The 136,649-nt window shown below is 37.7% G+C and overlaps 21 protein-coding genes and 1 long non-coding RNA gene across 24 annotated transcripts; 11 read left to right on the top strand and 11 right to left on the bottom strand.

The window, feature by feature from the left end:
* Positions 1 to 703: 703 nt before the first annotated feature.
* On the bottom strand, positions 704 to 11,412 carry LOC137946486 (uncharacterized). The gene is made up of 9 exons (XM_068792799.1): positions 11,193 to 11,412; positions 8,663 to 8,757; positions 8,362 to 8,429; positions 8,084 to 8,127; positions 6,991 to 7,068; positions 5,149 to 5,302; positions 4,623 to 4,790; positions 1,113 to 1,175; positions 704 to 1,018 (listed from the first exon to the last, which is right to left on the bottom strand). Exons 1-9 carry the CDS (start codon positions 11,315 to 11,317, stop codon positions 908 to 910), a joined length of 906 nt encoding a protein of 301 aa, XP_068648900.1. The 5' UTR covers positions 11,318 to 11,412; the 3' UTR covers positions 704 to 907.
* Positions 11,413 to 12,872: 1,460 nt separating this feature from the next.
* Positions 12,873 to 19,224, top strand: LOC137945227 (zeta-carotene desaturase, chloroplastic/chromoplastic). Its single transcript, XM_068791004.1, has 14 exons — positions 12,873 to 13,373; positions 14,328 to 14,452; positions 14,793 to 14,927; positions 15,065 to 15,137; positions 15,245 to 15,318; positions 15,536 to 15,640; positions 15,759 to 16,003; positions 16,084 to 16,171; positions 16,379 to 16,421; positions 16,518 to 16,674; positions 17,499 to 17,627; positions 18,199 to 18,271; positions 18,622 to 18,786; positions 18,908 to 19,224. Exons 1-14 carry the CDS (start codon positions 13,190 to 13,192, stop codon positions 19,073 to 19,075), a joined length of 1,764 nt encoding a protein of 587 aa, XP_068647105.1. The 5' UTR covers positions 12,873 to 13,189; the 3' UTR covers positions 19,076 to 19,224.
* Positions 19,225 to 19,321: 97 nt separating this feature from the next.
* LOC137945230 (DNA damage-repair/toleration protein DRT102) lies at positions 19,322 to 20,713 on the bottom strand. The gene has a single exon (XM_068791006.1). The coding sequence runs from the start codon at positions 20,448 to 20,450 to the stop codon at positions 19,548 to 19,550; it is 903 nt and encodes a 300-aa protein (XP_068647107.1). The 5' UTR covers positions 20,451 to 20,713; the 3' UTR covers positions 19,322 to 19,547.
* An 874-nt stretch (positions 20,714 to 21,587) lies between these two features.
* Positions 21,588 to 26,245, top strand: LOC137945231 (uncharacterized). Its single transcript, XR_011110971.1, has 3 exons — positions 21,588 to 21,871; positions 25,662 to 25,688; positions 26,010 to 26,245. It is a non-coding gene; the product is annotated as an uncharacterized lncRNA (long non-coding RNA).
* A 347-nt stretch (positions 26,246 to 26,592) lies between these two features.
* On the bottom strand, positions 26,593 to 28,665 carry LOC137945229 (AAA-ATPase At3g28580-like). Its single transcript, XM_068791005.1, has one exon. It carries the CDS (start codon positions 28,383 to 28,385, stop codon positions 26,856 to 26,858), a length of 1,530 nt encoding a protein of 509 aa, XP_068647106.1. The 5' UTR covers positions 28,386 to 28,665; the 3' UTR covers positions 26,593 to 26,855.
* A 5,946-nt stretch (positions 28,666 to 34,611) lies between these two features.
* On the bottom strand, positions 34,612 to 36,043 carry LOC137946484 (uncharacterized). Its single transcript, XM_068792797.1, has one exon. It carries the CDS (start codon positions 35,874 to 35,876, stop codon positions 34,863 to 34,865), a length of 1,014 nt encoding a protein of 337 aa, XP_068648898.1. The 5' UTR covers positions 35,877 to 36,043; the 3' UTR covers positions 34,612 to 34,862.
* A 6,418-nt stretch (positions 36,044 to 42,461) lies between these two features.
* LOC137945348 (probable serine/threonine-protein kinase WNK9) lies at positions 42,462 to 45,921 on the top strand. Its single transcript, XM_068791209.1, has 7 exons — positions 42,462 to 42,747; positions 42,851 to 42,888; positions 43,022 to 43,249; positions 43,351 to 43,571; positions 43,778 to 43,935; positions 44,008 to 44,440; positions 44,562 to 45,921. The coding sequence occupies exons 1-7, from the start codon at positions 42,673 to 42,675 to the stop codon at positions 45,692 to 45,694; spliced, it is 2,286 nt and encodes a 761-aa protein (XP_068647310.1). The 5' UTR covers positions 42,462 to 42,672; the 3' UTR covers positions 45,695 to 45,921.
* Positions 45,922 to 46,472: 551 nt separating this feature from the next.
* LOC137946095 (FLUCTUATING-LIGHT-ACCLIMATION protein 1, chloroplastic-like) lies at positions 46,473 to 55,168 on the bottom strand. Its single transcript, XM_068792277.1, has 6 exons — positions 54,266 to 55,168; positions 54,036 to 54,138; positions 48,263 to 48,318; positions 47,160 to 47,324; positions 46,941 to 47,054; positions 46,473 to 46,852 (listed from the first exon to the last, which is right to left on the bottom strand). Exons 1-6 carry the CDS (start codon positions 54,950 to 54,952, stop codon positions 46,760 to 46,762), a joined length of 1,218 nt encoding a protein of 405 aa, XP_068648378.1. The 5' UTR covers positions 54,953 to 55,168; the 3' UTR covers positions 46,473 to 46,759.
* A 408-nt stretch (positions 55,169 to 55,576) lies between these two features.
* LOC137947033 (uncharacterized) lies at positions 55,577 to 56,219 on the top strand. The gene is made up of 2 exons (XM_068793325.1): positions 55,577 to 55,856; positions 55,994 to 56,219. The coding sequence occupies exons 1-2, from the start codon at positions 55,695 to 55,697 to the stop codon at positions 56,096 to 56,098; spliced, it is 267 nt and encodes an 88-aa protein (XP_068649426.1). The 5' UTR covers positions 55,577 to 55,694; the 3' UTR covers positions 56,099 to 56,219.
* Positions 56,220 to 57,129: 910 nt separating this feature from the next.
* Positions 57,130 to 62,225, bottom strand: LOC137946446 (uncharacterized). 2 transcript variants are annotated; one of them, XM_068792738.1, is made up of 4 exons: positions 61,907 to 62,225; positions 58,073 to 58,141; positions 57,653 to 57,927; positions 57,485 to 57,578 (listed from the first exon to the last, which is right to left on the bottom strand). In XM_068792738.1, the coding sequence occupies exons 1-4, from the start codon at positions 62,141 to 62,143 to the stop codon at positions 57,566 to 57,568; spliced, it is 594 nt and encodes a 197-aa protein (XP_068648839.1). In that variant the 5' UTR covers positions 62,144 to 62,225; the 3' UTR covers positions 57,485 to 57,565. The 2 variants fall into 2 exon arrangements, with proteins under 2 accessions (XP_068648838.1, XP_068648839.1); XM_068792737.1 differs by having other exon boundaries at positions 57,130 to 57,927.
* An 8,089-nt stretch (positions 62,226 to 70,314) lies between these two features.
* On the top strand, positions 70,315 to 76,511 carry LOC137945738 (adenylyl-sulfate kinase 3-like). The gene is made up of 7 exons (XM_068791735.1): positions 70,315 to 70,631; positions 71,189 to 71,321; positions 72,155 to 72,304; positions 72,450 to 72,568; positions 72,644 to 72,728; positions 72,836 to 72,882; positions 76,107 to 76,511. Exons 2-7 carry the CDS (start codon positions 71,198 to 71,200, stop codon positions 76,203 to 76,205), a joined length of 624 nt encoding a protein of 207 aa, XP_068647836.1. The 5' UTR covers positions 70,315 to 70,631; positions 71,189 to 71,197; the 3' UTR covers positions 76,206 to 76,511.
* A 1,201-nt stretch (positions 76,512 to 77,712) lies between these two features.
* On the top strand, positions 77,713 to 82,816 carry LOC137945695 (cytochrome b-c1 complex subunit 7-2, mitochondrial-like). The gene is made up of 4 exons (XM_068791676.1): positions 77,713 to 77,868; positions 77,946 to 78,103; positions 81,728 to 81,775; positions 82,252 to 82,816. The coding sequence occupies exons 1-4, from the start codon at positions 77,772 to 77,774 to the stop codon at positions 82,318 to 82,320; spliced, it is 372 nt and encodes a 123-aa protein (XP_068647777.1). The 5' UTR covers positions 77,713 to 77,771; the 3' UTR covers positions 82,321 to 82,816.
* A 1,728-nt stretch (positions 82,817 to 84,544) lies between these two features.
* Positions 84,545 to 88,131, top strand: LOC137946313 (uncharacterized). Its single transcript, XM_068792554.1, has 4 exons — positions 84,545 to 84,572; positions 85,964 to 86,143; positions 86,891 to 87,262; positions 87,349 to 88,131. The coding sequence occupies exons 2-4, from the start codon at positions 85,966 to 85,968 to the stop codon at positions 88,062 to 88,064; spliced, it is 1,266 nt and encodes a 421-aa protein (XP_068648655.1). The 5' UTR covers positions 84,545 to 84,572; positions 85,964 to 85,965; the 3' UTR covers positions 88,065 to 88,131.
* A 4,839-nt stretch (positions 88,132 to 92,970) lies between these two features.
* On the bottom strand, positions 92,971 to 95,227 carry LOC137945854 (uncharacterized). Its single transcript, XM_068791916.1, has 3 exons — positions 94,860 to 95,227; positions 94,344 to 94,661; positions 92,971 to 93,714 (listed from the first exon to the last, which is right to left on the bottom strand). The coding sequence occupies exons 1-3, from the start codon at positions 95,067 to 95,069 to the stop codon at positions 93,190 to 93,192; spliced, it is 1,053 nt and encodes a 350-aa protein (XP_068648017.1). The 5' UTR covers positions 95,070 to 95,227; the 3' UTR covers positions 92,971 to 93,189.
* Positions 95,228 to 98,446: 3,219 nt separating this feature from the next.
* On the bottom strand, positions 98,447 to 99,173 carry LOC137946831 (VQ motif-containing protein 8, chloroplastic-like). The gene has a single exon (XM_068793125.1). The coding sequence runs from the start codon at positions 99,161 to 99,163 to the stop codon at positions 98,447 to 98,449; it is 717 nt and encodes a 238-aa protein (XP_068649226.1). The 5' UTR covers positions 99,164 to 99,173.
* An 8,657-nt stretch (positions 99,174 to 107,830) lies between these two features.
* On the bottom strand, positions 107,831 to 112,418 carry LOC137945416 (probable CoA ligase CCL12). The gene is made up of 14 exons (XM_068791300.1): positions 112,041 to 112,418; positions 111,682 to 111,811; positions 111,326 to 111,585; positions 111,045 to 111,246; positions 110,872 to 110,912; positions 110,629 to 110,757; positions 109,725 to 109,798; positions 109,422 to 109,642; positions 109,230 to 109,324; positions 108,937 to 109,153; positions 108,723 to 108,848; positions 108,501 to 108,599; positions 108,205 to 108,417; positions 107,831 to 108,101 (listed from the first exon to the last, which is right to left on the bottom strand). The coding sequence occupies exons 1-14, from the start codon at positions 112,319 to 112,321 to the stop codon at positions 107,988 to 107,990; spliced, it is 2,202 nt and encodes a 733-aa protein (XP_068647401.1). The 5' UTR covers positions 112,322 to 112,418; the 3' UTR covers positions 107,831 to 107,987.
* A 676-nt stretch (positions 112,419 to 113,094) lies between these two features.
* LOC137946963 (uncharacterized) lies at positions 113,095 to 114,158 on the bottom strand. The gene has a single exon (XM_068793251.1). The coding sequence runs from the start codon at positions 113,797 to 113,799 to the stop codon at positions 113,341 to 113,343; it is 459 nt and encodes a 152-aa protein (XP_068649352.1). The 5' UTR covers positions 113,800 to 114,158; the 3' UTR covers positions 113,095 to 113,340.
* A 955-nt stretch (positions 114,159 to 115,113) lies between these two features.
* LOC137945265 (constitutive photomorphogenesis protein 10-like) lies at positions 115,114 to 117,296 on the bottom strand. 2 transcript variants are annotated; one of them, XM_068791066.1, is made up of 5 exons: positions 117,029 to 117,296; positions 116,813 to 116,886; positions 115,515 to 115,659; positions 115,338 to 115,431; positions 115,114 to 115,237 (listed from the first exon to the last, which is right to left on the bottom strand). In XM_068791066.1, the coding sequence occupies exons 1-5, from the start codon at positions 117,219 to 117,221 to the stop codon at positions 115,189 to 115,191; spliced, it is 555 nt and encodes a 184-aa protein (XP_068647167.1). In that variant the 5' UTR covers positions 117,222 to 117,296; the 3' UTR covers positions 115,114 to 115,188. The 2 variants fall into 2 exon arrangements, with proteins under 2 accessions (XP_068647167.1, XP_068647168.1); XM_068791067.1 differs by having other exon boundaries at positions 115,114 to 115,431.
* A 1,092-nt stretch (positions 117,297 to 118,388) lies between these two features.
* LOC137946830 (putative invertase inhibitor) lies at positions 118,389 to 118,961 on the top strand. The gene has a single exon (XM_068793124.1). It carries the CDS (start codon positions 118,389 to 118,391, stop codon positions 118,959 to 118,961), a length of 573 nt encoding a protein of 190 aa, XP_068649225.1.
* Positions 118,962 to 122,319: 3,358 nt separating this feature from the next.
* On the top strand, positions 122,320 to 122,892 carry LOC137946829 (putative invertase inhibitor). Its single transcript, XM_068793123.1, has one exon. It carries the CDS (start codon positions 122,320 to 122,322, stop codon positions 122,890 to 122,892), a length of 573 nt encoding a protein of 190 aa, XP_068649224.1.
* Positions 122,893 to 130,045: 7,153 nt separating this feature from the next.
* LOC137946828 (putative invertase inhibitor) lies at positions 130,046 to 130,618 on the top strand. Its single transcript, XM_068793122.1, has one exon. It carries the CDS (start codon positions 130,046 to 130,048, stop codon positions 130,616 to 130,618), a length of 573 nt encoding a protein of 190 aa, XP_068649223.1.
* A 3,263-nt stretch (positions 130,619 to 133,881) lies between these two features.
* Positions 133,882 to 134,454, top strand: LOC137946827 (putative invertase inhibitor). The gene has a single exon (XM_068793121.1). It carries the CDS (start codon positions 133,882 to 133,884, stop codon positions 134,452 to 134,454), a length of 573 nt encoding a protein of 190 aa, XP_068649222.1.
* The last annotated feature ends 2,195 nt before the right edge of the window (positions 134,455 to 136,649 follow it).

The following is a 136,649-nucleotide window of genomic DNA, read 5'->3' as shown; positions in this document are numbered from 1 at the left end:
AAGATATAAAAGTGAGTAAGCAGGCACTAGTTCTCATTTCATGCCATACAAAAATAGCCAAAGATGTTTATTCGGTTTCTTTGACTGGGAGATGTTTACCCTTGGAGACCCAAAGACCTTATCAAAGGACTCACAAGCCTGCATGCTTAAATTAATCTATGAGAAGATGAAAAGATAATGACGGATGATTTTTGTCACAGTAGTTTTTGTTTAAAAAAAAAAAAAAAGATATCACGAAATCTCTCGATTACTTCTCAGGCAAAGCTTGATCGGCGGGGAGTTCGATTCCGACAGGTTGAAAAACTTGGGACTTCGTCGCAACAATGAGGCCCTCTGCACATTGCCCGTACAATAATGGTGGAAGTGTATGTTTCCCGTTCTACTTTTCCTCTCCGAACTAGAATTCAGTAATAAACAGCCAAAATAATCCTTTAAAAACTCTTTCAAAATCAAGGATACGGTCGTAGATATGCTTAAAACATCCCTCAAGTAACAGACGAAGACTTACCCAAACCTGAGGGCGGCTTTTGTCCTAAGATCATGAATGCAGCAGAAAGGACAAGTCTATTACCGCAGCCGATGACAACACGGTAAAGAATCTAAGATTGTCACTGACCATTATTGGCTCATCTTACATCAATTGCCAGACGAGAAAGGCTTTTTTGAGACACACTTTGAACTTTGAGTCGGACAACAACGACCATTTCAGAGAAAGTGACCTGGGATTGAAAATTTTTAAGCAACACGATTCCAGTTGTATGACGTCCCAACCTTGGTTTCCTTGATTTCTTACGAGTATTTAGGTTCATGCACTCAGCGGCAACTCCTGAACTCTTGAGTAATACAAATAAAAGAAACAAGATACGTTAAATGAAAAATCTCAATTTTGTTATTGCTAAGGACTTCTTCACAGGGCAGATGATGCTAGGTGTTCAGTCACCCGTTGGATCCAGTCTTTAAAATAATCTTGGTCATTCACACCTCCAGGAGAAAGAGCGGCAAGAGGAGTTACTGCAATCTGAAATCAGATGACAAATTTTCATATTCAGAGATGGTACTCCTAACAAGGTAACAAGGTAAAACTTAATTGGTCAGAAAGAAAAAAAACTAACATAGCCTCGCTGTAGTGCTCCATAGTCTGTATCCACTTCTTCTGGTTCCGCAGGTCCTTTTATCTAGTTGAAACATGACATGGAATTTTCATCATTTATTTCAGAAAAAATAAAATTTCAATATTTTATAAAAAAATGTAGTGCGGCAATATGTAAAAAATGAAGAACACTTCTTCAGAAAAATCTAAGATCAAGGGTTGTGTTTATGGTTTCCAATTCACCTGTTAGAGCAACTACTCGTGAAAACCTCACCTTTGAGCATCACCGAAGGGTGAAAAATTATACCCCGTGTTTAAAAAGTCACCTCATTAGGTTATTATTTCTGTTTACCTCTCTGGACCACCTAATCCAAAATTGGGTAGGTCTAACAAGAATCAGTTAAAACTCAATAGTTAAACTGGGAAGGGGGTTCCGGTAATGAAAACCATTCACCAGGTCCATGTTTGTCACTTGCTTCTGCTCACCTTTTCGGTATGAAAAGGAGATTTTTTTTCTTTTTCTGAACAGTTGACTTGCATTACACAACAAACAATGAATATACAACCAACGCATATCCCAGAGAACGAGAAGGAGACTTTCTCCTACAACAAGTGATTGATGGGAAAGACCATCCTAATGCTATTTTCAGATCTAGGGACGTGTTGGCAAGTGAAGATAATATGATCACAAAGATCTGATATGTTATCCAAGGGTGTTTTTTGAACCTTCAAAGAGGAGGAGATTTCTGCTGCTTCCAACCAATGATATTGGCTCACCCCAATTATTAGTAGGGCAGTGAAAGTTGGGCTAAATAACTAGTCCCTTGAAAAAGGCATAATTTTTTCCTTCTACAAGCCAATATGACCCACAAAAGCTAGTAGAACTTGGCTTCAATGGTTGGAGAAAGAGATGATAACATAAAGTATGTTACCACAAGCCCATCATAACAAAGTCCTGCTGAACTCTATTAAATATTTGAGGGGGTTGAAACTTCGGTTATATAACAAAACTAATAACATATATTCTAAATAGGTATGTAGGAAATATAGAAGTTCTCCATCGCATAAATTATTCAGTAATCCATGCATTTAGGTCTTGTATATTACTTGTTTTGGTCAAATTTTGAAAAAAAATAATATAACATCTAAGGCTTGAAAATACACATTCTGAAGAGGGATACAGCTCAAAGTTTAGGCACAACAATGAAACAGGATAAATATAGACAGACTCACTGACAGGGACATAACTGCTACGTTTATGCCGAGTTCAAGATATAAACTTCTCATGTGCACTTGTGCCAATCAATGTTAACATTTATTCTGATATCATTATGGGAAACTTGAGTTCAGCAATATCTCTTGACTCTTTAGCCTATTCTTTAGCTAAAGCAGGAGCTCACATCAACACGTTGATGTATTGAGTCCCCGTCCTTAATTTTCTTTATGTTTCTTTTTTTCCTTGTTTTCCCTCTCTTAATAAAATTTCTTGTCATTCAAAAAAAAAAAAAAAAAAAAACTCTAGACTAACAAAGGACTCAGATATTATTAGTCTCCAAACATGAGAGAGCTACGGTTCTACTACACAGTGAGATTCTTCACTAGTTTCTAAATTTAGAATAGAGAATTGTTGTACGGACAATCACTCAGAACACAGACAAGAGGGCTTAAAAAATCAAGAATCTACATGAATATTAGATTTCCCTTGTTTGGTTGTTTTCAATAGAGTTCATCTTGAGCATATGCAAGACAAGAGTTAAAAGTGATGGATGGATTATTCTGCGCCATGTGAAACTGATCTACTATAACTTTTTGCTAGAATAAATTATTGTGGTTAGTTTTTAAGATCCAACTCTGCACTTCCAGTTGGGCCACTTAAGCTTATGATATTTTCCCGCCTCCAAAACTGTTTCAATGACAACTTTAAATGATGACCATCTACACATTTTTTTTATAACTCACACAAAATCTTACACAGAAGGAGAGCTACTCAAGTGGAGAGGTTTTGCAGTTCTCTTTTGAGTCAAATAACTGAGGTGCAGATCACTGCAGCTGTTTACCATGGGCACACCAGCCCAGTTTTTTCACAGTAAGAGTGCTCTTTTAATACCAAAAATTTATTCCTTGTTAGTTGCTAAAGGAACGTTTCTGGCTGTTTACTGTTTATGGTTAATTGTTTGCCTAATGGACAGTCTGTCCTCTTCCAAAAACAGGAAACAGATGACTCAGCTTGAGTACATACATGACTTCGGCCAATCTAAAGGTGGCCAAATCATTGAACTTTGAATAGAAACTGTTGCATAAAATGAAACTAAAATGATGTTTAATCAGCAATTCCTGGGCACGTGCATGCTAAATTCTGGGGTTTTGATTGAGCTTTGTTCAGTAAGGCCTCTGTTCAATGAGGTCCAACTATACTCACCAGCCATCAGGTTGGTCTGAACGTCTCTCCCCTTTGCATTTTCATATCATTCTCATAATTGCTCCAGAGTTTCGTCTTTTTTTTTTTTTTTTTTGAGAGAGAGAGAGAGTGTGTGTGTGTTGGCAGTTGGGGGAAGGGAAGAGTTGTAGATGGTGAATATTTGGTGAGGTGAAGACTCAGAAGATTGAAAAGGTATCAACTCTTGGAGGTAAAAAGTCCTACAGTTCCATGCTTATAGTCCACATCTTAGGCTAGTACTTTAAGAGAGAAAATGAGACAGTTGCTGTAGTAAAAGTTTCGGCTTGAAAAGATCCTGTACATATTAGTTAAAAAGAAGTCTCCTACCTATGGCTAGTCACTCTAGGATAGAACCAGACCCAGACCCATCTTCAACATGGTATCAGAGCAAATCTAAGACCCTCTATTCCTGTTCAAGGCCCAAGTGTGTGTTATATGTAACCTGTATTCCATGCAACTTGTTCATGTATGTTCTCTATGCTTGGGGCTGTCTGTTTAAGTGTTGGATGGTAAAACTTTGCACGATTCCATGGTTGTACCTTTGCTCCATATTTCAGGCTGGTTCTGAATGTAAAGAGTTCTTAAGGTAGAAAAGTTCACCCCTGATTTGGGTTCAGAAAGATCTTATGCATTTTAGTAATAGAGGACTCCTAAATTTGGCTAGTCATTGTGGAAGGACCTTGCCCAACTTCAACAAGATGAAAGAATCAATTAACATAGAACCATTTTCACTATACAATGCTTCCATATTGTTAGCACTCATCTATTTGTAAACCTTTGTACTGGAACTTCATTTTAGGGTAGGTCCAAACTGGAGGTTCTTGACCAGTTTCTAGCAAGCATATTTGAAATACTGCTGATTAATGTAACTATTATCAGTATGCCAGTAGCTACAGGTCTTAAGATCTGCAAACTCAAATGCAGATGATTTCCAAATAAAAGCATGAGCATGCTGACACCAGATCTTCCTGCATGTTCCTGCTTCTGGTTCCTCAGACTTGAAACAGATGAACAGAACCAATTACCACTTCAGTGAAGACAAAGCAAGGCAGTATTTATAGAAAAATTGAGGTCAAAGGAACAGGAAATCTAGACCTCTCGTTTGAAGGTAAGTGGTACTTGTGATGGAGTAGAAGATGAAAGCAATTCTTCGCCTGCCACAGAGGTTATCTCCATAGCATTCTTTCCATCTTCTATGCTAGAGGTGATTTGTTTCCACCCAATATTGATAAGACATTTCCCTTGCTTAGTCAGTTTATAACCCTATTGAGCAAAAGAATACAATCATATAAGAACAAACATTTGATGAAAATTGCTGCAAAACAGATAAATTTTGATAATGAATTCGATTTAATTCTGCAGGTACTCTTAACCACTCTAGCTGTCGTTGAAGCGTACAGCAGCATTGTTGGGACAAAGCTTTGATAGAGAACTTTGGAAAGAAAAGTTTTAAGGGCTGCAAAATGTAGATATCACCAAGGAAAGAGATAAAATACTAGTGTTATTGTAACTGTGTAGTTGTCACCATCATCAAAGCTTTGTCCTAAATACAATGGTTTCAGCTATTTGATATATCTACACGATAAAATTAGATATGCAATAAATAAGTCTACGAAATCACCTTATTATGATTAATATCAGTTGGCAAATTTATGTTCAGAAATGATGCTTTCGGATATTTTTTATTCCTGCTCTCAGCCAATACTGAATCTATGAGGGGTAAGCAAGCCTCTGCTCCTTTTTTGAAGTCTTGAACATCACTCTTACCTGCAACCCTAGAAATTCAAATACCAATTCAGTGAATGAGAGAGCGAGTGAGTGAGAGACAGAGAGAGAGTGACTTAATTTTCAAAAGACAATTTAGCAGTTTCTTAATAATTCTAACTTTAGCTACAATGTGATTGAGGGATTATTGACTATATAACACATTTTGTATCCCATGGAATGTTTTTTGAACAATATCTGCATTCCAATTTTCCAACCATCCTATAGCTTGTTTCTATTACTTGGTGCCATTTTCTTAAGTTTATTGGGTATTTTTAGACATCCTTCTCCCTGCCAATAATCCGCTGTATTATATAATGATAGTGGAGAAATAACTTTATAATCCATGGTTCATAGCCAACTAGATCAATCCCCCACTGTGTTAAGGTGCCAGTGCCTCCAAATCCAGGTCCTGTCCTTGCAGATCTAAACCTTGTACAATAGAGCAAGACCCACCACAGACTCTCTACTCTATGGAGTACGGACTGCATTCAAGGTTGAGTCAGGTTGAACTCATATGCATGCATAAAGGTATATTTATATAATAACAATAGTAATTTTAAGGGAACTTTGACTTTTAAAAGAAACTCTAATAAAAAGGTAAGAAAATCTAGGAAGCTTTTTGTCTTAAATATTAAGGATAAAAAATACATAAATAACTTCCCTACCATATTAACTAAAGGAAATGGTAGTGCCACCACATAGTTATATTCCGATATGGTTAACTAAGTTTTCTTGGCATAACAATTTTTTTTTGTTGCTTAAACAAATTACTTAAATGTATGTCATTTATAACCTTTTGGACAGAACAAATTTGAAACTGTTACAAGGTAAAAAAAGTCCATTAGTATAGTTGTACAGGTGCTTCCTCAGGTTAGTTGTTTAAAAGTGAGAGCAGGGAGAATAGGCCCATGCTGATTTGGGCTTGAAATATCCTATGATTATTGGTTGAGAAGGAGAAGAAACCTCCTAACTTTGGCAAATCATTACAGAATGGACTTGAACAACTTCAGCTCTGTGTTAGAGGCAACCTAAGCGAGGATGTGCTCTTTGTGGTATGTGTTTGATCCCAGTAGCCCATGTGTATGTTCTCCATGTCATTAGTTAGGTTAGCAAGATAGGCACAGACACAAGGGGGAGTGTTGGTAGATAAAAAAGTCCACCAATCCAATTGCACATGTGCTCCACATCCCAGGTAAATAAACCTGGAAGTGATAGTTGTAGTGTGTAAAAGAATAGTCCCATGTTAGTCTGGGCATGAAAATATCCTATGTTATTAGTTGGGAAGAAACTTCTTAACTTTGGTTAGTCATTTTAGAGGGACCTAGACTCAAATTTAATAGAAACCTTGAGTTTATATAATCAGGTATTTGTTGCCTGTTAAAAAAAAACATGGCACAAATATCATTTCACCAAGTGTTTTTAAAGTCTTAGATAACATATAGAAATAACCCTAACATTGACTTCCTTTTTTATCTTGTTTTTCTTTGGTTTAGGATGACCCAGTTTATTCCAGAAATAACTCATTTTCCTTTAGCTTTTTGAGAGCAATAGAATTTGTATCTTTAAAAACTCTTTTACCAGCCTTCTTCTACAAAATCCTTCGTTTGCATAGAGGATTGAGAAGGTAGCATGATTGCACACTAGTAATTTTATATTAGTATCCAAAATGAATTGCAAAGACCATGTATTCACTTACCAATCATAAGAGATAGCCAAAGAAGGTAAACCATGTAAGAACGCCTCTCGAGCACCAGCTACTGTCCCAGAGTACACTCTACAAATTCGAGTAAAACAATCTATCACTATGGAAAATGAACATCATAAACTATTTATCAGTATGATAAAAATATGATATATATAATTGTGTGTGTGGCTGTATATATAGGTATACACATTTATCTGTAGAATGCAAAGCACACCAAAAAATAAATAAAATAACACTCCAGCCTTTTGGGATACTGTAGAAGATTTATAATACATTTTATTACACTTTAGCATTCATTCATTTATTAGGTATGTATTTTTGTTAGTTGTACATGATTGTTTCATAAGAGGTTTGATTCTTTGCTTTAATTATGTAATTGGAGACTTATGTATAGGCAGGGGCAAAATTGTAATTTGACTAGGAATTAAGGAATTCCAAACAGGAGTCCAGTGTGAGAAAAGCACACTACCTATTCCCCAAAAACAATTGTTCTGCTCACAGAACTAAGGATACCCAACGCTTTCTCGAAATAGCCGAGTTATCCCTCGTTATTTTGCATTCTACCAAATTCTTTCATTCGCAATTCACCAATTCCAGCATTAATCATTCTTAAAATGATAACTGTTTCAATTTATCACTATTTAACATTATTACCATATCAGTTCGTTTCTTCTGAAAATGTGTTTAAAGATGATATTGTAGATTTAAATAGGCCATAAACGTCAAAAAGAGAAACCATGGCATGGAAGACTTGAAAGAAAAGCGATGCTATTGTCTTTGCTACACACTTCCACATCCTTAAAGTTAGTAAAAAAAAAAAAAAAACCAACTTTAAGGATAGTTATTGGCAAGAAAAAGCACACGATAACTTCTTTTTAATGGATTATGTTCAAGAACTACTTAAAGTTGTGCTGTTTTGCAAGCAGGACAACTGAGACACTGATCTTTGAGAGGAACATTCTGATTAGAAAATCTGAAATTAATGTTTTTGCACCCAAATAAATAAATAAATAAATAAAAGGTGCTGCAGCCAAGATTAAGATACTAGCCAATAAAAATTATAACCACGTGTTACTATACTAACATGTGATATCCGCAGTTTGCACCAATATTAATACCACTGATTACCTGAGATCACAACATCATAAAATCTGAATTAGAAATAGATACAGAAAACCAAAAACTCAAATTCACAGGAATTTTAAAGACTTGTCTTATGTATGCAAAAGAACAACAGGAACCCGTTCAAGGTAAACTTGAAGGATACTGCAGAGCAGAGTTACTAAAAAAAATGTTCTTAAGTTACTATGGAATTCATAGTTACTAGAAGATCACAATATTTAAAGGAGTCTGAAGAGCTACCAAATCAGGAACTAAACCAGGAAATAGTATTTCAGAAACTCCTAGAGAAGCACAATCTGCCGGTGTACCTGAAACAAGTAAAACTCAAGTGTGTTAAAAATTTCTGATTTGGGAAGACTGATGCTAGCATTCAAGCATTAAGATGCATGCTAGAGTCATTCATAAAAACTAATCCTACTAATCGTTTGAAATCCAAATTTTCAGGGGGAGAGAGGGGGAGGAGGAGAGAGAGAGAACAAAGAATACCATGACCACCATTTCAGCATTGACAGTAATGCCATTAAGTGAGAAAATAGCAAACCTTGAATAGCATAGGCTATTGCTCCTTCAATTTCAACACAAGTAGCTCGGTGAGATGCATGCCAAAGAATACCATGACCAACAGCAGATCTCTCTCTGTGGATTTTGTAGGAAATGAACATTACCATAAGCACATCACAGGAAAAAAAGTGCACAAAAATAGCAACAGCTTTTTCAATCATAGGGTAATTGTTTTTTTTAACTAATGTAGATATGTATTGATGAAAATTTTATAATTTATTGATGAATTTATGCATAAATTACAATTCTTCGATTTACTTTTCTAGAATAGTGATTCTAAAAATGCCCCTGCAATTCACTACATAAAGCAATTGATTGCTTCATCACAGAGACCATATAAGAAGCAGTCGACTGCTTCTTATGTGTTGAAGTAGTTGACTGCTTCTTATGTGTCAAAGTATTGCTTTATGAAATCGACTGCAAGAGCATTTTCAACCAAAGATCAAAGAATTGTCATTTCAGAAAAGAAAATGGAAGAATTGTAGTTTATGCATAACTTCATCAATAAATTGCAAATTTTTCCTTATTGATTAATGTGCATCCTAAGTACAATTAATCATGCCAGTAATTGTAAAATGCAGTAGGAAGTAAATGTGCACTATATAGAACATCTGCTAAACAATGAGGATGCATAGCACAAGTTAACATTATTGCAGATGCATTCAGATTAATCTACAGGTTTCAAGCAAATCACTGTTATACCACCATCCAAGCTACAACATTCAACTCATAGCATGATTATCTCAAAGTTACTTCCTCCAGAAAATTGATATATAAAAAAGAATGCAAGATGTCAATTGAATAAAAAGTTGAGACGCCATCATAGAAAAGACACTTAACATGTCCAAGTTATGGAAAGACTAAAATAATGTGTTTTAAGTACCAAAACTGTGTATGATGTATATCTAAATATAGTGGCTGATACAAGCTAAATAAATCAGAAGAGATGGAACAACGCTAAAAGATTTTCATTTTTTTGAATGTTGATTACACATCACACCTCGATGTAACCTCAGTGAGACTAGAACCGTAGACCTCAAAGTAGAAACTCTCCCATGAGGACATTGAGCCTAAGGCCTGGTCACAGCACTAACAGACTGTTATGCAATGCTTAAGGGATTTGATAGACCTGCTCACAAAATTTCCTGAAGGACTTGAATCAACCAACAGATGTGGATGGCTTCTATCTTTTTCTATTTTTTATTTTTTCTCATTTTTCTATTTTGATAGGCGAACTGGTTTTTGGAAATGCCACACTACGTATGCTCAAGGTTCCTTACTGTTGTGCCACAGGCTTATGGTTGCAGTACTTTTTATCATTTCCTTTTGTTCTTACACACCTAATTATCACAAAAGACACTAAATAACATACAAACTATTCTTTGCATTTTTTCTCAGATTTTCACAATTCATGGACAACAAGTAGTTTATAAAAAATAAATATCAGCAGAAGAAGACATAACATTGATTGTACTTCTACATATAATTCGGTGGCCCATTCAGTTGTCTGTATCTTATATTTAGAACCAAAATTACCCACCCAACAGAAAAGAAAAGACCAACACATAAGTCCTCTTTTTATAGCACCGCATTGATATTGTAGTTTGACATGAGTAAGTGTTAGAATAATCTGTAGTAAACGATGTTAAAAGATTGCAGAGATTCGAGCCAGGCAGCTGGTAACAGTTTACCACAAGAAATTTTCTTGAATATTGTTTTCTGCACGAGAAATTCATAATTTTGACTATATAATTTAATCATGGTCAGCAGTTTTTCCTCTGCTTTATGATAAACGTTTGTAAATATTTCTTGCATAAAATTCATAATTTCAACTGTGTAAGTTAATCATGATCTGCTCTTTTCCTGTGTTTTTCTGAGCCATGGCAATTAATAATCATGCAGGGCCCAGATGTCTATTAATATAGAAAAAAGTGACTTCCAGCATGAACTTCATCATGATCTGGACTTTCGATAAATTTAGAGGTCGCTTCTCCCAAAGTCCAACCCTGAAAACTGAAGAATCAACGACCCCAAATGATCATCCGGTAAAAGATCAAGAGATAGCCCAATTACTCCTGCCACAAGAAAACTGTTCACAAGAAGATCTATTGTATTCATCCAAAGCATATTGTCACTTTTCCCGATCAACCATGCATTAGTTAAAGGAAATTGCCAGAACCATAATCGAGTAACTTTTTTTCGTTTTTGAAAAGTATATAATCTAGTCCTAACGTTATACAACAGTGCATTTGGGTTGTCGGACTAACGCTAGCATATGAAATAAGATGCTTTTTCAATAAAAAGTTTCTCATTTAAAACCATCTTAGTGCTCAAGTTCAGAGAAAATCCTGGGAGCACGATCGTAGTAGAAGACTAATGAAATTAAACTCTGAATTGCATCAGAATAGAAGAAATTTAGAGTAGTAGCAGAAAAGCAAATGAACTAATGAGAACGAGAGTATATAGAAATAAATATTTTGAAAGAAAACAGAAGATTGCATTTTACTCACGAGTCAGGCGCCGACACAAAGACCTCGTAGTGATGGGTAGAGACGAGGACCTGAACCAAGGCTCGCAAGCCGGCAGCGTGTATTCCGTCGTCATTGGTGATCAAAATCTTCGGCTTCGCTTCCATCGCTAGAGGATAATTGGACTAGCAGGCGGGACTTTTCACGTTGGGTACGTGAGCGACTGCAGGAAGACAGGCTACTTGTTTCGTCGGATAGTAGTAACTCGTGAGTTAAGTGGCGACTAAAAATAAAAGTAAAAAAAAAAAACAAAGAGAAGATATTGGTCGCTGTCGCTCAGGCCATTCATGCCCAACGTTTCTTTCTGAAACCAGAAAAGCGTCGTGGTTACGCGATTCTGATTGCTAAGTGGGGTGAGGGTCGATGCGGTCGGACCAGATGCCGGTCAAGGACTCGCAACGAGTAGAGAGGGCATCCGGTCGGATTTTACTGGAATCCGAATCGACCCAAAAAGTATGGGTTCGGATTTGTAATTTTAACCCGCGGGGTTCCGGATTGTGAACGGCTTTTCCTAAACCTGAACCCCCAACGTTTCGTTTTCTGAAAACAGAAAAAAGCGCCGTGGTTACGCGGACTTCAGGGTCTGATTGCCAAGTGGGGTGGGGATTGATGCGGTCGGACCGGATGCCGGTCTAGGACTCCCAATGAGTAGAGTGGGCATCCGGTCTGTCGACTTTCTATATCTTGCGCACACTAATGCTTTTGGAGCCACTTTCTCCGATAAAATTGAAATCACTTTCTATTAAATTGGGTTGAAGAATTTATTCCAAAATTATTAGCCACTTAGAAAACCTCTTATACCAATTAATAAACTAAAAAAAAATTATTTCACTAATCCATGTGAAACTATTCTTTAATACTCCTTTTCACATATAGGCACATAGATAATTTAGGTAGAATGTTCACATACTTAGTAGTTTATATGATATTATATTAAATTGGGTTAAGGTCTATCCCAAAATGACTAGTGAAACCTTTTATACCAAGTAATAAATTCAAGATCTTTATATTTACTAATATATGTGAGACTATCCTTTAACACTTTCACTTATACAGTGCACTAACAGGTCCTAAATCATATTCACACACTTAGGATGTATAATCCAAAATGGGAAAAATGTATCATACATGGGTAAGCAAGCTACCTGAAGTATTAAAGTTAGTTTTTTGCCCTCCACTCTGACTAACCTAAAATGCCACGTTATTTCCTAAACGGTGCACGATAACTCTTTATGAAGTGCCCATTTATTTTGTTTCAACACGTCAGCACAAGAAAAAGGAGTCCAATTGTAATACGGCACTACAGTTGCGCATCATTTTCAGTACCTCTCTATGGCCAACTTAATGGTCGGGCATACCCAACCTATAATCAATGCAGTGAATTCAAGATCCTTCTTACCAAAAGACTCCCCGCTTTTTTCGTTGCTAACATGGCACGAGCTGGGGTCCTGGGCATTCCTCCCCTCTGCCTTTAGCGGTGCGGTGCAGCCTTCCTTAAATCCTAAAGCGGTCGGCAAACCATTTTTCAGGAAGCGCATTGCGCACCCTTGGCAATCTAGCTGGCACAGGCTACGCTGCTTTGCCTTGGGCGGTCGTGGTGCTTCCACTGCCGAGCAAACTCCGCGATAAGGTGCAAACATCCAAAGAGGCAAAGGCCATCATCCCCTTGCGGGGAAAGCTGTCTGTTTCTTCTTCAGAAGAAACTTAAAAAATACAAATAAACTGGATAAAGTTGTTAAATCCTTTCTTCACCGTTGATGGTAGTGGGCATTGCTGTACTCTTCAACAGAGAACACTCGTTGAATTTTATAACACTCTAGTGGAATCTCAGGTGGAGGACCCTGACAAAATTCACCGTGGCAGCATCTTTCAACTGAAGATGCGATTTTTTCCTCCGCACTCCTCTAATTCCTCTTTTTGGTTTGGCCATTGTTAAAGGAGAACCTCCACATTCAGCTGCGGTGGTGTTGAGGACTATTATGGCTTCTTCCACTTGCCTTCCTGCTACTTCGCTAACAGTGCGTAGCGGCTTCTGCAGTGAGGTTTTCGGATGTTCTATCCGCCGCACGGTCGTTTTCCAGGACGTCAAGGTTCATCTGAAGCCACACAGATTCGATGCTCGATCCTCGCTCGATGAGAAAGTCTCGAACATGAGGATAAATGGTAAGTGATGAGTTCTAGATATGTTGTTAGCGTTTGTAAGTGGGGTTTACAGGTTGTGGCGAGAATTTTTGGTTGTCATATAAATAGGGAATTTGGGAGATTTGCATGACTATGTGACTCGCCGTGAACAGTTTTTTGTTTCTAACTCTAGAACTACTGTAATGAGGTTATACGTGATTAGAATTTAAAATATCATAATTTGTAACAAAATTGAAAATCGGAACTCGAAATGGAGCCTTCCTGCATTTAAGTTTTTTTTTTGGGGGGGTCGGATCTCGGATCTAACAAGGTTTTTCTTTCCGGGAGAATTAGAGGAAGAGGAAGAAGATAACAGGCGGTTAGATCAGTATTTACTCTTCGAATGGTACCGGATTGCTCAAAAACTTTTTGCTATAAATTAAGGTCCTCTTGGTGCATAGGCAAGTGCCCAATGTGGTTGCTTTAATCTAGAGAATCTGCTAAAACCCTGTCAGTTCACTTCGAAAGCTGGAGCAAAACTACTACACGAATGGAATTCAGGTCACCTGGTGACTGAGAAATTGAATTACCACATGGTTGGGTAGGGATTTTGCTTTCTCTAGAGAAAGTTTAACTGGCATGATGTTGTAATTGACAACCTTCAGTCTTTCTAAAAGTCTGAGCGACCTCACTTTTTTCACTTTACTATTAACATCACCAAGGAATACAGATATTGTCGAAATTCCTGTTTTCTTTCTCTTGTTCATCCACTTTCTTTATGCATGAGCCCTACCTAGAGTTGTTAGTTATCAGTTGATTTCTGACATTGACACTTCTATTGTCAAAAAATAAAAGAAAAAAGCCCAGTGCTCCTCTCATGGATTTTATCAAATATTGCCATCCTTACAGCTGGTAGTTATTGGCCTGATTCATTTTCCATGACATTCTCTTATAGTATGATGTCATACTGATGCTATCAAATACTTTATTTGGCAGCTCCAAAAGGACTGTTTCCGCCAGAACCTGAGGTTTATAAAGGACCTAAGCTCAAAGTAGCTATAATTGGAGCTGGGCTTGCTGGAATGTCAACAGCAGTGGAGCTTCTTGATCAAGGACATGAGGTCCAATTCATTTGCAATCATTTTCTGTGCCTTTTTTTTTTTTTGTTGTATTGTAATGATAGTCTTGGTCATTAATCTTTGTATCCATTGATTAGAGATATATATTCTATCATAAAAAATTATATATATGTATATATTAAATATGTAGGCTTTTCTAGACCTTTCCGCATTTGTCAAAATTCATTTCTCTGCTTTCTACTTTCATTGTTCATGCTCATATAATTTATATGATTAACGCATGAAATAATCAGGCGAATTTGAGAAGGCATAAAGAAGGCATAAAGAAGGCTTTAGGGAATGGTAGCAAATGTCATTATAATCTGCTTTTAATACTCTTCAGGTTGATATCTATGAGTCAAGGTCTTTCATAGGTGGTAAAGTGGGCTCTTTTGTGGACAAGCGTGGGAACCACATTGAAATGGGATTGCATGTTTTCTTTGGTTGCTACTGCAATCTTTTCCGCCTGATGAAGAAGGTGACATCCTTGTACCCGTGAAAAAGTAAATGGTGTGGTCTTTATCATGTGGACTGAATTTCATACCCAATGTGCATGGAGTCTTGTCATAGTTTATGCTTTCTGATTTTTGTTTTTTTTACTGGATCCTGATTCAGGTTGGTGCTGATGAAAATTTACTTGTGAAGGATCACACTCACACTTTTGTAAACAAAGATGGCCAAATTGGGGGTATGTGTGGTGTTGATTTTTGATGTTGTGGATAAGTGCTTTAATGTTTTTTTTGCTTTTTTTTTCTTATCAATTTCCTACTCAAGTAACTTTCTCTTTGTTTCCAGAGCTTGACTTTCGGTTTCCCATTGGGGCACCCTTGCATGGGATAAATGCTTTTCTTTCCACCAATCAGCTCAAGGTTAGTTTTGCTTATTGTAAGGTTTCTATGTAGCGCGTGTTTAGGTTGTGGTGTTCCCTTGGCTTCTTAGTGAGAGATGTCATTCTACCATTAGAAGTTTCCCTGTTTTGACCAACCTCCCTCTGTTTTATTTGATATTCAGATGAATACTGACATTTTTATTTTTATTTTGAAAAGGAATACTGACATTGTTTTGGTGCATGGTTTTTTTCTACAGACCTATGATAAGATACGAAATGCAATGGCTCTTGCACTGAGCCCAGTTGTTAAAGCACTTATTGATCCAGATGGTGCTTTGAGGGACATTCGGGACTTGGATGGTGTATGTTTAGTTTACAAACGAAAATTTATTATATCTCACTCTCTCTTTCTCTCTCTCCTGAGAAACTTATTCAGCATAGTTGGACATCCCTAAAACTTTTCCTCTATTCCCCTTCCAGGTTAGCTTCTCTGAGTGGTTCATGTCCTTGGGAGGTACACGTGCTAGTATCGAGAGAATGTGGGATCCTGTTGCTTATGCCCTTGGATTCATCGACTGTGATAACATAAGTGCTCGTTGCATGCTCACTATATTTGCTTTATTTGCTACCAAGACCGAGGCTTCCCTCTTGCGCATGCTTAAGGGTTCTCCTGATGTCTATTTGAGTGGCCCAATCCAAAAGTATATCACAGACAGAGGTGGCAGGTATTGGAACGGATATGGATTACTAATCGGGAATACTTCTTTTTCTTTCATGTCATTGTTAAATTTGGTAAAACTTTCAGGTTTCACCTAAGATGGGGCTGCAGAGAAATTCTCTATGACAAATCTGCCACTGGAGAGACATATGTTACTGGCATTGCCATGTCCAAGGTTAAAAATCAGTCCTTTATCTCAGAATTTCCTTTTAGAATCTCCATAACGGTTCGATATGTCTTCCTTGTTTATCAAGGAATTGTGACTATGGATATTTTTAGTACTCAATAATTAATTATTTATTTATTTAATCGCTTTCACTATTATTTCATTCATAAAGAGTTTCTTTTACTGAACCAAAGAATGTTCATAAACATGATTCAGGCCACAAACAAGAAGATTGTCCAAGCTGATGTCTATGTTGCAGGTTTCTGGATGAGATTTTCTCTTTCTCTGGTGCAGTTGTGCTTTATTCATTGGTGACCTTAATATTTGACCATAAATTGGAATTTTCTTGTGGCAGCCTGTGATGTGCCTGGAATAAAAAGATTGCTTCCGCAGGAATGGAGGACAAGGGATTTTTTTGACAATATTTATAAATTGGTCGGTGTGCCTGTTGTTACTGTCCAACTTAGATACGATGGTTGGGTGACAGAACTGCAGGATCTGGAAAAATCAAGGTAACTCACATAAGATTAAAGTGCTTTATTTCTAAATGATATTCACTGATGAATAAAGAAAACCCAATTTGTTTTGACAATATTTATAAATTGGTTGGAGAACCCGTTTTTACCATCCAACTTGGGCGCATCATTTGGGTGAGAAAATTGCAGGATATGGAAAAATCAAGGTGATTCACTTAGGTTAAAGTGTTGTATTTCTAAATTATTTTTGGTGATGAATCATAAGTCCCAAAGGTGATTCACTTAGGCGCATCATTTGGGTGAGAAAATTGCAAGATATGGAAAAATCAAGGTGATTCACTTAGGTTAAAGTGTTGTATTTCTAAATTATTTTTGGTGATGAATCATAAGTCCCAAAGGGGAGCTCAGATCAGCTACGGACAGGGCCCTGTTTTCCCAGCTATGCGAACATCTGTAGGGGGCCAACACATCAACAGCCCATGTGGGGTGCATATCACCGCCCCCTTTTTTCGCTTCCTTCATGGATTTAAATGGCGAGTTTCAAGCAGTGATTAGCTCAAGTGTTGCTCGAGTCTCAAGCTTTGCTTTGAAGCAACACTAATTGCTGCTTCACTGTTAAATCTGGAGCAGTAAGAAAAAGGGGTTGTTACCTCCACATGAGATGTCAACATGTCAGCGCCCTATTGGATGTTTGGGCAGTAACAAACAGATCCTGTTCATAATAATCCAGTCTCTTCGATGCTGTCTTGAACCATTGCATCCTATAATTGTGTAATATGTTTTTAGTGACTAGATAAAGGCTGTAAGGTTCTTGATTGTGATATCCTTTTCTTATATGCTTTCTGTTTTGTGTTTCCTAGACAACTGAGGCATGCCATTGGTTTGGACAATCTTCTTTACACTCCAGATGCAGATTTTTCCTGCTTTGCTGACCTAGCACTGGCTTCTCCAGAAGATTATTACATTGAAGGGCAAGGGTCTCTTATCCAGTAAGTACTTTTATTTCAACACGTAACTTTAAGACTACATAAATTTGTAGATGCTGTTTCATTGCTTAAATGTCACAGGATGAAGGTTCAATATGTTGAATTATCCTTACGGCTTTGTACTTGAGATTGCAACTAAAGCTTTTATAGTTTACTGCCGCAAAAATTAGCATACTTTGTGGACCCATGTAAATTTACCTATTTCTGGCCCAAGCACTGAGCATGGATGTCTTTTTTTTTTTTAACCTCTGCACTTTTATGTATCTATTATTTTTGACATTTAATATTCACCATAGTGATATTGGTATGGCCAGAAGTATAAGTGCATGTAGCCACAAGACGGCTACTTGGGTTCTTATGGGTTTTTTGAATTTGATCTTCTTATTCATATACTCCAGAAGATTCTTACTTGCCAAGCCTCAGGTTGGGTGGAGAACTGTCATTTTTTTTTTAGCTTTGACAGACTTTGGGCAACACCCCACTAGACAGATTATTTTGATTATATACCACAAGACAGATTATTTTGATGCTACCCCACCTTTTATGTATCTAAACCACTTTATGCATGTTACAGGGCTGTGCTTACCCCTGGAGATCCTTACATGCCTCTGCCAAATGATGAAATCATAAACAGAGTTCAGAAGCAGGTTGATATCAGCCAAGTTTACTATCATCTCCAGTTTGGTTTTCCTTTAGTGCATATGAGCATCTTTAGGCATATACAGAAAGCATATAAGCGGAGGCATAACCTGCTACCCATAGAGGAATTGGTGCAAGAATGACCAGATTTACCTCATGGACGAATTGGTGCTACTTATCCTATCTATACTATAACTAATTCTTTGAAGTGCTTTCTTTCTGAGAGGCTGAAACTCTTTATGTAACCCTGAGAAGAGGCATCTCGTTGACTTAACACAGCCAATTTATTATTCCCAAAATCGGAGAATCGTTTCTCTAAATGCTACTTACATTGTTGCCTATGGTTGTCTTTTATCAGGTTGTGGATTTGTTCCCGTCTGCTCAAGGTCTTGAAGTGCTCTGGTCTTCTGTAGTCAAAATTGGACAATCGCTATACCGGGAGGGACCTGGGAAAGACCCCTTTCGACCGGATCAAAGGACACCTGTGAAAAATTTCTTTCTTGCAGGTTCTTATACAAAACAGGTGATTGATGTGTTTCTTCTTTTTCGTTTTTTGAATTTGATTTTTTTTTGTTTGTCTTATGTTCACTATCAACCGCCATTCAAAAGAGGGAATTTAATGTCCGGAGCTTTCTTGTATTCAGGACTACATTGATAGCATGGAAGGAGCGACTCTCTCAGGCAGGCAAGCTGCAGCCTACATCCTTGATGCAGGAAACGAGTTAGCTGCTCTCCGTAAGATGCTTGCCGAAAGAGAAGCTCAAGGTGTCACCAATGATACCAATACAGCAGATGAGTTAAGTTTTGTATGATTCATTTGGGTGCAAAATTGAGGTTTCAATCCATTAAAAGGCTCCGTCTCTGCCGTATGTAAAATGTAAATTGGCCATGCTTTTATAATCGATCCCAAAGGAAGAACTTGGTCAGTTTCATATCCTCCTAAGGTGGTTCCAAGCACGCCTCACTGGTTTGCTCCTACTGTTTTCTCGGGTAGTATACCACAAGTATTACAGAGCAATCGTGGTCGACGACAGCGACAAAATAGGTACAAGTTGAACTAGATGCAATTACAGCACTTCGGTACTTCTTTATCACAGATTGCTGCTTGTACTAACAGAACATGAGCAGCTATAAGCTCAAAAAACAGACACGACTGGGAAAGGATGACTCAAGTGGCAACACCACACTAAACCCAAACCCTATACCACAACTCATCCAAACTATTTGAACAACCAAGCAGTGGAGTAAGAAAATAGACCAAAAGCATGTCGTGAACCACTCTGCTCATATCTCTTTCTCAATTGCAGCCTTAGCACCTTCTAAATCCTCGTCCAGGAAAATGTCCCAGTGCCCATCCCATCTTATAAAGAACTCCGTGTCCTCAAAGTACTTCACACGGTGCACATCGCCCGCCGGCGTGAAAAGAAAATCCCCCTCCGTCAAATCGTAGCTGTCCTTCTTGGTCAAATTCCAAACCTTTTTCTTCCCCTTCAAGACGATCAAGTCGTGCCCGAAGGTGTGGTGGTGAGCTGGCTCGACACTCCCCGCTTTAAACTTGACAATCGCCGACGTCGGGCTCTCTCTGACGATCTTCATGGATCCACCGGGCATGATCTCCACCGGCGTAAACTCCCTATTCTTGCTCAGGCAGCAGATGGCGCAGGTGCCGAACTGCGTTTTGTTAGGGATTTGGGCCATCTCTTGGAGGGATTTGTCAAAGAACTCGGAGAGGTCGGCCGGCCATGGGGCTCCTTCGGAGGCAGGGCAAGGGGCTTTGAATGAGGTGTCGAGCCAGGTATTAAGGATCTCGATGCCAGTCTCGCGTGGCGTCTTCATACCACCGACGGCGAGAACATTGCAGTTGTTGATGGAGCGGGTGTTGGCGGCCTCCTCGATGGACTCGCAGGTGGAGGCATACACGCCGGGGAATTTGTTGGCGAAGATGGAAACGCCGACGCCGGTACCGCAGGCTAGTAGACCGCGAACCTCCGGGCCCTCGGTCTGAGAGGCAGCGAGGGAGACGCGGCGGCCGATCTCTTCACCGACTGAGTAGTACTTGTCGGTGCCGATGTCTTCGACGTCGATCGAGAGGGAGCGGAGATGGTCGATGAGCGCATCTTTCAGTGCACAGCCGAAGGAGTCTGCTCCGGCGATGATTTTGAGGGGGCGGGTGTTGTTCTCGGCCATAGCTTCGAGTTGCAGAGGAGTGTCTTTGCTGATTGCTGCTATTGAGGGCAAACGATGCAGAGATTGCTGACATGTTGATACGAGATATTAAATGCTGCGGCCAGCAAGCTGCTGCCGCGATTCGAGTCTTCTAGACAACACAGTCCTGGTGGTTTGCGAGGCCTGGACCCATCGACTAAGACTGGGACATTGATTTCTCCTCCAGTTAAAAATGTAGTATTCGAAGGAATCGTGTCCTAGGGTTGCGCACAAGAAGCCACCGAAGCAATTTTCCTAGTCCCTTTTTGGTTAAATAGCAATCAATTAAAGAACCCAATAAAGAAATATATACAATTGGATATTCTTAAAAGGTGGTTTATTAATTTTAATTTAAGGAAAATTAATAAATGTTATTAAGAAGTCTCATAAATGATTAAGATAGAGAATTATTTTTCAAATATTTATTTTAAAAAAAGAATTATAAAATATAAAAAAAAGGGTTCACTTCCCTCCTCTCATGTGGGAAACTTTTAAAAAGAAGGAAAGATATTATTCCTTCCTATCCGGCGGCTGAATAATGAATGGGAGGGCCAAACCCTTTACTAGGAGATTAGGAGGACACTTTCTACCATTTTCAAAAAGTTAGGGTTTACAAGTGGGTTTTTTATATTTATAAAATTTTAAGATTTAAAATTTACTTTTAAAACTTTAGTAATTATTTAAAAATAATATTCTGAAAATATTTACTCCCAAATTTTATGGGGTTTTGTATTATACTATTAATATTTTGTTAGTTGTAAAAATAAATAAAAAAATACTTTTTCTCTAGTAAATAGGTATATGACTGGAAAAATAATAGATAATTAAAATAATAAAAAACTTATCCTATTTCATCTGTTTAACATTTATGCCATTGACTTGGCCAAATAAAGGAATAGTTGAAATACATAATTTACTTCGGTCTTTGATATGGGAGGGGCATTAAGACTGGAGGGTCTGTCTACTCAATAAACATAGGGAAGCTATGAATTATAAGTTCAGACCTTGAAAGACAGGGATAATTGATATTGGGTGTTTCATGATTCATTTATTTAACTGTCTACTTGTGAATGGGCAATAATTAATTTGGTATATCAAATTCTTCCCATTTTTCTCGAATCGCAGAGTCAGCAGAAATCCGTCTTGCTTTCCCTCGTGAATATACGTGTTCGTCGCAACCATCAATTTATTTGCCCTGGAATTGTTTTCACTTTTCCCCATCGCACTGAATCTCGAGAAACCGTTTTGGCTACTGCTCATCCTTTCATGTCATCCATGAGTGACAAGTTTATACTACTTCCCATTAGAGTTTATTCACTTCGCGATGAACCCTCAGTTAGTGGAATTTGGCGATGTTATATGGATTCTCAAGTCAGACTATCATCGCTCCTATTTTGTTACAGGTACTGTTAAAGTTCATCTTTAATCTTTTTGCCTCACCAATTGAAGAATGCCACCAATTTGAGACCAATTCTGACAACTAATCTCACCTAAAATGAAAAGTACCATTTGCCTCTCTGTTGTCTCGCTCTATTTCCTAGTTTTATGCTTAGGACATTATTGGAGTCACTGCAATGATCCATAAAGAAATTTTTTTAAGTTGTTTTTTTTTATGGTTGTTAAAGGTGGATGATATGTTCAAGAGATATGTTAATGCTGGGAAATTTATTTCAGGTATTTGTGCGGATAATTGCCTCTTTGAAGATCTAAAAATTAAGTTGACTAACAGTACAGTATGAGAGAGACCTTCAAACTAAATGGTAATTCCTGGGGAAAGGAAATCCCGTTTACAAGAAATGGGCGAGGCTCACCCTTCTTAGCCAGAGCATCAGGAATATTATTTGCTTCTGTTAAGGTGTCCTGCCATGAAACTATTGAAATTCTACAAATATCTTTGATCTCCTTGTAGATGTATCTGCAGCATCATGTTGGAGCTTCCTTTCCCCCCAGTGATGATAATAGATGACTCAACTGCAACTATTATTGTGGCTGAGAATTGCTGAGATTAATAAAGTTTAATGTTGGGTCATCCAAGCTATTGAATCAGTGGCATGTAGTTTAATATATGACACTTTCACAACCACAATTCTATTATTCGATTGTTTCAACTATTGAACTGGTCTCATTATGGTTTAAAATGAGAATATTAGACTTCCAATTCAAGACCTAGAAATTAGACTAATTGTGTTATTAGCCAGCAGTATCTCTGATTGTTGACCTGTCCATACACGAATTCAGTTGTAAGTGGAATAGAAGTCCTGCATAACCAATTATTCCATCTGTGGGCCACCTGACTTCTGTTTCACTTGAGAATTTTTTTTGTACTCCATTCATTTAAACTTTCTCAACGGAAAATTTGCTTGGTAGCTCTTAACATCAACATGCAAGAAGACTCATGTTTATATGTGAAGTTTTTGCTATATTCATACCTTTTGAGATGCCTGATGGATCTCAAATTCTATTTGTCACGAGTTCTTTATGTTGAAGAGCCTAAATCTATGGTTGTTGGGCAGCCCAGGTAAAGAAATGTACTTGTGCAACTTGGAATTGCTTGTGCCTTTCTTCTACTGTCTTTCTCTTCAGTTACAAAAGATTGAGAATGTACTAACGTTAAAACTCTTGATGAAATGCTTTTCAGAGTCGAGCATGTACGCCTGTTAATTCAGTATCTTTTTTCTTTGTGTGGAAATTTTATCCTCCTTCACTTTTTGGTTGGTAGAACTAGTGGGGGTTCTTCTAACCATTTGAGACTGTTCAAAATGATCTTCTCATCAGTTCTTATGAAATTGATTCTCTTCTTTACGTTAAGATTGCAAAGCAGTTGTCTGAGGTTGCAAAAATAGGCTTGCGGTAAAAAATACGAACTCCTTGAAAGTATTCTGTGAAGTTAGAGGATTTAGAGTTTGAGAGAGAGAGAGAGAGAGTCAAGAGAAGAAATTATGAGAGAGATAGAGTTGAGGCAGGAAAGAGGGGGCAGCAAAACTATGGTCGAGTTCAACCCTTACCACCCTATTTATATTCACTTAAGTCAACATGAGATAAAAAGACAGAAGTTCTTCTCTCTTCTAACTTTTTCCCTTTGTATCTTTATCTGTTTTATCCCCTCGTAGATTCATTCTATTACCTTTGAAAGGGAAAAATCATTCATAGTGCTTTGATGTGTCAAAATTGGTGGCTCTCACATGGCATATACAGTGCTGCTAGTATCTAATCGATAATATTTCAATCATTGTCATGGAATATATTTCTATGACTGTCCAGTGTCCGTCAATTGACATGGGAAACTTCTGTTAATGACCCTTTGTATGGTTTCAGGGTCTTGGGGATGTCAATCAGTGGATGGGTAAGAAATGGATGAAACTGAAAACAAAATGGACTGTGATGGTAAGAAATATTTGAAGAAGATGATTTAACTGTGGAGTTGTCTATCGGTGAACAGTGAACTGGTAAGAATGAAGGAAGACTGAACATTAAATGGTTGGAAGTGGTTCAAAAGACCCGAATAAGGGTAATTTGACTGTAGTGAGTGGTAGAGCTGAATGGAGGATGGATCAAGTTGCTGACACAACATAGTTAGTGTGGGGTTGTGATAGCGATGATTATTATAAATTTCAGTCAGGGAAAAAGGTTATTATCAAAGTTGGGTCTAGGTCTATCCTAAAAGGGCTTGCTGTAGTATGGAGGCATTTTTTTCCCAGCTAATAACAGTAGCATTTTCCAGTAACACTCTCATCACATGTTGCCCTGAACAATTAGTTTGTGGGTCTGAAACATGGACTACATAAATGTGAAAACAAAATAAGGGCATAAATTAGGCCTAGTGGAATAGAAGCCCTGACTTTGATACTGTATTAAAGTTGGGTCCAAGTCCATCCTACAATCGTTAGCCAGAGTTAGGTGTTATTCCCAACTAATAATTGTAGAATTTGTTCAGACTTTAAACTTTTGCAGGATTATTCCTACTAACAGTTATGAAGGCCCTGTGCAAGTTAATGGGGGAACTACTGTTACTTCTTTTCTCACAAGGATATTCCACATGTTGTATGTACATTGCATTTAATTTTGAAGCTATAGAGTTCTTGATTGCAGCTCAATTAAGTCATTCTTCCACACATTTTAATAGTAATAAAAAATTATTGAATTTCTAGAAAAGAGAAAAACTTCATTGATTTGTTGTGATCTAAGTACATGAGCCCCTATTATAATAGAGGAAAGTAATAGAGTCCAATTAAAATTAAAGTACCCTTGCCCCAATTATACCCAAACTCTAACACTAAAAGATAAGTCTTAATATAATTAAACAACTCAACATAAATAGAAGACTAACTGAGACTTTTGTAAGACTCCACCATATTAATTATAGATATGAGACTTCTTACTGTGAGAGTCATGTAAGAGTCTTTCATATTTTCTCTTCAACAAAAATAAAAGTCACCCTTCCAAAAATTGATAATTTTTTGTTTTAAATTTTTGAAATTACTTGTGTCATCCGGATGATATTTTTTCTTGACATTGAGTTAAAATCTGTGAAAGCAGCTGTCTTGTACCATTCTTAGGGGGGAAACATTTATCTGAGCTGACGTCTTTGAGATCTAATGTTGCATATAGCAACATTGAGGCAGCTGCAGATAATGGCAATTTGTCTATCATTCGCAATTTGATATAGAATATCAGCCAATCCTTTTGGTTTAAACAAAATACTGAAGCTTTTCGGGGAATTTTTTAATTAAAGATGCATGTATTTATGTGATTTAAGCATGGAAAAGAACTAAATACCTTCAAATTTTCATTTAAAAAACCGTAGGTCTGAATAGAAACTAAGCAAGTTCACACTTTGACTGGTCTTTGACTTCAAAAGGACTGGAATATGTCTAAACAGAGATTTGTAAAATCTAAACATTATCCAGTGGGATTAGGTTTGGAGTGATAAAATGAGGATTTCACCTTTTTTTTTTTTTTGAAATGCTAAATGAATTTTTATTGCTAATATATCATGCAATCACAATGAGTGGGCATAGCCCCAGAGTTAAACGAAAAGAACTCCCAACAAGTGGAAATTGGCAGGAGACACTCTGCTTAGCAAGCTGGTTGGCTAAGGAATTACCTGCTTGGCTGGTGTGCTGCCATGTTTAATTCCTATGGGGATCTTTTTCTTTAAAAACCAAGAGAATATGACTGTTGAATCTCTTTCAGGTGTGCATCTGCTCAAAGATCTGACAGGTAACAAATTCGAACTTCTTTTTTCCTCTTTTTTATCTTTTTTGAGCTTCTTTTTTGTTTTGTTTATCCTTTTGAGGAGAGGTACCGGATTGGAGTGGGAGGTTGTGCACTTCAGAAGGCATTACCAAAATAAACAAAAATTATGGAGTTGTCTGTTTTTATCAGTGAGCCCGACTTTACTGCTTCAGCACTACCATCTTGCTTCTTACAAAAGCCTTCCTCAAATTATATTCAAGGCGTCAGATACACACACACATGCATGTATGAGTCTGTGATTGTGTATAATAGCTATTTGATGTTACTTACAAAAATGAAATACAGGAAAATAGCAGGTAGAACAGATAAGCAAGGGAGAAACGGCCGATGGAGGGGAAGAAGGAGCTTGGCAGCGATCACCTCCCTATGTTAGGGAGTAATAGCGAGTAGATACCCATTATAGAGTTGCCATAACTTGAATATTTGTTTCTCTTTCAAGTGACAGATTTATCAGGGAGCTTAAAGAAAGTGCATGGATTTTAGATTGCCAGGCTTGCTTGTTCCTTTGGAGTCATGAAATAAACCGGGGAAATTCTGGCAGGACTAATAAATATTCGAGTACAGTTGGAAGTGAAGGGAAATATATTACTTTTGGGTCGAGGATGAACACACGAGTAATCCTGGCATGAACATTGTGATCAGAGTGATCACATATCTCCTTAACTAAATCTCTCAACTAACGAGAAGTTGATCTTGAGGGCAGAATGGCGGTTGGCGAAGACTAAACAGCAGAGCTCACCGCTATGACACATTCAAAAGATTCTCTAGAAGAACATACCCGTGTTCTTTTTTCAATTTTGGAGAACCATTCTCGTGGCGTTGCGCATAGTTTTGATGAGAAGTAATTTTTAATTAATTAATGGTCTGAATCACGCGCCCACGAGCAAGGACCGGACTTTCTAGTCTATATGTGTCTATCAACCTACAAAGGCAGCTGGTGTACGCGTCTGAAGCGCAAGAAGAAAAAAAAAAAAACAAGAAAGAAACGTAGTTTGTGACTGATACTCATCCCTGGTTCTCAGATAGCTGAAACGGAAAAGAATAATAATGGCGAATCCCAGGTTGTCTTACTTAGCATATTTCCTCAAGGAAGTGGAGGAATAACGGGTGACATAAATTAGCCTTGTTCGCCTAGAGGGCTTCTTTCAATTTTGTCATGGTCTGAATCAAATCCTTCAAGCAGGTGGTGGCTGTGTCAGCCGGATTGGAATCCAACGTCTTGGGCATTAGCTGCTCAGCGATGTCGGCCGGGGATATTTTTACCTCTTCCAGCAATCTTTCCACCGTGCCAAACAGTGGATGATGATCGATGTCTAGATAATTGTTGGCCAGAATCTTAAACCCTCCGAAGGTGCAGTAGGACATCTCGATGTGTACGTCCATTCGTCCTTTTCTTATCAAGGCCGGGTCCAGCTTCTCCAAGTGATTGGTAGTGAAGACAATCAAACGCTCACCGCCGCAGACTGACCATAGCCCATCAATGATGTTCAGAAGCCCCGACAGTGTCACCGCACTTGTTTTATTTTTCCTCTCGTGGCTCTCGTTGCCGCTGTCGCTGAAATGGTGATTCATGCCGTTGATCGGTTTTGAAGGCGCAGTTTTGTACCTCTTCCTGTTACGGGCAATGCTGGGAGTGTTTCTGGCAGCAGTCACCTCCAGGGAGCAGTCGATGTCTTCGACGACAACAATGGCCTTGCTTGTCGTGGAAACCAACAGATCGCGGAGTTCCGTGTTGCTTCCGACTGCCGTCAGTTCCAGATCGTACACGTCGTAGCCTAAGAAATTGGCGATGGCCGCTATCATGGTAGATTTTCCGGTACCTGGAGGGCCATGGAGGAGGTACCCTCGCTTCCATGCCCTCCCGATCTTGGCGTAGTAGTCCTTGCTTTTGCTGAACTTCAGCAGATCGTCCATGATCCTCTTCTTCTTCGGGGGTTCCATGGCTAGTGTCTCGAAAGAGGCGGGATGGTCGAAAAAGACGCTGCTCCACCCAGCGCCGCTGTAGGGCCGGTTCGTGTAGAGCTTCCGCTTCCGTGACCTGGCTTGGACGTCCCGGGCTCGCTCCAGCACGTGCGACAGGTAGCGACCCACCACCAGGGGACGATCTCGGCGGAGGCAAGTGAGGACGTAGCGCTTCTCCCCTCTACCACCGCCGCCGCTACCACGGCCGCCACCAGCACCGCCACCGCCTCCGCCGACGAAGAAGTGGCCGCATTCAGACGAGCCCCCGCCTCCGTTTGAATTAGCGTTCTCGCAGTGGTGAATCCACCGAAGCTCGACGCCGTCGAAGATGTCGACCATTTTCTCGCGGCTGTCAAGGGTGACGGTGATGCAGCGGCCGTTGTTGGAGATCCCAGCCTTGAGGTTGTTGGCCTTGCCAGAGGCGATTTCGGAGAGGTAAGCCTCGACGGCGTAGTAGAGCTCGTTGCGAGAAAAAGACTTATCGCCGTTTTGCTCGTGGACTGTAATGTGTACTTCCGGGTAAAGACTGGATTTGAGGCGACGGATGAAGCTCTTGATGGGGATCATGGAAGTAAGTTGGGAGAGAGAGCCCCACCAGAACAAGTAGCCAGCAAGAGTAGAACCCATGATTCCCATCTCGCTCAAGGACATGGAGTTCATCATTTGACGACCACCCATCATCGTCGATGTTGGCTTCATCTTATCACCAGTAAGCCTTCTTCCTGGAGGCTGTTTAGAGAGAGGGAGCGCGGTTTTTCTATGCTTAAAACAGAAACAAAGACGGAAGAGGCTGAACCGAGGAGTGAAGTGAAGAAAGAAATTTCACAACCGTCCAATTGGTTTTGGTAGTGATCGGTGACGAGACCGGAGGACAAAAGAATAAGAAGATGGAAGGGAATCGAAAGAAAGCTCCAGGAAAGGAAGTAAAAGGAGCCAAAAAAGCACGAAGCCGAAAGGCATTTCCAGGGGAAAGGCCGAAAAGGTTGAGTAGGACGAAAGCGACGTACAATTACGAACTACGAAGATGAATGAAGAAGATATCTTGTTCAGTGCAACTTACACAGAAAAGACGGACGAGAGGCGTGACCAAGTGGTGCACAGGGCTGCCTGCCTTTTTGGAGCCACGGTACGAGCTACCGGGTCCCAGACTTGGAGAGTAACAGTAGCCATGTTCGTTCGGAAGCCTGAGCCACTTATGCTCGATGGGATATGGATCAGGGGGGGGGGGGTGTCCTTCATGTATCTATCTATCTATCTTGCTTCATCCTTTTGACCTTATTACCTTACACTTAAACAGATTCTATTCGTTCATTTAAAAATATGGCATCTAGAAGCTCTTAATGTGAATTATTACTCTTTTTAATTTCCCGGGTTTGTACTTTGGAAAATAAAAATGTAATTTTTTATTGAAAATTAACTCCATTACAAAATGATTGAGAAAAAAAAAAAAAAAAATATATATATATATATATATATATATATATATAAAAGTTGGAATGTCACTCTTTCACACTAAATTCTTGATGTCGTGATTAGTCTCTTTTCTTTTCTATAACCTTTCCCATTTTTATTTTTATCCGCTCTCCGAAAGGTACCACCAATAATAATTGAAGAAAGCTACAAGACAGTATGACGTATGAAGAGACTTGTCGTTGTCATGCCCAAATTCTAATTCATAGAACATACGACCTCACGCTAGTATTTTGTTTTTTCTTCTTCTTCTACATACATCATTTTAGCATTATGAAACTCGCCATATTATCATACTCTACTCCTGTGTTCACAAAAATATACATACTTTGAAGAGTTTCCTGTCAAACTCCTTATTTTACATCACATACTTGTATTATATTTAGGGGTGGCATAGAGCCGAGCCCAGCTTCGAACCTGTCTATGTTTGAACCAAACTTGATTTAAATATTTTGAAGTCGAGCTCGAACCGAGCCCAGCCTCGAGCCTAAAATTGTTACCGAACTCGAGTCCAATAATTTTAATCGAGTTCAAGCTGAGCTCGAGTTTCAACATACATTTAAAACTTTTTAAAAAATACATATCAAATAAATATTATATAAAATTATTATACATTTTACATAAAATTGAGCATGACCTCTACATAAAATTGGGCATAACCTATGTATATAATACTTGTATAAAATTGGGCATAACCTCTACTTAAAATTAGGCATAATCTATGTATATAATACCTGTATAAAATTGGGTTTAATCTATATACATAATACCTATATAAAATTGTCTATACACTCCATAAATACTCCGTGAAATTATCTATACACTCTATAAACACTCCGTGAAATTGTCTATACACTCCATATACTCCACAAAATAGTGTAAACACTCCAAACACTGCATAATATTATGAGTAAACTCCATACAATAATCAAACATAACAAAATTAAATGAAATATCAACATCAATTTACAATCACCCAAATAAAAACTATAAATCCATTATAAATTTATAAACTATAGTTGTTTCTCTTCATGCTAGAAAATAATATACATCCCTACATGAGCAAAATCTCCACTTACGACAAAAAAAACAAAAAAAAAATTATTGTCATATAAAAAAATACTCTTCCACTACTAGTTACTTAATGTAGTTAAAAATATTAAAATTACCATGATGATAAAAACATGAAAAATCATGTAACTGATAGCATTATCTCTACACTTTTCTTCTCAGGCTGTAATCATAAAACAAAATTTTAATAAATAAAACTAAAAATATACTCAAAAATATCATAATAAATAATTAATAAAAAAAATCACCTTTTTATTTTTCTTGACACCGTGAAGAGCCCAAACCTAATTACTACCACAAATCAAAGCTTGAACTGTATTTGGTGCCAAGGAAGAACGATATGAGTCTATTACTCTACCACCAACACTAAATTTAGACTCTAAAACTACTGTGGATATGTGAATTATAAGGATGTATGCTGCTATCTTAGATAATACCCGAAATTTTCTACGATTCACTTTCCACCATTTTAAAACATCAAAATCATATTGTGAAGTTTCTTCGCAAATATACACACGTTCTTCAAGATAATTTTCCAATTCTGACCTTGGTGAATTAACTACTTCCACTTGTTTCATATAATTCATTAACTTTGACCAACCTGAACTTGATGAAGAATATGACCTATAGCTTGTGGAAACACCCATAGAGCTAGTACTTGAAGCAATATCTTCATTTCTAATATCCACATTGTATAAGGATATATATTCATCGTAGATCTCATATAAGGTGCGTTGAACTAAGTTTATATTCATCGTAGCTTCCTCCTCAGAATATATCTCTGGAAAACACATTTCGATCAACCTTAATTTGACCATTGGATCCAAAACTGAAGCAACAACCATCAATAAATTGCATTCACCCCAGTACTTCTCAAAATTTTCTTTTATTCTACTAAACATTGTCCTAATGAAAACATTTGCATTTGTAGAATAAAATTCATAACTTCTATTACCCTATATACCTCACTAAGGTACAAATTTGAAATCGGGTAGTCACTCCCAGAAATTATATTAGTAACTATATTAAAAACGTCTAGAATCTCACACACCATTTTAACCTTTTCCTATTCATCAAGACTTGGCAAACAATCATAAGTTGGTTATCTAACTTTAAATCTAGAGAATGTATCTTTGAATTTTAATGCAGAAGACAACATATCATAAGTGGAGTTCCAACGAGTTGGACAATCAATAACCGACCTCTTTTCACCCAATTCTAGTTGTTGTACAATTTCAGAATTTATGAATTTGACACTCTCACGCACATTCTCAATGATATCCTTAATCTGAAAAAGACTTTCTTGGACTAATAAGTTCATAATATGAGCACAACAACGCACATGAAAAAACTTCCCACCACAAACCAAATTTTTTTCTTGAAAAACCTTCTTTCAAAACTCTCATACAAACATCATTATATGCAACATTATCAACTGAGATACTAAATACTTTATTTTCGATTTCCCAATCTTTCAAACACTTGTAAATAACATCTGTTATATCAACGCCACGAGGAGGAGGAACATGCACAAAACTCAAAACTCGTTTTTGTAGCTTCCAATTACTATCAATAAAATGTCCAGTAATATCCATGTATTCAATCTTTTGATTTGGGACTACCAAAGATCTGTGGTAAGACTAATCTTATTAATCTCTTTTAATAAAATTTTCAATTTCTTTTTCTCTGCCTCGTACACCTCCATACACTCCTTAATGGTCTTAGGGGATATTTTCTCATAATTCACATTTGTCATCTTCATTACAAGGTTAAATACCTCCTCTTCTACTATCATGAATGGATGTTCATGCATAAGAATCCAATGAGCAATGAGTGCTCTTATTTTAGCTTGATCATATTTGCCTCCAAAATCCATAAAAGGAAATCCATATGGACTCTGATCAACATTAGACCCCACTCCCACTGGTTGAAAGTTTATGGTTTTTTGTTTTTTCATTGCCACTTTTCTACTAGGACAACGTTTCAAATGTCAAATCATATGTGTGGTCACTCCACTACTAATAACACTCAAATTGATTTTACAATGAACACATTGAGCCTTTTTTGTACCATTAAGTGATACTTCTTTGAATTCTAACCACACATGAGTCATTTTTTGTCTTTTTGAAGTATGGGTAGAGTCACCTTCATCCTCATTTAGGGTACTTTCATCTGGACCCACTTCTATTACATTAATAGTTCTAGAAGGTAGTGAGTCTGGTAGAGTTGAGTCACTATTTATGGCTACACTAGAACTAGTATTAATTATTGATGTGAATTGAAGAGAAGGTGTTGATATTCTTACTTCTACAAAAAATAAAATTAAAAATTAAAACCATAAAGAAAAGAAAATAATCAAAACAACAAATATCCTACACATAATATAAGATACTTATCAACAATAAGAAGAACAATGCCTACGAAGATTAACAATTCTAGGGGGAACACTTTAATGACATTGATAGGAAAAGACAAAGCAAGATTATCAAAAGATTCAAAAGTGTTGAAGTAGGAACTTGTATGCACCTCCTTAGAGAGGTTTCAACATTAACTATAACTTCCTAACACAATATCCTAAAATAAAATTACCCAAATACCCCTTACCTTTAACATTCTTATAAATTACCCAAACACTCCTGACCTTTAACATTCTTATATCTTTAAGAAAATCATATGAGGTAGTCCTTATTCTTTATTTCTAGATGATTTATTTTTCAATGACTCTCTCTCTCTCTCTCTCTCTCTCTTTCACACGCACACACTTCTCCTTTCCCTCTTCTTTCTCACACAGTTCCCTTTTCCCTCTTCTTTCTTCTCAATCTCACTTTTTCTCTTAGTATTCTCTTCTCAGAAAAAGTAATGGGATTTGGGTTAATGTAGAAGTCGAATGAAATATGCACAGTGCCGAAACATTAATATAAAAACTTAATCGAAGATAAATAATGGAATACAAAAGATAAAAATGAAAAAAAAAAATCAACATTTCACTTATAGAAACAGAAAGAGTGTTCGGGAATATTTTCAAAAGCCTTTCCAAGAATGAAGGAACACTATTGAAGCAAAGCGAGAGTTAGAAGATAAATAATGGAATACAGAAGATAAAAATGAAAAAAAAAATCAACATTTCACTTACAGAAATAGAAAGAGTGTTCGGGGATATTTTCAAAAGATTTTCTAAGAATGAAGGAGCACTACTGAAATGAAACGAGAGTTAAGAGCTTTTGTAGGGTTAGATCGGCGATGAAAAAAAATAGAAGATTATTTAACATAAACAAGAACCCAATTAATCAACTTTTCAATTGTACAAATATAATTGGTACTAATCTCGTGAAATATAATAAATTTTCTTCCTTTTTTTATAAACACTATCTCATAATATGCCCTAATTGAATGCTCCATCAATCCACACTCCTCACTGAAATGGAGATTATAAGGTTGTAGAACCAAATAAACGATAATCTTTCTTAATAAAGGTATAGTAGGTAAAGAAACTCATAGATACAATAGATAATAACTGATTCAACAACAACCAATTGGGAGAGTAAAAACCTGTCTAATTAGTCGTTCTCGTCTTAATTAAAAATCCAACCATTCTTAACCAAACATACTAAAGAAGTAACTCATAATGGTAATTACAATACATGCAAATATCCTCAATGATGGGAACTCATCAATTTGGCCATGTAACATAACATACGATTTAACATCGAAGGCACCAACTCATTTCCGTGACAATCATAAATACAAGAATCTCAAAATAAGACTACTACGCTTTATTATGTCACATTTAATCCCTCTTAAAAAAAAATTAAAAACGGAGCCATGAATGAGGATTGATTCCGGCCACCCAGCGATTGAAAGATTTGAGATGGAAATGCCCTTTTTTTTTATTACTAAAACCCTCCTCGGCGTTACTGAGTCTGGACTCTTTAATGAAAAATTAGCGAATCTCTGCAAGTACAGTTTAATTTAATTTAATAAAGCTGAGCTGTAAGAGCGCGGCGTGGGCCCGGGTTTGGACTGGTTACTACTGTAAATTAAAATTTGAAAAGCAGGAGCACATGTGGCCATTCGGGTGAGTCGTGACCGGGAAAAAGGGACAAAGACGCCCTCGCCTCCTTTTTAGATTTGAAAAACAGAAAAAAAGTGATTAGTGTCAGTATCATACTTAATTCCACAATTAACGAATAAAACCAAATCTGCTCGTGAGTCGTGACCACCCCTAATTTCTTTTAAACATGAAAAAAGCCTTCTTTCTTCGGCGTGTGGGCCACCACTAAAGCCTTCCCTCAATCATTCCTGTACAGTCTCAGGAGCTTCTCCATTTTCACCGCTCCTCCATCATCAATTTCGTCTTCTTTAATGACAAAGCAGTGGACGCCAATATGTCAATAATTCAAGTTGGTTGGGCCATATACTTGTGACTAATCAGAGACGGTGTATGATCGATTTTCATGAGAACCGGTCTCTGGCAGCCGGAAAAATATCACGGCCGGCTTTACAGATTACAGAATTAAGAACTTCCACGTAAAGGGAAGAGGAGGAAAAGAGCAAATACAAGAATGTACAATAAGGAAGATTTTTATGTGTATGGAGAAGGAAAAAAAAAAGGGCAAACAGTCTTAACGAATTAACTTAATCAAAATCGATCTTCCAAGCATACAGTGACAAGGAGAAGCCTGAGTTTGGAGCGATAGACGATGACGAAGAAGAACGGGATGAAGCGGAGGACGAACAAAAACTCCTTCCACCCTCGCTTCTTTCCTCTGACCACTGCAAAACGCTCCAGTTGCCCGGCGACGTCGACGGCGACATTGAGCAGCTCTTCCTCATCAGCTTCTTCTCGGGGCCTAGCATTTCCGGCCAGACTCCGCCGTCGCCCACCTGAAAAACGAACAATCCATGCCCTCCGCCGCTGCCGTTCCCTGCCTCACATACCCAGTTGAAAACGTCCCAGTAGAACTCCACGTCCGATCCACCCACCGTAATCTTCTCATTCCCTCGAAATTTCCACGCAAGTCTCTTCACCACCAACCCCACCGCTCCGTCCACCTTCACTCTGAGGGCGCCACTCGAGCACTCTATCTCGATCTCGTGATCAGACCCCAGGAACCGCGCCCGAGTCTCGTACTTACGACGGCCAAATACGTGCTCCCGCCGCGATAGCAGCACCGATTCTACCGGTGCAAGAGGACTGCCCAACACCGACCTGCGGGCGAGATCGTCGACCAGGTCGCCTAGAAGAAATTCGACGCGGCCTTCGTGGACAATTGCGAGGTAGAATCCGGAGACGGGTTCGGCCGAGTTGGGCGAGAAGTGCGCCCGGCTGAAGTCCCAGACGAGCTTGTGGGGTCGGCGGCAATGGCGGTGGTGAGTATTGGGTAACAACGTTTTGGATCCCGGTTTGCTCCTGAAGATCAAGGAGAAGGAAGAGGAAGGAGAGAGAGGGATAGAAATCGAAAAGGAGTCGACATTAACGGTGAGAGACTGAGAGGAGAGGGTTCTACTCCACGTCAAGGTAATAAACGTCGGAGTAGTGCAGATCATGGCCTGGTAGACGCAGGTGACAAGGTTTTGCGGCATTTTGTGGATGGGTTTGACGAGAGCGCCAGGATTAGTGAAGCAAGAAGGAAGGGAGTCGAGGAGCATGACTGAACACTGGTGATCAGATTGGATTTGGACAATAGGGTGGAAGTCTTTTAATTTATGCGGGTTCCGGACAAGGGTTGTGTTGATCCCCTTAACTCTCAAATCATTATGGGTTTTCGGAGGAAGCAAATGAGAGGAGGCGGTTGAGCTTCGACTTCCATGGCAGTGAATTGTGATGGGGTAGTTCGTTGGCAATGTCTTAAAAGCGTTAAATGGGGAGGGAGATGCTTTGGATCCTGAGTAACAGAAATCATCATCATCATCAAACCCATCATGTGGCCATTTGTTGGCTTGATTTGCGCAAAAAATTTAGTTGGTTTCTGTGTACATGAGCTGTTCTGCACTCCCTCTTCTACCCTTTGAGCTGTGCTCTATCTAGCCTCCTGTAGCCTGAAGCCTGGCCCAGAAAACACTCTTTTTTTTTTTTTTCTTTCTTTTCTCGTTTCTCTTTTCCATTTATCCTTATAGCCAAAAGGAGGTGATCAGTGATCACCATTCTCCACTCACCTGCTTAAATATATCACCACCTAAATCGTCATTTTAGATGGTTGGATTGACGAGGTTTTTTTTTTTTTCGTTTTTCTGAAAGTGCCTGCCTTTCTTGCTTTTATCTTATATGCATAAGACGTCGTGAGAATGATGGATCAACGATTTCCCCCTTTTTTGCGCTGTTGGGCACCGTGTGGAAGTCAAAACTCTTATCCGAAGACGAGAGCGAAGGTGTGAGAATGATCGGAGGCTTCTCTTTGCTAAAAGAGTCCAAACCTTATTTCCACGCAGAATAGGGTTAGGTATTCGGTGCGGACTTTTTTTAAGTAGAACTGCTACGTCCAAGTCTCTGCTTCCCCTCGATTCCTCCCTTCCCTAAAATGGAATCCAGTTGTATGTTACCGCTTTATTTGTTTTTTCACTTATAATTTTATTAACACAATAAAAACATTACCTAATTATGCATGCACACTTAAACTTACATGGACTAATCTCATTATTCGGATGCCTCAGTCCATTTTATTGCTATTTTCACCCACATAGTTAAGTTGGTATAACATGAGCTAATTCATTTAGTTAAGCAGACATCATGGGCCACAAACAACTCCTACCTGAACTATTGGGCTTACCTATATTTTATTTTTCTCATGGGCCGGCTTCCAGTCCAAGATTGAGTTCATATATTATTGCTACTTTGTTGGGCTAAAAGTGACCCACGCCACTCTTTGAGAAAAGAAGAGAGAGAAAAGGAACTTCGACATTAAATTTCATCCCACCTTCCGCTCGACCAGATTTGGATGGGTGTCTCAGATTGTTGCACCGTCACCCTACAAATACGTCGAATAATTCATAACCGAAGAAAACAAGCTTAGACGAAACCCCAACAACAATGGTTCAAGCCATTATTTGCCGACGCTTGATGTATGGTAGCAACACAAGCACGCTATTTATTACCTAATGTGTCCATTTGTCCTTTAGTAGACATCGGCACACAGACCAGAAGTGTTTGGCAATCAATTGCCATGTCCACTGCTGCTTTTTCTCTAAGTTTGTTCTTGTCCTCGACTTCAAAGTTTAATTCTTCTAAGCTGAGGCAAAGCCTCGTGCTTTCTTTGGATCGGGAAGTATAACGGACCCACGTACCAAATTGAGCTGAAATCAGATGGCAGGTGCACCTGACAGCGAGATAGAGAATTAGCCATTGCCGGATGGGACCTGCAGCACAGATTGATTTGAACTTCAAAGAGAAAGCTGGTCGCTAGAGAGCAGGAGAAGCATCCTTTCAAAGGTTGAAAGTGGGAGAGCTCCTTTTACATTTGTCTTCGCACAGTGGGTGGCGCTGAGTCTGCTGATAGCCCGAAAGCAAAAACCAGAAATTAATGTTCTAGTTTGGTGATGCTCGTTTATGCGACATCAATGTCGTTGAAGCTAACATTCCTTTGAACTTTGAAGTCATCGTTCGGACAGCTTTGACGTTCATGTTTTAGAGAGCAAACACTTGTCGAAGAAACAAAGAACGGGCATTGATTAGAAGTGCTTTTACATGATTGCTATCCGTATTCACATCTCCAACTTTCACCTTTCAAAGCCTGATCTTAATTGTTTCGAAACACGACAGCAACACAATGGAGGGGATGATGGGGTGACTTCTCCTCGTACGTACAAGGATTCATCTTACTTGACATCCGAGAACAAATTCCCCCCTACTCTAATCTTTCTATGAAACCATGGCCAACTAGCGATGATATACTTCTGCCTCTAGTTTCCATTCCTGATGGCAGGAATCTCTGTGTTTTTTTCCCAATGACGGTCAAGTATCAAGTCTGATAGGATAGTATACCGTATTTTCTTTAGAACCTTTCTGGCGTTAAGTCATAAACGAGGATCCAAAGCAGGTATCGGTCAAAACTCATAAAGTCTACGTAGAGATATGGCGTCGTTCTTATGGATATCCCACTCTCTCTCTTCTTCCGATTACCGTCCACGGCCGTCATTAAAAGTCTTAGAATCCAATGCCTTTCTGGGCTAGCTGTTCATGACGTCGAATGGAAGCAATTTGCTCAAAGGTCACAGAGCCAGCCAGCGTGCCTCATTCGATTTGGATATTGCTAATTTGCTAGCTCGCAAAACCCACTTCCAGAAAAATAACATATCCGAAGAGATCCACAGGACGGACTTGACATGGTGGTATCAATCTGATGGGTAGAAATGTGGCAGTTCGACAGGCGCATCCTGATCGACGCCACCTACTCCCATAACCACAAATAGGACCGGATCCAATATGGGTCCCACTCGGATCCACTCCACTGATGGCACAATCTGATATGCCAAGTTTGAAATGAGGTTTGAACCAACCCGTTTCGTTTTCTCATGACTGGACCAAACCAATCAGAACCGCGGAGAACCTAACCTTGGTACTTGAGGCTGGGCTCAAGTTGCTTCAACCCTAGTGATCGGTAGCCTTCCATGCTGTGAAAAGCCAACTTGCTTTTTCTCTCTCAATAGCCACCGGAATGCGTGTTTAAGCCAGAGGCCTAGGATCCTTCCATGCTCACCCTTCTTATCATGTACAGTAGTGACGAGATCATTTATCCCGTTTTGTGTTTTTTTTTACCTAGTGCTGAACAAGGTAGACGGCCCTTTTTTTTCTGCAAGGATAGGATCTCTTCGCATCAGAACCACAATTGGCGGATTAAGAATTAAGAATGATGAAACGAAGCAGTGGTAGCACGCAGCTGGGTGCGGGATCTTCTCCTTTTTCTCTCGTTCGTCTTTTTACAATTCTGTTGTCTTCAACACTGCCACTGAGAGAGGAGAATACATCTTTCTTTTGTTAGCTGTCAATGTGTTAACAGGCAGAGAGACAAGGACACATGCTCAAGTGAGGCAGCTAGGCTGTTTGCATCGTTTTCTTATTTTAACTCCATGGATTCTTCCGACCCCACTATTTCTTCTCCTCTGGAAGTGTACCGCGGGTGGGTCCGACCACCGAGGTTGGCTGTTTCGATCGACCGAATCAAACAAGAACTGATGTTTCAATGGCGATAGCAATTTGATATCGCCCCAGAATCAAAAGAAGACGAGGGCCAGACAGATTCAGAGATGACAGAAAGAGTAGGGGACATTTGAAATGCCAAAAGGAAGGCGTGAGCCTCGCCCAAAGATGACCAAGGATTAAGAGCAACAAGTATTATTATACGCGAAACTAATTCATTAAATTAGAAACAATAATCGGCTTGAGACATGCGATGTAAGATGCTTAATGCCGGCCATGGGTCGTCCAGCTTTACGCCCTGGATAATCTCGTCTCCGTCTTGTGAGCTTCGTCATCTCTGCGTGGTTGGCTTCAATTTTAATATCGATTCACCAAAGCCTACGAAAGATGGAAATCTCACCCGTATAGAATATAATAATGGAAAACCTTGTTTGACGTAGGGAAGAGCTTGAAAAGTTTCAGCGGTTCGATGGCATCTTCTTCTTCTCTCTCTCCCTTTCTAAAAAATTATTTAATTCACTTCGACGGGGACGGTGTACGACCTTCCACGGCAACTCGGTCAATTTGGAAAATCAGTAGTCCCAATCTTCAATATTATACTCATGTTTAATTAAACAAATGTGCTTTGGATGCTGGCGCTGCGACAAGTACTTTTCACCGCCTTGATTTTCCGCAAAGAGAGATGGCCTACAGAAAAGAATCGAAACACCCAGACTAGGGAGATTTACTCACCCTGTAAGAATTAGCAGCACCCAGATCATTTTCCAGTAAGATGAGATCAAAATCAAGCACGTTTGATGAGATCATTGAATAGTTGCAGACTTGCAGTAACTCCTTTGTTGCTTGAGTGGTAGCCTGCACTTGAATTCCTAAACCATTGATATTGATGTACCAACCTAAGTAGTCTATTTTGATTATTCTCAAAGTTTCAACCATTTGAACTAAAATCGTCACGTATCAAATTAATTCATTCTTTGATAAATCTGTCTTACCAGTTTTTCGTTTCAAATAGGCAAAAAGGGGGTTCAAGTCAATATTGTTACGCACTTCCTAGTTAATAGCAGTAGAAAATCAGCCCTCTGACACACATTCGGAGTCTCCAACCAATCTCCATCCTTCACTATTTTCCAGTGGAAAATACAAGATATTGGACTTATGACTAAGAAGAATTTAAAAAGGCACAAGTAGAAAAATGGCTTCACCGAGTCAATCCCACATTCCCGTTCATTAAAGCCTGAGTATGTCAAGTGTCCGTGTCAAACCCATCGAGCAACTTGCTCCTTTCTGCTCTCTTTTCCGTTTTTGCTTCTGAAGAAGGGCTGCTGCTGCTGCTGCTTCAGGATTTCTTTAATTTTTCATTTAACAAATTCAAATCAAATTACATGAGAACATTCGATTGAGCATATTATGGGAAAGTAAAAAGGAATAACAAAATGTTATTTTGTTTTGAAAAATAGATGAATATTTTCCACTAAAAACCTCAATGGTCGATGATAAAACCCTGTGATAAGATTGGCTCTGTCAATTAAAAGGTGTTGTGGTCGGTCTGTTTCAGCACTTTATTTTGCACAACTCATCCGATTCCAATCGCAGTCAACATTAGAAATTAGAGAGCAAAGTAAACTAGTCAAATGTTGTGGGCGTCACTCGGCTGTAATTAACAGTTTGATGATAATTAAATTTATAATTAGGTGGTGTTAGTAAATTGTTATAAAATCTGCGACGATAATGACCATAATCACAAGAACGGAGACATCCTTTTGTATTTTGTTTTCTCTTTTGTTATCCCTTTTGAACGTGACTATTCAAACTTCAAGCTTCAAACTTTCAATGTTCGGATCATTAGCTTTCTCTTGTTATATATATATATATATATAGGTTAGGAATGCTCATGAATTCTAAAACCCACCGCGCTGAACTTGGAAAACATCTTAGAGACCCAAGTCTTTATTGGCTTTGCAGTCTAAGGTTGAATCTGGGAGGTTGTGATAAAAAGGGTCACACGAACTGTTCAAGCTTCAAACTCAAAAAGAGTCCCAATGTGTGGTTCAGCTGAAACTAAATAGGATGGAGTAGGGCAAGCGCCAAGCGTATAGTTGTAGTACTCTTCGGTTCCTGTCATTTTTCTTCTTTTAATTGCGTCAACATGCCATTGTTGGAACTCTTTACGGCATGGAATGGCTGGATGCTGCTGAAGAAAACAGAAATCCTCCCTTCTCTTCTTTGTCCTGTTTGAACAAAGAGTCTAAGCCCAGATGAATTGCCGCCTTTTGATCTCGTAGAAAAACCAAGTAGAAGTAGCGGCCTTTGGATGATCAATTGTAAAAGACCGTCGTTCCAGGGTCGCAGCCGCGCGTGCTCGGCCTTCTTTCGTCCCCATCTAAATCAATTATTGGAATTCCGGATTGTAGCTGGGCAGCGAGTGACATACCAAAGCCACGTGGTTTGATCTCCTCCTCATCCTGGAGAGCCCACAGATCTGCTCTGCGGGTAACGCAGAAAAACGCTCGCGCAAGCACGAGGGGAGAGGACAACTGACGGTACGAATTATTGGTGGGACCCGCAACGACTGTTCTGAAGAATCTGAGCTCAAGCTAGTCGCCACTCGCTATAAGTAGCTGAGTTCAACTTTAACTCCCGAGTATAATCGAAATATCGCGCGAGTAACGCGAGACATGAGATATTGAGATGTGGAATGTCTTTAAACTGGTGGGTGAATGGAGGATGGGCATTGGCGGATGTATGCATGAGGTTGGATGACAGTACGAGATTGAGACACGGAAGAAGGGTGGTAGTTGTACAGGCGATAGAGAGCGAGGATTATCCGATTCTCTGGTAAATGATAACCATTCGACGGTGGGGGGTTTTGTCCGTTTTTGTCCTTCTCAAATTTGGCCTTTTTAGTGCATTTGAGTAATATTGTCATTTTTTTAATTTTTCTTTTATGAAACTTTACGGTTTACACTGCACGTTCTTTGTCTCCCTCGCGCCCTTTTTTTTTTTTTTTTTTTTTATATATATCTTCCAAACTATAATGTATATATATATATTATATCGATAATCAACTGTCTCTCCCCCCTTCCTCTTCTTCTTCTCTCTCTCTCTCGCCTTTCTCCTTGTCACAGAGTTTCTTTTATAATAAAAATCATTTAGGCTCTGCTTCTTTTCTAAGTTTATCGACTCCTTCCATCTTCTCTCTCTCCCTACCTCACTTTGTGAATATAACGGTTGTTCTGCTTTCTCGTCTACTTTTTTGGTTCCGTTTTTCTTCATGTTCTTATGACGGGAAAAGTCTCTTCGTATTAACTAAGAATGATGGGTCTTATTCCTCCGGAGCCGGATGATTGTTTGTTTGTTGAAGTTGATCCGACTGGAAGATATGGCAGGGTATTTCTCAATTGCGACTTCCTTTGATTCTTACCGTTTTCTATGTTTCGTTTTACTTAAGATTTTCCATTTTTGGGGGGGCTAATCTTATGCGTTTTTGCAGTACAATGAAATCTTGGGCAAAGGAGCATCCAAGACAGTGTATGTTTTCCGCATAATTGCGACCGAGCCTTGTAAAAGTTCTTCATCTTTCGGTGTTTTGCCATGTGGCCTACTGTTCTTTTTTCCTGTTCCGCGGTGTTGTGATGTTCTTTCCACTGGTTTTTTTATGCAGCTACAGAGCTTTCGATGGGTATGAAGGGATTGAAGTGGCTTGGAACCAAGTCAAGCTCTATGATTTTCTCCAAAGTCCAGAGGATCTCGAGAGGCTTTACTGCGAAATCCATCTTCTGAAGACCCTTAAACACAAAAACATTATGAAGTTCTACACTTCCTGGGTTGACACCGTCAATAGAAATATTAATTTTGTGACTGAAATGTTCACCTCCGGGACTCTCAGACAGTAAGTTTCATTCCTTTGGTCTTACTCTTTCTTCTTTTTTGTGCTTATTTGTGGTTGTCCTCATTGGGCATTCAACCATTTTCTGCTTCAATTGATGGCAGGTACAGGCAAAAACATAAAAGGGTTAACATTAGGGCAGTCAAGCATTGGTGTAGGCAGATCTTGCGGGGTCTTCTCTATCTCCATAGCCATGATCCCCCTGTCATTCACAGAGATCTTAAGTGCGATAACATCTTTGTCAATGGAAACCAAGGAGAGGTGAAGATCGGCGACCTCGGCCTTGCTGCCATCCTCCGGAAATCCCATACCGCCCACTGTGTTGGTTAGTGTTGCTAAATTTCCAGATCTCTTCAGTTTTATTCATTTCTAAGTTTCCTCATCTTTTCCGGTTAAGCGCCTTCCTTCGTCACCATCCACTTATTCAGGCAGAGCCCTTTGTTTGGAGATTTCTTGTCTCCTCCCTTGAAAGACCTATCGATTGATCGGATTAACGTTAGGTAATTTAGACGGCTCTTTTTCGCAACACAGGCACACCGGAATTCATGGCGCCTGAGGTGTATGAGGAAGATTACAACGAGTTGGTCGATATATACTCTTTCGGGATGTGCTTGTTGGAAATGGTCACTTTTGAATACCCGTACAGTGAATGCACTCATCCTGCCCAGATCTACAAGAGAGTGATCTCTGTAAGGACAATCTCTATCTGCATTTGAAATTCGTTGAAGAAAGAGGCCGTGTCTAATGTTTATTCTTCGCAGGGAAAGAAGCCAGAGGGATTTTACAGAGTGAAGGACCCAGAAATTAGACACTTTGTAGAGAAGTGCTTGGCTACTGTTTCTCTCAGGCTTCCGGCAAGGGAGCTTTTAAAGGACCCATTTCTTCAGATCGATGAATCTGGGTCTGATTTGAGGATGATCGATTACCATGACGAGATTGAAGACATTGGCTCTCTCCTCATGCGGCCTCTGTATGACCCACATTATAGTGCTGGTTCTTTAGTCACTTGTTATTCCAATCATGAACCTGAAAATGGCTTGGGATATGTTGTTGTTGGAAGTGAACCCCCCCATGCTATCGAAATTTTCTCCAGAGAAGATGATGAGCCTTCCACTAATGTTGACATCTCAATCAAGGGAAAGCGCAGGGATGATGACCATATCTTTTTGAGACTAAGGATTGCAGATAAAGAAGGTTTGTGAACAATTACTACTACAAAAGCTATAATTATGATATTGTCTTATTATTCTTCCTTCTAATTGTACGAGATTCTCAGTAATCCTGTTAGCTCTTATTACTGTAATTCATTCTGCAGGTCGAGTGCGGAACATCTATTTCCCATTTGATGTCCAAACTGATACAGCATTGAGTGTTGCAACCGAAATGGTCGCGGAGTTGGACATCACCGATCAAGATGTTACGGGGATAGCCGACATGATTGATGGAGAGATATCTTCGTTAGTCCCAGAGTGGAAGTCTGGCACTGGTATAGAGGATGCGTCTCCCACCATCTGCCACCATTGTGGCACCAATGGTTCTTCAAATGGATCTCTCTTTGATGACCTCTCAGATAACGCCGGTGGTAACAATTTTCTTCGATGTACGCGCCTTGAATGTGCTGCTATGCATGGCAGATTTGAAGAAATCACATATCAGGTCGACGGTTGTGTAACAGAAGGGGCCCCTGTTATCTCAACTCAATCAGATGGATTGCAGTATTTAGATATTTGGGCTCAAAATGAAGGTCGAGGTGTGACCTCTGAAGGATCTGATGGGGAAAGTGAAGGTCCCTTGAATCAATCAAGCTTGACCTCGATCAATCAGTTAGAGACCACTGGGAGAACCTCTGTTCGCCATGCTCGCTGCAATTCTACCGGTGGATGGGACCTCAAGAATCCTTTATCAGCTTACTACCGGTCTGACGATTCTCAGAAATGTCAAAGAAATCACAAGTTTTATTCGGAAGGAGGGAAAACTTATGATTTGTCTAATTCTTACGAGAACGGAGCAAGACAAGAACTGAGTTGGCTCCGATCCAATTTTGAGATTGAATTAAGGGAGCCAAGAAATCAGCAGTTTGGAGGGACAGAGAAAACTTCCTTCTCATCACCTGTCACGGAGAGGAAGGGACGACATAAGATGGACAATGCAGCTAATGGCGATGGTTTGGTTAGGACACTGTCACACAAAGAGAAAGGCAAACTTGCATCCAAGATCTTTCCTTCAGGAAAGCATATATCATCTAAATTTCCGTCTCATTCTACCGGTTTTCATGTGAGTAGCAGCCCCGATTCGGACACCCAAAGGGGCCGAGACTGTGTGGCGAAACAGACCCAAGAAAGTAGTCCAGAGCAGATGCGTACTGCCAAAAAATTTTATTCTGGAGCTCTGCTTCCGAGCTCCCTCCACAGAACACGGTCACTTCCAGTTGATGCATGTTTTATTTAAACTTTAGGGTTCTCTATTTTTCTTCCTCCTACAGCACCAACCTTCAGTGTGCTTCTTCCTCGGTCTATACTAGATTGGTACATCTTTGGCGACTCTGTTCACGGGAAGTCACATTGGCCTTTGAGATGACAAGCAGAGCTGTAATTTTTCAGTTGTAATTCACTACCATGTACATTATTATCAAATTACGGCAACAAATAGAAAATGAGGCTTTACTCTTTTAGTCAGGAGCTCGGGGAAGGGTCGAGGAACAGCGAACCGTGAAGCAACTTCCTTTTGATTAATATTGACGAGCATGATTGTGCTAGTAAATGAGACTTCAAAAAGGACTGGATGATGGCAGGGGGTGTTTTTGTTTTTGTTGAATGATTGGAAGCTTTTTACTTTCCAAAAAGTTTTATAAGATGATGCCAAAGACATCTCGTCCTTTTGCGTAGCTAATTGAAACGTAGCACAAAAAGACCACCTCTGACTGCATAATCGAGCCGTAGGTGGTGGGTGATTCCTCTTGCTTTTATAAAGTGGCTCTCCGCCTTTTTCTCTGTACATCGAATGTAAAACAATAGATACGAAAAAGCATCAGCGCTAAAGAAAGGCTCAGACAGCTAATTGTCGTCGAGGTTAGTAGTAGCAAGCCCACTGTACAGCAAAGACAATTTCGGGTCGTCGATGCAAGGGGTTTTTTGCCTTGCGAGAACTCGCTCCCTGAGTCGAATGGTTACACCTCTATTTTACTTCTTCAATTAGTTCTTAGTCATGTTATGCGGCTAAAACTACTAAAGGAAAATCCATATTTTCTGCTCTTTGATCTTCTCCTCCTGTAGCATACGCAAGTGTTGACAACCATAAGCAGCAATTTCTGATATTTTGGTTCATAAAACATTGGTACATCTTGTGATATCAAGCAACCAACTAATATTTTTCACTCTTGAGCCCCTGATCAGCTGCCGAGGATTCCTCCGACCTTGCCTGTAATTGTTCTAAAATACTCTGTACATCATATAGCCGCCCCTTGTACAGATCTAAATCCTTGTGAGTACCTTCTTCCATTCCGACAATGTACGCTTATAGAGGCCTCAAAAGCGGGTAGTCTTCAAGCAGTTCACGTTCCGACAGGGTATCGTTTTCGTTTTGAGGAGTCCATAGAACTTCAACAGCCTACAAAGAATTACATATAAACAGGCCTTACTTGATGTATAAAGAGGGACGCTGGAAACTTTCCTAGAGGAATGTTTTAGGTTGTTACCAGAGTTCTGTTAGCAGGTATAGAACCCAGCTTTTGCAATGCTTGCTTCAAGTCTGCGTTGCCATTAATGACAGGCAGTTTATGTACTCCCTCAGCAGCCACAAGAATGGTTATCTGGAAATAGAACCCACCAAGTCAGACAGAAAAGCAGATATAGGAGCAGGATATGCAACAAATGACATCTGCAATAGTTTGATGCTCTAGACCAGTTTGTCATACCACAATGTACTCATTACTGAACCCCTTGAATCTCTGGCTTCTTGTGCTTTGCTTCTTAATGCTGTTCACGTTGACAAGTGTCTCCTCATCGAACTTTCCACGCTCCTCAATGGATAGTTGATTGAACCTTTTCTCACCGTCTTCTACACTACGTTTAACATCAACCTGCAAGATTAGACATCATGATACAGATTCTCTTTTGACACTATGTTATTGTTTATGTAACTATAGAGTTCCTTAGTATCTGGAAATATGAACTGGATATGTGCTTCTAATTCAAAGAAAACACATGCATAATATCACCTGATTTATTTGTCTTCTATGCAAATGGAGGAATTGGACGTGCACTTCAAATCAAAGCAACACTCATGCCTATTATCGCCTGATTGATTTATTCTTGCTGTGCTTAGATCTCTCTTCGACTATTGCTCAATATCAAACATCCTTGATTCTAATTCAAAGCAAAACACATGCATAACATCACTTGATTTATTTGTCTTGTAATTGTTTTAGTATATGCAAACGGAGGAATTGGATTATGCACTTTCAAATTCAAAGCAAAACTCATGCATTTTATCATCCGATTGATTTACTCTTCTTTTGCAACCACTCTTCGACTACAGCTCAATATTCAACATCCTTGCTCAAACATCAAATCCATAATCTCTACAGTTCCTGTTTTGTGTCACTCCAATTATTTTCACCCAGAAAACTTGCAAATATTCAAGTCACAGGTTATATTAGCCAATTCACATCGTAGAAGATTTCAGAGTCTCCCGACTCATCTTAGGTTGTCACAGTTTGGTTGTAGAAGGAATTTTTAGCACCATCAGCCATGTGAAGATACCAGTGCATGTGGATCAATGCCAAGCAGACAATACACAAAACTACATGCACCCAGAAGATCAATAGAATAGTTCAACAACCAAAAAAGCCCATTAAGAAGAACTAAGCACAAAGGTAAGACAAAAGTTACTTGACAATGCAAGAGAGACTTCAAATGTAAGACAACGACATAGAGCTAAATTAAAGTGAATTTTTTATCATTTAAAGTAAAAAATGAGCCAAATAACAAATTACAAGAGGGGCAGCATTTTGCTTACCAAAGAGTAACCAGAGATACAATAATCCGGATGTCGAAGTAGAGCCAACACAGTCTCTGTATTAAAGATTGCATCATCAGACACAGAAATGCTAAAATAGCTGAAATTCTTAAATGTGAGAACCTAAATGATAGCCTAAATTCTCAATAGCATCTTGTTTGAAGAAGTAAAATGAAATACTGGGATTAATCATCAGAAAGAAAGATTTCAAAAAGGTAAAATTATTCTCAAATTGATTGACTTGGGTCATGTAAGGGAAGAAAATCTGCCCATGAAAACTGGATGGTTCTTTTTTCCTTTATAATCATTAAAGATGGCTTCTGTAGTGATTGTGACATTGAGCTGACAAACTGAGGAAGACTTTGGCAGTGGTTGTGATTTTTGAGCTCACTCATTTCTAGAACGACTTTTTCTTGTTTCTCAAAAAAAAAAAAAGGATGAAGAAAAAAGAAAAGAAAAGAAGAAGTAAAGACTGACTCTTTCTTAGTATCCAAGTAAATATGTCCTATAGTACTCCGTAAATTACTTTGAGAAATAAAATGACTTCCACATCCCTTTGTGAAATTGCAATATAGAGAGCATTAAGGAATATGCAGCCTGATTGTCACTCTTCATAACTATAGGTTCTGGAATATGAAATCCAAACTCAACAAGAACTGGAATATGAAACCCAAACTCAACAAGAACTGGATTGACCCACATAAGTTCACTAATTGTGTGAGGCATTGCCCTATACTTTGCCTCGGTGTTTGATCTAACCACTATAACTTGTTTCCCACTCCCCCAACTAATTTATCCCCAACAAAGTAACAATACTCAATGGTGGATCTCCTATCCATTTGCACCTAACATAGTCTGCATCGGAATATCCCAACATATCAATTTTTTTATTCCAAGTATACAAAAGACTCTTTCCAAGAGCACCTTTTGAATACTTTGGAATATTCTGAGCGGCTTTGAAATGTATTATTCTTGGGTTTTCCGTGAACTGATTCACCAATCCCACTGCAAATGATATATCACCTGGTAATTGTAGCATAAATCAACTTACCCACTAGATGTCTATATTGTATCTTGTCTTCAAGTATAGGACTCTGAGAATCATGAAGGCCAGCATTGGGAGAATCCATTGATTGTGCACCCAAGAAACCATACCCATGCAACATATCTAAGAAGTACTTTCTCTCAGATAAAACAACACATGGCTTACTTCTTCGAGCAACTTTAATACCAAAGAAATATTTCAATTGTCCTAAATCCTTCATTTGAAAATGTGAGACCAAATATGTTTTTATTTGCTCAATACCTGCAAGGTCACTACAAACAAAAGAACCATCAACATACACAACCAAAACAACAATCCTAGTCTTCCTTCAACAAAAACATAGCTCCTATAAAAAACAAACTTCATCACTACATTGTTGAAATTTTCAAACCACGCTCTAAGACTTTGTTTAGTCCATAGATAATCTTCTTTAACTTACACACTTTTCTTGTCTCCATTTGAGTAATACACCTACGAGGTTGCTCCATATAAACATCTTCCTTTAAATCACCATACATGAAGACATTTTAACATCCAGTTGAAATAGTAGTCATCCTTTCTTGATGGCCACAAAAACCAAAATACGAATGAGATGAGTCGAGCAACAGGAGAAATTGTTTCAAATACATCAATACCAAAGATTTGTGTCTATTCCTTGGTCACCAATCTAGTCTTGTGTCGATCAACAGTCTCATCATCTTTCTACTTAATTGGGTACACCCAAAGACATCCAACAATAATAGTCTAGTAGGTTGATCATACAGACTCCACATCCCCATAGACACCAAAGTATGTATCTCCTCATCCATAGCATGTTGCCACTCCGGTAAAGCCATAGCATCCTACACTAAACGATGTATAGTAGACATAGATAATGACAGAGCAAATGACTTGTAGGAGGGTAACGAAAAATCAAGGGAAACATATTTTAATATGGGATGAAAAGTACATGACGTTTTACCTTTTCATAGACTAATAGACAAATCCAAATCTGAAAGAACTGGACCTGTAAGCAAAGAGGAAGATGGTTGGTCCTAAGGAGAGGGCTCATGTGCTAGATTGTTAGAAGTTGTAGGTGATGGTAACGGATGACAAAAACATCAATTGTACCCTTAAAGTGGCAGTGAGGAACCTTTTGTCGGTGCATCCATAACAAAAATAGGCATTGAATTTTCCAGAGGACTATATGATGACCGAAAAGTATTAGAGGATACGAAATAGGGAGTGTGCTCGAAAAATGTAACGTCAATAGAAACATAAGTCTTATGTTTAATAGGATCACAACGCATATCCCTTCTGACGATGAGAATAACCCAAAAAAACACATTTAACAAAGCGATGAGACAATTTATCTACGGAGTTACTGAATAAATGAACAAAACATGTGGACCCGAAGATACGAGGAAGAACATCAAACAATTTACTTTATGCTTTTAAAACCTGCAAGGACTTGTCCTTGCAAAACAGATGATGGCATACAATTGATTAAAAAACATGATGTTAACACTACATCCCCCCAAATATGTATTAGGCACATGCGTGTGAAACAATAAAGTACGAGTAACTTCAAGGAAATGCCTATTTTTGCATTCAACAACTCTATTTTGTTGGAGAAAATATATGGAAGAAGTCTGATGAGTAATGCCATAAGCACAAAAGAAGTAAATTTGTGATTGAGAAACTCAAGCCCATTATCGGTACGGAAAATATGAACATTAGCGCCAAACAGAATTTTTATTTCATTGAAAAATGTCACAAATACATCAAAGGCTTCAGATTTCTCTTACAGGAGATACACCCAAGTGACTCTACTAAAATCATCTATAAAAGAAACAAAATACTTAAAACCAAACACACTAGGGAATCAACATGGACCCCATATATATGAATGTATTAATTCAAAAACTCGAGAGCTACGACTAGAACTAATAGGAAAACTAGTTCGACAACGTTTTCCAAGTTGATAAGACTTTCAATCAAAAGAAATATCAGTTGGCAAAGACAGGAAGAACTGACAAAATTTAGCTATGATGGATGTCCCAAACACTAGTGCCATAGGTATGGAGAAAATCCACAGCCTTTCAAACTTATACATCATCTAACAAATAAAGTTTTCCTTTCTCATGTCTACAACAAATTATCCTCTTCGTCTGCAAGTCGTGAAAGACACAAGAATTCAGAGTGAAAGTTTTAGAACAATTTAGAGATTTTGTGATACGAGTGACAGATAAAAAATTGCCAAGAAAGTTTGGAACAAATATAACAGAATTCAAAGATATATGCAGTGTGGTGTGTACAATACCCTTCCTTGAATCAGAGAAGTAGTCCTATTGGCTAAAGTAACAAGATGATATGACTGAGAAGAATTGATAAATTGAAACAAAGAAGTCATACCTAACATGTGGGTGGGTGCTCCTGAATCGATGATCCAAAAGGAGAATTAGACACATTCGGTGTTAGCATACTTGTGCTCGCCATTGTGGCACTTGGTCAAGAAGATGAATCAGGCTCAATGGTGGTAGTAGTAGGTGTGGATGTCAATTCACCAAGTCTCTGGAGTAATTTTTAAATTTCCTCTTGTGGACTAGAATATGAGACATTATCTCTGCCGGCCATAGTGGAGTTTGCTCATGCTGGCGTGCCAAAATTATTCCAGCATTTATTAGAAAAGTGGCTTGTTCGGCCACAGTGAACACATTTTCTAGCCCCTCTATACTATGTCCACGACCTCTACTACTGCTCCCACAACTTTGGATCTCAAACTTACTAAATGATGAGTGAAGGTTAAGAGCAGTTGCATCAAAGAGTTTTGAATCTTTCTCACTTTTACTTGCCACTACTCCTACCCGAATGACAAAATGCTTGTTCCAATGTAGTTACATCACCATTAACTAATAGTTGTGCCCAAATGGCTTCATCTTCAAATCCAAGACCATCTAGAAACCTTGCCACCTAATTTGATTTTTCTCGTTACAAATATCATTTGTGTTCATAGTAAAAGGATGGAAAGTGTTCATAGTAAACACCCCTCATCTCTATAAAACAATCAATGACTGGCCTATCACCCCTCTGTATGTTAAAATGTTGGGCATATAACTCATATATTCGAGATAAATTATTTTCCTAAGACAAAATAGAAGCTCGTAAAGTCCACATTTTCTTTGAAGTTCCACAACTCAAGATCTAAGCACTAAATCATGACTCCATGCTATTGACCAACCAAGTCATCACTTGATTGTCTTTGGCCTCTCAATCTTCAGCAATGGGATGAGGAGGAGGATCCCTTATATATTTTGCCTTCCTTTTTGCCTTTAAGAACATGAGAATTAGACCAATTCAATTCACGTAATTAGACCCATTCAACTTTCACTGAACTAATCTGAATGGAATGAGATTCTTTACTGTCTGAACTCTCAAAAGGCTTAACTACAGCACCATATTTACTTGATTGAGACATTTAGGGACTTCAAAAGACACCACGAATGTACCTAAGATGATACACTTAATCCAAATAATCAATTAACACAAACTCCACCCTGCACTAGTCAACTGGGCCTCGCAATCACAAAAAATAATAACACGCACAATCACAAATAGTAATAACACGCACAATCCAATTTAGATATTAATCACCACAACTTTAAGTCTAAACTAGAACAACTAGGTTGATGCTACAAATAGGAGATGGCATAGGTATCATAAGGGTGGTGCAGGTATGGATGGAGCATAAACTTTAATTAAGAACATTCTAAGGACAGTAAGACATAATAACTACTCAATTAGTAACAGAGGTCATCAATCAAATGGTTATAGTAGAAAAAAAGAGGGAATTGTTTTTTTTTATTTTACCCTACCAATTAAAAAATTGTTTGAAAACCCTTCAATAGGGATGAAAAAATTGTGAAGAGAACTCAAGAAATGGTAGAGGAACCGCCCAAGATCCTCTTCTATCGCTCTGATACCATGTGAAATTGTAATATAGAGAGGATTAAGGAAGAATAAAAGTGGAAAATACAGAGACAAAGAAGAGGGAGAAGCAGGAGGCTGAGTTGAATGAGGGCTCAGAACTTGAGCCCTCTCTTTTATCCCGTTCACTTAAATGAAAAAATACATGAAAGGACCATTCTGTCCTTCATTACAAAGACGCATATTACTCAATAACGACAGGTCATAATTCAATAAAAATTGAAATATAAAGTCCTGATATGAAGTCTAGCTTGTTATGACTTAATAAGATCTACATGAGACTATAAAATGACCAAAATATCCCTATACCAATATTCTAACATCCTTACTCATCATGTTGCAACTGCCTCACATGTAAAGCGAGAGACAATGTCTCAAAGAAATTTAAAAAATAATGAACTAAGATGAATGAAACATCAGAAACACATCATCACAGATGTTACCTTATAATTCTAGACCTGTCTATGGTTGATGCATGCAGGTATCAAAACTAGAAGTTCCTAGATATCTGTAAATCGCAGATGAATTATTCAATCACCATCTTTCGTATCATTACATAATTCTGCAGCAGCCTTGCTGCCTTCAATTCTTATAACTGCTCTAAAATTATCTTAACCATTTAACACAGACGGTTTGGGCGAAGGTAAACTGAATGCTACTCAAAAGAGTGATAGTGGAGATGGAGCAGAGTGTTGGTAAAAAATTGTATGTCAGCAAGTATCGAGTACTATGAATGAAAGGATTAACTGGCAGCTGTTTTACCTGTTAAAACATAGTGTAATCCTTCAGAAGTGGAGGTGTCCGCAGTTTCAGCAATTCGGTCAAGATCTCTTTGAAGCGTCCTAGCCATCCCCAACAATCCAACCTATTGACTCACATTGAGAATAAAGCGGGTAGCAAATAGATCTAGTCAAGCTCTATTCATGGCAATATCAAATAGTTGTATTGTCAAACTCAGTATTATTAAGACGAATGCAACAAATATTGAATACCTGAAGTTTCACAACACTGGTCTTCTGCGTAGCAGTTAGGACGCTGTCGTCATCTGAACGATCTGAAAGGAATCCTGACAGCAAAACAGCAGCCGCAAAACCCATCATTAACAGAAAACCCGAACCGGCTCCCACTCCGACACCGAAAGCAGGGCCAACGTAGAACCCTCCGCCCCCACCACCAAATCCGAAGGGCGAGGGTGCAAAGTAAGGAGCTGAATACGAAAAGCTAGAAGTTCTCCCTGGCACCGAATAACTCCTCGATGAAGAGGAGGATGAATGGGAAGAAAAAGCTCGCCCACCCATTCTGCCCCCGGAAGCCGCCAGCGCAGAGCTCGGGTCGTACGTGAGAAGAAGACCCAACAAAATTGCGGCAACTACAGGCTTTTGCAGCGATTTCAGAGTTTTCACGACAGCCTCTAGCGCTACTTCGAATGGGTTTTTATCTCTCGCAGGCAACTCCAATTCGCCTTTTGGCGCGTTTTTCTTCCTCGGCTTCCCAAAATCCTTCGTAGAAACTTTAGAACAGGAACACCTGAATCCGACAGATTTCGGGGCAGCGCTTCCGACATTCGCAATCCGAATCAACTGAAATGGCAAGTTTTGCAACAAAGGATTCCATTTTAAGATGGGAAATTTTATTTCCCTGACAATGGAGCGCGGCTTGAGAAGCGCACCAGCAGCCATGGCGGAAACCAAGTTTTCTTATTGGGCTTTCTGTGAAATTCGCTAAGGGGATGCAACCTAGATTGAGCAATATCGATCAGTAGATCAGAAAGATTCGGAGTCGGAGATTTTTCGAAGAGCTGATGCCGACCAGGAGATAGAAATCTGATCGGACCCACAGAGGCCGGATGTAGAGAAGGGAGAACCATGCAGGTGGAGAGTGATTGACCCCCTCAACCTCATCTATGAGACAGCGACATGAATGTTTTCTCAAACCTTATCTCCGCAACGAAAAAGCTTTTCCAAAATGATTTCATTTTCTCTAGTATATATGCCACTTACAAGGTTCATGTTAATACCTGAACTTTTTGCCTGTGGACTATATGATACAATCCCAATGCTTGGATTAATTCGTCCCATGGGTTGTGATTACATTCGAACCATCTTCATCCGAAGCAAGGCCTTCGTTCAATGGCTCAGATTCTATTATCCCACTTTTGACTCGTCGTAGTTGACGACGTAATTTTGGCAATAATCGTGCAATGCAAACTTAGTAAGCGCACCCATTCACGCGTTTTTATGTCAACGCCTTATTCTATGCCAACTACGACTCCCACCTCCTATATAAAAACCTCACTGTAATGAACCCCTAGCACCTCCTATCTTTATTTGCAGTGAAATCGCCAGGATATTCTCGCTCCCTTAGCCTCCAGCCGACAGCAATTTTACTAGCCTTTCTTCGCGTTCGCAAAGCCTCTCGAACATGTGCCCCTTGAGGTTTATCCTCGTCTTCTTCTCCGCGACTCTGGCAGGATACTTTGCCTGGAGAAGCTTTCGGGATTCCACGGGTACTAAAGAGGAAGGCGGCGATGCCGATTCGAAGATATTTTTGAACGACAGTCATCAAGAAACGGGTCTTGGAAAGGTGGGCATAGTCTTTTTTTGAAAAGAAAAAAAATTATTTATGATGAGTCGTTGATGATCTCGTCTCTTGTTTTCTGTTAAATTTCTTTTGGTTTATAAATCGTGGAGTTCTGATTGAGGTTCCTGGGTTCTGTGCAGACGTTGCAGACGGCCTTCTGGGTGTTCGTTGATATGGCAAGCGGGAAGTATCTGTGGAGAAATTGGGGACAAATCAAGGAATGTGGAAAGGCAAAGAGGTCTTGAGCTCTCTTTTGGTTCTTTGAACCAAACCTGTTGTTTTATGCTTTTATCCCTTATTCTTGTCTTCACGTTACCTCAAGTCTGTAAGTACAAAGTTGTTTTGTGTTCAATGAGAATCAAATTTGCTGACCGATAAAAAGCATCACTTGCAAATAATTCGTGTCTTTAATCTGCACTCCATGGAAAAACAGTAATTCGTCATTATTGGTGGTGGCCGGGTTGAGTTTATATCGATGTTGACTCAGGACAGTTTGTCCTGACAAGGATAATAAAATATCCATCTGGGTCACTTGTTCCTTTTAAAATTTGTCTCTATTTTTGTGCTTGGAGGGAGCAAACTCCATTGGTAAATCTGTAACTTGTAAGCTTTAAAACATGGCTGGCACACACCCTTCGTTTTCAAGATTCATACTTTTTAAGGAAGCTATATTATAAGACAAGATGCTTTTATCGAATAGGTATTACACCTCCTTCATATTTTCAAAGTCAACTAGTGTTTAAACCGACGAGTCTAGTATACGACATGGGAGCAGCGTCTTGTATGAACGATTCCACATTAAGATTTTTTTATTCGGATTTGGCGATGGACCCAGTCCAAGGCTGGACTCGGAAAAGTGTTGGGAGAATCGCTCAAATAAAAGGGGTGGCTATGGCTATATCCCCCACTTGCCCGCTCAAACGATTCCACATTGCATTAGTTGACTCGTTCTAAAGATCACGTCAAGGGAGTACATTTTACTCACTCTTAGTTGACTCATCCTACCCTAAGTGATGTTGGAGTTTTCCAACCAATCCCATCTTCTGTTCGGTTTGATCATCTAAATTTTGAAACTAAGAAAATATTAAAAGTATAACCTAATGACTCACATAATTAGTTCCATATAATCCAATGCAAAAATCGATGGGAAAAACAAATCCTATTTATTCAATCGAAATTACCAGTTACTTCAACAAAATTGGAGCAAATAGATAAATGCAATTCCAAATTTGGACATTTATTACGCAAAATACCAGGAATATATGATCTATCCATCTGAACAATAAAATGCTGCTGCAATATCATACCTTAACAAAAACTAAACGGAGATCTCTAGCATAATCTGCTATTTACATGTAAATACATCATTATGGAAATTAAAAATATGTACAATTCTCCCCATAGGAGCTGGAAGACAGACGATGAAAAGTAAAAAACTCCGTAAGGAAGCAACAACGCAATCCTAGCTTAGATCAACTTGAAGCTTGATGGACATGTACAATAACGTGAGAACAGCACCAGGCGGAAACGGAGCAAACCTCCCAATATTTGTCCCAATAAACATTGCCACCGCGACTAGGGCAACAATGCTACTGCTAGTTTTCCCACATAACCAGCTTGCAAATGAGAGGCACAAAGTCAGTAAAATTCCCCCTTGACCACCCAAAACCCAAGCTATAAAAAAGCCCAACTTATATCCTGCATCCAACTGCTTATCGAGCAAAGCTGCCAGACCACAGAACGTGAGAGATATTCGAGTACCAAGAGTCTGCATAAAGAAGAGTGTGAAGAAGGCTGACCTCAGAACCTCAATAAATGAACCTCTATCATAATCTGAAATATCTTCATACATATCTCCCTCAGGATATGAAGAAAAATTCTCCTTCCTGCTCTCTTGTTGTTGTTTCTGCCTTTCTTTCTTCATTCTTTCCCTCAGTTCATCCCATCTGTACAACCTGATACCTTCATCAAACTCTGAACTGTAAGCCCAGTTTCTCCTCCAAGGATTGCTTGCATCTTCTTGAAGTTGGAGGGCCTCATCATATTGGGCTCTTGTGCTTTCATTAGATAGAACCTGTGGAGAAGATGGCAATTGATACCCAATAATCATGAACTCACAAATTTAATCAAGTTTAGAAATTAGGCATGTCCTCAAAAACTGCATGACCACCCTAGTTCAACTAATAAGGAATCACAATTTGCTGAGAACCTAGATGTACCTCGTATGCAAATCGGATGCTTTTGAACACCTCACTCGCTTTCAAATCCTTACAAACATCAGGATGATACTGCAATTAACCAGAGGAACAAGCTGTTATACGAATAAAGATTAAATGCCGTACTAAAATATGAAGTCTCACATTAGACCCTATAAGAATACAGGGCATCAGACATTCATGATAGGAGCTCACAATTACCTTTTCCCCCTCCCCCTTAATAGTGAGAATAAGTTGGACAGAAAAAGTAAACATGCGCTCGCAAGAGCAAAGACTCGTATTATTTGAAAAAAGAAAAGGATACTAAATACATTGATGCAGATTCAAGGCTGAAGAGAGAAAGATGAGAAATCCAATAGGTCACCAGTGGTTAAGGAGAGAAGGAACATATTGAATACCATACTACACCTCAATGCACATAAAGAACCCAGTTAGCTACATACAGAGCCTATTCTAACTGAAACTAAGTGCCATCAATTTGTTCAGCATTTTTCGGAGTGAGAATAAGAAAGGCCACACATCCCAGGGTATTTTAATTTAATCTTGTCAGTGATGCTCTTGCATCAGGGCAACATTCCAAATAACTTGCATAAACACCACAAGCCTTGAAGTACATCATAGACTACAGACATCCCTAGCACAAAACTGTTCCATTTTCCATAGAATCTAAGGTTTCATATATTTTCTTTATAACCTTTACCCAAAATGTAAGATGATATTTACAGATAATGAAGAGGAAAGCTGAATAACCACAGCAGCTAAACACAAACAATGTATGTTAGTAGCATGTCATGTGAAATGAGTTCACAAGTTTGAACAAGAAGTTCAATTTGGTAGCTCTATGAGATGCTTGAAATTCCCAAGTGCTCAAGGTGAAAGCATACTGGAGATGACATTGATGCAGGGGAAACAGGGCACCTGCTCCGGCTTATTTAATGGGTGGAAGGGTTCAGATTTACAAAGCCAGTATGTATAATTATGTAATAATGAAAATATAGGAAGTTATTATATAAATGTATCACTTTATTCGGTATATATTTGAAACAAATATCATGTCTAGTAGTCATGTATAGTGTGCTTAACTTTTTAATTATGAATGTGTAATTGTATTTTAAGGAAGGCATAATTAAGGGTTTTAAAAGAAAGCTCAAATTTTATTTTAAAAAACAAAACTAAATTTTAATTTATTATATTTTTGTAGTTTAGCTGCGCCAGGAAGGGTGAAAAGTGCAGACAGGGCTGCTGGTAATTTTTCAAGAGGTGGCTGAGGTTTCTTGTAACCCACATTGAACAAGCCTTGTTACACCATCCCTAGGCCTCCAAATCAGCAGTGGAGTCAGAACTTTCAACACATAATTAAGAAGATGAGATTCATATGTCATTCTAATTGTGTATCCTACAATATTATATAATAAGTTTACACACTACTAGATGTATATTCAACATTATCATCATAATTTTGATGATCAATGTTGGTTTAGCTACACGAACTTTCCTTCTTTTTTCTACTCTAGCATTTTATAATCCCATTTTTATATAGGCCTTTTTCAAGCCTTCCTCATTACTTCAATCCATGTCATTTTCTGCCTTCCCTGGTCAGCATCTATAAGAGCCTTCAGACTGGAGCACCTTAGATTTTCATTGAACATGTGAAGTCCATCTCAAATGACTCTCTGAATTTCTTATTGTTGGTGTTTGCTGGAAGTCTTTGTAATAAATCAATCTAATTGTGTCTTTCTTAGTTTCCAACAAAAAGATCTCATCATACGCACCTCTACCACACTCTTCTTCTATGGATATTGGTTTTTCACTGCTTTTCCATAAAGAATGGCTGGGTAGCATGGATTGGAAAATTATTTTGCAAATTATACCTTTACCTTGTCTCATTGCACCTATCACATAACACTAGGAAAGTAAAGTCTTTTCAGGTCACCTGAATCCACAACAAGATCATATAGTCTTGTCTTGCATTAGTTAACTTTGAGAACCTGGAACCATAGAACTTGCCTCTTTTTTTTCCCCTTCACATGCCATCTCAAGAGTTGTGATTCACAGTATTATGTTAGCGAACATCACACCAAGGGATTATGCCTTGAATAAGGGCACTAGTTCATCCATGATAGTCCAAAAAGTTGTATAAATATGGGCACTTACATCCAATCTTTTCCCATTATCACAAGAATGCAATTTTTTTTCCCATTCACACAAGTTGCAGCACCATCTATGCACATTGCCCAATGCTTATATATATCTACAATTGGACTTCCTGACAAAGCCACGATAAGAATTGGATGCTTTGTAGTTAGGTACGTAAGCCACTAGATTTGTTGATGTATCTTCTATCTTATATCTCATATGTTGGAGGCCTGCCTCTTCACTATGGGCATAACAACTGCTGAAAAATGTGAGCAACATGACAGAGTGACAGACATTGACTTACCTGTTCATAATAGTTTTGTTTCCTCATGTTTTCACTTGATTCAAATATCCAAAGTAACCTATAATAGGATTTATAGATATGGGAGTGAATCACAAAGATAAATTCATCTACATCATAATAGATATCGGAACAGCTTAATAGGCCCAAGAAGCTGACTACACAAACTGCCATCTGGTGCACAGGTTACAAGTAACAATTCAATCATTAGAACCAGTATATATCTAGCATATCCAGAACGTGGAAATTCTTCACATACCTAACACTCTAGAGGGTAATGAACAACCAGCCACATGGTAACAGGCAATAACAGCTACATGTAATAGAAAGAAAGTTCCTACATGCAAAGTTACTCAAGAGGTTAACAGATTGATCAAATAAAATGTACGACTTCCCTAAAACAAACATTTGGAAGGGGAGAAAGAAGGAAAGTCAAACTCAAACGTATGTATTCACACAACGCTACTCATATTAGTAAAAAGAGTGAGAAAGTCATACTAGAAATAACTGTCATAGTAGGAACCAGGAAGGTGTTTCATAAAGTACTAGAAATATTAGAAATTCCACTTTGAATGCTAAGTTAGGCAGAGGCTTCACTAAGGACTAGAGCAGAATGGAAAAGAGTAATTCCTGTAGCTGACAAAGGACCATATCGATGTTGATGATGATGACAAAGGTTATTTTTGTGCCAATAGAAAGCACTGAAAAAAGAAAAGTGCGGATGGAAAACTTTCTGCTTGACCAAAATTGGCACGTGTTTGTGAAGGTTATAGAAGGTAAAAAAACTTTCAGAAATTCTTCTTGTCCTTTAAAGACTCCCATGGCTCCTGGAAGTAATGGAAAAAAACCAAGAAGGCACAAATGCTTGGAAACCGGTTAAAGGGAATTTATTTCCAAAAGGAAAATTATCCAATAAGAATATTTGGGAAATGGATAAATAATTTTTTCCGTCATTTTGTTTCCCTGTGACAACACCAAGGTCCCTTACATATCTCTTCATATATTGGTTGCTTCTTTTCCTTCTTCTTCTTATTTATCCTCTTCTCCGTCCATTAGACACGGACACTTAACCCCTGGCAACTTCATAAACATAGGAAACCCTAATTACTAATTTAACACATTTAAAAAATTAAAGTGTTACAATATACAAAGCTACCGGTTAACTAGCTCACACTGGCAGAAATTTTATTCTACCTCGAGAACATCGTACTCGTGTTCACATCACCAAAACCAACATTTCATGAACTACAAGCTCCCGATTGACACAACAGAAAAAAAAATATCAAGCTGACCACCTCAATCACCCTATCTGCACGCTGATGAAGTCGAGGAACACTGATCACTGAAACTGCATATGTAGATCAGATGAATAGACGAGGTATTAGACGGAGAGCAAATACCTTTCTGGCGCGTAGCCGATAAGCCCTTTTAATGTCTACGGAGGAAGCCTGAGAATTCAGACCCAGGACAGTGTAGTGGTCTTGCTCTCTTGCCGCAGCAGGGGTGAAGTGATCCCGCCAACGACTCCGGCTCCGGCCATAGTAGCAGGCGCGCACGCTCAACAGGAGACCTCCATTCCTCGAAGCGAGAAGCCCAAAAGTGTCCATCGAGCTATGGCCTACAAAGTACCCTTGCATGTTTCACGTGCAAGCAATCCCCCGCCGGCATCCACGATCACTCTCCTGCTTCCTTCAAGTCAACCGCAGCTGGCACATTGCCTAGTATCCACTGGTTTTCGACACTATAACAGAGCATCTCGCCACTTGCGTGTCTTGGGCTAGGCGTTGATCTTAATGGGCCATCTGGGCATACTTCGGCTGAGTCCATGGAGAGAATTATACTTCGGGAGGTAGTACACCTAAACATCAAAATTCGGTTAGGCTATTGCTCGTGAGATATAGAATTGATGGGCCAGTACCTTACTACGTAAGGGGGGGTTAGTCAACTTGAAGGACAAGATGATCTTCAACCACATAACGCCCTTCAACACTTGAAATCGTTAGTGGAGCGCAAATGAAGTTTCATCTCGATGCAGGAGATGAAGGGGCCCTTCATCTCCACGGTTTAATTTCAATCATGTAGAAGAAGACCCTTTTTGATCTTCTTCGAATTGAAGGACGGGCGACGCTCATATTTTTTCCTCTCTCTCCTCGCACCCCCCCCCCCCATCGCGCGTCGTCATTTTTCTTTTTTCTTCCTCTCTCCCGCACTCCCTTCCCTCTCTCGTCTCCTTGCGCCCCCGACATTGATCTCGTCCTTCGTCTCCCTGCGCCCCCGACGTTGATCTCGGCCACCATCTCAGTTCCCTCTCGTCTCCGGCCTCAACTCTCGGTCTTCTCTCGGCCTCGCCCTCTCTCTCGCACCCCCTCTCTCGTCTCCGTGACTCCCTCTCTTCTCTCGGACAAGCTCTCTCTCGCTTCTCTCTCTCTATTCACTCTCGACCTCCCTTTCTTTTCTGTCTTCTCCCTCTCTTCTCCATTTCGGCCTCCCACTCCCTTCTCTCTCTGGCTAGTCTCGATTAGGCATCGATTTCACCCTTCGGCTTTAGATTTTCTCCTTCGATTTCACCCTTCGGCTTCGGATTTTTCCCTTCGATTTCACCCTTCGGCTTCGGATTTTCCCCTTCGATTTCACCTTTCGGCTTCGGATTTCCCCAAATTTCAGAAGGTATGCCTAAATCCTAATTTTTTTTCATTAAATTAGTGTTTTATTTTATTTAAATTTATTTTCAGTGCGTAATTGGGGGTTATTTGTGCATTATTTTGGGATTTAGGGTTACGATTTATAGTCTAAATTCTTGATTCATGTATGGATTATTTTTAGGGTTTGCTGCTTGGTATTTAAGGGTCCAATAATTAGGGTTTAGGGTTTATGGTTAAGGGTATTTTAGGGATTAGGGTTTCTAAGGTTTAGGGGGTTTAGGGTTTTTAAGCTATAAGGTTTTTTGGGTTTAGGGTTTGGAATTAGGGTGTAGGGTTTAGGGTTTAGGGCTTTTAATGTATGAAGTCCTGGAATTAGTGTTTAGGGTTTAGAGTTTAGTAGGTGATAGGGTTTAGGGTTTGATGGTTTAGTTTTTTTTTTATGGTTTGTGTTTCGGGTTTAGGGTTTAGGCTAAGGGTTTATGGTATTTTAGGGATTAGAATTTTTAAGGTTTAGGGGATTTATGGTTTTTAAGGTTTTGGGGGTTTTGTGTTTTTAAGCTCTAGGGTTTTTTAGGTTTTGGGGGGGGGGGGGGGTTTAGGGTTTGTGGTTTTGGGCTTTTAAGGTATTAAGTTCTGGAATTAGTGTTTAGGGGTTTTTAGTCCAATTCAAACAAGGTTGAGTCGCCTACACGGGCGTCCATTAGCCAACAAAACCTGACCCCCATCACTGACGAGGTACAGTTCAAAGTGACTGCGAAGTTATATGGGGCTCTACCAGGGGTCTTCGGTGAATTTGGATTTGATGTGTGTGTGTTTTCATTGTTTAGTGCATATGCATTAGTGAAAATAATTTAATTAATTTTGAAATGTGTGAGAATGTTGTTGAGAATTTTTGAAGTTCTATGAAATGTTTTTGCCATGTGGTGAGGAGATTCGGGTATTATACATATCCACCATATGGTATTTTTTTTTATGGTTTGTGTTTCGGGTTTAGGGTTTAGGCTAAGGGTTTAGGGTATTTTAGGGATTAAGATTTTTAAGGTTTAGGGGGTTTATGGTTTTTAAGATTTTGGGGGTTTTGTGTTTTTAAGCTCTAGGGTTTTTTAGGTTTTGGGGGGGGGGGGGGGGGGGGGTTTAGGGTTTTGGGCTTTTAAGGTATTAAGTTCTGGAATTAGTGTTTAGGGGTTTTTAGTCCAATTCAAACAAGGTTGAGTCGCCTACACGGGCGTCCATTAGCCAACGAAACCCGACCCCCATCACTGACGAGGTACAGTTCATAGTGAGTGCGAAGTTATATGGGGCTCTACCAGGGGTCTTCGGTGAATTTGGATTTGGTGTGTGTGTGTTTTCATTATTTAGTGCATATGCATTAGTGAAAATAATTTAATTAATTTTGAAATGTGTGAGAATGTTGTTGAGAATTTTTGAAGTGCTATGAAATGTTTTTGCCATGTGGTGAGGAGATTTGGGTATTATACATATCCACCACATGGTATTTTTTTAATGGTTTGTGTTGGTTTTTTTTTTATGGTTTGTGTTTCCATGACAATTAAAGGTTGTCTGATAAAGTTTTTTCCGTGAGGACCGTATCAGATTTAGATTATACATGGCTGCAAGAAGACAACCAAGTGGTCGAACATATGATATTTGGACATTCGATGATGATAGCAAAATGCTCGATCTCTTGGTCAAGCAGGTCAATCTAGGGAACAAGTTGCCTAACTGGGTGTGGAAGCATGAGGTAGACATGGATTGTGTAAATAAGTTCAATGAAGACACAGTCATGAAAAAAATTGTTGAGCAGGTGAAGAATCAAACAAGAGCATGGAAGAAAACATACCAAACGGTAACGAGCTGTATCAACACTAGTGGGTTTGGTTGGGATGCAACCACACAACGAGTTACTGCATGTAATTCTGCATGGCTTGATTACATAAAGGTCAGTAAATCTGTATGGCTCGACTACATGATATACTATAAAATATTTTTTATGTTTTTCGCGTTAGTATAACTCTATTCCAAGACGTCTAAATGATGTTTTATTCTTGTAGGAGCATAAAGATGTTGAGAAGTACAGACGTGAAGGCTGCCCCCTGTACGACAAATTAGCTGTGGTGGTGGGAAACACAATAGCTGTAGGGTCAGGAGCTGCAACCTTTGTAGATCAGGGCGATGAGGTGATCCGTGAATCGGAACATATCCCGATGGATGAGCCAACGGATGTTGATATAGGTAGGGATACTCCATCACCATTATTAAGCATGGATGAGTCTCTAGGTAATCAATCTGAAAGAAGTAAACGGTCATCTTCAAGTTGTCGTAGAAAGAGAACCGAAATGCCCGATAACGACACTAGTAGCAGAATTTTTGATGCAATAGATCGAATTGCTCAGACATTTCAGAATTTCATGATGAAAGACGATATTGTAAGAGGTTGCGTCAACGCCCTCAGGGAAATTCCGGACTTGCCTACAGAATTGAAGTATTGCGCTCCTTCATGGTTGGATACACCAACTAAGAAGGTCATATTTATGGAAATGACAGTGGAAGAGTGGGTCGAGTGGCTTAAATTTTGTTTTGAAAACTAATTGTAATGCGTTATAAATACACTATTTTTTTGGAATATTATTATGTAGTAGACATGATATTTGAATTATGACGTTGCAAAACTTATTAGTATGGTTTGTATTTAAATTTGATATGTTGTTGTGTTTATATATTGCATAGATAAATATGGTGTTTTGAGTATGGATGTGGAATGTGATTAAATGTAGGATGTGGATGAATGTAGGATGTGATTGAATGTAGGATGTGGAATGTGGATGAATGTAGGATGTAATTGAATGTAGGATGTGATTGAATGTAGGATGTGATTGAATGTAGGATGTGTGAATGTAGATGAATGTAGGATGTGGGAATGGGGATGAATGTAGGATGTGTGAATGTGGATGAATGTAGGATGTGATTGAATATAGGATGTGGGAATGTGGATGAATATGGTTGTTTATAGGTGTGATTGCAAATAGGTTATGATTGAAGATTGATGTTTACTCGTGTTTATGAATTTTAGGCGATTGAATTTGTGGATTTCCATGGCTACTATGACAGACGATGAAAAGGTTGCAATTATGGTTGCATTCACAACTCTGATGATCGTCATGGAAGATACTATCTGTACCATTGCAACAGACGTGTACCACGTTCTTGTGGGATAAATGGTCCATTGTATTTGCAAAAGGTACTAGACAAATCTCCAGTTAAATTTCGAAAAGTGTACAGGATGAACCAACTGGTATTTCACAAATTCGCAAATATACTTTCTAGTAAAGGGTTTTTATCAGCCACAAAGGCCATCTCAGTTGAAGAACAACTTGCATATTTCCTCCTAACTGTTGGTCAAGGACAAGTGTATAGTGTCACAGCAGAGATGTTTGATAGATCAAACTGGACGATAAGTACGTACTTCAACAAGGTGTTGGATGCAATTCTCAAACTTCACTCTAATTACGTCAAACGACCTTCGGAACGCACACACTCGAAAATTTTAACAAATTCAATGTTTTATCCCTACTTCAAGGTAACATTACTTCCTATAACTAAATAATTTTACATTAATATACAAAGTTAGTAAATATTAATTGAAAATGTATAATTAGGATTGTATTGGAGCTATTGATGGAACTCATATCAAAACCAACATTCCACTTGAAGATCAACCAAGGTTTTGGAGTAGAAAAGGTTATCTCTCACAAAATGTGATGGCAACATGTTCATTTGATATGCAATTCACTTATGTACTTGCTGGATGGGAGGGGTCAGCAGCCGATTCCCGTGTATTGAAGGATGCATTGACTCGTCGAGATAAAATCTTTGTACCTGAAGGTAAGTAATATATTTTTATGCAGTAATTTTTTATCTATTTTATCTTCAATTATTTTATGTGGTATATAATTTTTATTATAAGAAAATATTATCTAGTCGATGCTGGTTATGCAAATCTTCTAGGATTTTTGGCTCCATATCGAGGAACCCGATATCATCTGCAAGAATTTGGAGATAATATTCCTAGAAATGAAAAAGAATTATTCAACCGAAGACATCATCTTTACGGAATATTATTGAGCGAACTTTTGGTGCTTTAAAAGCTCGATTTCAAATATTAAAAGGCACTCCATTTTCTTTTAAGATCCTGGTGAAAATTGTACATGCTTGTTGCATATTGCACAATTATATACGTGCAGAAGATTATGATGATATATTTGAAGATGAAAATGATGATTTGGGTGGCGAGCTCGGTGGAGGAGGTGATGCGGTCCAATTAGGTGCAATGGATGATACAGACAGTGACGATTGCGATGATCTTGAGGATGTGGGTAGCCAAGTAACAAGTATTCGGAGGCAGAGTGCATTAGAATCCACAAGAGCCGCACAATTTCGAGATGCCATATCGACATCCATGTGGAACGATAAATGATGGTTTACTCTTATTACTTTTGAACATGCGTAATTTATATGTACTAAACTTGTAACTCGTTGATTGTAATATTAAAGACACGAACTCGTTATTTGAATAATTTTTTTTAGGTTATTTTAAAATTTGTATATGTATTTATTTATTATTTTATTTTATTACTATATTAAACTTCATATTTAAGTCTCTGGTAAATAAAATATAACTAAAGTATACATTTGATTAATATATCATCATTAATTATGTCAAAATATATTATTAATTAATACAATACAAATCTATCTTATGTTATTAATATAATATTTTTTATTCATTAATCAGAATTTTTTGTATTCACTCTATTGTATTAGTGATTTAATAGTGGCAATTAAAATATTGTTAACTCAAACACTTTGGTTTAATTAGTTTATTTTTATAATTATTAAAATCAATAATTTTAAATTTCTATAAGATGAAGATGAAGATGAAGTTGTCCACACTAACACCCTATTTCAAAGATTTCGAAAATGAAGTTGTCTTGACTAACACCCATTTCGAAGATGAAGATGAAGATGAAGATCAAATTTTTATTTTGTTGACTAATCCCCCCTAAGTGGAGAGTGAGAGGAATTACGAGTTCAAGTAAAAATAGGAGCGAAAGTTAGTTCACTCGAGATGAGTGAATTCACTTTTACTAGTCATTTCACTTACACCCGATGCTCGGTTTCTCTCTGCTTCTGCTCTCGTTCTCCTATTTCCCCTTACGTGTGCTTCTGTCATCATCTGCTTGCCGTTAGTTGCCTCTCATCTTCCTGCTAACCCTCTCTCTAGTGTTCCTCTGTGCAAACGTTTCTCTTCCTCTCTGCTTCGACGTGCTTCTTTTCTTGTCGTCTCTCTTTTCTCTATTTTCCCCAGCTACCATCTCTCTCGGATTCTCTCACCACCCCTCTTTCATAACCTAGCCCTAATTCTATCATCTCAACCTTGCTTGACCCTCTTTCTTACCCTAATGTCTCTCATCTCATCCTGGTCACCCCAATCTTGAACCCTCAACCCTAAATTTCTCTCAAATGCTCTCAGCTAAACCCTAAATCTATGATTCTCATCCAACATTTCTCTCAATTTCTCTGCTAACCAAATTTCTCATAACCCGAAATTTTCTGTAAGTATTTTTAATTATTTTTATTCTTATGTATTAATTAATTAATTATTCTTAATTTGCTTTTATTTTTTATTAATTTATCACGAGCTAAAATCTAATGTTATTTTCTTAATAAAAAAGTTAAATCTATCATTAATATTTTATTAATAAAAAATCTCTTTACATTTTACACCACACTTTCTATCGTGCACATTAACACAAAAAAATAATTTACTTTTACTTAGGGTGGATAATGATTTACTTTTACTTAGGGTGGTTAGTACGTTTTCAAAGTGAAAGTTAATGAACAGGTGAAAATGAAAGTGAAAATGAATTATTTTTTTGTGTTAGCATGCATAATAGAAAATGTAGTAAAAAGTTGAAAATAAATTTATTAATAAAATACCCTAATAGAGTTAACCTTATTAAGATAGTTTTATTTAAAATTTAAATTAATCAAATAAGATAAATAATTTACAAAATTTAAATAAAATAATAATTTTATTAAAGTAAAAAATGAATATACCTAAACAAACATGTTTACTTTTATAATGTACATACTTAATCAAATTCATAATTTTACAATATATAAATTATCACTCTTTGATTAGTAATATAATATAATAAAAAAATAAATATATTATTTTATTATATAAAATAATTTGAAAGATTTAACATTTATAAGATGTTTTTATTTAATTTCTTATTAATAAAATGAGATAGATTTTAGTTTAGTCTAAATCAATAAAATAATTTAAAAGTAAAATAAAAATATTTATTTAATTCATTATAAAAAAAACCTAAACAAAGATGTTTAACTTTATAATATGATCAAATTCTTACTTTTACAATATCTAAATTATCACTCTTAAATTAATAAGTTAATATAATATTAAAAGTAATGAATATAATAAATAAATAAATAAATAAATAGGATATTTTATTATATAAAAATACTTTGATAGATTAAAAAATTATAAGATGGTTTTATTTAAGTTTTTATTAATAAAATAAGATAGATATTAGTTTAGTCTAAATTAATAAAATATTTACAAACTAAAATAAAGATATTAATTTAATTAATTATAAAAAAATACCTAAACAAAGTTGATAAGATTTTGAAAGAGGGAACAATGTCTAAATGAGAGGAACGTTGAGAGAGAAAGAGAGAGTGAAAGTGAAATCAGAGGGTGGACAATCGATTTCACTTTCACTCGTTTTACACGAGAGTGAGAGAGAAAAAAAATGAATTACACCGGTAATTCACTTTCTCTCATTTCATTGAGCATGCACTAATGACTTTGGATAATTGAAAATGAATTTGAATTCACTTTCCTTTAACTTTCAATCTGTACTAACAACCCTAGAGTAATATGCTTTGGCTTTTACTTTAGCATAAATAAAAGAGTTTTATCATTTCACTTTGAAAACTCCCCTAACCGGTACATAGTACATATAAATCAGATGCTACTACGACTAATCACTCTGTTGACTAATCTGCGGATTTTAGAAGTCTTAACAAATGGTTCGATCTCAGTGGCTCAATTCTTTAAGTCTGTTTTGTCAGTCGAAATTCCATCATGTGTCGCTGGGTACCTCCTTTCGGCTTAAACTGACTTTACCTGAAAGCTTGGAATTCATTAAAAGCGTACCTTGCGTAATGCGTGAAAGGCGCCGAGGCCTGTTCATGGGTCTACCCGCTTCCTTCCGCTCATTTCACTGAAATACTTGCCGTTCCAAGCAACTGACAGGTCGATAACTGCGGCTTGAGTTTCTTAACGATCTTATTTGGTACTTCCCCACTCTCCAGTGAGATCTCGTCATTCTTGAAGGGCAAAGAAAGCTAGAGTTCCGCTGCATTTTTTGCTCCCGGAAGCTTTTAGTATTTTCAGGTACGTTTTCCTTGCAGTAATGTTGATACCTATTCGTCAATCTCACTCGTTGTTTGCAATGCAGAAGTCAAAAAATCATGTACTCGTCGATGCAAACAAAACCAGTTTTGCGATTGAAGAAATAAAAGAATTACATGGACAAAAAAATAAAAAATCTCTTTGCCTTCAGGGCTGCAGATCATTATCCTCCGCCTGAACTGGTCATTGTCCAGATCATCATCGACGGCAAATTTTAGGGTTATTACTTGGATGCAAAACATTTGGTGAACATTTTATGCGAATTTGTCTAGGGTCCGCTCCCAGAATATTTTCACTCTGCGAACTCTTTCAATAAACTTTAATGTTGCAACATGTTGAATTTTTTAAGTTAACTTCCAACAACAAGCTTTAGACTGGATGAACAGAATCGAGTTTTAGATGGTGCTATTTCCATTTATGTCCTTATCACGTGAACTAGCATCCGATGATAAGTTATTGCTGTTTCGTGGTGGACTTCAGAGAGTGGGTGAGCCTACTTCTCCAATGAGTTTTTAAGGAAGTCCCTTGTGTTTGACCAGGTAAGGTTAATGTCTGCAGTGGGAAAATCGACTAACATTTTCTGGCAAGAATGTTCAGTTGGAAAGCTTGACAGGCAGAAGCTGCTCAAACAAAAAGGATGTGTTGTATGGATCACGGGTCTCAGCGGGTCAGGTTAGTCAGCTGAAATTTTTGAGCTGAATGCAGATTCATGCTTATTGAAAATGGCTTGACATTGTTCTGAATTCAAACAACTCTGAATTGTATTTCCTCGCATATAGCGACTAATTTAGGAGCCCCTTTTGATTATTAAGGAAGCAATAGGTTGATCGCTTGGTGCAAGTGCAGATAGTGTATTTTGGTTGATGTTGTTATAATCTTTCCTTGTCTTTAAAATCTCTGAATTAAAGATTATGCCAGTGCATGTAATAAGAAACTTTTGAAAATATTTAGCTCTTAGATGATATCAATAATTTGTATACCAGTATTATGATCAGTTGTTTGTATGTTACATGCCTGTGACACTTGATTCTGAGTTGAGTGGGAATGCGTTTTTAAACATCCGGATCTATTAAAAAGGGTTATATTTCTTTTCTTTCACTTGCGGAATGCACGTGTTGCTTGTGAGCCTGAAGTTCTTTCATGTAACAAAGGAATGTGAAACCTTCTCATATTCATCGTCTGTTCTTTTTCCTCTGCTACCTTGTTTCATATTGATAGGAGGTAAGGATTTAGTCATTATGTGGAACTCGATTTCGTCCTCAGTGATAATCTTTTTTATTGTGTTCGGACAATAAAAAGGTATATCAGATGCATCTTACTTTGGACGTTTGGTATTTTCTGAATCTTGGCATAACAGTTAATTTGTTACCCAGTTGTCAGAAAAACCAGCTATTGAGGATGGAGACATCGAATGATGTTTGAGTTATGCTGAGCATGTTTATTATTTTTATCACAGGAGGGACTTACTCATGTGATTTCTCCTGATTAAGTTTTCTCTTTTTCAGGGAAAAGTACTCTGGCATGCACACTAAGTCGAGAACTGTATTCCAAAGGAAAGCTTTCTTACATCCTTGATGGTGACAATGTGAGGCACGGACTAAATAAAGATCTTGGTTTTAAAGCAGAAGATCGTGCTGAAAATATACGTAGAGTAGGTGAGTGTAGCTTCAGAAAAAGATACAATTCTTTTCTTCTTCCTATGTCCATAAATTTCGATGTACAATTTTTATTAATGGGGCCTATTCAGTACCCAAGTCTTTTGTATTAGTCTTTCTAAGCTACATACTTATCTAATTCCAGGGGAAGTGGCAAAGCTCTTTGCAGATGCTGGTCTCATCTGTATTGCCAGTTTAATATCACCATACAGAAAAGATCGTGATGCATGTCGTGCTCTGTTACCTGACTCAAACTTTATTGAGGTGAGGTAGTCATGTTTATTTTGATCAGAGTGAGGTGTTTGGAGTCGTGAACATAGGCTTATTTCTGGTTCACAGGTGTTCATGAACATGCCTCTGGAGGTGTGCGAGGCGAGGGACTCAAAAGGCCTCTACAAGCTTGCACGTGCTGGAAAGATTAAAGGTCTGTATACTTTCCCATGCATCCATCTTTCTTGCCAACCTGGAACCTGCCCAAGAATTTGATAAACTTAATGGATGGTTTATTTAATTTGTTTTCTGATATGGCAGGTTTTACTGGGATAGATGATCCATATGAGACACCACTGAACTGTGAGGTATGTTCTTAGGACGCCTATGCTAGTTATATAATCGTGCAAGAGTGACGGTTATGTTAACATCATGCACCTTTATGTGCTGGTTTTATGGTAATTCAAGTCCTGATTTGAAGACTTTAGAAGCACACTTTATGGTTAAACCAGTTGAGCTTTTGGCTTATAATTAGATTGGAACCATTGCCTACTGGATAATATCTTCTTTTGCATGCAGTCCATTTGTTTTTGAATGATGGCAAATGCCTGTCCAAATGTAATGGAAGCTGAAACTGACAATCAGCAGAAACAACGTATTCCATCTAAAAGAATGTAGTGACCTAAGATTTTGTATTTTTAATTGGTTCCTGCTAATTAAACTGCATTTCAAGTCATTCAATGGGTCATTGGACGTTTGAGGTCAAGAGACTTTCTTTTTTCATTTTTTTAATAGTTAAAAAAAATAGGTCTAAAGATTTCAGTATTTCTAATGGTATATGCTGATGTATCGCACTAGATAGTGATACGGATAGTCCCCACAAAGAATGAGTTTCACTTGAAAGAATGTAATGGCATAAGGATCGGTTTCACCATTAAATGGTGCTCGCTGTAATTACTCAGTAATCAGCCTTGTTTTAAGTGCTGGAGTCGTGAGTAGTCCACATTTGTTTTATGGAATTATTGAAACCATCTGTTGCTAGAAGTATGCACTTTGAGATTGAGTGTGCAATTTAAATTTTCAAAGAAGTGTTTTAGATAATAGGCCAGCAAGATAAGGCTTTCTGACTGTATTGCTTAACACTGCTTTGGTGGTCGTTGATTGGGCTTGCAATATTGTACTTCTTTCCGAGCATTTAACCACCAGTGAACTGCATGAAATTGGTTCAGTTTAGACTGGTGTCCACTCACTCCTTTGACTTTGCAGCCAGAAAAGGAGGGCAGGGAGACCATCCCCCACAGGTGGGAAATAAGGAGCCCCCCTCCTTTCTGGCAGCAAAGGAAGGCCAGAGAAGTTGGGGAAGGGGGAGGCCTCTGGCCTTCGTCCATTTCAGCATCAAGATCAGGGCCTCCCCTGATCTCTCTTTTTATTTATTATTTGAAATTTTTAAATAAATGATGTCATAAAGCATCATTCTTAGTCAACTGTGGTTAGAGCCAATTGAACCGGTTTAGACTGGACCCATTGGCTTAACCTGGTCAGTTTTTATAACATTGTTATTTGTAGACATACATTTTGGAGAAAGACGATTTAGTTAAGCCTAAAGGCAGGAGAAACAACAATCGGAAGGGTGCCTATTAGAACAAGAGGTTCAAGGGTCAACATTTTTTGTAAAGAATCTGCATTAGATTAGCAAATGAGGAACATGACTCCAATAAGGCGGGGGGGGGGGGGGGGGGGGGGGGGGGGGGGGGGGTGGTAAATATCATGAAAGAGATGTCAATGTCTCCAAGGTAGGTTAGAGTTATTTTTGCACAAATTTACAAGAAAACTAATGCACAATTGTCTTATCTTCAGTGCTATAAAACCTTAACTGGACCAGGTTCAACCGGACCCGGTCCCCTGTCCGGGTCTTATATTTGTAAAACCCGGCTGATCCGACTGGGTTACATGATTGAACCGGTAATCCATGTGACCTGGTCAGTCAAGCAAACCAGGATAAAAATTTTAATAAAAGAAGGATGTGTTGGGACCAAGTTGCTAGGGCTTCTTTTCTTTTCGCTCTTTTGTTCTGATTCTCCTTCTTGGCATTTGGAAATAACAAGAAACAAGTGTCTAGGGTTTCTTCTCCTCCATTCTTATTCTCTTCTTGACATTTGACACTTCAGAGGCTGAGACTTTGGAAGATCTTTCCACATTCTTTCATTTGTTCAGGTCATGTCTTCTTCTCTAACTTTCTCTGTCTACACTCTATGCTTCTCTCATATGATCTTCATTTCTTTCATGTGTTTTCACTGAAGCAATTCCACTGCACCTAACTTTTCTAAACCCATTTTTGCCTCCATTTTAAGTTCTTCTCTGTCAACTTCATTCTTGTCTACCAGAAATCCTTCTGATCCTCTCTCTTACCATAATCTCTCCATGTGATTGTCACCTTCAGATACTACCATGTGATAATTTCTACCAGAAATTCCTGTATAATCCTCTAATTTAAGCTCCTCCTTTTGATCTCTGCCAGTCCTCTACCATATTCTCTCTGATCCTCTCTTGACCGAAGCTCTTTCCTATGGTTTCTCCAGCCCTTTTATCTCTTGTTCATCTTGTCCAAGTTGCACATGAATCTGAATGGAGCCACACAGCACCAAAAACAGCTTCCTTTGTAACATAAAACATAAACTTAAAACTGTTAAAACATTGAAATTCAACTCCGAAGCAGGTTTTAGATTTTTCTATGCTTATTTTTTATGATATTTGGTAAAAAAATTAAAAAAACATACTGGTTGAACTAGGTTGGCGACTGGGTTGATTTTTATAACATTGCTTATCTTGTTACTTATAATGCCTTCATGTTGAATTTACAAAAATATCCTTTGAAGTGTTTAGTAATGCTTTAATAAGAAAATTCACTAATAATCAAATTTTCTTAAGAGATAAAAGTTCAATAACTATTTCAATCTTATAGCTAAACACAGCAATTGATGATGGTTATGATGAACTGTTTCATACTCATAATGAAATCATCAAAGTACCCTCAGTTTAACATCTTATTTGCTGGTTTCAAAAATAAAAAATAAATCTTATTGGCGCCTATGTTGATATGTATTATGCCTCAATTGTCGTACTTAGTATTGGAGTTGATTATAGCTTATATTTGAGTTGTCTGAATCTATTGTGATATTGACGTTTAATTGGACTAAGCCCCCATCTTGTACTCAGTAATGCAACAGATACAGAAGTACTCATCTCCCTAATGTCGGACCTTAATGTGTTAAACATATCTATTGGAAAAAAAAGTGTTATTGGTATCTTTAATCTCTCTGACAATGCATTTTGATGTTGACACGTGTGCAAACTCTTTCTGCTCACTCAAATGTTCATGCACTAGTGAAGTTTGTTGAAATTTTTAATTCAAGAATGAAGCCCGAAGTCTAGCAGTTCACGAATGCTTGTAACTTCCTATGATGTTCTTCGGATGTGCAACAGTATGGGTTTTAAAACTAAAAAGTTTTGGAGAAAAACCACAGGTCTAGTGTCAATGACCTTGTTTGTTCTGTTTGAGGAGCTGATTTAGTGTCATCTGTGTTTTTTGCAGATAGAAATTGAAGAAAAAGGTGGTGTTTGTCCTACTCCGGGTGACATGGCAGGAGAAGTTCTAACCTATTTAGACGACAAGGGATTTCTGCAAGAATAATTTACATTTAAGTTGTTCACAGTCATTCCGTATCTATTTTGGATAAGTTTTAATCTCATTCTAGACCTTATTTTTCCGGGGAGAAAAATCCTCATTTTAAAATCTCAATAAACTTCCCTGCAGTTCTGTGGGACTCTCCTTGAACACTAGTAGATGGTTTCTATCAGTTGATTTTTTTTTTATAACTTATTCTATAAGTACATGCCAGCCTTTGGTGTAATGGAGGAGCCATGGCTGGAAATTGACAAACAATTTTGCTACTGCTCTATCTGGTTACGTATGGATAAATTGAACCAGGTTATATTTGATGGTTGAATCATGGTAGATCGTATAGGCGATGGTCAGGTAAGGCCTCTTTGGCAACCTCTCTCCATAACAATACCTTCAACGCACGCATAATGGTTTTTAGATCTAAATGGAGAATGACTTGATCATCTATTGATATTTAAATAAAATTATAAACTAACCTATTTTTAAATTTAGTGCTTAATAATATATTATATAAAGAAAATATTTTCTTGAATAAATAAATTATGATAATAAATTAAAATAAATATTATTGTATCAAATTATAATGAAACATAAGGGAATTAAAATGATTAATATTAATTATAGTAATGAATAAATTATAATAGACATATTAATTTAATTAATATAAATAATTTATATGTACTATAAATAATTTATAATTAATCCATATAAAATGTAATTAGTAAAAAAATAGTAAATAATACAAAATTTAAATAAATTAAAAAAATCATAGTTACATTGTATATTGCCTTCATATTATATAAAACATGTTTATAATAATATTAGTAGCATTATATTCATAAAAATATTTCATTAGCAAATATCAAAATAAGTTCAATATAAATTTAAATATATTAATATTTAGTTGAGGATGAATAGGATGACGAAATTGCTGTATTGTTTAGATATTCCAGATTATGTGGTTGATTATTTATAGTGATACACATTTTATAGTCATCTTTGAATTTTCAAAATTTCAAATTTTTAGATGTTTTGATTAATATCATAATTTAAAAAATTTGAGATCATATTCTAATATTTAACAAATATTAATGTTTATATTAAATTAAATTAAATTAAAATGATCTCTCATATTAAAATAAATATTATATTATACACAAATTACTCCAGAAAAAATATTTATAGTAGGTATCTATTGGTATCATAATATATTTATAATAAACTTAAATTGTCACTTATTTTTAATGATCAATTTTAAACAAATCATACTCCAAAATTTTCTATTTTTGAAGTATTTTTCTAAAGTATTTATATGAATCTGAAGTAAAGGAAATGAATAAATTTTAGTAATTTTAATTTTTTAATAGATTTTCTACCTCTGTATCAAACTATAACTCGAAATGTACCCATGCTAGCGCCCCCATCCACGGTCCACGGTCGCCGAACTAACGCTTGAGGTGATGGCCCCACCTTACCTCCGTTATTCTCGTTTCTTACTCCTCTTCCTCACATTCGCCTCTCCCTTATATTTGAAATCTAGAGAATTCGTTGAATCGCTCGAAGAAATCGCCAACCATGGCGTCGTCGTTCATGCAATTTCTCGTCAATCCTTCGCGAAACTGGTTTGCTGCCCAGCACTGTAAGGCCGTGGTCAAACGTCTTCGAAAATACGGTAGCATTTCGCTCATAAAATCTCTAATCTTTTGGCTGTATTCCACAGTCCTCACGCCCTTTCTCTGATATTTTTAGGGCTTCGCTATGACGATCTGTACGATCCCTACTACGATCTCGACATCAAGGAGGCGCTGGCACGCCTCCCTCGTGAGATCGTAGACGCCAGACACCAGCGACTCAAGCGGGCGATGGATCTTTCCATGAAGCATGAGTACTTGCCTGAAGATTTTCAGGTTTTTGCACTTCCTCTTTGTTCTATTTTAATCTGTTTTTTGGGATACATGTTTTAAGATTGATTTGGACGATTCCTCTGGGAACATTTGTGTGAGGGAGCTCGCTTTCAGCTTTAATGGCCTTATGGCCAAAGTTAACGTCACAGTTACTAACTGTGACGGTGAAATTTCTTACTCGCGTTTCTTGTTGATCACAGTTGTGCATTTTTGCTTGTTTGGAGATTCTGTCGAAATATATATATATATTTTTTTTGTAAAATATTGACTCATTGCTGGTCAGCATTATTGTAAATTTTAGTGAATAGAAGGGTTTTCTATTGTGTAGAGTCTTACTTGCGGAGGAACATATCTTTTATTAGAAACTTATCTTACTATGGAGCTTGAAATTAGGCATCCATTGATTCGATTGAACTGATATTTTAAGTGGCATTTCTGCATTTTTGTTTTTCTTGGTGAACTTTGGATTTCTGTTTAGGGAATTGTGTCAATATAGATTAATTTGTCAACTACTAATGATGCTTCATTTAGTTATCCCAAGAACATCGAAGAAATTGTGAAATTGATGAAATTTACTCTAATTTGTATTTTGATGAGATATTTTGTGTGAAGAGCCACGATTAAACAAGAAGAGTATGTGAATTGGGCCTTTTTCTCAACGGTTACATGGGGATTTCTAATGTGAGTTTTTTGGGTTCAAGTCTCACTGGGGTATTGGGTTCAACATTTAAAATAAAAAAGGGTGAAGAACCATATTTCACATATATGAATTTCTGAAGTAACTTAAGGAAACTAAAAAAGTGTGAATTTGTCATTTCCTCAACTGACCGCAGAAAGTATTATCTTCTGCATATTTTGGGAGAATTTAATTTATTGGGTAAGGACTGTGGTACTCGTTTTAAATTATTGAATGGCCTGTCTGAGACCAGATGCCAAAAGCAAACTTTTTTGCATCCAGCTATGTAATTCACTCAGTCTCAAATTTTGGAGATTTACATGTGATTTTCTAATCTGGACCTCATATGAGTTTATGGTTTGACTTTGAATTTGCTGCATATGGACAGTTTGAGTTGTAGTACATGTGCTTAAATAATCTGTTTCGTGCTGCTCAGACTGCTATATGCGTCTGCGAAAAGTGGCTTCGCTTGTAGTGCTGCTAAATCATGAAACTTCAGGTTCATAAATTTGAATATTGTATAGTTGGAACTTCAAAATATATAGTCCCACGATGTTTTTATGTTGTATAATATTGATTTTTTTCTGATAAAGGGATTACTTATTTGTATCAATCATACACAATAGTAGAAAAGAAAAAGAAATTTTGTGACCTCACTAATGATGAAGTATATCTTCCAAATAGCATACTTTTTTTCTTCTCCATGCAGGTACAATCTTGTATTGTCTTCATCATTCAACTTGTGTGCCTACTTTGCAATTGCAAACCAATACAGTTCCATCTGCAATGCACCAAATTTTGGATTTGCTCTCTGTTCCTTTCTACTACAAGGCTTATTATGTGGCAAAAAGAAAATGATGTTTCTAATAGATTTTGTTTTTTTTTTTTTTTTTATGTTGAACCCTAAACCATGGTAAGGCACCCCCCACCCCCACCCAGCGCCAAGAGTTTTACACCAAATTCTTATCATCATGATGGTTTGGAGCAGGCCTGGTACATGTTTTTAAATTTCTTAAAAAAAAAAAAAACTCAACACTGAGGAAGTGATTAGGAAAGTAAATCTTACTTTAACATTTTCTAACTCCTAAAACAAAAGATTGTTTGCCATGTTAAAGGCAAGGAATAGTAAGAGACCTGGAATTCTCATATTATCTTTTTTAGTGAACCTCATTTTTTGTAGCAATATTCTGTGTTCATTGACTCTTTTGGTTAGAGAGGGTGCCAATGTAGGCAAGGCAATTTCATTGCAAAAAAGTTGGCTGAATTTTGTCAAGTAAGGTGACAATGCATTTGACACTTCCAAATCTCAGTAAATGAACATGTGTTTGAATATTAACATCTTGTAAGTTGTCCTTGCTCTGGTATTTAGCAAAACTGTAGGCTTTGCTAGATCTCTTTGTTTGGTTTTCTCTCAGTTATCATAATAGGGAATGGTTATGGGGAATGTTATGGAAATAATTATAGGAATGGTTATGGGAAATGTTATGGAAATAATTATAGGAATGATAAAACTAAGAAGTGATTAGGAAATATTGAGATACTCAATGTTTGTTATGAACTAGTGGAAATACTTATGATTTTTTATTTTTATTTTTGACACAAAAGAAGGTTGAGGTAAAACCTGGTTTTCTCTGCTACCCTTGGGCATGCGGACTTTGTGGAGCATTCCATGTACTTATGTCTGCTCAAAGATTCCTTTTCTGCCCCCTGACAATTGAGGGTGACTTGGCTTGTGTTATTAATGGGCCTCTCATCACTATCATTTACTGCTGTGCCTTTATGGTTATTTTGATGCAATCAAGGACTTAGTTGCTTCTCTTGATTTTTCTTGGATCCACATCCTTTGCTAGGCCAATCAGATTGTGGACCCATGACGAAGTTTTTCAACAACACTTTGTTGTTGGGTGCTCCATTCTCTAGTTTTGGGGTTGCTAGTCCTCATTCGGCTTCTATCTTTGCCTGTTCTTCCCGGACTTTGGTTTTTACCCTTTTACTCTTTTTCTTTTTCTTTTCCCCCTTGGAGCACATCTTGTATTTTTTGCCATCCAGTGGGTTTGTTCTTGAATATATTATAGTTGCAAAGATTTGCTTAATCAGGCAATTTATTCAAATTTAACATTCTAGTTGCTTCATTTTTAACCATTTGTTACTTTGAGTAAATGTTAAATATATTGTGGACTCTCAGATAAGTTTTCAAGGATATATGAAATTTAACAAAGCTATGGAAACATTTCTGTGAAGTTTCTATAACGTGTTATGTGGAACTTAGTCATTAATTCTAGTGACAAATACTCTAAAATTGGCACATTCACGGATATGTTTAACATATTTAGCTTTATAGGTTGTGTGTTGCTCTCTCTTATTCTTAATAATTTACTATTCCAAGAAACATCTGAATGTTGCTGATTCTTGCTACTTTGTGATAAAAATTTGAAGTTATGAATTTGTAATGATTGTATCTGCTGATCATTGGGACCTTTGTGCTTACCTGTATCCTTCCTAGTCATCCCGACTGCACATGCTTGAGAGAATCTGCGAACCTACAGACGGAGAACTACATTTTCTTAAAAGAATCTTGAGTATTTGACTGACTTACTTATTCATTTGTGACAGAGCACCACAAGTAGTTATTGCATGTTGAGCTGAGCTCTTTGGTGGAATCTGTTTAATGGAAAATATCTGGCAGAAGGAAGCAGTCCTTTTTTTTGGGGGGGGGGGGGGGGGGGGGGGGGGGTGCGGGGGTTGGAACTCTTTCAATTCTTCTCTATTTGGTTGACCTGCATATGCGATTCCAATCGTTTTATTTGATCCAAACTGAAGTATAATAGAATTTGTGTCTTTGAGATGTCTGCTCATGCTCTTTTGCTGCTTATAACTTTGTATTGAACACACAATGTCAATTGTCAACTTGTAAACCATTCTAAGCTCTGTTTATTTCCTGTTTTTGTCAGGTGATACAGACACCATTTAGGGGCTATCTTCAGGAAATGTTGGCTCTTGTAAGTGCTTATGCCTCAGGCTTACTCTTGTTATTTGTTTTGTACACCGTAGCATGCTTACTAGGCTTGTGATGTTGCTTTATGTGCTAGCTATGAGAAGATATCCCTTAGTTATTATCATGCTTAGTAGCTAATTTTCCGGGCTTTGTCATTTTTTCATTTTCTCCTGAAAATGGACTCTTCAGGGCTTGCATTTACACAATATTTCCGTTTAACACACAAATGATTGTTGTTTTAAGTTTTCTTGAGAAACTGTTACAAAAGATTGATGCACAGTGTTTATGTTTTTCTTTGGTTGGGCAAATATTGTTTATATTTACAGTAGCCACTGTTACCACTTTGGTCTTTTTACCTTTGCTGTAGTTGCAGCATTAAAAAAAAAAAAAAATTCTTTTGCTGTGAGCTCTTTGAAGTTTCAGTAGGAACTAGAAGATCCTTTTTCGTGGCTTGATACACGTAATTGGTTTTTGTTGCAGGTTAAAAAGGAGAGGGCCGAACGAGAGGCATTGGGTGCATTACCTCTTTACCAGCGCACGATCCCCTGATTTCAGTATTGTCTTGTGTTTTAGTTTGGCGCACAAATAACTGCGGAATAAGGTCTATTGAGTTGGATTCGAGTTGAACTTTTATTCGTCAATGGAAGGTAACGGAGCTTGCTATTTTTCTCAAGTTAACATGGTTCGTCAAGTAGTGAATGGAGTTAAGACTACTTCTACGCAACCCTCCCGGCTTGTAAAGGTATCTTTCCCCCCTCACGGTTGATGTTATAAAGTCGAGCCTTTTATACAAGTGAACCAAATTCCTACAAGGAGTTGAAGAGCTAAAGGGTGTTGCAATCGTTTTATTTCAAATCCTACAACTTACCATTTCTCTGTGAGAACTTGGTAAGTAAATGAAAAAAAAAAAAAAAAAAAAACACCATTAATGCAGTAAGATGCACTGGTAGAACTGTGTGTTGTAGCCGTTTGCAAAATGCAGGCTTGTAAACATTTTGCTTCAATAAGTGAGCAGCCTTCGAGGCCGTGAATATTGTTTGAAATTTAGTTCAGGATGAAAAGTGGCGTGTCTGGATTTTCTGAGTACCTTTCTCGTACTACAAAGCCGAAATTTAAGATATTAATCTTTTGATAATTAACTTGGATTATATGCTGGTAATTGCAAGAGCAACAAGTTAGTTTTTCTTTTGATAATTGAAGATTTAATATGGGATCAGCTATTTTAGTAAGAGATTTACGTGGTTCAGAAAGTTTCTCTACTCTACATATGAATTCTAGATAGACAAAGTTGTTTAGTTTAGGTTGGTTATTTATATTAATCGTTTAGCCTGAAATTAAAGTTACATAATTATGTTGATTTGGTGGCGATTCAGTTTGTCAGTATAGCCTAAATCAATCTTTGTACGATTTCCCATGACACAAAGGAAATGACGAGAACAGTGTTAACAAATAGTTTGTTCTTTTAGCGTCGAGGTACTTTACACTGAATTCTCTGGAAAGCTAGTCATATCCTAACTTATCTCTGGTTATGAAGGTTCCAACGGTTGAAGTATCAGGGCACTATCGGTTGGCACGTATAGTAATATCAGGGCACTATCGGCGGACCAGCTTGACATACTTCAGCAGCCAGAAACATTGTCGCCTGATATGATTTCGGCGGTAAGACCTTAACAACCTTCCTGGTTGAACGCCTTAGCTTGCTTGATATATCATGTATAAATCATTCTCATCGACAAAAAACTTTCTGAAGTAGATGATGTATCTCCAGCTTCAATAATTTATCTATTAGACAGATAAATAAATCCATGTTTTCAACCGTTCACTGCGTCGCGATAATGAATTAAAATGAAAATGATAGAGTGGGCGCACAATCTGAATTCATCGGCTTATCGCTGTCAACAAATTGAGATATCCTTCCGCCCCACCAAAATATTTGGCGATTTGCATTCGTCCACGCCGCTCTCGATCTCAAATCTTTCGAAGTCTCTCTTATCAGCGGCTGATTCCTTCTGAGTGAAGAGCAGTTGATGCTTGGAAGATCTCCGAGTGAATCGAACAATCAAAGGTATGAATTATTACGAACAATTTTCACTTTTTTTTTTTTATTCTACTTTTTTCTGATCATTCGATTATGGCGCTCCGAGGTCTACGGAATATTCATGGTTCAGGATGCTGTATTCCAATGAAGAATATTTGTTGCTGATGTAAAATAGCCGGAGCTTTTTTCTTTCTGCACGCAATACAACCCAAAATTATGAGTTTGTCAGTTCAGAACCAGGAACGGATAAAACTGAAGAGATTTATTGATTTAATTTAAGAACAAGAACACATAATTAGAGTAAATCTAAGAAGGTGATCAAATGGACAGAGTATAGTAGAATGTAAATCTGCTTTTTGAAGTAGCAAAAAAAATATATATATCTGCGCTAGTAAAAATTGATACCCTTTGGAAGTGATATACACCTTTCATAACTTTCTTTAATGTGTTAAGCGATATAATCGAAATTGCTTTTGAATTGCTAAAGAAATCGCGTCCTTTCGTCCTCATTCTGTACCCCCTTGTCTACCTTAGCTGAAAGACACTTTCAAGGCCCTTCCGTGATATTTAATCTCTAGATGAGATGACAAAAGATCACAGCAGGTTCAGGCTTCCCGAAATCTGCGACTGTGTCAGGAATAAAACTTTGGGGCAAAGGCACAGAACTTCCAGAATTTGTTGTTGAATCTGGATATTCGTTTTTGGCTGAGTCATCAGAACAGCTTGATTCCCTATTATCATCACAGTTTTTGTTTCTTCAAAGGTTTGTTTTACTCCTTTCAGTATTGTTTTGTTTTATTCAGCATGAATACCATATCTCGTGTCCCAAGTTACAAAATCTTGTGGGCACTAATTGTTTGATGTGATTAGCAAACCCCAACTTTGTTGGGAACAAACTTAGACCACGGTGTGGCTACCTGGATATATTTTACTAATTATATCATCTTTGTTTGATGATGTTACTCAAATAGTTTACTTGCACGGTTTTACTGTACTGTATCGCTGGTGACGTGTACCCTGTGCTTCTTGTACCAGAGGCTGGATAGGCATTTAGAAATTTTCTTTGAAAACATAGCAAGAAGGTGAGTTCACACATAAATCTATTCTATAGCAACACATTGAGACTTATTGACCCACCATCTGTGTTGTTTTAGCATTCTTAGTGGTGCTCATTCGAGGGAGTTGATAATTGGATTATAGTTCGCTAAGGACATGGAATGAAAACAAAAATCAAGACACTGATAGAAGGTCTCTCTTGGTCTGGAACTAAAAATAACTGCTGCTTCTCAATTTTGTTCGAGGAAAATAGCAAAATCTGTATTACTGATTGATCTGATGTAGTAAGGTTTTTTACCAAGAAGTTGTGCCCATTTCCAGAACCAAGATTGGCATATATAGTTTTTGTTGGGTGAGCATGTAGAATATTCATGAAATTTTATGTGCTTATTTACTCGTCAAATTCAAAAAAAAGAAAAACAGATTCTACAAAGCCATCCATGGGATGATCCAAGGAACAACAGGATAGAAGAAACCTGTGAGACTGAATCACTTCAGAAGTGGCAATTGAAACAGAAAACCTAATTCATGTTAAACTTACATGGAGGCAAGATTTAAGACATACTTGAGCTACTACTGATTTCTGGATGAGGCTAGGCAACTCATACTTCACTGGTTGGTTGAGCATGAAATTCTATAAATCTATGTGGCTATGTATTAGTTTTTGTCTTGAGAATCCTTTTCAAGATGTCATCAATTCTTTTATTGATAGATCTATTTCAAGTGTTCTTTTAATTCCTATAGTGAAACATTTTCCTATGATGTTTTAGGATCATTTTGAATGTGTAATAAACAATGTCAACACCTATAATTCTTGTTATTTTGTACTCTTTTCTTTAGTTTTTGGTATCTCAGGTAGAATACATTTCATCCAACTTCTGGGGGATTCTATGCTTGTATAGTTGCTATCAGATAGCATTCTGATTTCATAAGCTTTTAGTTAACTGACATGAAAATTGTACTAACATGTTTTACTTTATCTTGGTTGTGAGCTCAACTTCTGTTCTACGTATTAATATGTCTTTCTTTAACTGCTACTCAGTTCAGTCATCTGACATTGGTCATCTGTATGTTTCTAACTGCCAATTGTACTAACAGGAATGGAAGGCTTCTCTCTAAATCATGTCATTTTTTCAGTTCACAGTAGATTTTCTTGGAAATGGCGGCCACCTGCTCTCTCCTCAGATGGTGTTCCAAGAATACCTTCATTGTATAGGAGGCAAGGCTGTCAATTGATACATCCATGTGTGCTTACCCCAAACGCATATGCCAACAAAGGTATCAGGATATAACTTCTTCTGTTACATATCTGCTTATCATATTAAAGGTGTGTAGGAGCTTGGAGGGGTATGACATATTTAGGCTATTGTATCATGCTCTTGTGAGGTCTGGTTCCGAGCCAATTGAGCCACTGATGTGGCATTTGTGCAAGCAGCCTAAGGTTAAACAGGTTGCTGAAGTATCAGTAGCTTGGGTGGTAAAAATACTCATGAATTGAATAGGCTTGTGTTGACATTAAATTTTTAAGATAAATTTTCGTCTGTGGTTCAAAAATTGAACCCTTTGTGAAGTGTAGGTTGCCTCTCACTGAACAATTGACAAAATCCTCTAGGTGTTTTCATCTCAAAATGTTACTTTTTAGAGAAAAATAATATTTTTTTTGTGGGTTGAACCTGGTTTTGGCTCAAAATGACTAGCTACGTAGGAGGCCAATTGCTCAATCTTATAACTCATTAACTTTTGTTAACACTTTCAATGTAGTACTTTTTCCCTCCCAACACTCACGTCTAGGCTTACACCTAACAGGTCTGAAACGTGGGTACAAACTCCTAATAGTGTATAACACACATAAATAACCTGAAGAGCACAAATTGGGCTTCGGTATACAACTTGCTATGATACCACTATTGGGTTGAACCCCGTTCTATCCAAAAATGACTAGTCTCTTAAAGGTTTATTGTTCAACTTTATAACCCGTTAATTTTTATTAACGTGGGACTTTTTCCTACTCTACATGTCGCTCAGATTTCCAGGATTTTGCAAAACCCGTGAGTCTTTTGCCAGCCAATGAAGTGAAACTTCTCAAAGAGTCTTCTCTTGATGAAATTAAGTGCTTGGAATTGGACAGCTCCTGTTCTTACTACATCATACAGTTACGAACAAGTGGTGATTTTGGCTCCAGTTTGAGTGACTCAAACGCAGGAATTTTTCTTTGTTTGATTGATTTAAATGGAGATTCAATATTGCAAAGAATATCTGCGTTAGGAAATCTGGAAATTTTGAATGAAATGGAGGGTTCTGATTCCTTCAGCTTCCAAAGAAGTTCAGTGGATAGGATTTCTTTCGTGGGGCCTAAATTAGGAAGAATTGAAGCCATTTGGATTGGTCCTGAATCAGGTCAGTCTCAAACTCAAACCCATTTTTAATGGCAAGCGTCCATAAGCCGTACAGTTTTAGTGAGAATGTGTTTGTGGATGTGACAGGTTCTTGGAGGCTGGGGGGTGTAAGCTTGACAGTTCTATGCAGAGACCAATCTTCTTTTAACGTTACAGAAGAGAGCAAAACATCTCAGTTTAATGCGTTCAAGTATGACTTTGGGGCAAATGATATCCTCCTTGGGGAGGGTGCTGATCTGTCCATGGCGGAACTGAGACCCTACTGTGTAACAGAAATTTCTGGGCTGGATTGTCTGACTAACCTGGAAATTGATTTCCTTCAGTCTTCCTCTATCTGCAACCAAAAAATATCAACTGAAGAGAGCATGAGGGAATATTCGAATTTGAAGTCATCTTTACTGCTGTATGATGCCTTGCTTACCTTGGGAGGGACAATGATCGTGGCCATATCTGATGGTGAAGAATCCACACGGGCCTTCCTAATTGGTGCAGTTGGTGGCTTTCTCTATCTGTTACTACTGCAGAACTCAGTTGACGGGTTGTCGACTTCTGATCTGTCAACCATGTATGATGGAAGATTGAATCTCTCTGAATCCTTTGGGAGATTCAGGGGGCCGCTGTCAAGCATTGCATTATTAGTCCTCTCAACCATTGTGCTTTTGAAGTATAGCATGGGAGGTCCAAATGCAGTTTTGAGTCCCCAGGAACTTCTGATAGGAGTTGCTGGTTTTGTTACATGTAAGGTCGCTGTAATTCTTGCTGCATTTAGACCATTACAGATGGAAAAGAAAGAAAATGAGTAAAATAAGTTTGGTAAACAAGGAAAGCGAAATAAGACCATATAAATATAGTATGGTCACAACAGTAATACCACTCTCATGAACAGAGAAAAGAATCATAATTTATGTTTGTCCTTGTGTTTGTTTTGAAGTTTTTGACTTCTTTCTTCGAGTCAAAATGGTTTCATTAAAGAGAAAGGATACAGGATTTATCTTCTTTCCCGGTCAAAATGGTTAATGTAAATGTTGTTAAAATGTATGTTGGTTATACAAAATATAACAGTGAACAAATATAATAAATAAATTCTATATAATATTTTTATTAAAAATTATAAAGATATTAAAAAATAAATTTGTTATAAAAAGTTAATAAAATTTATACACAAAGAATAATATTAAAATAAAATTAAAATTAAGCATATCTCACTTATATAATTGGATTTGATATGATATATAATAAAAATAATTTATAATGTAAAATAATATCAATTTTAACTTTTATGCTATAGTAAAAATTTCATAATATAATATTTTTATTAAGTAATTATCTTAACTATATAAAAATGAGAACATAAAGTAATATGATTTTCTAAAATAAATAATTTTTTTATAATATATATAGAATATTATTTAATTTTAAAATATTTTATTAAATTAATATTATTGATGTAGAAAAAAAGGGCTTATTCCTCTACATGGACAGAGAATTGGGGGGGAAGATTGGGTGAGGATAATGACTTCCCCCCTCTTGTTTTGGTTTGTTGTAGAAAACAAGAAAGGTAGATGGGAAGTGCCCATCACCTTCTTCTCCCTTTCTTTGCTTGAGTGGTAAAGGGAAATCCATCAATGGTTAACCTAGTATCCTTGATCCCTCAAATCAAAACAAAATTTGGGAGCCTTGCCAATTCTTAACATTTTTTAGATAATTTTGATGATAATAAATGTTTAAGTTACTAATGATGTGTATTAGGTATACCTTGTAAATAAAAAACCCCAATAGAAATTTCTAGTAACATATCCGTTCAATTTGCAAAAGAGAGTCTTAATGGCCCATATAAAAAGGGAACCACATATCTTATGTTGTAAAAGAGCACACTTATCGAACGACATTGGAACACCATTTAACCATATAAGAGAAAGATGTTGTTGGAAGATACAATTTATATGTAGTGCAATGATGTAAATTATTCTTCATCATGAAAACATAAATCCAACAAAAGAAAATTCTTTGAATGTAACTATTTGAGGGACCAATTGACCAACCTAGAAAAAACTTCCCACAACAAGCAAAACAAGCAAGGCTGAGTTGTCCAAGCAAACACAAGAAGAAGAAATTCAATTAAAGTTTGTTCATATAGACATTTCAATGACCAAGTTAATGAAGGCATCGAGAAGGACATAAAAACAAGTCCATGAGAAAAGTAGGTCCTTCAATCAGACATGAGAAAGAAAAGGTACTACATGTACCAGTTTACCCAGTCGACCGACTTGTGTGAATGATACTAATAAGCGATTTATGAAAGTTGACTGAAGATTAAAGAGAAAAATCACTGGAAGTACCCATTCGATGATCTTTCCCCACGGCTAATGCTAATGAAGTCGAACACCGTAAAGAGAAGAAAGAGGCATCTGATGAAGACATTCTAGAAATTTTGTGGAACTAACTTGAAAGTTTTGATTTAGGAAAGACAACTCTATAAAATCTGTAAGCAACATATCCATGTGATTAATAACTCATCATGAAAATATTAGGCATTTAATTATGATTTTTTATTGAGATTTAAAAAGAATAAAATATCCCTTCAAGCTCAATAATTCAATTTTTGAAAATTGATAACTCAATTATTTAAGTCAATTTTGGTCCAAGATTTATCTCTATGGAGCAAAAAACAACCACTCCAAAAGGCGCATATATTTTAAAATCATATATAGAGGTTGGGTTTGAATTTTGAAATGCAAGCTATCAAAGAGCTAAAGTATTTTTAAGTTCTACTTTGAAGTATTCAATTATTTGCCATCTTTTATACTAAAATATCTACTCTCATACTTTGAAAATATATCATTCTAGCTTATCGATTTGTTGGGGCATTTAAAAAAATGTCGTTTACATAGTCTTGAATATTTTAGGGTTGGTTTTCAAAATCTAAGCATGAGAGCTTATACTTGAAATATATTGTGATCTTAGTCTTACAAATCTAAAATCAAGTTATTATGTTGAAATAACTTATTAGTGAGCTTATATTGTGAATTCACTTTTAAGTCAAGTTGCTTTAAGTGTTGTTCCCGTATTTCAAAACCAATTTGATTTACCCCAAACTTTGATTTTGAAATCTAGTCATTTAAGGACTCATTGAGTTGTTATTTACATATTATAGGTACTTAGGATTGTTGTATCCATTGTTTGTCTTTGAATTGTGAAATTTCTCAACTGGATAGGAATATACATAAATTGAATTGTAATCAAGTAACCCGTATAAAATGGGTTATAAATTTGACAAGGCAAGATTGTGCTCATCTCAATTAGATTGAGAGTAGTTGAGTATGGTTGAGGAGGAAAAAATTGGTAAGCCTTATTGTTGCTACTAATGAGCTATAAGTCCGTGTATAGGTAAGCAGTGTTGAAAATCTCATTGCCTAGTGAGTTGCTAAGGTAAATAATGTGTATGTCTAAGTAGAATTGCCTAGTTAGTTGTTGAAAATCCCTTTGTGGGTTTAGGTTGAATAACCTAGTTGGTTGTATATCTATGTAAGGGTACACTTGTATAAGTTGGTTGTTATGGTCAATTTGATTTGTTTTGTACTTGTGTGGGCAATATTGTAATTGACCTTGGTGGTAATTTACTATTAAGTACCACTTGACAATCCAAACCTAGTGGTGGAACTCCAAGAAGTAACATACCTTAGAAATGGATTAACAATCCAAATAAGATTATGAACCATTGTGGAATTTTTATGTATTCTTTGTGGTTTGAATGCTTGTGTAATACTCTTTTGAAACTAGTTTTACAAATAACTAAGGAGACAACAAAATTTAACAACAAAATTTAATAAACCTATTCACCTCAGCTCAAGGATTGTTCCTCATTTGACTTAACACTTATTCGATCCACTCTAAGTTTAGAGAACCGAGAAGTCAGATATCTAGGAAATTTCGACCAAGGGAACTAACTTGATTATACCAAAAGTCAAGTCAAATTGAGTAGTTTGTAGGTTGACTCATATAGTCAAGTACGTGTTTTATACCGTAGTTTTAGACCATGAGTGGAATTGAGGCTAATTAGAGACAAATCATCAAATTTTTCTTCCTATAAAATTTATTAACAACAAGTTATTCAATTCAAGTTTGCTAGAAGATGGACCCAAACCCACACGACCAAAGAAGACCCACATATTTAAGAGTGTTGAAAGATGGGCCCAAACCCATACTCACCATGATTACGTGAGGTGGCATAAGAAGTCTCACAAAGCCAAAATTATTATGGAAGCAAGTCTCACATGAGAGTTTTAGTTTAAAGGTGTTTTAGTCATATTAGACTTCTATTTATATTGAGTTATTTAATTATACTAAAACTTATCTTTAAGTGTTATAGTTTGGGTATAATTAGGACAAAGGTAGTTTAATTGTAGTTGGACTCTATTGCTTTCCTATATTATAAATAGAAGTTCATGTATTCTGATTATAATAAGTCAATGAAATCTTTCTCTTTTTTATAAATTCAACAAAGTTTATAAAACTAAACTCAATTAATTATCTAAGTATGATAAACAAAAGTCAATTGAGTTTGGAGTTGTGCCTTCTCCCTTCCTATTGCTTGTGGAGGGGAGGCAAGGGTACGAGGCTTGATGTCTTGATTAAGAGGCCAACAATCCCCTTAACACAACCCCTCTTGTGTGTGTTGTTTGAGATGGAGGGAAAGGTTGCCCCTCTCCATCCCCTTTGTTTGTGCTATCGTGGGATGAACTCTTACCCTCTTCACTGTAGAAAGGATGAAGCAAAAGATAGTTTCCCATCACTACTAAAAGCAGAGGGTAAGGGGGATCCTTTCTTTTTGTTGTATTACACATGATAGATGCCTCAACTAACGTGGGCAAGACTATCTAATTTGGCCAAATAGGTTTTGAGTTAAAAAGTACTAACTTAGTGGAGAGACATAATCCTATTCAACTGGCTGGTTTAATTCAAATTGAAGCTTTCTTTATAGTTCCATAATGAATTAAGTTTAATTCAAATTTATAAAAACAAAATTGGATATGTGACTACACTGAGAGAGCGAGTCCAACATTTTTGTATGGCGATGATAAATGGGAAGAAAAACAGTTTTGAGTGTTATCACTCATTATAGCTATATCTGTAAGACATTTAGAGTACTGTCACGTAGACAAGAACATTTAATAGGAGAAACATATTGATTCCCCCACCTTAACAGTTATTGGCCACAACGAGTTTAGTTTCCTTACGCTCTAAGCATCTATGAGTGCTGGTCTGAAAGGCATCTCGTCTCAGAAAGCCCTCATTCCAGGTCCAGCACAGAAAAAGCAGCCATGAGGATATGACAGAGCATAAGAGGAAATAAATGCCACCACTAGCCATTAAAGTCGGGGAACCGAGCCCCCAAAAGAAATCTTAATGTGTATGAGGCCCTTTATAGAGATTCTCTACGACTCTGCTGTCAAAACACGTCCATTTGAGAAGAGATGGAAGGTGCATCATAGTGCATGTGAGAAGCTCATTCTACTTCGTCGCTTTCCTCATTGACTCGAAAGTTCCTTTTAATGGAAGTGGGGATCCTCCCATCCGCATGTGGTTCTCTTTCCACCCGAACCACCCCTGTACCACAATGGTTTTCTTATCCCTACATAAAATTTACATCTTTGGAGCTACGTAGAATTTTCTGTTTGAGATGAAAGGAGCAAATTGTACAGGGAGAGCTTGAAAAGAAAACGGGTATTAGGGATTGCATTTCTTCTATATAGTATACAGAACCGTGAAGAAACCGAAGAATCACTCTTTTTAAGTTTCTTCAAGCCAAGAAAGAAGCTATAGTATCGCAGACAGAAAGCCACGAATTTACAGTGAGGCCCTTATTCGGAAGCATTTTTTTCTTATAATTATACAGACAAAATTGAGGCGCTCTTATTCGATATTTTGTCACCGATTCGACGATGATCTGCAGAGAAGATCATCGGTAAAGGTTAGACGAACTTCTTCTGGGGGGATAAAGCAGTCGACGGAGAGGCCGGGCACGTTGAATACAACATCATCGATGGTCCACACTTCTTCCATCCGTGTCACCAGAAGGTTCACCTTCACTCCATCACCGAACCTGGTCAAGCTCACGCTGGAGTGACCCGAGTGGGCGATCATCACCCCCTCCACGTTCCTGTAGTCCTCCATTCGCGATCTGATCGTGGTCTCCCAGTACGTGGGTTGCGCTCCGGGTGATTGGATTCGGGTCAACTGGGAGTCCTCCAGGTAGACCAAGAATCCGCTTCTCTGGCTAAAGTAAGCAAACATCACATGTTTGATGGTCTCCGCTGTACTGTCGCTCCGGTCGGCGAGGACCGAGTGGTCGGCCGCTAATTTCAGGACGAAACAATCTTCCTCCTCCATCTTCTTCTCTCCGATGAACTGAGCCGGAGAGAACACGGCGGCTACTGTGATAGGGTCTAGTCCCTACAAATGTTATCATGTCATATAATTAAGAGTTGTTATTTCATTCGTAGTTTCTTATCAATATTAGCTAAGCCGAAACTATATTAAAATCTTGGTTGAAATGATGGAAAACAAAGCCATGTTTTCATCATTTGCAATTAGGATCAGTGGCAAAAAATTGCAGTCGCCATTTAACCCACGCCTGCCTTCGCTTAATTTTAGAGAAGGAATTCATTACTGAAACGCGCATCATTAGCTACGGGGAGAAAAAGATTTTAATTTATAAACCTATCCACGACACTGGTAAAATGAAAAGAAATGGGTCTACTTTAGTTTGCATGAAAATAAAGAAAAATATAAAGACCATAAAAATTAAAATCTGCTTAGGGGCTCCGATGAATGCTAGCATTGATTTTTCTGTACATATTCTCCACCGCCGTTCGCCAGTTCAGTGGAAATTAAGGAAGTAGAAGCAGGAGAAATGAATGACCAAAGGGTGCAAGGTGAATAAAACCGGGCCCTACTAAAACTTACAGTGCCAAGTAACTGGTGGATGGAGTAATTCTCCGTGCAAATTGTTTACCGGCGGAAGAATGAAGAAAGGAAAGATTAAAGCATGTGAGAAATGGATGAGGAGAGAGTAAACTTGCCTGGAGTGACCGGCGGAGAGGACGGGACCCACCTTTTGCGGCGTGGACGCCGAGCCAGGGCGTGTGTCGCCACGCGAGTTTGCCGTCGCTGCCGGCGACAACTTTCTGCCCGGCCACCACTAGCTCCACCAGCCACATATCCGGTGACATCTGCCACATCACGAAACATCCCCTCTGGGCCGTCAACGGACCGGCGTCCTCCACCATCGTCATCCTCACCTTCCCCGCCGCATAGACGCTCTTCACTCGCCCCTCCATCTTCTTACAGCCCGTTGCCGCGCAGTACTGCTGAATTATGTACTGACCCTGGGACTCCACCTAGAATGAAGAACAAGAGAACAATCAACGAACAGAACAAGAGGCAATCGAGGACTGCAGAATATTAAACAGATGTAGCAAACCGACTCCAAATGGATATTGAAAACACAGCATTGCCATTTCTAAATCAACAGAGCAAATTAAAGACAGTGCCAGATTGACGATCATCAAAACACGGGACTAGATACAAGTACTCACGTCCAAAGGTGATCTGGGAAGGGCAGAAACCGGGGAAAGCGGACAACCCATTACTGCCAAGAGGATTTTGATTCCTGATTTCTTGGGAAAGAAGAGAGGGAACTGTAGCTGGATCTTGAGCCAGTTTCGCCATGAACGGTCCTTTCTGGAAGCCTTTTTGGCATCTTCCTCGTCGATGGGTTCCTCGGAGAGAGGAGCGAGACGATCCATTTGAGTAGACTACAAGTGTTCGGATTCGGTGGTTTGGATTTAGTATCGCTCGTAAATTCTAGTTGGCTTCTCCCATCCGTGGCGTTATTTTCAACCGAGATGAAGTACGAAAGGGGGGTTGTGGTTGGGTACTAAAGGAGTAGTAGGAGGGGCTTTTAAGGGAGGCAAGAGGCAGTGGGCACAAGGTCTAAATCCTTATAATTATGATCTTCGTGGTTTCTGGTAAATCCGGAAAGTCGGCCAGCAGAAGCCATGCTCGGACTTGGGAGAAGTCGAAAAAGAAGTCGGATTAATTAGGGCCCAGTCATGCTATGGATGGGCCTCATGGGTGTACAATACAGACGTCCAAACGTTCCAATAATGATAAAAAAAATCCATTTAGATGGAGGAATAATTAGATCTGGCATGCACCAGTCTAATGATGTTGTGAGGAAAAGCAGTGCAAATTTTATCCACTAATCAATACATGAGAGCCCATGCCTGGGCTGAACTCGATGTCAGGAGATGTTGCAGTGACATATCTATGTACACCCTTTCTCTTCTCCTGTTATTGATTACTGTTGACCATCTTTAAAAGTGTAAGAGCGCGTAAACGCTGCATAGAGAGGGTGTATTTGGATTTTGATACAAAGGAAGAATCATCGAATCCAGGTGAATAGTACAAACCCTCAAACTACCCTTCTCTTTGAACTTTCCTCTTTGCTCTATTCAACATTGATATTTCTTTATTTGCCTACTGTGCATCAGATTGCTTCTTCTCCTCGCACTTTTTTTTCACTTTGTTTGTGCGTAAGATCATCCATCTAAGTCTGGCTTGCTTGTTCTGTTTTATACTTGACGTCAAAGTTGTCATAAGTTGGGCGTACTAGGTGTTTGTCAAAGTTCTTGTGATAGAATCCAAAGTTATTATGACAAAGGTACCAAGTTTTAAGTATGAGTTTCAGAAATTTGATGGCAAGAGAAACTTTAGGTTGTGGCAGACAATAATGAAAGCCCTGTTAATCCAACCAGGTCTTCAGAAGGCGTTGGATGGAAAATCCAAGTATCCAGCAACGATGGGTAACGAGGAATGGCAACATCTTGAACTTTAGACTTCAAGTACCATAAGGTTCTAGTTAGCAGATGAGATTCTTTGCAATTTTCTTGATGAGCAGTCACCCTCAGGGTTGTGGCAAAAGTTGGAGGGATTATGTGACAAGGGGTAAAAGGCTACAGTTAAAGCGGAGCCTGTATTCGCTTCGCATGGAGGAAGGATCTTCTCTCGCCGTGCATGTATTTGCATTTAAAAAGATTCTTGAAATGCTTAAGTAAAATTGGATGAAGAGGATCAAGGGCTTCTTCTTCTCAACTCACTTCCACCATCCTACAAACAATTTAGTAGTAAACTTTTAGAGGGGAAAGATTCTCTGATTGAGGAAGTTCTGGTAACTCTTTTATCGAGAGGAGGCTCAGATAAAGGGTAGGGGAAGATCAAATGGTTATCAAATAAAAGTCCTGGTCCAACTGCAAGAGTACTTTGAAAGATCGGTGCCATTCTTCTGAAAATGGTGGTCAGTTTGAGAAGGATTCTGGTAAAAGAAAAGAAGGCTGAGTTGAAATAGCTTATCAAGCAAGTATTCCATCAAACTAGCATTGTGCCTGTATTTATTTATTTCCTTGTGTGAAAGAGTTCTGTTTATATTCTCTGCCTCGGGTATTGCTTTGCACGTCTCCTTAACTACGTTCTGAATCTGAATGTTCTTAATGCATGGAGTCAAATTATTGTCTAGTTGATCTAAATGTTGATGATGGTGGGAAACTTTTGTTGAGCATTAGTTCTATTAGAAGATTAGAAGACTAGCGTTTTCAAAAAAAAAAACTGTTATTGAGCATTTGTGATAAAGACTCTTACCCTGTTTGTTGTGTATCGAGTTGGTGATGAACTTGTATATCGTGATAAAATCTGTTGGCTGTAGATGATTAGGTTGTACAATCCATTCTCTATGGCCCAGGAAGATGAGTTATTTAGAATATATACACCTGCTCCTTTATTCTGTTTATATTAGTGGATATCTTAAAAGTTGAAGCAATCTTTCCCTCCCTGGAACTCTCCTGCAATTATTCAGAGAATGCACAAAGAAATACCTCTTCAGTTTACTGCTAGATTGAGCCACAATGGGCATGACTTCTTTTGTGCTATGATTGGATTTTTACATGGACAAGACAAATCTCCAAGGACGTAATACTGAGATATGATTGTCTATCTAGATCGTGTCTCATATGGGAGCAAGACCAACTTATACTGGAGTTCGATAACTGTGAGTTCAAACATCAGCACTGGCACGTCTCTTTACCAGTCTTCAGCATCACATTTCAAATAATCTTCAGAACCGTCAATTGCTTGCGGGGTTGCCCTCTTTTCAAGCCAATCATATAAGCAATGGAAAATCCACTTTTGGACGTGATTGAGTGATGCAACGCCAGAACATTGAGAATTCCTGCGAAAATAAGCTCTCTTAGAGCATCATACTTGCTCTACAGCGTGTAGCAAAACCAATTTTTTTTGTATTTATTTTACATATATTTGGCAAACGTAAAGCTGAATGTAAGGAGTGGGATCGGTTTGACTCTGTCATTCTCATGGTTGAGAGCTTGTGTTTTGCTGGTGATACAGGAACAGCCGGACTTTAGCGCTTTTGAGTTTTAAAGCAATCTCGCCCATGGGTTGGAATTGGTACATGTCTTGGCCTTCTCAAATAAAGTAATGGCCTTATAACACTCAAATAATTTCAAAGTGTTCTTTTTTCTTTTTACATTTTCAATTTGTTCTACTGCTTTCCCAAGTTTTTGTTTAATTTAATCTTGGAGCTACTGTGATTCTTTATTTGGGGCTTCGATTCATTAACCGTTCTGCCTGAACCTGGATCAATTCGAAAGTTTTTATCTGACGTCTAGCGAATGCGATCTTCCAATAGGGTTCGTTTCCTGCCATCTGAATCACAGCCCAAACGAGCCGCTCTGACATAATTTACGCATCAGCCAATGCAAAATCTTGATTTCACGTCGCATTTGAAGTTCTTGTCCTTACAGAAACAAAATGAGAAAGGAAGACAGAAAAAGTTGTAAAACTAAAATTGATTTTATGTCAAAGAAAATTATTTCGTAGCCAACCACAAGACCGCTACTTGCTCTCTTCTGGTGGCATAAACAAACGAATTGAATCATTCTAGTTGACGATGATCGTCGTTGATCAGTGATCAAATGAACCGCCTACCACCCTAGACGAGAGAGCCTAAAGAAAATGAAAATTATTGGTCTATGAACAAGCAAAAATTACTCTTTTATGAACAAGAAAACTGATGACGAGAAAGTAAAAGCATCTAAAGCAAACCAGATGATCAGGTCATCGGGGTCTGTCGACAACCCTGGTAGGCCTTGAGATTGAGAACGTCCATGACTGAAGGAGACATGGTGTTTGCGTTTCCCATGTTATGAGAGGTGAATACTGCATCCGGGTACCTGTAGGCCGAAGGAGGCGAACAGAAGAAGTCGGAGGAGTTGGGCGTGAAGAGTGGAATATCGGAGAAATATGGGTTTTGCACGTCGAAGATGGGTGAGATAGAGGCGGCGTGCACCTGTGCTTGATCACTCATCCCACAATTCTCATCTGTTAGGACGGATGATGAAGAGGACGTGGCATCGTCGGAGTTGAATACCCTGGTGCTATTGTTTCCCTCGGACGACGACGGATGTCCCTCGGCTGAGGGGGGCCGCAGCGGAGGGTCCTCGGATCGGGAGAGACCCGTAAGCTTCTGCACTAGAGCCATGAAGTCTCGCGCCTCCGTGCGAATGATTTTGGGAGAGTGGGTGTAAATTATGACGGGACGGTGGCGCTGCTGGTGAGGGTGGTGCTGGTGGTCTTGTCGTTTTGACAGAGTGGTCACGGCAGCGGCAGCTGCTACGGTGAGAGGTGATGAAGAGGAGGAGGAGGAGGAGGAGGAAGGTGGTGACTTGTGGATGAGATGCGATTCCTTGTTGATCTTGAGAGTTGAAGAACGTTGCGCATTGGTCTCGCTCGATGGAGCATGACCGTCACGGATCTGAGAAGGGCTCATGGCTCCAGAATTTGCAGGTGATCTTCTCTTGAGAAAGAGAAGAAAGGAGAGAAAGGTCACATATGGAAAGAAAGAGAGAAGGGTTGGTGGTACGTATGACTTGTGAGCAAGAGGGATGTGGTTTAAAGATGGCTAGGGAGAGAGAAGGAAGAGAGATGATCTGGAAGCGGGAGAGCCAGCCATTGGTGACCGTTAATGTTGGTTTCATGTGCTAAGGGAATTTCGGGGTTTAACGCGGAATCCGTTCGAGGATAACACGTACGTATGAGGCTATTTCGGCCGGATTTGGCGGGCGGAGAAGAGCAGAAGAAGGAGGAGGGGGTTATCTGGCAGAGAGGCACAGCACATTCCAGTCCACAGCCGCGTTCATGGATTTACTCTAAAATTATATTTTATTAAAAAAGGAATTTTTCTATATTCTGTATAATTTTACAAATATTAACACAATAACCAATTTTAAACTTAATATAGAAGAATTTTTCTTTTAATTTGATTAATACCTTTCATTATCCATAGAAGAAATTTATGAAACAACTATTACAAAAAACAATTATGAAAATTGAATTTTAAGCATATTGTTTTATTGTTTAAAAAATTTAAATTTTGATTAACTCAAAAAAATCAGAATTATTTTGGGATAACACTCCTAGTATTGTTAACTATACTTTTTTTTTTTTGGTAGTGAATTGATTACTAATTCAAGTATGGGTTTGTTTACCTAATAATGGGTGGGGTCTATTTCTCAACTATTCATGAAATAATAGGAAAGAATAAAATTTTTAATTAAAGTTTTATTTTAGTGTTTTAAAATATTTAAAAATATTTTTGGCCGAAACACGTTTTATTTCATTTGATTCATTATAATAAAATATCAAATTCGTATATTAATTATTTGAAAAATCTTTTTCTGATGTAATTAACACATTTCATTATCTATTTAAGATATTTTCTAAATGATAGAATATATTGTAAAATATTATTTTAGTTTTCTAAAATATTATAAATACTACTTTTTATTATTATAAATAGAAGGTAATAAAACTTGTACCAAAAAATAAGATATTTAAAAACTAATATAACATTTTTAGAAAAACTTTTAAAATTTTAAAATATCTTAAATCGATAATCATTGGTGTTTTATCAGATTTGAAGATGTTCTTTTAATATTTCATATATTAAATTTATATTATATTTCAATAAATTGAAGTTAATGAAATGTGTTTCGACAAATAAGATTTTTGAAAAACTTAAATAATTTTTTTACTAATAATTTTTTTAAATTAAAAAATATCTTAGATCGATAATAAAATGCTTTAAACATATTAGAAGAATATTTTTAATTAATTAATCTACTAATTTTATATTTTATTATTTTTAAATATAAGGTAATTTTACGTGTACGGATAAATAATGTTTTTTAACACTAAAATAGTTTTTTGAATTAAAAATATTTTAAATTGATAATGAAAGGTGTTAAATATGTAAGAATATAACTTTTAAATAATTAATATAAAATTTTCATATTTTTAATATAAAAAGAAGGTAATAAAATATGTACCAACAAATAAGATTTTTAAAAACTAAATTATTTTGTAAAAAATAATTTATTAAATTAAATAATATCTTTAAGTGATAATGTAAGGTATTAATTACACTAGAATTTTTTTAAAATAATTAATAAATGAATTTCATATTTTTATATTAAATTGAAGGTCATGAAATGAAATATATAAGATTTTTAAAACCAAAAATGAAAGTTTTTAAAATATTTTATATTTTTAAAATAACTTAAATCAATAATGAAAAAGAAATAGGAGAAAAAAGTAGGGTGCTGATGTGGCATGTGATGGTGTGTTATGATGACATGACATCTTACATAGACGATGACATAGTGATTTGATGATGTGTTAGGTGACATGGCGTTAAACTTTAGAGGTGCTGAAGTGGGATGATGACGTGGCACCCCACTAGCGGTCAAAGCTAACTTGTTGTTTTGAATTATACACGTGTAGTGATCGGTCAAAGTTGAATATTTTTTATTTTTAAGTTTGGAAGTTTGTTATTTGTATTAATATTTGTAAAAAATTGGATAATACAGTAAAATTGCCAAAAATAACAAAAACAGAGAGCGAAAACAAGGATAATTATTATTTATGCAAGAAAAGAAAAACCTGGAGAAAGGAAAACCACGGGTTAGAATAAGATTAGCAAGGGACCCTTGATCTCATTAGATGATGGTGCCTTACTTGGGGTAGGACACGCAGCAAATGCACGAAAGAGCGGACGTATGATCCGCAGGATAAGTCATTTTTTGAGCTTTGACATGGACACTCGCCACCTAATGCATGCAAATATTGCCATTTTCCTTCCCAATTAACTGTGGAGCTGCCATGTCACAAATTCTTCGCAGTAACTTTTACAAATTTCTAACGCTATCAAAGTAGACAAGACTCACATACTTACATGACATCTCAAGGCAACAATCCGACTACACAATGCCGTAAGACTTAGTTTGGTGTATCGAGTCTTAATGTCAATTTGTTTGCTTCCGTCAAGCAGGAGGAGATAGCCTCTTGAGTGTACCAAAAGTTAATGATTGGTCCAAAGATGAGGTCTTCTAATTGCTCGGTCTAACCTAGCCAAACACATAGACATGAATAAGTGGCCTAGGATATCTTTGAAGTGAAAAGAGAGAGTCTTTCTAAATGACTCACTCTTATTAGTCTTTCTATATGTGAATGGATCCATTTCCCTTATGAATAAGAGCACATTATTTCAAAGGTTTGAACTTTTTTTCTCTTTAGAAAATGTTTCTCTCAATTGTCATGTCTTTGAAAATCCTCTTTAGTTCTTGACAAATGGAAGAATTGAATCTCCCTACTCTTTGCACTTTTTACCATGCAAGCTTGGGCGTTGCTTTGTCCTTCCCCTTGAGCTTTCAAAAAAAAGAAGAAAGAGGAAAAGTGGTGTTGGAAACCACACTCTCCTTTTTTCTCTTATTAACTGTAAAAGGAATTCATTGATGGATATACATAATTTCCTCCTTTCTAGGAGGTGAGCCTAATGAACCATTTATTTTTTGATATTTTAAATCTTTAATGCTATATAAAAGAAAAGTGGCATAAAACCTTATAGGTTGAGGCAAGGAAAACCAATATGTGTAGTAACTCCGGCCTTGTTTTTGAATCTAAACATAAGGCTAGGCTTGAATATGTGCATTGTCAAAGGCTTTGGTGAAGACATCTCCCAACTGATTTCCATACCAAACAAACGGAGTCACTACCTCCTTTTTCATCACAGCATCTCGAATGAAGTGGCAATCCACTTCTATATGTTTAGTCCTCTCATAGAAAACTGGGTTACTTGTAATAAAGGTCGCAACCTGATTATCACAAAACATGCCCATCGACTCATCATGGTTGAAACCCAACTCTTGTGAGACTGAGCTAACCCACATCAACTCGCTCATTGTGTGATTAATTGCCCTGTATTCATCTTCTACATTAGACGAGCTACAATATTCTACTTTTTACTTCGTCAACCAACCAAATTTTCTCCTAAGAAGACATAATATCTAAAGGTTGGTTTTCTTTCTAGTTTGGACCCAGCATAGTTTGCATAAGAGAAACCCTCTATCTTCATATGATTGTTAAGTCTAAAGAAAAGACCTTTTCCTGGTTTCAAATACCACAAAATTCTATGTGTAGTTTCTAAGTGTACTTTCCAAGGATGTTCCATAAATTGGCTCACTACACTTATTGCGAAAGAAATGTCAGGTCCAGTAACTGTTGCATAAATTAACTTTCCCACTAACCTCTGATACTATGTTCTGTCATTTAATTCATCACTCTGCTCATCATGGTCATGTCCCACTTCCATTGGGGTATCAACTGGCTTGGCTCCCAACAAACCATGCTCTAGAAACATATATGTGACATAAAGTACGTTGTCATCACAATGCCTTCTTTACTTTTTGCCACTTCAACGCCTAGAAAGTATTTCAACGGTCCCAAGTCTTTAGCTTGAAAATGTGCAAACAAATGAGACTTGGTCCTATACCAGAAATATCACTCCAATATAATATAATGTCATCTACACAAACCAACATAGGACCTCTTCATCACAAATAAGGAGTGATCACAATGACTCCTCGAAAACCCCATAGACGCCATAACCTGGCTTAATTTTTCAATCCAAGCACGTGGACTCCACTTTAGCCCATAAATTGCCTTCTTAAGTCAACATATTTTATGTGTCTCCCTTTGAGCAACATGTCTTGGAGGTTGCTCCATATGTACATTTTCTTCCTTATCACTATATAAGAAGGCATTTTTAATGTCCAGTTGACGTAAGGACCACCCTTGATTTACTGCAACAGAGAGCTAAATATGGATAAACGTCAAACGAGCAACATGTGAAAAGGTTTCAAACACATCAATACCAAAGGTTTGAGTATACCCCTTCGCAGTCAATTGAGCTTTATACCGCTAAATAGAATCATCTGTATTATACTTGATAGTATAAACCAAATGACAACCAACAACTTTGGCCCCAGATGGCAGATCACATAATTGCCAAGTGTCCCGATCTATCAAAGCATCCATTTCAACATCCATAGCTTGCTTCCAATGAGGAGACGGGAAGGCCTCCTGCACTGAAGAAAGGATAATACAAGTAGAAATGGACTAAGCAAAATTTTTATAAGAGTTAGATAAGGAACCAAAAGACATATATTGAGATAACAGATACTGTGTACCTCTACCTTTCCTGACACCCTTCCTGAGTGCAATAAAAAGATGTAGATCATTACCTCTAGGATCGTGAGACGAACTAGAGTCATAGTCCGATGAGAGAGTTGGTGGTGATAATTCTTTTCGGCGTTTATATGCTTGTAATAGTTTCTCAACAGTGACTACTTGTGACGGTCCAATGGGCTCAACATCTAGTACAGGGAGAACTGGTGTCGTTTCAGGTGAGACAATAGGGTCAAAAGGTAAAGACGCAGATGAAAATAACAGTACATCCTCAAAGAAAGTAATATTAGCAAATACAAATATTTTTCTAGTAGACGGGAAAAAATATTTGTACTAGACGGGAAAAACTATTTGTACTCCTTCTGTGTACGAGAGTACCCGAAAAATACAAACTTAATTGCTCGGGGAAACAACTTATCCTTGGATGACCCAAATACATGAGGAAAACAAACACATCCAAACCCGAGGGGGGAAATAGCAAATAATGGCACAAACAACAAAAGAGCCTGCATATGTAATTTTCCTTCTAACACAGACGAAGACATTCTATTAACGAAGAAACAGGTGCTAAGAACAATATTTCATACATATTGTTGTTAATCATATTGGTAGAACCACTTAAGTATATGTGAGATTCTACTATATTTTTCCATTGATATATCTGCCTATCAAGAGGCATATTGTGCTTGACTGGAAAGCAAGAGATCCTTGCTACTTGTCTTTTGTTAACTTGCTAAGTATTTGTACATAGTATTGTCATAAGTCTTTGTGTGGACAGGCGTTGTTGTTGCCATAAGTCCCTGTGTGGGTAGGTATTGTTGTTGTCATAAGTTCCTATGTGAGCAGGTGTTGTTGTTACCATAAGTCCATGTATGGGCAAGTGTTGTTGTTGTCATAAGTTCCTGTGTGAGCAGGTGTTGTTGTTACCATAAGTCTATGTATGGGCAAGTGTTGTTGTCGTCTTAAGTCCTTGGGTGGGTAAGCATTGTTCTAAGTTTTATACTTAGATTTTGTTCACCCAAAGTATGAAAGTTGGGGCAGGTGTTGTAATTAAACCTATGTGACTTTGATTTATGTAAATGTTGTTTGACTTTATATAGTGGTTCTTTTAACTTCAAGGCAAGAGAGATTTAGGGGAACGGAGTAGCAATCTGAAATAGTGATTATAAACCACTATAAATCTTGTTGTTGTTAATGTGGTAGTGTTAGATTGTTTTAAAGCTCATAGTTTTGTGTAAACACGTTCACCCCCTCCTTTATACAATCTACTTTACAAAAATGATTTTTATTTTACTTCAAATTACTTTAAATTAGGAAGGCAACATAGGACAAGTGGGGCGAATTGTTTGGGAAATCGACCCAACTTGTTGCTATCTTAACTCCTTTACATCCCTAAGGGTTGATTATAGAATATTTATGTCTTAATTAATTCAAATAATATGCTTATAGTATCATTAAACTATTTCTCCTTTTTGCTAATACACTTTATTTTTATTATTTCTCCCGTACTACATCGCAAGGGCTCTGACTCATGTTTTGCAGTACTAAAAAATGAAACCGGTGCTACATATTTATAGGTAGCAAAAGTGCTTGCAAATTTTATGCATACAAAAATTGAGACTTTTCTTAAAACAAGTGTCCTAATTCTAACTCCAGTATGCCATAGGAACATCACAATGCAATGCAATATAAGAAAGTTCTCTTCTTCTTCCACTTGTAGCATGACTCCTGAGCATGATTCCACCTACTGGAGAATGCTTAACTTACGTTTTCTAATAATGAAAAACTAAATTTTAAGAAAATGAGAAAAGTTCACTTGTTGTAATTCACAAAAAGAAATAATACGAAGATCTCAAACTTTTTTTTTTTAAGTAACGAAAGCAACGTATCAAATGTAACATTAACAGCTGCTCAAATCAAAGTGTATAATTTTATATCAATATAGATGTAAAATTAGGTAGGATCTGAGTCAAAGACCCTGCATGCCCAACCAGAAATCACTATTCATGTCAAAGTGGAACCGCTACCCGGACTGCGCACTGAGGACACTCGTCCGTTGGACAAAAATATAACGGTTGGTGCTGATGCCACTCCATTGATACATGAGGCCCGACACAACCGAGTTCCAGAATGTCTATTTGTTACTTTTTGTTTGGATAGTGTTGCACTCGGCAATGCGTTTACGTAACCATCCTAATGGCCGCCCCCAAGTTGTAGAGGGACTTTGAAAGTCCTTTTATGTCTGAAAGAGATCGCCTACATTACCACTTACGTGTATTGCTCGCCTCGTGGGGCCGACTGTGGGAACAAGAATCAAGTTGGATGTTTCTTCTTTTTTACTTGGTTACGCGTGTCTCTGGCGGCTTCCAGAAACTGCAGAAACCTAGAGTCAATTAGGTGTCACTAAACCTGTACCTTTTCCTTCTGGTCTTCACCAGGCTGATCCACTGACCCTTCATTGATATTCGCCACGAAAGATATTGCTTGCAGAGCTTGTTAGTGCAGTTTTGTCTCGTTAATGATGGTAGTCCATGTCTCCATGCCTCCACGTAACAAAATCGAACGAGTACAACAAGACAAAAAACATGACAAGGGCACGATATTCAATCATTTTGAGTAATTAAATTGAACATCTAGAAATTGCTCGCGAAAGGGCAAATCAGATCGTAGAAACTACAACAAGGGCTCCTTTTTCTTTAATTTCTGCCTTGTCACAGCATTTGTCGTCTCTGAAGAATTGAAGCTACCTAGCAAACACGAGAAAGAGTTTCGTATGGCAACTGTTGACCTCTGTTTAGATATAGTAAAACTGTCCTCAGTACAAAAACTAATGGCTACAATCCGCAGCCGTCCTTCCAGAAGACCAGCACGCCTCACATCATCTGAGGGGGACGGGGAGATGAACATCTATGATAAAAAGGATATTTGTCAAAACCTCTGGCTGACTGCCTTATTCCTCTGAAAGTTAGAAGATTTCTCTTCGATTTTTGCTTCTTTTTCACTCTGCATAAATCATCGACGGAACCCGTGATCCGGAACTGATTGTTGTCATTCGAGGGAGGGGATAAATATACAAGGGAGATGCACGGGACAACGCGGGAGGCGAGCTTCGGGAAGAGATGCCTCACCATGGCGAAGAGGCACAGGACGAGGTTTTATATTCTAAGACGTTGCATCATCATGCTACTCTGCTGGCAATCTCATGCTGTTCGAGACTGATTGGTTTTTCTTTTTTGGGAATTGAGACGATCATGGAAGCTCTGCAGTTACGACTTTCGCCCGTCTCTCTCCCTCCCTTTTTTTTTTTTTTTTTTTTGTAAATTACGAGAGTTTCTGAGAATATGGGTTGTCACCGTTTTCTTTCATCGGTCTTAATTCTAAATCGTCTTAGAAGGAATTTTATTGCTCCAGTGGACGTAGGCTTAAGCATCGATTTCGGAGCTCCACTGGACCCGCTGCAATTCTCTTCTTCGAAACTGGTGGATTTCTTCCTGGTTGCGTACAGAGTTCGGCTCCTATACGAACTTCACAACATTTAGCATAGATTCTGCTATTGAAGTTAATCACGGAGGAGCTGAACCAGGCGAAGTGACCGACATAGATTGGACACAAAACTACCAGGATCCAAATTCCAAATCTTTCCACTTCGGACTACCGAAGATTAGAATCCAAACGGCTAACGGCTAATCATCAGACAGAAAAATGGATGAAGCGGATTTGTCCAAGGGCACTAACAGATGATGAATCACATAAGCACATGTTTTTGTCACTTTTTCCACTACTTGTAATCAGAATATTCTTACAGAAATTCCACTGGGTGACACCCGCTAATTCAATTATAATTTTGATGTTTCTGAGTGATTAACTGTAGCTTCTAAAGATTATTTTAAATGGCATATGACTTGAATCTTAATTTTTCCGATCCATGCTCAAACAAATAGTGGGAAGTGCGAGGTAATACAGAGGCAAACAAAAACAATTAAAGAGTCCTCCTAGGAGGTAAGTTCAAATTCTCAATAGACATCCAAGAAATTACCCCACCGAATCCATTGTAAACTAATCATACAGAACTACAGCCTACTCTGGACACAGAGTTCTTGCTTTATCTGATCCCTGAGAAACCTTCGCAATAACTTGTTGGATGCCGTTCTGGGCAATTCTGCTACAACTTTTACAAAGCTCACCTGTTTTCAAGAGTAAATTCATCTCAAACTTGAAAATGCCAATCCATAGAAAATAGAGAAGTTCACTGATTCAGGATAAGAATCTAAAGGCGCTGAACAATACCTTAAACAAAGGATTAAGGTTAATCTTAATAGCTTTTGAAAATTTTCTTCTCAATTGTTCAGCTTCTCTTTCACAGTTTGATCTTTGCTTTAGGACAACAAATATATACAGTTGTTCAGGTCCATCAGTTCCTGGTTTAATGGCAATTGCAGCAGTCTCCATCACATTTTCATCAACCGTGTCGCATATGCGTTCGATCTCAATTGAGCTTGTCTGCAAAGATAGAGTTTATCCTGAATTAAGCATGGTAATTTACTTGGCTTCTTTCTACAGTGTTCAGTAATGATATAGAATACCTTGATACCACCAAGATTCATGGTGTCATCTGCTCGACCATGCACTAAAAAGTAGCCCCCAGTCGTCCTCTGAATCAAGTCTCCATGTCTTCGAAGTTGCTGGAAGCATTTGTTCATCAGAGAAGAAATTTAACACAAGACTTCAACTGTATTAAGCGGCTTCCGTGAACAAATCTGAACTGTAATAAAGTAAAAAACCAATGAAGTAAATAAAAAGAATACCATTCCTCTGTATTTTGGCATTCCCTTGAAGTAAACCTTGTGATGATCAGCATTTAGTAGTCTATCAGTGGCACCCATAAACAGAGGATATAAACCCGCTTCTCCAACACAAGGTACATCATCTGGCTGTGAATTCGCCCAAACTTTTATAAATGAAATTCCCAAATGAAATATTTCCTATAAACATTTTCTTAGAGTAACAAGACATTCTTACATATGGTATTCCACTTTCATCAAGAACAACAAATCCTGTTGCCATTGAGGGAGTGCTAAATGCTCCAAAAGCTTGTGGTTGTAACAAGCTTCCCTGAATATAGGTAGCTGCAAGCTCAGTTCCACCACAACATTCAATAATGGGCTTGTAGTAAGACCGTGAAGAAAGCCATAGGTCATCGTCAATATTGGAGGCTTCACCACCTGAACCAAATGCTCTGCTGGGAAACCTTTAGAATACTCAATTTCATTTTGCGGAGAAAACATTTGCAGAAGAAAATTTCCTCAAATTACTTTATCTTTGTCCAATCAATCCCTTCTGTACTGTGATTGCCTTTCCAAGCTTTCACTAGGCTTGGTATAGTACCTAATATCGTCACGCCCGCATCCTAACCATCACGTGAATGAATACATCAATAAGGTTGAAAACAGAACCAAAATCTTCATCAAATTTTTTGAAAGACTAGGAGAAAAATTTTCTGTCACCTGAACAAACTTGCAAAAGTCACGACCAAGAGGCGACCCATGATAGAGAGCTAAAGTGGCACCTCCAAGGAAACAGGAATAGAGTAGAATAGGTCCAACCACCCAACCCAAATTTGTAGGCCAGCAGAAAATATCTCCAGGTTGGACATCAATGTGAGCCCACAAATCAGCTGCCGACCGAATTGGAGAAAGTTGTGTCCATGGAATTGCTTTTGGTTCTCCTAAAACATCAATAAACAGATGAGTATTAGTTGTTGATGTTTCCTGCCTAAGAGGCAGTAACTAAAAAGTTTAAATTACTACCTGTAGTTCCTGATGAAAAAAGTATATTAGTCACAGACTCTATCGGCATATAAACTGGAGAATAATAGTATGGCCTGACCAAGGAAAAGGATTGATCTTATGTTAGACTGTCAATATTTAAGTTATTAGTCTGAGGGACAGTTTTCTTGCAATTTTTACTGAGAGTATAATTTTTTTCCAGAATGGTGAGAAAGAAGAATATATATAGAAGAGGCTCCAGGGAAAGTATATATTTAGAGAAACATTAGCTAATAAAGGAAAATAATGAGTCAGGTAAAAGAGCACTTCCTGAGGAAAATGGTGGCTGGCAGTTCCCCCTTCTTGCCACCTCTTAGAATGTGAACCCGACATATAGATGAGGTTCATATGACCTCGACCTTGTTAAAAAAATGCCAAAATGTCCTTCAGGATGCTTCTATCCTATGCCCTGCTAATGACAAAACCCTGAGAAACCTCTCTGAACCCCTCATGGTTCTGAGGGTACAATTATAATTTCTCATAAGTCATTAAGGATTTCAAATAAGGAGGGTTAAAAGATGAGAAAATTCTGTTTAACATTTGCTGCAGATTTATCTACCTCTGTCTCCATTGTCTTCCTCTCATCTTTCCTTATTCATATGCTTTCTGGTACTTGATTCACCGTACTCTTTATTCATTTCTTTAATCTTCATATCTTTTACATGTACATATGAAAAGGGGATAATTATTGGGTACAAATTTCAGCTGGGACGGAATCAGTCTGCAACAGATATGGCACCCTAAAAAATTATCCAAATAGCAGTGGTAATGATAATCAGTTGCAAGTTAAAAATAAAATAAAAATGATATCCAGTCCACCATATTGTGCTGACCCAACTATGAGAACAAGTATCTAGACAACTTATGACCATATCACCAGGGGTACCTGGGAAGATGACTGATTTGCGATAGAAAATCCGTCCAGGACAAATCATATTCTCTCAATGGAACACCCAATTCATATCCAACAGCAGGAATAACTATGGCTCGACAAGAACCAGCTTCCACAACACGGCTAAAATAAAAAAACAAAACCAAAAAAATTCAGTCAGATATTATAGTATAGAAGCCTAATTAAGTGAAGGAGTAACTGAAAGTAGAAGAAACCTTGTTGAATGACAATGTTTACCTGTACAGTTGAAGTCTTCTTCCTCCTCTAAGTACAAAATTCTGCGAAGTTCAAAATGAGGAACAACCAGATCTTTGTTGTGTAAAATTTTCAAAAGTTACAAGAATTCAACAGAAGAAAATTCAAACTCAAAAATATCTCATGAGGCAACTACTTCGGCTACATCGACCCACCTGAGTGAAGATTCCCTTGGCACTGGACACATTCAACCGAGTAGCAACTTCTGATACAACAAAACTATCAGCAATTGATACAACAACACATCCTGTAAGAACAATTGCCAGATAGATAATAACTGCAGTTACTGTCATAGGCATGTATATTGCTATTGCGTCACCCTTGGCAAATGTAAGCTCGAGTGCATTAGCCACCTTCCTGTCAGCCCATAGTTAAAATTTCCACAAATTAGAAGGAAGAATTTCAACTAACTAATTTCCACATTATATTAACGCACATCACTTGTTCCCGCAGATCCTTCAACTGCAACTTATTAACAGAAGAATAATCTTGACCTTCATCCCTCCATATGACAGCCACAGTATCGTCCTCTTTAGTGGGGTATTTCGTAGATAGCAGACAACATTCAGCAATGTTAAGAGATGAACCGGAAAACCAAGTTCCACAAGGTTTTGATGTGTCTGTGGTATCCAAAATGCACTTTGGCCCTTCACGGAAAACAATGGATAGTTCCATCAGGACGAGTGGCCAGTAGACCTAGAAAGTATCGACAACTAGTTTAATATCGAAAATGGACCCTCAGAAGACAGAGAACTAGGGTACATTAGTAATGGCCATGATGTAAGCACAGACCTCTGGGTGATCCACAGTAAACTTGTGAAAGAGATTAAAGCTCGTGATAGGGTCTTGATAAGCTGATCCTAAGAGCTTCGGACAGTGGGTCTCCATCAATCGCCCAAGATTTGTGCATTTGGCATGTGTCCTGTTAAAGTAAACACTCTTACAACCTCCATGAGAGAGATCATTTTATATCCTCAGAAATTCTCTAGGAACAACTCAAGACAGTGCTTTTGGCTTATTAAACATTCATCTGGAAACTCATTTACAAGTTGGGAACAATTTAGAAGCCCGTAAAATGACAATAACGGCTAAAAGGACACCGGAGTAAGGAACTGGTGAAGTTGCAATTGTTTAGAGGATGGTATACTTACGGAGAAGGAAACCAGTAAGGCGGAGGGGGGCCTTGCCAGCGGGCGTAGACAGTGTAATAGAGGAGTTGATGGAGAGCGTGAGGGTGGTTTGGTCGGAGCAGCCGAGCAAATGACAGGAGGCGCCAAACCCCGTCAGCTGCCAAGTGGTCGCCGCGGCTTCCATTCATTACGACAGCTTTGAGGGCCTCATGGAAGGATCTCGCCTCTTCAGGGGGCAGCCCTGCCCTGACAAGATCTTCTACGCCGATCCCCTCGATACCGCCTGGCTTCACCTCCATCATTCTGCACTAAAGGGTTTTCCGTATTTCCTCCGCTCGTCTTTGACGGTGACAGAGAATGTCAGCCGCAGGTCCCCCAGCCACCCAAGAAACGTCTTTTGAGTAGGGGAAAACGCGGAGAGGGATGTCAATTCCCATATTTGCATAATAGATATATGGTTTTATAGTCCACGTGATTTATAGGTAGAGCAATATATCCTACTGATCCAAACCGAAAAAAGCTAACATGACCCAAATATTTTGAATCCACAATCCATGAGCTTGAACCACTTATCACACATCAAAGTCAACTCAAAATCTAACCACACTAAAAACAGCAAGGTAAAATTTAAATTGCTCACATTGAACCCCTCCCCTCCCTTTTGTTGTGGTCACCCTCTTTTTAATGTTTTTGCAGCCAACCCTTCCCTACTAGTTCATTATCGGTGGTGTCTCGCTGTCATTGCCGACTCTTGACGCAAAATTTCATGTCAGTCTAGCTAAAAAACAAAAAAAGAAAAGGTGCAGAAGAAGATACTAAGCCACCCATTTGAAGAATTTGGATGAGACCCCTTGCATATTAAGTATATAAACTTAACTTTGGTATTTCATCACCAAATCTCAGATCAAATACTGACCCATTTCATAATTAGCAAAATCGGTGCAAGTGAATCCCGGTCTCAGGTAAATTAAGATTCGAGTTCATTAGCTGCTTTAGCAGTTGTCTCCATATATTCAGGAAAAAAAAACAGGTCGGTCTATGGACTGTATATTCTATAATCTAATGGATTTGAGAGTAAGACAAATATAACGTATATAATGTAAGATAATAATATCAACAATGTCTCAAAAGCAAAATACACACCACCTCTCCTATCCACGGCTGATGCAGTAAAAACCACTAGCCAATCTCTGGGTTTCGTTGAGACGATTCGTGTGAAGAGTAAACAAACAAAATTGGCTGACGTGCATCACCACCTCCCCAAACGGCAAACGAGGCAAACCATTCCTCCGGCAGCAGTAGCTCAAAATATGTAACTGCTTCACTTACTGGATAGCCCCTTTTTGCGGGGTCCCAGACGCGGTTCCCGCTTGACCTTCATCAAATGATTGAGAACCTTCACGCATCGACTCACCATGCCCGTAAATTTACTTCCTTCGGTACATTCGCCTTGCCGTGGCACTAACGCGAGATTTTTCTCTTCTTCCATGAAGCGTTGCCCAAGCGAATTGACGTGGTTTCTGCTCTCCGACTCAACTATCTTATCTCCTTCATCGCCATTCATCAGTTCCTTCAAGCTTCTTCGATCACACAGCATATCCTCAACCACTTTGGGTTGAATTTTGGGATCAACCGTCGCCTCCCCTTCCACAGCTTTTGGGATCAGAATATCCACGAAGTAGCCGTGCTGATCTGGATTAGCCGCCGGAGAGGATTTCCGCGTCCTCCGCGACATACTGAGATCATAATGACGCCTGTTCTGATTGCACTCGCTTCCCATAACTGACGTTTATCAAGCTCAATGTGCTCTGAGCAGCTCAGGAATCTAGGCCAACGTAAGTAATTGGATTTTTTATTAGAGAAAATACGGGGAGAAGGTCTTTGCTTCTTGTTTAATTAAGGCTGAAATGGATCATTAAAAAGGTGGAAGGTCAGCTTGTTAGGTTTAAAACGAATGACAGATATCATCCCCTTGCGGAAAAATGAGCATGAGTTCGTACCAAACTCAAGAGTCTTAAACTCCACAAGATCCTGCAAAAACGGTGAAACTGAGAAGCACCTTATTCTCACCATAAAGCTGGGCTTGTCTGAGATATCAATTACTAGTCTTCTTAGAGCATGCTTAAGAGAATAACTACAAGGGACCAATCATTCTGAGCAGATAACACTAGTATCAAGTTCACATATAGGTATTTCTTGTAAACAATTTTATAAACTATCCTATCCTTTTTAGAGCATTGGTCAGTCCACATATAGGAATTTCTTGCGGCTAAACTATGTAAGTGGAGATTTTTTTTCTTTACAAGTTAGTAAGTCATTGATAGAGATAGAATCCAATCTTTACCCTATACGCCTTGGTTGGTAGATTTCTCCTTGCTCCCAAACTTCTGAAACCTCAGTTTGATAATGACAAAAAACCACCATCCTTCTCTACTCTCTGATTGCACGAGAAACCACCAAAACAATGCCCAGAAGCCAATCAAAGGCCTAATTTAGGACATTTAACCTCTCCACAAACACAACCAATCCATGGAAAGTTCTAACTTGACATAAAAGTTACAGCATGACTCCGTTTCATTTGAACCAAGTGCCCCAAGAACCAAGGTAAGTACACACAATATTGCCAAATGGAGACACTGTTTGTCTTATAAAGTGACAGCATTGCAAGATTATCATTTAGGTTGGCAAGAGCAGGAAAGATTTAACGAGAACAATAGATATACATTAATTTCATCTTGTCAAGCATGGATATCATTGAGAACAGAGAAAGGCAAGAAGGAAGAGCAAGAATGCATTTGGCCTTGTAAGTTTTAGAGAACAAACTAAGAATATTTCTAAGGATACGGCTTCCTGCTATGGTGGTAACACTTTTAAGATGTTAAGAGATCATGTAGGCACAATTGGGTACCACCCAGAGGAAAAACAAAAGTATCTTTCACAATGATCAAAGAAAATTATATTATTAGATGTATTATGATTGCATACAGATCACCTAATCATCCAGATAACAGTCCACATCGGTCCCAACCAAAGAGACAGTCCTAGACAACAGATCAAGCGGGATGCTCAAGGCGTATCTAAGCTCACAAAGGCAAACATGAAAAGAAATATTTTATGGACTCAAACAACTCATGTACAAGACGTTATATTAATCCTCAAGCATGCATTCTTAAACTCGATTACATAAAGAAACAGGGGAAATAACACAAGTCTGCGGCCTGCCCAACAAAGAAAGAAAAGAAAACCTTTAGCTTCTTCACTAGTTCTAGTGTTTCTCATACAGAGAACCTTTGTTTTTTATACGCCATAATTTATTACCTAGCAAATCGCATTGTCCATTCTGCAGCAATGTCATCATGCTTAGCTCTATCAGTTAAGTACAAATGTTCAATGACTGGGACAAGTGAATTATCTGTACAAAAAACAAATACCAATTTTAGCAATTTCACTTCTTGGATATACATCCAGGACGCTTCAGGGATGGCAGAAACTTACATGGATTAGGATTCGTGAAAATTGATCTGATGGCTAATAGAACTTTTGAAATTGTTAAAGCAGGACTCCAGTTCTCCAAAATGTCCAAGTTAATGTTGCCAGCAGAATCGACATTGCAATGATAGATTCGAGTTTTAAACAACACCTGTGGTACCAGAAGGTTTGAAAAAAGGAACAAAAGATACATAAAAGGTCATATGTTATTGAGCACTGTAGAACAAGTGAAGTAGAGTGCAAAAAAGACAAATTAAGAAAAGAAGAAGCAAATAACAGAGAATATAACTCCAATTAGATTTTGACACATGACCCGAGTTACAAATTTTACCTTTTCAGTATAAGTCAAATTTTTTTATGTCCTAGAAGGATGAGATGAAGCAGAAAATGCATTGTAAGACATGCTAATCAACGAGCGTAACAGTATGACCATCTAACTGAATGTGCAGTGAGGAATTGAACATGTAAGAAGGAAGATAACACAGGGATTGTGACTTCTAGAGTGTTTTTTTATGCAATATATTTTATAGGTTTCATCCCTTAAAGCGAATTTATAGCACAAAGACTAACCAAAATATTACTAAATTGTTGCATAAACAAAAGTCACCATACACTGACTTTATAACAATACCATAACATTTGAAGGCATCAATTTTCTTGCTTGCTATATGCTAGGCCAGCCCCTCAATTAATGACCCTTGATTTTTTATTTTGTTTGTGGGTGCGTGTCTGAAAGAATGCGATTTCATTGAGGCCAAAGGGCCAGAGAATACAGCAATCAAGGGAGGCTAAGGGGGGGGCCTAGTCATAACAACGAGAAATTGAAGACAAACCCATCCTTAGCCAATCTATCAACTCCTGTATGGTGGAGTAAATCTATGAAAATTCCAGCGGTAAGCTACAAGGGCTTTGGAGTCCTCAGTAGCCGATTGTGACAACATCTAGCTTCTAACAGGTAGTCTGGATTTTACTCGAATAGACAATAACTCGAGTAGCGTAACAGGATTTCTGTACAAGGTACCCAGTTTTTTTTTTTTTTTTATTAAGTTTCATTTGGATAGTTCCCGGCTAGTTGTTTAGAGCCCAAAATGCAAAAAAACTGGAGAGATGAGAGTATTACAAAGAACAGGGCTTTCAAAATCTTTAACGCTCTAAGGCCACACAGCCTTTCAAACACTTATTTCCTATGGACCAAGTTCATCATGCATACCTGACCCATTTCAAATTAGAAACTTCAGTAAAATTGAGGCTGTTATTTTCAGGGGCGTCTCTAGTATTTACAACGGGAAGAGAGGTGAAGATACCTTGGGAGGCCTAAAGGGGTAATCACTTGGAAACGTGATGTCAAGAAAGAACACACCACCTTCATAAGGCGTACCTAGCACAGACAAACAAACACACAACATAAACAAAGTAACAAAGAAGAAAATGAAGTAATGACACAGTACAGCTCCTCACTATTAAGAAAGTAACGCACTTTTGCTGCTGAAAAGTGAAAGAGAGAGAGAGAGAGAGAGAACCTGGAGGTCCAATGATAGTAGAGATCCATTGGTAGACATTGTCGCCTTTAGGCCCGGCGGAACAGTCCGCGGGAGGGGAGCTGTTGAATTCTATCATCTCCTTCTGAATCCGCTTTCCCGAAGCAGACACCGAAGTCGTGGACGACCACGAACGGACGCTTCCACCCGAGTTCGAGCAGTTTACAGTCGACATCGCTCGTATCTCCGCTTCCGGCGATGCGTACTCCGGCGCCCAGCACTTCTTGTGCAGGCTGCACTCTTGCCCCTGCCAGACAGCCCGAAGTGTGTGTGTGTGTGTGTGTAATTTTTTTTTCCAGTATTTATATGAGAACGGAAAAGAGGCACTAAAGGCGCATTACCAGAAAAAAAAAACATGCAAATAACCGAGAGCGCCAAACAGTCATGAACACGTAATAGATTAACAGCCATAGAACATAAAATAATGGGAAAACAAGCTCAAGGTTTGATCTTGACTATTTGGAGGAAAACCCTGATTTTTAACCTAAGGAGGAATTTTTTTTTAGTTCTTGATTATCACATCTAGACTTGAAGCCAATAACAAATACTAGAAGCCCAATATGCTTAGGGAGATATGGGTTCTATTGAGATAGGAACGAGGACGAAGAATGTAACTCGTAAAACCCATCAAGGAATAAGAATGAGTTTTCAAGAAATCAAAGCGTGAGCTTACTCAGAACACAATATCATTGAGCAAAAGGTCTAAGTAATATCTGTTTTTTTTTGTTCACATGGGTTTTTGACAACTGTGGATGTGAACCAGTGGATCCATCGTGGTGGCATGGGTTGAACCTCACATTCATCATCCATGGTAAACGTATTTTCACTAGCGCAATTGTATCTATAAATTGTGTTATATCGGAGCCCAACCTTTTAGATTCATCTCGAACATGGTCTAACCCAAATTGCTCAGCTGACACTTAATATGTGAAGAAAAAGCCAAACGGCCACGGTTTTGTCTAAATGTGAAGAAAAATTTGTTGCACCTCCTATAAACATTAAGACCAAACCGAATTCCCTAGTCCGCACTCTCCAATTGATAGCAACTACTTTCAGTTTTCTTTTTCTCTTTTCAGTTAAAATTTAGGTTTGCTACTTCCCTAATGGTGCTATTTTAAGAAAGTAATGTTGGGTTTGTAAGAGTTTTTCCAGGGTTTAATACCCGCAAAGACAGGTTCCTACAACAAACTTAATCGAACGCAAATCTGGGAAACCAACTCCTATATTTCAAAACTGAATTTTGTGAGGAAGTATATAAATAAAGAGTGAACAAAGGTAAGTTCAGCCAAGGGAAGAAAAAGAAGAAAAAAAAAACAAAAACAGGAAGAAACTGTATAGGAAAATGGTGAAATCTTTTGCTTCTGTGTTGTCACTCATCTACTTCGTCCTATGCAGCATCAACTTCTCTACAACGGAGGCCCACGGCCTTTCCTACATAGAGAAGGTCTGCAAAAGAGCTTCTAAATACAATAACCTCATCAACTACGACTTTTGCCTCAACACTCTCCAAGCCATCCCAGAAAGCTATAAGGTTGAGATTCCGGGGTTGTTGGAGATCACCACCCATCTGGCCCTGCAAAATCTAACCGACACCGGCAACGTAATCAGAAAGTTGAATGGCATAACATGTGATGACTTACTCAAGGGGCAATTGTTGGTTTGTGAAACCCAGTACAACATGGCTGCCATTTCACTTGGATTCTTCGCTAAAGAATGTGAAATCAAGACATATATAGGCGCAGAAAAGTTGGCAAGTATCATTGAATGCAGTTTGAAGTGTGAGGAGGCTTTACAAGGAGCAACGGCCGCTGGAGTGGACGCTAGTGGACTTCTGACAAATGAAAACAACAATGTCAAGCAACTGGTGTCCATAATGAAGGCTTTAGCCCACTTTGTCACCAAGAACAAGCACTGATAGCCCTTCCACTTCTTTTTCTTCCTTGTGGCAATTATTATTGTACTAAAAATAAAATTTACAACTCATTTGGGTGGTGTTCTCTTTCTGTCTTCTTTAAAATGTTAACAGGTTGTGTTCACTGTGAATATATACCAAGGAAACTTGGGCCAACAGGACAATAGTAGAACGATGTAGATGAGAAACCAAGCTTCTCATGTTGAACAACTACAACGCTCCAAAAAGGCATACATGTTTCACAGTCTAATAGATACTAAACTCCAAAACTTAAGCAACTAAACTTTTCTAAAACAAAAACACAAAAAAAACTGATCTTGTAGCAAGACTCCATCTCCCAATCACCCAAAATCTCTAGGAAACCCATAATTAGGTAATTGCTTGGTTTTATTAGATTTCTAATAGATTTCCTTAACCTAAGCTTACCATAAAATAAATTTTTCCTAAGCTAAGAAATTTATATAGTTCATAGTTTCTAATACCCTCCCTTTAGCTAATTCTCCTATTTAGATTGAGACGTCAATTTCCTAATTATACTGACATATAATTCATCTAGCTTTTCTAAAGTTTTGGTAAGTTTGGTTAGTTTATAACTCTACTAACCTCTCTTAAACTAAGCTTGTCATACAAAATTTTATAGCTTACTAGAAGTTAACCCTTTTTAACATGTTAATTGGATATTTCTCCTTTTTGGCTCAAACATCGGGACTTGTATTGGTCCTACAACTTGAACTTGTAGCACTGGACATAGGATTTGTCCTTCTTCTTTTTGTGTGCCTACTAGGCTATTGGACTATCCACCCCTTCTTTTGTGAGGTTGATGACTGGCTCTGTTACTTTGCAATGTCAATTGACTGTAAAACTTCAGCTCCATTGTCAACAGTCTTCTTCAACAGTTTCTGCTCATGTACTTGCAAAGTAGTCATCAACTTGTAAATTAAGAGATGAGATAGATCATTTGACTCTGAGATGGGTTTTTTTTTAATTATATTTTGGTCTAAATTATCTCTCTATTGGCCTTCAATTGTTGACATTGGCAAAGAGGCGATTGAAGTAAAAAATGAATTATATCTCCTCTTGCTACAAGAGTTCAAACTACCTACAACATGCTTGATGAAGTAGAGAATCTTGTTATCCTTCTTTGGATTCTCCCATAAAATCTTTTGCTAATCTTCCACGTCTTGAAAAAAAACATTTTTTTGTTGCAAAAGACACAATGAAGAAAGCCTTGTAATCGTTCCAAGGAAGAAACCAGAAGTCTAGATGAAAAACTTTGTCAAACTAAGTTTGAAACAAGCAATCTGGATGTCTCAGCTAAAGGTCAAGTCAAGTCAAACCATTGAAAAATCTTGCAGCAGAGGAGGTACTCGACCTGACCACGAGTTAGCTTGAGGGTCTTGTTCTATCTTGTGCCAGTTACAAAAATTTAAGTTTTGCTGCTAAAAACCTGTAAATCCTTTTTAAATCTAGAACAACATTACAAAAGAGTTTTGATTTTGAAACTAAGCAAAAGGTGGCCCCTGATCATCTCGCTCTAATACCAAATATTAGAAATTAAAAAATAAAACCCAAGAGCGATCATCTAAACATAAGAAAATTGTTAACATCGATTGAGTTTTGATGAACCGAATACTCTAAGCATAAGAAACTCTATTCTCAATCTAGAAACTCAAACAATCAACCCATTGACAATGTCTGTTACTCTGGCTTACATGTATACTACAAGACTAGACACACCTACTGCTCAAGAAGAAAGGTTACAGATAAGAATGCTAGTAAAACAAAACAAAACCACCACTCAACCAAAGTTGCACGATTGGCTCTCTCAAGCGACTCAATAAATTCTCTACACCATGGCATTCTCAGCCATATTCCAACTGTTGTTCAGTGCAAAATTGTATCGGCCCTTCCACTACAAAAGAGAGAGGCTCATGGCTGGAATCAGACTCAGAATCAGAAATTTACAAAATTTGGTGCCTGAAGCCCCATTGGGAAAACTGTCTGAAGGGGCCAGTGGATCAGTTGAACCACCACTACTTGTGTTCGACTTCAAGCTCTCAGAAGCATATAGATAATTAGTTTTAGAAGAAGATGAGAAAAGAAGGGGTTAGGATCAGTTGATACAGAAATGCGAGTGCCTCTAAAGCAGAATACCAAGATTGGCTCTGAAAATGAACCCATTCACCCCAAGTAAATGGGTCCCATTTACAGTAGCAATGTGTCCGCAAATCTGATCTTATTGTGCTGAGCTTTGCATGGAGAAGAAATTAAAGAATTTGTATCATAAGGGTTAGTGTCTTGCTTGACAGTATAGTTTATTAGTACAACCAACGGTCTTAGTGAGTGGCTACACCATAACATATATGAACCTATGAATAACGATTTGTCTTGGAAATAATGGATATTTTAAAGACAACACTAACCTCCCAGAAAAAATGCAAGACCTGTAACCTGAAATGGAAATCACAACAATGAGTATAAAAATCTGATAAAACTAATTAAAATATCACAAAGATCCATGCAACTTTTTTTTTCTCGACCACCAAAACCGGTACAAAACAAATGGTGTATGCTCATCAAATTCTTCCTCGTCCTAAGGGAGTTCTGCTTAATTTGTCTGCATTTTGCATGTTTCTTAATTCTATTTTAACATGAAAACTCTTAGGTGCCTAATGTAATTCTTTTTTTATGGTGATAAGCACTTGTTGAGAAAAACGAAACTGAACAAGGAAATTGGAAGCGCCAAATAGAGATAACAGAGACTTACGGAATCTGAAGAGTATGGAGGGAGGTATAATCTTTGCTTCCGTTTAAATTGATATGATAAATTCATGACGTTAGAAATTCATATATATTTAAGTCTTACATCATCATCCATGGTTGACGTCTTTTCACTAACGCAATTCTATCTACAAATTTATGTTATATCCGAGCCCAACCCTTCTGATTCATCTCAAATATGGTCTAACCCAAATTGCTCAATTGACACTTAATAAGTGAAGAAAAAGCCAAACCACCATGGTTTTGTCTAAATATGAAGAAAATTTGTTGCACCTCCTAGTTCGCCCTCTCCAATTGATAGCAACTACTTTCAGTTTTATTTTTCTTTTTTTAGTTAAAATTTAGTTTTTCTAATTTCCTAATAATGCTATTATAAGAAAGTAATATTGGGTTTGTAATACCCGCAAAAGCAGGTTCCAACAACAAACTTAACATAACGCAAATTTGGGAAACCAACTCCTACATTTCAGAACTGACTTCTATGAGGAAGTATATAAATAAAGAGCGCACAAAGATAAGTTCAGCCAAGGGAAGAAATAGAAGAAGAAAAAAAATAAGCGGGAAGAAACTGTATAGGAAAATGGTGAAATCTTTTGCTTCTGTCTTGCCACTCATCTACTTCGTCCTATGCAGCATCAACTTCTCTACAACGGAGGCCCACGGCCTTTCCTACATAGAGAAGGTCTGCAAAAGAGCTGCTAAATACAATAACCTCATCAACTACGACTTTTGCCTCAACACTCTCCAAGCCATCCCAGAAAGCTACAAGGTTGAGATTCCGGGGTTGTTGGAGATCACCACCCATCTGGCCCTGCAAAATCTAACCGACACCGGCAACGTAATCAGAAAGTTGAATGGCATAACATGTGATGACTTACTCAAGGGGCAATTGTTGGTTTGTGAAACCCAGTACAACATGGCTGCCATTTCACTTGGATTCTTCGCTAAAGAATGTGAAATCAAGACATATCTAGGCGCAGAAAAGTTGGCAAGTATCATTGAATGCAGTTTGAAGTGTGAGGAGGCTTTACAAGGAGCAACGGCCGCTGGAGTGGACGCTAGTGGACTTCTGACAAATGAAAACAACAATGTCAAGCAACTGGTGTCCATAATGAAGGCTTTAGCCCACTTTGTCACCAAGAACAAGCACTGATAGCCCTTCCACTTCTTTTTCTTCCTTGTGGCAATTATTATTGTACTAAAAATAAAATTTACAACTCATTTGGGTGGTGTTCTCTTTCTGTCTTCTTTAAAATGTTAACAGGTTGTGTTCACTGTGAATATATACCAAGGAAACTTGGGCCAACAGGACAGTAGTAGAGCGATGTAGATGAGAAACCAAGCTTCTCATGTTGTACAACTACAACGCTCCAAAAAGGCATACATGCTTCACAGTCTAATTGATACTAAACTCCAAAACTTAAGCAACTAAATTTTTCTAAAACAAATAAAAAAAACTGATCTTGTAGCAAGACTCCATCTCCCAATCACCCAAAATCTCTAGGAAACCCATAATTAGGTAATTGCTTGGTTTTATTAGATTTCTAATAGTTTTTCTTAACCTAAGCTTACCATAAAATAAATTTGGCCTAAGCTAAGAAATTTATATAGTTCATAGTTTATAATACCCTCCCTTTAGCGAAAAAACAATATATGTACACAAATGAAAAAAAGCAACATAAGAAATGAGAAATGTAGAATTGGAAAACAATATAAGAAGATTAAAATTGAAAAACAAACAGGAACCTTGTAAGAAACTCTTATGAAAGATTAAGGAAATGAATATGTAACCAACTTATGAAACTTACAGAAAAAAGGAAATGGATCTCACATACCTATGTACACAAATGAATTAAAGAGATAACATCCAATAAAATACTTAAGTACACGTAATAATTTGTTAGCTATCATAGATATAAATGATTAAACAAACATTTTAAATTTCTGAATATCTACATTTTACTTTGAAGAATATTATGAAGATTCAATTAAACTTCCAAAAAAATTCAGTGAAAGTTTCCTTTAAGATTGAGAGACATTCCCTTGAAGTTTGTAAAACGACCTATAAAATTAAGGAGAGCATTTCTTTTCTCCCTAAAACAGGTTTCATATCTGAATCATGCTTCCTAACCCAAGAAAGATTTTCCTGTAACTATGGTTAAAACACAGACAAACTCTGCTCTTGTTAGTATTCAAAAAGATATATTTGATCTAATGCTAAATGGTAGAAGATGATCCCCTCTAAATCCAGATAAATTACATTAAAACACTGTCAGAAGGAATCATCAGATTTGAGATTAACAATGCACTAAAACAAGAGCATAAAATTTCCACAAGAAGTTAAAAAAAAATTAGAAACTGGAAACAGGAAAAAAATTTCCACTGAAACAGGAGCTAAGAAAATTGGATAATATGGAAAACAAAGATAGAAGACTATTTGTATTGCAGAGACTTGTATGCACCCATTGAAAGGAAAAAACCTGAAAATATTTCAGATGAAGAAAAGAAGAAACTTGATAGAAAAACAGTTGGGCATATCTAATAATGGGTGGATGATAGTATTTTTCACCATGTTTCAAGTGAAATTTCAGCAAAATCATTATGGAAGAAATTAGAGGATTTATATGAGAGAAAGACAGCTGGAAATAAAGTTTTCCTCATAAGGAAGCTTGTAAATTTGAAATACAATGACAATGGTTCCATTGCACAACATCTCAATGAGATAAAGAGCATTGTAAATCAATTGGCAGCCATGAAGATGGTTCTTGATGATGAGCTTCAAGCCCTTTTATTATTGAGTTATCTACCAGATAGTTGGGAAACCTTGATGGTGTCTTTGAGCAACTCCGCTCCGGATGGAATTGTGAGTATGAGCCTTGTCATTAGCAGCTTGTTGAATGAAGAGACAAGAAGAAAATCACTAGGTTCTTCCCACTCTCAAGCATTGGTGTGTGAAAAGAGAGATAGAAGCAAAAGTAGAAAACCTCAAGAGAGGAAAATCTAAAGGAAAGTCAAAGTCAAAAAGGGATCTTGAGTGCTACTATTGCCATAAGAAGGGACACATCAAGAGTGAGTGTCGGTTTCTCAAGAAAAAACAAAAGGAAGGAAAGTATAGTGCCAAAGAAAAAGAGAATGAAAAAGATGAAAACACAATAGTGTTGGATAATGAAGTTGCTATTATGACTTGTGATGTAGATTCTCTTTTAGCAAGTGATTTTGAAACAAGTTGGATTGTTGATAGTGGTGCTTCCTTCCATGCTACTCCTCATGCAGAGTATTTTTCTATGTTTCAGTTAGGTGATTATGGAACAGTGAAAATGGGAAACACAGGTTTTTCGAAAGTTAAAGGAAAGGGGGACATAACCATCAAAACTAACCTCAGGTGCAAGATGATTTTTTTAGATATAAGGTATGTCCCAGATCTTCGCTTTAACATAATCTCTGTAGGCATATTAGATGAAGAGGGATTTGAGAGCCATTTTGTTAATGGCAAGTGGAAGCTTTGCATGGGATCACTTATATTAGCAAAAGGAATCAAGTCATGTACTCTTTACAAAACTGAAGTAGAAGTCATTAATGAATGCATAATTGCAGCCCTAGAAGCAATCTCATCAAATTTATGGCATAAGAGACTTGGACATATGAGTGAGAAAGGGTTAGAGATTCTAGCAAAGAAGGACCTTTTACCTAAAGGTATGAAAATTTCTCCTTGTGATCATTGTTTGTTTGGTAAACAACATAGACTTACCTTTGCTAGAAATGCTCATAAGAAAGACACAAAGATTCTTGATCTTGTTTATTCTGATGTATGTTCTATGGATGTTAAGTCTCTTGGTGGTGTAGACTATTTCATTACTTTTATAGATGATGCTTCCAGGAAGGTTTGGGTCTACACTATGAAATTCAAATGGGAAGTTGTTGATATATTTCAAAGATTTCATGTCTTGGTTGAAAGGGAAACAGGTAAACAACTTAAATGTTTACATAGTGATAATGGAGGTGAATATACTTCTAGAACATTTAAAGATTATTGTTCAAAACATGGAATTAGGCATGAGTTGACAGTTCCAACGACCCTTCAACACAATGGTGTAGCTGAAAGGATGAATCACACCATTGTGGGAAGAGTAAGGTGTATGCTTTCCACAACTAAATTACTTAAACCTATTAGGGGGAAGTTGTGAGAACTACAGTTTATTTGATAAATTTGTTACCTTAATACCCTTTGGGAGAGGATATTCCTCAGAGAGTATGGAAAGGAAAAAACATTTCTTATTCTCATTTGCATGTATTTGGTTGTAAAGCTTTTATGCATGTACCTAAAGAAAACAAGTTAAAGCTTGATGTGAAGTTTATTCCATGTGTCTTTGTTGGATATGGAGATGATGAGTTCGGATACAAATTATGGGATCCTAAGAACAGGAAGTTGCATAGAAGTAGAGATGTCATCTTTTATGAAGACAAAACCATTGAAGACTTTGAAAAAGTTGAGAAAAGTCAAAGTACTCCAGATATTACCTCATTCTTGCCTCCTGTGTCTCTTCCTACACCAGTTATTGAAGAAAATATAGAATCACATGAAGAGGATGATGTTATCCATGAAGATGTGACTCCTAATGATGCTGAATTGGGTGAGCAACTAAATGAACCATCTCAAGAAGTTGAAGAAGAAGAAACTCCTATTGAACAACCGATGGCTGAACTTGAATTGAGAAGATCTCAAAGAGGTAGAATTCCTTCTCAGAAATATCCTTCTAATGAGTTTATTACTTTTACTTTTACTGATGCAGGTGAACTTTTCAAGAAACTCTGAAAGATAAGAACAAGAATATGTGGTTGAAAGCTATGGAAGAGGAGATAAACTCTTTGCATAAGAACCAGACTTTTGAGTTGGTGATATTGTCGAAGGATAAGAAGACCTTGAAAAACAAATGGGTTTACAAACTGAAACAAGAAGGGAATAATCAAGTCAAGTACAAAGAAAAATTGGTTGTAAAAGGTTTTAGCCAAAAGAAAGGAGTTGATTTTGAAGAAATTTTTTCACCTGTAGTAAAGATGCCATCAATTAGACTGATTCTTAGTCTAGCTGCTAGTCTAGACTTAGAGATTCAAAAAATGGATGTCAAAACATCATTTCTCCATGGTGATTTAGAAGAGGAGATATATATATATATGGAACAACCAGAAGGATTTAAAAAAAAAAAGAGAAATAACAGTTGGTTTGTAAGCTGAAAAAGAGCTCTATGGGTTGAAACAAGCCCCAAGACAATGGTATAAAAAGTTTGACTCCTTTATGATGGGTCAAAGCTATAAGAGGACATCTAAAGATCATTGTGTTTACTGTAAAAGGTTCCCAAATAGTTGTTTTATAATTCTTTTGTTGTATGTTGATGATATACTAATTGTTGGGCAAGACATGAATTTGATTGACAGGTTGAAAAACGATCTCAGCAAGTCCTTTGATATGAAGGACTTAGGTGCAGCCAAACAAATTTTGGGCATGAGGATTTCACGTGATAGAAGGAAGAAGAAAATTTGGTTGTCACAACAAAAGTACATTGAGAAGATTCTTGAGAGGTTCAACATGAAAAATACAAAACCGGTAAGTACACCACTTGCAAATTATTTCAAATTAAACTCCCAACAGTGTACTTCAATTGAGAAGGAAAATGAAGCCACGGAGAAGATTCCATACTCCTTGGCAGTAAGAAGTTTAATGTATGTTATGGTATGTACTAGACCAGACATTGCTTTTGCAGTTGGTGTTGTGAGTAGATTTCTTGCAAATCCTGGGAAAGAACGTTGGGCTACTGTTAAGTGGATTCTCAGGTACCTCAAATGGTCTAGCAAATTTTGTTTGTATTTTGGTGGTTCAAAACCTATATTAGAAGGTTTTACATATGCAGATTGGGCAGGTGATATAGATGGGAGAAAGTCTACGTCAGGTTACTTGTTTACTTTTTCAAGGGGAGCCATCTCTTGGCAATCTAAACTTCAAAAATACATTGTTTTTTCTACAATAGAGGTTGAATACATTACAGCAACTGAAGCTAGTAAAGAAATGTTGTGGTTGAAGAGGTTGATGGGTGAGATAGGCTTCAAACAAAAGGGGTGTGCAATTCATTGTGATAGTCAAAGTGCTTTGAACTTGAGTAAGAATGCTACTTTTCATAGTAGGACAAAGCACATTGATTTGAGGTATCACTGGATTAGAGATGTGTTGGAAAATGATATGTTATCTCTTGTGAAGATCCACACTGATAAAAACCCATCAGATATGATGACAAAAGTGGTGACGAAAGGAAAAATATGTTGTGCACAAGTCTAGCCGGTATGGAAGATTGTGGTGAGCCCTCCTCATGGTCTGGAGGGGGAGATTGTTGCTTTTAATAGATGGAGTTCAGCCCATGAGTGGGCCCCACCACTAAATCTTAAATCTCTCACATGTGAAAGAGATAGAAAAAAAAAGAAAAAAAAAGGGGACTTGGCCGAGAGAGAAAAAAAAAAGGGGGGGTGAGAATTCAACCGAGAGGAGAAATGAAAATAAGAAGAAAAGAAAAGAAAAGGTTCTCCAAAGCTTCTCCAAAGTTGGTCTTTCTCTACATTCTTATTTTTGGTGAAATCACCATATCCGGTGATCTCTAACCTTTGTTTATTTGGTTATCTCACAATTTTTGTGAATTAGCTTGAATTATGAATTGTTTTCTCTCATGATTTTGTAAACCTCAAGTTTGAGCAAACTTGAGAGAAATTGATATTGTAATCCCAGTTTTTAATAGTGGAAGATTATTCGGATTTGCCCCGTGTTTTTTTTCTTCACTCAGAAAAGTTTTTTCCACGTAAATCTTGTGTTGTGGTTGATTGTTTGAGGTATTGGCTGAGTTCTAAAATTTATATGGGTTTCAATTTCTGCACATAAGGTGTTTGTAGAAATGTTTCAAATGAGATGATCTGTTAATATTGCACAAGTCTTATTTTCTATCAGCTTCCCATAACAGGAACAAAAATAAAGGCAGCATTTGGGATAGAAGTCAGGACTTCGCTTCCTACAACAATGGTTGTAATATTGGTAGCAGGCAAGAAAGTCCCAACATTCTGGTTGACCCACTCAACAGATTTTGCTTGCGATTGTCCAATGCCTAGAAGCTCGTCGTTAGGGATATCCACCATAACCTCAATTCCTAAACTTGCAAGAGCATTTAGCATACGGTCGTCTGCATCAAATAGACGAACATGAGTGATATTTAGGGTTTTTAGGATCTTCACCACTTCTGTGGCCGGAGACGAATTAGACATGGCAGTGCCAATGTTCATTCCAACAAATGCACCTACAAAAATAGTAATATTGTTTTAAGCAAAAAACAAAATGGAGTTCAAAGGCGTCTTACTAGAAAAAAAATGCAAATAACAAGAAGCTCCAGTCATGAACACGTAATTAGAACATAAAAATATGGGAAATGAGCAACGCACAACCTCGTGGTTTGATCTCGACTGTTTGGAGGGAAGCCCCGATTATTGAAGCCCAATATGATTAGGGAGATACGGGTTCTGTTTAGATAAGAACGGGGACAAAGAATGTAACTCGTAAAACCCATCAAGGAATAAGAATGAGTTTTCAAGAAATCAAAGTGTGAGCCTATTCAGATGACGATATCATTGAGCCAAAGGTCAAGTAATATCTGTTTTTTTTATTCACATGGGTTTTTGACACCTGTGGATGTGAACCAGTGGATCCATCGCGGTGGCATGGGTTGAACCTCACATTCATCATCCATGGTAAACGTATTTTCACTAGCGTAATTGTATCTATAAATTGTGTTATATCCGAGCCCAACCCTTTAGATTCATCTCGAACATGGTCTAACCCAAATTGCTCAGCTGACACTTAATATGTGAAGAAAAAACCAAATGGCCACGGTTTTGTCTAAATGTGAAGAAAAATTTGTTGCACCTCCTATAAACATTAAGACCAAACCGAATTCCATAGTCTACACTCTCCAATTGATAGCAATTACTTTCAGTTTTATTTTTCTTTTTTCAGTTAAAATTTAGTTTTCCTGCTTCCCTAATGGTGCTATTATAAGAAAGTAATGTTGGGTTTGTAAGAGTCTTTCCAGGGTTTAATACCCGCAAAGACAGGTTCCTACAACAAACTTAACCGAACGCAAATCTGGGAAACCAACTCCTATATTTCAAAACTGACTTCTGTGAGGAAGTATATAAATAAAGAGTGCACAAAGGTAAGTTCAGCCAAGGGAAGAAAAAGAAGAAAGAAAAAAAAAAGCGGGAAGAAACTGTATAGGAAAATGGTGAAATCTTTTGCTTCTGTGTTGCCACTCATCTACTTCGTCCTATGTAGCATCAACTTCTCTACAACGGAGGCCCACGGCCTTTCCTACATAGAGAAGGTCTGCAAAAGAGCTGCTAAATACAATAACCTCATCAACTACGACTTTTGCCTCAACACTCTCCAAGCCATCCCAGAAAGCTACAAGGTTGAGATTCCGGGGTTGTTGGAGATCACCACCCATCTGGCCCTGCAAAATCTAACCGACACCGGCAACGTAATCAGAAAGTTGAATGGCATAACATGTGATGACTTACTCAAGGGGCAATTGTTGGTTTGTGAAACCCAGTACAACATGGCTGCCATTTCACTTGGATTCTTCGCTAAAGAATGTGAAATCAAGACATATCTAGGCGCAGAAAAGTTGGCGAGTATCATTGAATGCAGTTTGAAGTGTGAGGAGGCTTTACAAGGAGCAACGGCCGCTGGAGTGGACGCTAGTGGACTTCTGACAAATGAAAACAACAACGTCAAGCAACTGGTGTCCATAATGAAGGCTTTAGCCCACTTTGTCACCAAGAACAAGCACTGATAGCCCTTCCACTTCTTTTTCTTCCTTGTGGCAATTATTATCGTACTAAAAATAAATTTACAACCCATTTGGGTGTTCTCTTTATGTCTTCTTTAAAATGTTAACAGACTGTGTTCACTTGATTATATAGGAAGGAAGCTTGGACCAACAGGACAGTAGTAGAGCGATGTAGATGAGAAACCAAGCTTCTCATGTTGTACAACTACAACGCTCCAAAAAGGCATACATGTTTCACAGTCTAATAGATAATAAACTTTTCTAAAACAAAAAAAAAAAACAAAAACTGATCTTGTAGCAAGACTCCATCTCCCAATCATCCAAAATCTCTGGGAAACCCATAATTAGGTAATTGCTTGGTTTTATTAGATTTCTAATAGCTTTCCTTAAACTAAGCTTACCATAAAATAAATTTTGCTTAAGCTAAGAAATTTATATAGTTCATAGTTTCTAATACCCTCCCTTTAGCTAATTCTCCTATTTAGATTGAGACGTCAATTTCCTAATTATACTGACATATAATTCATCTAGCTTTTCTAAAGTTTTGGTAAGTTTGGTTAGTTTATAACTCTACTAACCTCTCTTAAACTAAGCTTGTCATACAAAATTTTATAGCTTACTAGAAGTTAACCCTTTTTAACATGTTAATTGGATATTTCTCCTTTTTGGCTCAAACATCGGGACTTGTATTGGTCCTACAACTTGAACTTGTAGCACTGGACATAGGACTTGTCCTTCTTCTTTTTGTGTGCCTACTTGGCTATTGGACAATCTACTTCTTTTGTGAGATTGATGACTGGTTTTGTTACTTTGCAATGTCAATTGACTGTAAAACTTCAGCTCCATTGTCAACAGTCATCTTCAACAGTTTTAGTTCATTTACTTGCAAAGTACTCAACAACTTGTAAATTAAGAGCTGAAATAGATCATTTGACTCTGAGATGGGTTTTTTTTATGATATTTTGGTCTAAATTATCTCTCTATTGGCCTTCAATTGTTGACACTAGCAAAGCGGCGATTGAAGTCAAAAAATGAATTATATCTCCTTTTGCTACAAGAGTTCAAACTACCTACAACATGCTTGATGAAGTAGAGAATCTTGTTATCCTTCTTTGGATTCTCCCATATAATCTTTTGCTAATCTTCCACGTCTTGAAAAAAAACATTTTTTTGTTGCAAAAGACACAATGAAGAAGGCCTCGTAATCGTTCCAAGGAAGAAACCAAAAGTCTAGATGAAAAACTTTGTCAAACTGAGTTTGAAACAAGCAATCTGGATGTCTCAGCTAAAGGTCAAGACAAGTCAAACCGTTGAAAAATCTTGCAGCAGAGGAGGTACTCGACCTGACCACGAGTTAGCTTGAGGGTCTTGTTCTATCTTGTGCCAGTTACAAAAATTTAAGTTTTGCTGCTAAATACCTATAAATCCTTTTTAAATCCAGAACAGCATTACAAGAGAGTTTTGATTTTGAAACTAAGCAAAAGGTGGCCCCTGATCGTCTCGCTCTAATACGAAATATTAGAAATTAAAAAATAAAACCCAAGAGCGATCATCTAAACATAAGAAAATTGTTAACATCGATTGAGTTTTGATGAACTGAATACTCTAAGCATAAGAAACTCTATTCTCAATCTATAAACTCAAATAATCAATCCATTGACAATGACTGTTACTCTGGCTTACATGTATGCTTCAATACTAGACACATCTACTGCTCAAGAAGAAAGATTACAGATAAGAATGCTAGTAAAACAAAACAAAACAAAACCACCATTCAACCAAAGTTGCGCAGTTGGCTTTCTCAAGCGACTCAATAAATTCTCTACACCGCGGCATTCTCAGTCGTATTCCAACTGCTATTCAGTGCAAAATTGTATCGGTCCTTCCACTATAAAAGAGAGAGGCTCATGGCTGGAATCAGACTCAGAATCAGAAATTTACAAAGTTTGGTGGCTGAAGCCCCTTTGGGAAAACTGTCTGAAGGGGCCAGTGGATCAGTTGAACCACCACTACTTGTGTTCGACTTCAAGCTGTCAGAAGCATATAGATAATTAGTTTTAGAAGAAGATGAGAAAAGAAGGGGTTAGGATCAGTTGATACAAAAATATGAGTGCCTCTAGAGCATAATACCAAGATTGGCCCTGAAAATGAACCCATTCACCCCAAGTAAATGGGTCCCATTTATAGTAGCAATGTGTCCGCAAATCTGATCTTATTGTGATGAGCTTTGCATGGAGAAGAAATTAAAGAATTTGTATCATAAGGGTCAATGTCTTGCTTGATAGTATACTTTATTAGTACAGCCAACGGTCTTAGTGAGTGGCTACACCATAACATATATGAACCTATGAATAAAGATTTGTCTTGGAAATATTGGATATTTTAAAGAAAACACTAACCTCCCAGAAAAAATGCAAGACCCGTAACCTGAAATGGAAATCACAACAATGAGTATAAAAATTTGATAAAAATAATTAAAATATCAATAAGATCCATGCAACTTTTTTTTTTCTCGACCACCAAAACTGGTACAAAACAAATGGTGTATGCTCATCAAATTATTCCTCGTCCTAAGGGAGTTCTGCTTAATTTGTCTGCATTTTGCATGTTGCTTAATTCTATTTTAACATGAAAGCTCTTAGGTGCCTAATGTAATTCTCTTTTTAAGGTGATAAGCACTTGTTGAAAAAAACGAAACCAAACAAGGAAATTGGAAGCGCCAAACAGAGATAACATAGACTTACGTTAGAAATTCATATATATTTAAGTCTTACATCATCATTCATGGTCGACGTATTTTCACTAGCGCAATTCTATCTAAAAATTTATGTTATATACGAGCCCAACCCTTTTGATTCATCTCGAATATGGTCTAACCCAAATTTCTCAATCGACACTTAATATGGGAAGAAAAATCCAAACGACCATGGTTTTGTCTAAATATGAAGAAAATTTGTTGCACCTCCTAGTCCGCCCTCTCCAATTAATAGCAACTACTTTCAGTTTTCTTTTTCTTTTTTTAGTTAAAATTTAGTTTTTCTAATTCCCTAATAGTGCTATTATAAGAAAGTAATGTTGGGTTTGTAATACCCGCAAAAACAGGTTCCTACAACAAACTTAACCGAACGCAAATCTGGGAAACCAACTGCTACATTTCAGAACTGACATCTGTGAGGAAGTATATAAATAAAGAGCGCACAAAGGTAAGTTCAGCCAAGGGAAGAAAAAGAAGAAAAAAAATAAGCGGGAAGAAACTCTATAGGAAAATGGTGAAATCTTTTGCTTCTGTGTTGCCACTCTTCTGCTTTGTCCTATGTAGCATCAACTTCTCTACAATGGATGCCCACGGCCTTTCCTACATAGAGAAGGTCTGCAAAAGAGTTGTTAAATACAATAACCTCATCAACTACGACTTTTGCCTCAACTCTCTCCAAGCCATCCCAGAAAGCTACAAGGTTGAGATTTCGGGGTTGTTGGAGATCACCACCCATCTGGCCCTGCAAAATCTAACTGACACCAGCAACGTAATCAGAAAGTTGAATGGCATAACATGTGATGACTTACTCAAGGGGCAATTGTTGGTTTGTGAAACCCAATACAACATGGCTGCCATTTCACTTGGATTCTTCGCTAAAGAATGTGAAATCAAGACATATCTTGGCGCAGAAAAGTTGGCGAGTATCATTGAATGCAGTTTAAAGTGTGAGGAGGCTTTACAAGGAGCAACGGCCGCTGGAGTGGACACTAGTGGACTTCTAACAAATGAAAACAACAACGTCAAGCAACTAGTGTCCATAATGAAGGCTTTAGCCCACTTTGTCACCAAGAACAAGCACTGATAGCCCTTCCACTTATTTTTCTTCCTTGTGGCAATTATTATCGTACTAAAAATAAAATTTACAACCCATTTGGGTGGTGTTCTCTTTCTGTCTTCTTTAAAATATTAACAGGTTGTGTTCACTTTGAATATATACCAAGGAAACTTGGGCCAACAGGACAGTAGTAGAGCGATGTAGATGAGAAACCAAGCTTCTCATGTTGTACAACTACAATGCTCCAAAAAGGCATACATGTTTCATAGTCTAATTGATACTAAACTCCAAAACTTAAGCAACTAAGCTTTTCTATAACAAACAAAAAAAAATTGATCTTGTAGCAAGACTCCATCTCCCAATCATCCAAAATCTCTAGGAAACCCATAATTAGGTAATTGCTTGGTTTTATTAGATTTCTAATAGCTTTCCTTAACCTGAGCTTACCATAAAATAAATTTGGCCTAAGCTAAGAAATTTATATAGTTCATATTTTCTAATACCCTCCCTTTAGCTAATTCTCCTATTTAGATTGAGACGTCAATTTCCTAATTAAACTGACATATAATTCATCTAGCTTTTCTAAAGTTTTGGTAAGTTTGCTTAGTTTATAACTCTACTAACCTCTCTTAAACTAAGCTTGTCATACAAAATTTTATAGCTTACTTGAAGCTATCCCGTTTTAACATGTTAATTGGAAGTTTCTCCTTTTTGGCTCAAACATCTGAACTTGTATTGGTCCTACAACTTGCACTTGTAGCACTGGACATAGGACTTGTCCTTCTTCCTTTTGTATGCCTACTTGGCTATTGGACTATCCACCCTTCTTTTGTGAGATTCATGACCGGCTTTATTACTATGCAATGTCAATTGACTGTACAATTTCAGCTCCATTGTCGACTATCTTCTTCAACTGTTTTTGCTCATGTACTTGCAAACTACTCATCAACTTGTCAATGAAGAGCTGAGATAGATCATTTGACTCTGAGATGGTTTTTCTTATGATATTTTGGTCTAAATTATCTCCGTATTGGTCTTCAATTGGTTGACATGGCAAAGAGGCGATTGAAGTAAAAAATGAATTATATCTCCTCTTGCTACAAGAGTTCAAACTACCTACAACTTGCTTGATGAAGTAGAGAATTTTGTTATCCTTCTTTGGATTCTCCCATATAATCTTTTTCTAATCTTAAGGTAGAGAGGATACGTCTTCTACGTCTTGAAAAAAACATTTTTTTGTAGCAAAAGACACAATGAAGAAGGCCTTGTAATCGTTCTAAGGAAGAAACCAGAAGTCTAGATGAAAAATTTGGTCAAACTGAGTTTGAAACAAGCCATCTGGATGTCTCAGCTAAAAGGTCAAGTCAAGTCAAACAGTTGAAAAAGCTTGCAGCAGAGGAGGTACTCGACCTGACCACGAGGTAGCTTGAGGGTCTTGTTCTATCTTGTGCCAGTTACAAAAATTTAAGTTTTGCTGCTAAATACCTATAAGTCCTTTTTAAATCCAGAACAGCATTACAAGAGAGTTTTGATTTTGAAACTAAGCAAAAGGTGGCCCCTGATCGTCTCGCTCTAATACGAAATATTAGAAATTAAAAAATAAAACCCAAGAGCGATCATCTAAACATAAGAAAATTGTTAACATTGATTGAGTTTTGATGAACTGAATACTCTAAGCATAAGAAACTGTATTCTCAATCTATAAACTCAAACAATTAACCCATTGACAATGTCTGTTACTCTGGCTTACATGTATACTTCAAGACTAGACACATCTACTGCTAAAGAAGAAAGGTTACAGATAAGAATGATAGTAAAACAAAACAAAACCACCATTCAACCAAAGTTGCACGGTTGGCTCTCTCAAGCGACTCAATAAATTCTCTACACCGCAGCATTCTCAACCGTATTCCAACTTTTGTTCAGTGCAAAATTGTATCGGCCCTTCCACTATAAAAGAGAGAGGCTCATGGCTGGAATCAGACTCAGAATCAGAAATTTACAAAGTTTGGTGGTTGAAGCCCCTTTGGGAAAACTGTCTGAAGGGAGCAGTGGATCAATTGAACCACCACTACTTTTGTTCGACTTCAAGCTGTCAGAAGCATATAGATAATTAGTTTTAGAAGAAGATGAGAAAGAAGGGGTTAGGATCAGTTGATACAGAAATGTGAGTGCCTCTGAAGCAGAATACCAAGATTGGCCCTGAAAATGAACCCATTCTC

Source organism: Aristolochia californica, unplaced genomic scaffold, assembly GCF_029961685.1.
Source record: "Aristolochia californica isolate CCGP_79_NKW_82.1479 unplaced genomic scaffold, dmAriCali1.0.hap1 SCAF_12, whole genome shotgun sequence".
NCBI classification, from domain to species: domain Eukaryota; kingdom Viridiplantae; phylum Streptophyta; class Magnoliopsida; order Piperales; family Aristolochiaceae; genus Aristolochia; species Aristolochia californica.
The sequence above is the reverse complement of the archived record's forward strand: the minus strand, read 5'-3'. Positions and strand labels throughout refer to the sequence as shown.

Excerpts from the sequence above, each read along its gene's own strand:
- LOC137946486 (XM_068792799.1), bottom strand. The coding sequence starts at position 11,317 with ATGGAAGCGAAGCCGAAGATTTTGATCACCAATGACGACGGAATACAC. Across the intron at positions 8,758-11,192 it reads TTTGTGTCGGCGCCTGACTC|AGAGAGATCTGCTGTTGGTC; the intron begins GTGAGTAAAATG and ends CAAAATCCACAG. Across the intron at positions 1,019-1,112 it reads GAGCACTACAGCGAGGCTAT|ATTGCAGTAACTCCTCTTGC; the intron begins GTTAGTTTTTTT and ends ATCTGATTTCAG.
- LOC137945227 (XM_068791004.1), top strand. The coding sequence starts at position 13,190 with ATGGCTTCTTCCACTTGCCTTCCTGCTACTTCGCTAACAGTGCGTAGC. Across the intron at positions 15,319-15,535 it reads TTTCCACCAATCAGCTCAAG|ACCTATGATAAGATACGAAA; the intron begins GTTAGTTTTGCT and ends TTTTTTCTACAG. Across the intron at positions 16,675-17,498 it reads CAGGATCTGGAAAAATCAAG|ACAACTGAGGCATGCCATTG; the intron begins GTAACTCACATA and ends TGTGTTTCCTAG.
- LOC137945230 (XM_068791006.1), bottom strand. The coding sequence starts at position 20,450 with ATGGCCGAGAACAACACCCGCCCCCTCAAAATCATCGCCGGAGCAGAC.
- LOC137945229 (XM_068791005.1), bottom strand. The coding sequence starts at position 28,385 with ATGAAGCCAACATCGACGATGATGGGTGGTCGTCAAATGATGAACTCC.
- LOC137946484 (XM_068792797.1), bottom strand. The coding sequence starts at position 35,876 with ATGCTCCTCGACTCCCTTCCTTCTTGCTTCACTAATCCTGGCGCTCTC.
- LOC137945348 (XM_068791209.1), top strand. The coding sequence starts at position 42,673 with ATGATGGGTCTTATTCCTCCGGAGCCGGATGATTGTTTGTTTGTTGAA. Across the intron at positions 42,748-42,850 it reads CGACTGGAAGATATGGCAGG|TACAATGAAATCTTGGGCAA; the intron begins GTATTTCTCAAT and ends GCGTTTTTGCAG. Across the intron at positions 43,572-43,777 it reads CCATACCGCCCACTGTGTTG|GCACACCGGAATTCATGGCG; the intron begins GTTAGTGTTGCT and ends TTCGCAACACAG.
- LOC137946095 (XM_068792277.1), bottom strand. The coding sequence starts at position 54,952 with ATGGCTGCTGGTGCGCTTCTCAAGCCGCGCTCCATTGTCAGGGAAATA. Across the intron at positions 47,325-48,262 it reads GTATCTCTGGTTACTCTTTG|GTTGATGTTAAACGTAGTGT; the intron begins GTAAGCAAAATG and ends CTAATCTTGCAG. Across the intron at positions 47,055-47,159 it reads TCAGTAATGAGTACATTGTG|ATAACCATTCTTGTGGCTGC; the intron begins GTATGACAAACT and ends TTCTATTTCCAG.
- LOC137947033 (XM_068793325.1), top strand. The coding sequence starts at position 55,695 with ATGTGCCCCTTGAGGTTTATCCTCGTCTTCTTCTCCGCGACTCTGGCA. Across the intron at positions 55,857-55,993 it reads AAGAAACGGGTCTTGGAAAG|ACGTTGCAGACGGCCTTCTG; the intron begins GTGGGCATAGTC and ends GGTTCTGTGCAG.
- LOC137946446 (XM_068792737.1), bottom strand. The coding sequence starts at position 62,143 with ATGCAAGGGTACTTTGTAGGCCATAGCTCGATGGACACTTTTGGGCTT. Across the intron at positions 58,142-61,906 it reads ATCGGCTACGCGCCAGAAAG|TATCATCCTGATGTTTGTAA; the intron begins GTATTTGCTCTC and ends GGTTAATTGCAG. Across the intron at positions 57,928-58,072 it reads GCATCCGATTTGCATACGAG|GTTCTATCTAATGAAAGCAC; the intron begins GTACATCTAGGT and ends TCTTCTCCACAG.
- LOC137945738 (XM_068791735.1), top strand. The coding sequence starts at position 71,198 with ATGTCTGCAGTGGGAAAATCGACTAACATTTTCTGGCAAGAATGTTCA. Across the intron at positions 72,729-72,835 it reads ACGTGCTGGAAAGATTAAAG|GTTTTACTGGGATAGATGAT; the intron begins GTCTGTATACTT and ends CTGATATGGCAG. Across the intron at positions 72,883-76,106 it reads AGACACCACTGAACTGTGAG|ATAGAAATTGAAGAAAAAGG; the intron begins GTATGTTCTTAG and ends TGTTTTTTGCAG.
- LOC137945695 (XM_068791676.1), top strand. The coding sequence starts at position 77,772 with ATGGCGTCGTCGTTCATGCAATTTCTCGTCAATCCTTCGCGAAACTGG. Across the intron at positions 77,869-77,945 it reads CAAACGTCTTCGAAAATACG|GGCTTCGCTATGACGATCTG; the intron begins GTAGCATTTCGC and ends TGATATTTTTAG. Across the intron at positions 78,104-81,727 it reads ACTTGCCTGAAGATTTTCAG|GTGATACAGACACCATTTAG; the intron begins GTTTTTGCACTT and ends TGTTTTTGTCAG.
- LOC137946313 (XM_068792554.1), top strand. The coding sequence starts at position 85,966 with ATGGAAGGCTTCTCTCTAAATCATGTCATTTTTTCAGTTCACAGTAGA. Across the intron at positions 86,144-86,890 it reads AAACGCATATGCCAACAAAG|ATTTCCAGGATTTTGCAAAA; the intron begins GTATCAGGATAT and ends CATGTCGCTCAG. Across the intron at positions 87,263-87,348 it reads TTGGATTGGTCCTGAATCAG|GTTCTTGGAGGCTGGGGGGT; the intron begins GTCAGTCTCAAA and ends TGGATGTGACAG.
- LOC137945854 (XM_068791916.1), bottom strand. The coding sequence starts at position 95,069 with ATGGATCGTCTCGCTCCTCTCTCCGAGGAACCCATCGACGAGGAAGAT. Across the intron at positions 94,662-94,859 it reads TTCCCAGATCACCTTTGGAC|GTGGAGTCCCAGGGTCAGTA; the intron begins GTGAGTACTTGT and ends TCTTCATTCTAG. Across the intron at positions 93,715-94,343 it reads CTCTCCGCCGGTCACTCCAG|GGACTAGACCCTATCACAGT; the intron begins GCAAGTTTACTC and ends TAACATTTGTAG.
- LOC137946831 (XM_068793125.1), bottom strand. The coding sequence starts at position 99,163 with ATGAGCCCTTCTCAGATCCGTGACGGTCATGCTCCATCGAGCGAGACC.
- LOC137945416 (XM_068791300.1), bottom strand. The coding sequence starts at position 112,321 with ATGATGGAGGTGAAGCCAGGCGGTATCGAGGGGATCGGCGTAGAAGAT. Across the intron at positions 111,812-112,040 it reads CCTTACTGGTTTCCTTCTCC|GACACATGCCAAATGCACAA; the intron begins GTAAGTATACCA and ends TTACTTTAACAG. Across the intron at positions 108,102-108,204 it reads ACCTTAATCCTTTGTTTAAG|GTGAGCTTTGTAAAAGTTGT; the intron begins GTATTGTTCAGC and ends TCTTGAAAACAG.
- LOC137946963 (XM_068793251.1), bottom strand. The coding sequence starts at position 113,799 with ATGGGAAGCGAGTGCAATCAGAACAGGCGTCATTATGATCTCAGTATG.
- LOC137945265 (XM_068791066.1), bottom strand. The coding sequence starts at position 117,221 with ATGTCGACTGTAAACTGCTCGAACTCGGGTGGAAGCGTCCGTTCGTGG. Across the intron at positions 116,887-117,028 it reads TACTATCATTGGACCTCCAG|GTACGCCTTATGAAGGTGGT; the intron begins GTTCTCTCTCTC and ends TGTCTGTGCTAG. Across the intron at positions 115,238-115,337 it reads TGGACAATGCGATTTGCTAG|GCCGCAGACTTGTGTTATTT; the intron begins GTAATAAATTAT and ends TTTGTTGGGCAG.
- LOC137946830 (XM_068793124.1), top strand. The coding sequence starts at position 118,389 with ATGGTGAAATCTTTTGCTTCTGTGTTGTCACTCATCTACTTCGTCCTA.
- LOC137946829 (XM_068793123.1), top strand. The coding sequence starts at position 122,320 with ATGGTGAAATCTTTTGCTTCTGTCTTGCCACTCATCTACTTCGTCCTA.
- LOC137946828 (XM_068793122.1), top strand. The coding sequence starts at position 130,046 with ATGGTGAAATCTTTTGCTTCTGTGTTGCCACTCATCTACTTCGTCCTA.
- LOC137946827 (XM_068793121.1), top strand. The coding sequence starts at position 133,882 with ATGGTGAAATCTTTTGCTTCTGTGTTGCCACTCTTCTGCTTTGTCCTA.